Below are 144,179 nucleotides of genomic sequence, written 5' to 3'. Positions count from 1 at the left end.
GCTTCCTCCTCCTACATTCTGTGGATCAGGTAGTGCTGAACTAACGGATGGGTCAAGGCTCATTACTGTAAGTTTCACTTCCTCTGGTTCGTCCAGACCGTACATGACTGTCTGTTGTCTTACTCGCTCAAAGAAATGGTGTGGGTCTGCTGTGGGTTGGAATGGTTCAATTTTGGCGCAGGCATCTCTTAATTGAGTGATGGATAATGGGGTGGTGTACACGAAATCGGGTTCGTCGTCAATCGGTGACTTGCGCTGCATGGTGACTGGATTCATGGGAGTGTGTGCTGCCTGTGCAGTCGGTGGTGCGGGGGTGCTTTCCTTTTCGGGGCCTGGGGGGCTCTATTCTGATTTTCAGTATCTTCTACGTACCTATAGGCAATTTCATTGGGTTCCTGCAAATCGGGGCCATCTTCCTGGTCTAAATTTGGTCCAAAGGCGTCTCTGAAACCATTTTGCACTGAAAGCAGTGACTGTAACCGTGACATTTTCTGCCTGCATTTGACATGGTCTGCTGAACTGTGCCTTTGTTCCGTTGTGGAACTGTGGAGTGCTTGTAAAGCTGCCTTTACGTCTGCGCATTGCTTCTTTAACTGTTCTACCTGTTGTTCCGTCTCTTCTCTTACCAAGACTGCACGTTGTGTATCTTGGTAGGCCTTATCATATTGTGTCTGAAAGCTGCTTAGGTGAACTAGACAAGATTGGTGTGCCCATTTGACATCAGCCACCTCCTTGTCTTTTGCTGCTAGCTGCTCTTGGAGTTGCTCATTAACTTTTTCACACTTGCTAACGTTTCCCTCACTCTTCTCCTCTTTCTCTACAAGCTGTCTGCGGAGAGTCCTCACAATCTCCTCTGTGCCTCGCAATTGTGTCAGACAGGACACGATTGCCATCGGCTTACGAACTTTCCCTAAATTCTTCTTGTGTATCTCGGTTAGGTTGCCCCACCAAGTTTGTCCTATACTACCAGGACCTGACTCTTCATTCGCACAGAACTCAGACCAAAGGAACCATCCTTTCCCCTTTAAGTATTTCCTCAACTCTTCTTCCCATATGGGATACTGCTCTGCTCAATTGGTCGCTGCGACCTCGGGTTCCTGTGGGTTCATAAGGCGCTCCATTGCCTTTGCTGCCATTTCTACTAGTATCTCTGTTCTGTATCCTAAATTTGGGACGGGGGGAAGAGGGCGGCGATGTAAACAGCGGGTATGGCCGAAGCTATTTTCCGATTCACAAAACTCCCGATAGTTTTACGCAACAAAATCTAACGGGTTTGCCTTATATCCCTGTTAGTATGCATGCAAATTACTACACACTTCCAAATCTTGGAGGTTTGATCAATACGGGTCTTACACTTGTGGCTTCTTGCACTTTTGCAATTGGGTTTCCAATTCAACGTTTTGTGGGTTCTCTCGGAGTGACAAAATCTCTTCTAGGTCGAGTCCCATTGGAGGTTGCCAATGACTATTGCCAATTTTGATGAGTGGAATTCTATCCCACTAGCGTCACTAATAACTATTGCCAATTCTACACCAGAGACACCAATAATGTTGCCCTTATTAATCTTGAGTAATATTGCTTTTCAGAGTCACCAGGTATCAAATGATACCATCACAAGGTTCAACCGGATATTGATCAAAGACCCAACACCCAGTCAGTTAGTTCAAGTTCAATAATGATTTATTTACACACAAGATTAACTCACACATGCAACATAAAAACACTACAAGTTAAACTACACCTAACACTACAACAAACTACTTAACATTCAGGCACCCGTCTTTGGCAGAGGAACAAGGCCTTTGTTCGGATCTGGAGTGGCTGGGTCTGGAGAAGTAACTTTGGTTCTGCTGAGCTCATCCGTCTGGTAGCGATCGTTGATCTTGAACTTGTTTCCGGTTGTGGTGCTGCAGTTGGCTTCAGGTACAGGCCGGGCGAAAAGTGCCGGTGTGCCAGGGCCAAAAGAGATCGAACACATAGCAGTATCTCTCTTTATCCTTTGGGGTTTTGCGCTCTTTGGGGCGGTCCTTCGCTTTGGACCTAATACTTCGACAGACTTCGATCACTGCCTTCGATTTGAGCCAATAAAGGGGTGTGTGCCTTGATGGCTGGGCATGTCCTGAGCGGTCATTGACCTTGGCTGTTTGGGCTTCCTGGGTGAAGGGAGTGGCACCGATGTGTCTGGAATTGTATCTGATACCTGAGTACCAGTCCTTTGTCCTGGGGAAATGGGTCATTAGAATGCAAATCGGCCAGGGGTTTCGATACTGCCTGGTTCTCTGTTAGCAAATATACATTCAGGCTCTGAGGGTTTGCCTGAATCCTGTATTGGCCATATTTCCCTTAAGTCTTTGCAAGTATCCATGTTTCCTTTGTAAGTGGCCATTCCAGATGGCTACAATGTGTCTGCGTGGGTTTCCTCCGGGTGCTCTGGTTTCCTCCCACAAGTCCCGAAAGATGTGCTTTTAGGTAATTTGGACATTCTGAATTCTCCCTCCATGTACCTCAACAGGCTCCTGAATGTGGCAACTAGGGGCTTTTTACAGTAACTTCATTGCAGTGTTAATGTAAGCCTACTTGTGACAATAAAGATTATAACTAATAACATTCTCCACCACTCCTCTCACTCTCCCCCTCTCCTGAAACTCCCACCACTCCCCTCACGCTCCTATCACTCCCCCCCTCCCTCACTCTCCCAACACTCCCCTCACTCTCCCAGCACTCACCCCCTCCCACCCTCACTCTCACCCTCCCACCTCACTCTCACCCCCTCACTCTCACCCCCTCACTCTCACCACTCCACTCACTCTCCCCCTCCCCTCACTCTCCCCCTCCCACACTCTCCTCTCCCCTCACTCTCCCCCTCCCCTCCTATCACTCCACTCACTCTCCCCTCCCCTCACTCTCCCACTCCCCTCACTCTCCCACTCGCCTCACTCCCCCCCTCCCACATTCTCCTTTCCCCTCACTTCACTCTCCCTACTCTCCCATCCCCTCACTCTCCTATCACTCCCCTCACCCTCACTCTCCCACCACTCTCCCCTCCCCTCACTCTCCCATCACTGCCCTCACTCTCCCACCACGCCCCTCGCTCTTCCACCACTCCCCTCACTCTCCCACTCTCCTTACTCTCCCATCCCCTCACTCTCCCATCCCCTCACTCTCCTATTACTCCCCTCACCCTCCCCTCTCCTCACTCTCCCACTCCCCTCACTCTTCCACCACTCCCCTCACCTCTCTCTCCCATCACTCCCCTCACTCTCACACCACTCCCCTCACTCCCACCACTCCTCTCACTCTTCCCCTCCCCTCACACTTCCCCTCCCCTCACTCTCCTCCTGCCCTCACTCTCCTCCTGCCCTCACTCTCCCCCTCCCCTCACTCTCCTATCACTCCCCTCACTGTCCCCTCCCCTCACACTCCCTTCACTCTGCCCTCCCCTATCACTCCCCTCACTCTCCCCTCTCCTCCCACTCCCCCTCTCCCCCATCACACTCCCATCACTCCCCTCACTCTCACACTGTGTTGTTACTCGTGTCTTAATAAAGCTCGTAGTCTCAAATGTGGAGAAGATGCTTTATTGTGAGTTCGTTCTCTCTTCAGAGCTGTTACCTACGGCTACCTTCAGTGCTCCTAGCTGCCGTGTGTGTGTGTGTCCTGCTCCAAGTTCTGCCCTCTGTGAAGTGTGTCCTCACTTCCTGTCCCCGTCTATTTATATGGCTCTCCCATGCCCCCTCTAGTGTTTGCTCAGTTGTATTGCATCTAGTTAACTTGTGATCACCACATCCCCCTTTTTCTCTTTACATATTTTCTGTACATCGTTAAAGAAAATTGTACATCCTGTCCCGGTGTATTTATAGCTCTCCCTCTGGTGTTTGCTCAGTTGTTTTGTATCTAGTCAATCTACGATCACCACATCCCCCTTTTTCTCTTTACATATTTGCTGTACATCGTTAAAGAAAATTATAGAAAACAGTTACTTATGATATGCGTATCTATACAGGTGATGGTGCTATTGCATATTGTACAAAGCCAATGTAGTTATATGTCCAATCTTAATAAAAACATTTATGAGTCCAAACTTGATGAATTTGTTCAGAGCTTTTTTTTCTTTTTGTTGTTGGTGACGTGGTGATATTGATATTGCAAGTCCGCTGTGAATGTTGTTGGTGTTCCTTGTTATTTTAAGTACCCAATGCATCATCCTGAGGTGTTTGCATGGTCACCTCACTGATGTTGACTGGCATGGACTTTTTTCTGTGCTTGTGGTGTTGATTTATTGTCTCATCCGCCTTGGATGCTGGTGTGCTTGCTCGTTCTGGAGCAGACGTGAGTTTGTGCGATTCGTCGTCATCCCATGACATGTTTGTAGTCTTGTCATCGTTTTGCAGTGTGCTGTGGCATTGTCCTTCATGTGCCAAGTAGTACCATTGTGTACAAGTCGTTGTTTCATTGCTGTTGTTTCTGTCGTTCCTGTTTTTGTTGTTTTCGTTGCCGTACTTGTTGCTGTTTTTGTCGTTTCTGTCTTTGGTGTTGGCACTATCTTTGTGCCTGACTTTGTTGTTTGTCTTGTCGCGCTTCATGTTGCTGTTTGTTCTTTCTGTTGTCGTTCTCGTTTCTGCTGTGCTTCTTGCTATTGTTGTTGGTCTTGTCGCGCTTCATGTTGCTTTTGTTCTTGCTGTTGTTTGTCCCGTTTCTGCTGTGCTTCTTTTGACTTTTGTTTTTCTTGTTATACTCTATTCGTGTCCCGAGTGGATAATTTGAGTCATTGAGCATTTCGTCTCGAGAGTGGTGCGAATGATCTGATGTTGCATCGGTGCAGGTGACATCAATCATTTGTGGAGAATTGGATTCCTCATCTTTGCTTTCTTGGTGCTCCTCTTCCCGAGTCACATTCTTCTCGATTTCATTTGACGCGGTGTCTCTGGATTCTTGGCGCTCCTCTTCTGGAGTCAAAACCTCCATGATTACAATTGACGTGGTGTCTGTGGACTTCTGGCGCTCCTCTTCTGGAGTCCAAATCTGCATGATTTCAGTTGACGTGGTGTCTCCGGACTCTTGGTGCTCCGCTTCTGGAGTTGAAATCTTCATGATTTCTGTTGATGTTGTCTCACTGGACTCCAGGTGCTCCTCTTCTGGAGTCAAAATCTGCATGGTTTCTTTTGGCTTGGTCTCTCTGGACTCCAGGTGCTCCTCTTCTGGAGTCAGAATCGGCATGGTTTCTTTCGGCGTTGTCTCTCTGGACTCCAGGTGCTCCTCTTCTGGAGTCAAAATCTGCATGTTTTCTTTTGGCATCGTCTCTCTGGACTGTTGGATGGCCCGACTCTGTGCTTCTGTACAGACAAGCTGAGAACTGTCAGTCTCGCTGTGATCCTGTACGTCGAGTGCGATCACCTTGTTACTGTTTTCGCTCTGTGCGTCGGTACAGACAAGCTGAGAACTGTCAGTCTCTGTGCAGTTTGGACTCTGAGCATGCCTTGCTGTTCAAATTTCTCACAGTACTCTTCAAATTTGTTTAGTAACGTTTGTAAGCTGTTTCTGTCTTCATCTTTTGAGTATTTAAATCCATTATACACTTTCCTATTTACAGGCCCTGCAGTGAGAATTGCTATTTTAATGTTGTCTGAGGCTTCTTGTACATCATTAGCTGTGAGATAAATATCAAACATTTGTTTAAACCTTTTCCAGACATTTCTTACAACGCCAGTCTGGTCCAGCTGATCTGGGTATCCATACCACATCCTCGAATTAGCGATGTCTTCCCAAGTCAAATGTCCAGTAGGAGATTTCCATGCCATTTTGAGCTTTCTGTATCTGCCACTGAGTTGTCCTGTAGTAAGCGTCTGAAGCCACTCCTGGGTACCATGTGTTGTTACTCGTGTCTTAATAAAGCTCGTAGTCTCAAATGTGGAGAAGATGCTTTATTGTGAGTTCGTTCTCTCTTCAGAGCTGTTACCTACGGCTACCTTCAGTGCTCCTAGCTGGCGTGTGTGTGTGTCCGTCCTGCTCCAAGTTCTGCCCTCTGTGAAGTGTGTCCTCACTTCCTGTCCCCGTCTATTTATATGGCTCTCCCGTGCCCCCTCTAGTGTTTGCTCAGTTGTATTGCATCTAGTTAACTTGTGATCACCACACACACCACTCCCCTCACTCTCCCACCACTCCCCTCATGCCCTCACTCTCCCCTCCCCTCACTCTCCCCCTCCCCTCACTCTCCTATCACTCCCTTCACTCTGCCCTCCCCTCACTCTCCTATCACTCTCCTCACTCTCCCACTCCCCTCACTCTCCTCCCACTTCCGTCACTGTCCCCCTCCCCTCACTCTCCTATCACTCCCTTCACTCTGCCCTCCCCTCACTCTCCTATCACTCTCCTTACTCTCCCATACCCTCACTCTCCTATCACTCCCCTCACTCTCCCCTCTCCTCACTCTCTCACTCCCGCCACTCCCCACCCTCACCCACTGTTCCTTGCACTTTCTCAGGGGCCGACTATCAAGTCTGGGTTAGAACATAGAACAGTACAGCACAGAACAGGCCCTTCGGCCCTCAATGTTGTGCCGAGCCATGATCACCCTACTCAAACCCACATATCCACCATATACCGTAACCCAACAACCCCTCCCTTAACCTTACATTTATTAGGACACTACGGGCAATTTAGCATGGCCAATCCACCTAACCCGCACATCTTTGGACTGTGGGAGGAAACCGGAGCACCCGGAGGAAACCCACGCACACAGGGGGAGGACGTGCAGACTCCACACAGACAGTGACCCAGCCGGGAATCGAACCTGGGACCCTGGAGCTGTGAAGCATTTATGCTAACCACCATGCTACCCTGCTGCCAGGGTTGATCCTCTCAGTCTCCGATAGTGGTTATTGTGGGATGTCACTTCATAATATTTGGGTTAAACCCGCTCCACTATTGACTATGATTAGCTGGTGAATAGAGCGTTAGATGAAACGAAGATGTGTGTTTGACAGATGCCGGGTTGATAATACAAATGGGAACCAGGTTAAATGTAGAAAGTTCAGAAGGAAAGTGAAAAAAAAAGATGAGATGCAAAGACAGAGTATAAGAAGAGCCTGGCAGGTAGGATAAAACTGAATCCAAAAGTATTTTAGAGGCATAAATATAGGCAATAAAAAAGGGTGGGGGCTGATTAGGGACTAAAAAGGTGATTTATGCATGGGGCAAATGGCAAGACTGAGGTACTAAAGAGTACTTTGTATCTGCATGGAAATCCTGACAGGTTTCATTGCAGAAAGTTAAAAACAAATAGGAGCAGGAGGAGGCCATTCGGCCCTTTGAGCCTGTTTCGCCATATATTATGATCATGGCTGACAATCCAACTCAATTGCCTAATCCCGCCTTCACGGTGAAAGAGGAGGTAATTGAGATACTGGATAGGTTAAAAATTGATAAAGGGGAGATGGACAGGCTCGGTGCACTTAAAGTTGCTAAGTCACCTGGACCAGTTGAGATGCATCTGAAGAAAGCATGCGGAGCAAGTGTGGAAATTGCAGAGGCACAAGCCATTATCTTCGAACTTTCCTGATACAAGGACAATGCCAGAGGACTGGGGAATTGCAAATGTTGTTCAAAAAACGCCCAGCAATTAAAGAGCAGACAATTTAACCTCAGTGATGGAGAAGTTGTTTGAAATGATTAATTAAGGAAAACCGGCACAGATTTGTTAAAAGCAAATTGCGTTTAACTAACTCGCTGGTATTTTTTGATGAGGCAACAGAGAGGGTTGATGAGGGCAATGTTGTTGATGTGGTGTACATGGACTTCCAAAAGATATTTGATAAAGTGCCACATTCTATGTTCTATATGTTCTATAACAGACTTTTCAGCACAGTTAAAGAGATAGTGGTAGCTGTGGATACAACATTGGATAAGTGATAGGAAATGGAGAGTAGTGGTCAACAGTTGTTTTTCAAACTGGAGAAAGGTATAAAATGAGGTTCCCCTGGTGTCGCTAGTAGGGCTTCTGCTTTTCTTGATCTATATGAAATCTGATCTGATCAACAAGGGGAGGCAGTGGCATAGTGGTACCATCACTGGACTAGTAATCAAAAGGCCCAGGCTACTCCCCATGTCGGCGTGGGTTTCACCGCACAACTCAAAGATGTGCAGGTTAAGTGGATTGCCTCTTAATTGGAAAAAAAATTGGGTACTCTAAATTTATTTTATAAAAAGGTCCAGGCTAGTGCTGTGGGGACGTGGATTCAAATCTCTCCACAGAGCAGGTGGAATCGGTAATGGTGACCATGAAACTATCATCGATTGATGTAAAAATCCACCGAGGTCATTAATGAAGGGGATCCTTACCTGTCCTCCATGTGACTCCAGACCCACAGCAATGCGGTGGCCGAGCAAGTCAGCAGTTCAAGGGCCATTCGGCATGGATGACAAATGCTGTTCTTTACTTGGATATAGGGCAACACTCAAAAAACCCAATCACACTGAGACCAACCCATGTTACCAAGGGGTCTGTCTCTCCCAGTGCATCAAACAAACAGTCCTCTCTCTCAAAAGTCACTCTAAGCTGAGCCAGGTACACCACACCGAACTGGACTCCAGTTTTGTACATGGCGGTCTCGGCTTTGTTGAACGGAGCCCTCTTCTTCGTCAGCTCTGCCCCACGAATTGGTAAAACCTGATGGCATGGCCCTCCCATTTGAAGTCATGATGCTCCTTCGCCCATCTCAGAACCCGCTCTTTCTCTTTGAAGCTATGGAACTTCACTATTACCGCATGCGGTGGATCTTCAGGACAAGGACTCTGCCGGAGTGTACGGTGGACTTGGTCCAACTCAGGAGAGGACATCAATCCACCCTCCCCCACCATCTTCCCGAATATCTCTGTGAAATACTCCATGGGCGTTGGGCCTCCTGGCAGCCCCCAATTCGAATGTTTTGCCTCCTGGGCCAATTCTCTAAATCATTCACCTTGGTTTTCAGCGATTTAGATTGGATTTATTGTCACGTGTACCAAGGTACAGTGAAATGTATTGTTCTGCATACTGTCCAGGCAGATCATTCCATACATGAAAAACATGGAACATACAAGAAATACACAATGTAAATGCATAGACATCGACATTGGGTGACGCATACCGAGTGTCGTGCTTAAACAGGAGAGAAGAGGCGTAGAGAGATCAGTTCAGTCCATAAGAGGGTCACTCAGGAGTCTGGTAACAGCAGGAAAGAAGTTGTTTTTGAATCTGTTGGTCCGTGTTCTCAGACTTTTGTATTTTCTGTCTGATGGAAGAGATTGGAAGAGAGATTAGCCCGGGTGGGAGAGGTCTTTGATTATGCTGCCCGTTTTCCCAAGGCAGCAGGAGGTGTAGACAGAATCAATGGATGGGAGGCGGGTTCATGGGATGGACTGGGCTGTGTTCCCGACTCTCTGTAGTTCCTTATGGTCTTGGGCCGAGCAGTTGCCATACCAGGCTGGGATGCAGCCAGTTAGGATGCTTTCTATGGTGCATCTGTAAAAATTGGTAAGGGTTAATGTGGAAATGCCGGATTTCCTTAGTTTCCTGAGGAAATATAGGCGCTGTTGTGTTTTCTTGGTCATAGCGTCGACATGGGTGAACCAGGACAGATGTTTACACCTAGGAATTTGAAGCTGTCGACCATCTCCAACATGGCATCATTGATGCAAACAGGGCCGTGTATGACACTTCGCTTCCTGAATTGATGACCAGCTCTTTCGTTTTGACACTGAGGGAGGAATTGTTATTGTTGCACCTTGCCACTAGGTTCTCTATCTCCCTCTTCTACTCTGAACCATCATTGTTTGAGAGCCAACCTACTATGGTCATGTCATCAGCAAACATGTAGATGGAGTTGGAGCCAATTTTGCCACACAGTTGTGAGTGTATAAGGAGTATAGTAGGGGGCTACATACGCAGCCTTGCAGGATCCTGGTATTGAGGACTATCGTGGAGGAGGTGTTGTTGTTTATCCTTATTGATTGTGGTCTATGGGTCAGGAAGTTGAGGATCCAGTTGCAGAGGGAGGAGCACAGTCCTAGGTTTTGAAGTTTGGATATGAGCTTGGCTGGGATTATGGGATTCTGAAGGTGGAGCAGAGTCAGTGAATAGGAGTCTGACGTAGGAGTCCTTGTTGAGATGCTCCAGGGATGAGTGTAGGGCCAGGGAGATAGCATCTACTGTGGACCGGTTGTGGCAGTACGCGAATTGCAATGGATCAAGGCATACTGGGAGTATGGAGTTGATGTGTCTCATGACCAACCTCTCAAAGCACTTCATAATGATAGATGTCAAAGACACTGGACGGTAGTCATTGAGGCACGTTGCCTGATTCTTCTTTGGCACCGGTATGATAGTACTCTTCTTTAAGTAAGTAGGAGCTTTGTAAAGGAGTACGGAGAGGTTGAGGATGTCTGTGAACATACATTCCAGTTGGTCTGCATAGGATCTGAGTGCATGACCAGGGACTCCGTCAGGACCCATTGCTTTCCGTGGGTTCACTTTCAAGAAGGTCGATCTGACTTTGGAGGCTGTGACAGTAGGTATGGGTGTGTCCAAGGCTGTTGGGGCAGTTGACAACGGTTTGTTGGCTTCCTGCTTGAAATGAGCATCGAATGCATTGAGCTCATCAGGGAGGGGTGCTCTGTTGCCAGAGATTCTACTCAATTTGCTTTGTCGCCTGTTTATATTATTTAAGCCTTACTACATAGAACATAGAACATAGAACGATACAGCACAGTACAGGCCCTTTGGCCCTCGATGTTGCACCGACATGGAAAAAAACTAAAGGCCATCTAACCTACACTATGCCCTTATCATCCATATGCTTATCCAATAAACTTTTAAATGCCCTCAATGTTGGCGAGTTCACTACTGTTGCAGGTAGGGCATTCCACGGCCTCACCACTCTTTGCGTAAAAAACCCACCTCTGACCTCTGTCTTATATCTATTACCCCTCAATTTAAGGCTATGTCCCCTCGTGCTAGCCACCTCCATCCGCGGGAGAAAGCTCTCGCTGTCCACCCTATCTAACCCTCTGATCATTTTGTATGCCTCTATTAAGTCACCTCTTAACCTTCTTCTCTCTAACGAAAACAACCTCAAGTCCATCAGCCTTTCCTCATAAGATTTTCCCTCCATACCAGGCAACATCCTGGTAAATCTCCTCTGCACCCGTTCCAAAGCTTCCACGTCCTTCCTATAATGAGGCGACCAGAACTGTACGCAATACTCCAAATGCGGCCGTACTAGAGTTTTGTACAACTGCAACATGACCTCATGGCTCCGGAACTCAATCCCTCTACCAATAAAGGCCAACACACCATAGGCCTTCTTCACAACCCTATCAACCTGGGTGGCAACTTTCAGGGATCTATGTACATGGACACCGAGATCCCTCTGCTCATCCACACTACCAAGAATTTTACCATTAGTCAAATATTCCGCATTCCTGTTATTCTATCCAAAGTGAATCACCTCACACTTCTCCACATTAAACTCAATTTGCCACCTCTCAGCCCAGCTCTGCAGCTTATCTATGTCCCTCTGTAACCTGCAACATCCTTCCGCACTGTCTACAACTCCACCGACTTTAGTGTCGTCTGCAAATTTACTCACCCATCCTTCTGCGCCCTCCTCTAGGTCATTTATAAAAATGACAAACAGCAACGGCCCCAGAACAGATCCTTGTGGTACGCCACTCGTAACTGAACTCCATTCTGAACATTTCCCATCAACTACCACTCTGTCTTCTTTCAACTAGCCAATTTCTGATCCACATCTCTAAATCACCCTCAATCCCCAGCCTCCGTATTTTCTGCAATAGCCGACCGTGGGGAACCTTATCAAACGTTTTACTGAAATCCATATACACCACATCAACTGCTCTACCCTCGTCTACCTGTTCAGTCACCTTCTCAAAGAACTCGATAAGGTTTGTGAAGCATGACCTACCCTTCGCAAAACCATGCTGACTATCCCTAATCATATTATTCCTATCTAGATGATTATAAATCGTATCTTTTATAATCCTCTCCAAGACTTTACCCACCACAGACGTTAGGCTCACCGGCCTATAGTTACCGGGGTTATCTCTACTCCCCTTCTTGAACAAAGGGACCACATTTGCTATCCTCCAGTCCTCTGGCACTATTCCTGTAGCCAATGATGACCTAAAAATCAAAGCCAAAGGCTCAGCAATCTCTTCCCTGGCTTCCCAGAGAATCCTAGGATAAATCCCATCAGGCCCCGGGGACTTATCTATTTTCACCTTGTCCAGAATTGCCAACACTTCTTCCCTACGCACCTCAATGCCATCTATTCTAATAGCCTGGGTCTCAGCATTCTCCTCCACAATATTATCTTTTTCTTGAGTGAATACTGACGAAAAGTATTCATTTAGTATCTCGCTTATCTCCTCAGCCTCCACACACAACTTCCCACCACTGTCCTTGACTGGCCCTACTCTTACCCTAGTCATTCTTTTATTCCTGACATACCTATAGAAAGCTTTTGGGTTTTCCTTGATCCTACCTGCCAAAGACTTCTCATGTCCCCTCCTTGCTCGCCTCAGCTCTCTCTTTAGATCCTTCCTCGCTTCCTTGTAACTATCATGCGCCCCAACTGAATCTTCACGCCTCATCTTCACATAGGCCTCCTTCTTCCTCTTAACAAGAGATTCCACTTCTTTGGTAAACCACGGTTCCCTCGCTCGACCCCTTCCTCCCTGCCTGACTGGTACGTACTTATCAAGAACATGCAATAGCTGTTCCTTGAACAAGCTCCACATATCCAGTGTGCCCAACCCTTGCAGCCTATTTCTCCAACCTACACATCCTAAGTCATGTCTAATGGCATCATAATTGCCCTTCCCCCAGCTATAACTCTTGCCGTGCGGGGTATACTTATCCCTTTCCATCACTAACGTAAAGGTCACCGAATTGTGGTCACTGTTTCCAAAGTGCTCACCTACCTCCAGATCTAACACCTGGCCTGGTTCATTACCCAAAACCAAATCCAATGTGGCCTCGCCTCTTGTTGGCCTGTCAACATATTGTGTCAGGAAACCCTCCTGCACACATTGTACAAAGAACGACCCATCTAATGTACTCGAACTATATCTTTTCCAGTCAATATTTGGAAAGTTAAAGTCTCCCATAACAACTACCCTGTTACTTTCGCTCTTTTCCAGAATCATCTTCGCCATCCTTTCCTCTACATCCCTAGAACTATTAGGTGGCCTATAGAAAACTCCCAACAGGGTGACCTCTCCTTTCCTGTTTCTAACCTCAGCCCATACTACCTCGGAAGAAGAGTCCCCATCTAGCATCCTTTCCGCCACCGTAATACTGTCCTTGACTAGCAGCGCCACACCTCCCCCTCTTTTGCCCCCTTCTCTGAGCTTACTAAAACACCTAAACCCCGGAACCTGCAACAACCATTCCTGTCCCTGCTCTATCCATGTCTCTGAAATGGCCACAACATCGAAGTCCCAGGTACCAACCCATGCTGCCAGTTCCCCTACCTTATTTCGTATACTCCTGGCATTGAAGTAGACACACTTCAAACCACCTACCTGAACACTGGCACCCTCCTGCGAAGTCAAATCTGTGCTCCTGACCTCTATACTCTCAATCTCCCGTACCCCAAAACTACAATCCAGGTACCCATGCCCCTGCTGAATTAGTTTAAACCCCCCCAAAGAGCACGAACAAATCTCCCCCCCAGGATATTGGTGCCCCTCAGGTTCAGATGTAGACCATCCTGTCTATAGAGGTCCCACCTTCCCCAGAAAGAGCCCCAGTTATCCAGAAATCTGAATCCCTCCCGCCTGCACCATCCCTGTAGCCACGTGTTTAATTGCTCTCTCTCCCTATTCCTCATCTCACTATCACGTGGCACGGGCAACAACCCAGAGATAACAACTCTGTTTGTTCTCGCTCTGAGCTTCCATCCTAGCTCCCTAAAGGCCTGCCTGACATCCTTGTCCCCTTTCCTACCTATGTCGTTAGTGCCAATGTGGACTACGACTTGGGGCTGCTCCCCCTCCTCCTTAAGGACCCGGAAAACACGATCCGAGACATCACGTACCCTTGCACCTGGGAGGCAACATACCAAACGTGAGTCTCTCTCGCTCCCACAAAATCTCCTATCTGTGCCCATGACTATTGAGTCCCCAATTACTAATGTTCTACTCCTTTCCCCCCTTCCCTTCTGAGCAACAGGGACAGACTCCGTGCCAGAGGCCCGTACCCCATGGCTTACCCCTGGTAAGTCGTCCCCCCCACAAGTATCCAAAACGGTATACTTGTTACTCAGGGGAACGACCGCAGGGGGTTCCTGCACTGACTGCTTCTTCCCAGTCCCTCTTACAGTTACCCATCTATCTCCAGTCTTTGGTGTAACTACTTCCCTGAAGCTCCTATCTATGACCCCCTCTGCCTCCCGAATGATCCGAAGTTCATCCAGCTCAAGCTCCAGGTCCCTAACACGGTTTTTGAGGAGCTGGAGTTGGGTGCACTTCCCACAGATGAAATCAGCAGGGACACTGATGGCGTCCCTCACCTCAAACATTCTTCAGGAGGAGCATTGTACTGCCTTCCCTGACATCACCTCTAGATTTAAAAAAAAACAAGAAAAAGAAAAAGAAAGGAAGAGCTTACCTGATATTACCTCAAACCCTGCTCCCGCTGAAAGGTAAGCAAATTTAAAGGCACTCACTCACCTTCACGACAGGCCCCTGCTACCGCTTCCCAACCACCGTTGGGTGGGGGGGTTGGTTAGAGGAGGAGGTAGGGTGGGAAACACTCGCAAAGTGTTTCAGGTTTAACTGTCACTTGACAACAGCCCCTCCACAAACCACCTTCAACTTAGGCTGACCGCACTGCACGTATGCAAATTTCCCCAGAACAGCTGATCAGTAGCTCTGCTCTGCTGCCCTCTGCTGGATGCTTGTCTTCACTCAAACTCCTTGGGTCTCCTTCGCAGGTTCACCTTCAACTTAGGCTGACCGCACTGCACGTATGCAAATTTCCCCAGAACAGCTGATCAGTAGCTCTGCTCTGCTGCCCTCTGCTGGATGCTTGTCTTCACTCAAACTCCTTGGGTCTCCTTCGCAGGTTCACCTTCAACTTAGGCTGACCGCACTGCACGTATGCAAATTTCCCCAGAACAGCTGATCAGTAGCTCTGCTCTGCTGCCCTCTGCTGGATCTTCAGAGCCACTCATATGGAGGCCAAGGCTTCCTCCATCGATTTCCGGAGATCCTCCAATACAACCCATTAGGGTTTATCGAATTATTGCGCCAAGGTACTTGAAAGCACCTCGACCGCTGAAGGAGTGGTGGGAGCCCCAGAGATTGCCTGAGAGGCCTCAAATTCCGTTGATGGAACTCTTCTGTCTGCCTTTTTTCCCCTGGCGTTTCTGGGCATTTCACCTATATAGGATCCTGAGTAGATTCTGTGTCGAAATGAAATGAAATGAAAATCGCTTATTGTCACGAGTAGGCTTCAATGAAGTTACTGTGAAAAGCCCCTAGTCGCCACATTCCGGCGCCTGTCCGGGGAGGCTGGTACGGGAGTCTGGGAGTCGTTAGTCTGGGACTCTAGCTTCGCCTGGTATTATCACTTGATGTTCCTCTTGGCTTTGCCGAGGTCGTACCTAGATTTCTCGTATAGGTCAGGATCACCTGTCTTGAACGTCACAGACCTGGGCTTCAGTAGGGAGTGAATCTCCCGGTTATCCAAGATTTCCAGTTGGGGAACGCACATGCTACTTTCTTTGGCACAGAATCATCAACGCACTTACTGATGAAGTCTGTGACGATGGCGGTATCCTGGTCTAGGTTGGCCGCTGAGTTCTTGAATATGGACCAGTCCACTGATTCCAAGCAGTCACGTAGCAACTCTTCCGATGCAGCGTTGCATGACCTTCTTAACCGGAATCTCCTGCATACGTTTTTGCTTTTATTCGCTTTGTCCATCAGAGATATCTCCACTTCCAGTGAGGCAATCTGATCATTGTGTCTTGAAAGGGCCAGTTCCATGTCTTTTATCGTGGCTTTCATGATTTTGTTGGTCTTCAGAGCCACTCATATGGAGGCCAAGGCTTCCTCCATCGATTTCAGGAGATCCTCCAATACAACCCATTAGGGTTTATCGAATTATTGTGCCAAGGTACTTGAAAGCACCTCGACCGCTGAAGGAGTGGTGGGAGCCCCAGAGATTGCCTGAGAGGCCTCAGATTCCGTTGATGGAACTCTTCTGTCTGCCTTTTTCCCCTGGCGTTTCTAGGCATTTCACCTATATAGGATCCTTAATCCCATTAATTATATGGGTTTTCAAAAGAAAATACAGGAGCCACCTTGTGCATGTCTTCCCTTACATTATACCACTGGAAGGCCTCACACTTTAGTGATCACAGTCTCTTCAGTATAATTTCCTGCATTCTGAACATTCTTTCCCTCGGCTCGTTGGTTCCGTCCACTTGGCACAAAGTCAAATAAAATCAAGTTAATGAGAAAGCTGAGAGCAAAATGAGAATCTGAAAGAATGCTCAGCCATATTGTCCAGTGAGGACGGATTGTGGCTGTGCTTCCAAATTTCCCTTCTCACCCCCAGCCCACCATCCCCCTCCCCTCACCACCATTGTACATTCTGCTGACACATGGAGAATAGAAAGCAGGCCATTGCACAAAGAGCTTCCACAGAAGGAGCGAGTAAACACTGCAGTATGTCAATGTGATCTCTTTAGGGGTTAAATCTGATCACCACCCTGAAACCGGGTGTGAGCAGCACAAAGAGCGATTACCCTGTGTCTGTTGAGGGAAATGGGGACTGGAAGCAGGTTTCATGCAGCCTCATTGTAATGCTTGTGGTGTGCAGGCCAGAATGGGACGTGCTGCCGAATGGCTGCACGCTTCAGCGGGTCATCCAGGCTTATGCAAGGCTCACAGCATTTAAAGGCCAGGGGCTCATCTGGCAGCTGATACTACTTGAGGAGAGTGGGAGACCAGGAGGAATATACAGAAATGGGATAATAAACCAAAGATTATACCCCACTATAGGTGCCTTGGTGCAGAAGGGATACAAGAGGAGAGATGTCCTCCTTACTCCAGGGTGCCAGGAGGACCCACAGACACAGACTGAGAAGAGCAGTGGGAGACTGCCCCAAGGACCTAACTGCAGTGTCACAAGAAATTCAATGACCTTACATAAGTAGTCAAGGTCAGTTAATACATCCTCCAAAGTCATACCCGTCTCCAACCTCACTGGCTGACACACCTCCTTCACTCAACTACCAGCAATCTCTATCAGCCAGAACTCTGAGCTCACATCCTCATGCTTCACCTCACCGTCACACAGTTAGCACTGCAATAGGTCTCACACTCACATCCTGCACACACTTCCAGCTATTCAACTGTGGCAGGCACATCACGCAAACGCATGGCGCCACACACTCAATGGCACACTTCCCTCGCTCTTTTGCAGGACAAGGTGGCTCACGACAGGCAGCAGCGCCAGGTAACCAGTGAGGGGACAGACAAACCTGCTATCATCTCGTTGCCATGAGAATAAACGGAGCAGCCATCACCGAGGGCGGAGCTCTAACCACTGAGAATGATGGTGTAATAGAAGCAAAATAGTGCGGATGCTGGAAATCTGAATCAAAAACAGAAAACGCTGGAAAGACTCAGCAGGTCTGGCAGCATGAGAGGAGAGAGAAACAGAGTTAACTTTTCAAGTCTTTCTGACCCTGCTACAGAGCTGAAAGGGGACAGAAATGTGGTGGATTATATAGTTTGGAGGGGAGATGGAGAAGGTGAAGCAGAATAGAAAGTCAGGGATAGGTAGAAACTACAGAGAGATCGACAAAGATGTCATGGGAACAAGACAAAGAGAGTTAATGGTAGCGTTAAAGACTAAAGAAAGTAGCAATAGTGACATTAGGGTAAGGTAGAAGAATGTGGAAATAGCAGAAAAAAGATCAATGCTCTGTGAAAGCAAAACAAGTTACAGAGGGCTTGTGGGGAGGTGTTTGGGTAAAAGAAACACCAAAATGGAGGAGGGAGTTCACGGTCTGACGCTGTTGAACTCAATGTTGACTCTGGAAGGCTGTAATAAAAACATGCCTGATCGGAAGATGAGGTGCTGTTCCTCCAGTTTACATTGGGCTTCACTGGAACATTGCCGCAGGCCAAGGACATAAATGTGGGCATGTCAGCAAGATGGTCAGTTAAAATGGCAAGCAACAGGAAGGTTGGGGCCATGCTTTGGGACTGAGCAAAGGTAAGCCATTAATAGCCATATGCCTTTATTAGTTATGTCTTTACTCTTTAACACTGCCATTGAAGCTTGTGTCCATGACATTTTTGTCAATCTCAGTTCCTATCTATCCCTGGGAATTATGGTATGTTCCTTTCTGGCCCAGTCTACCACATCTCAGTTAGCCATCATCCCATAATCTGTTACGATTTACAATGGTGTAATGGGGAGGTCTTGCGGTGCAGTGGGTAGTGTCCCTGCTTCTGAGCCAGAAGTTTTGGGTTTGTGTCCCACCCCCAGGACTTAATGGCCAAGGAATGTACATTCATAATGCGGTCAAATAGGTTGATTATCCAACACACACCGATGGCAGACAGTAAGATCGGGAGACATTCCTGGGCAGCCATGTGATTGAAAGAAATTGGAGTCTCCACCATCACTACCCACAGCTCCAGACAGCGACATACATAAGAGTGCACATTGCCACAGCAACAGACTCCTTGAGGAGGCCAGGTCCATTGTACGGCCAACGTGGATCAGATTGATGCCAACAGCTCGAGGTTTGATTCCCATTCTAGCTGGGGTGGATTGGGGGCCGAACCTTGCCCTACCCATGCTACCTTTAGGCAGAGAGATGAAGAAGAAATGCTGTAAATACCACACTTTTCCCTTCACAGCCTCATCATCCCAACACTGCCTTTGTGCCTTTGTGGTTTCAGATTTGAAGAACTGTCAGTGGTGTGAAAGGTTAAAGGCCCCGAGGAGAAACGGACTGAGGAGGAAGAAAACCTTCACTCAATCGCAGTCAGCAGTTCAGGTCCTGTGAGAACCATGGCAGGTAGTTAGGTTATATAGAGACAGGATCAGAACAAGGGTGAGTCCTCTGGCAAAAGGGGGCTGCAGCTTTGTTTGGGTGGAGGGTGAGTCGCACACCAATTCAGCCACAGAGGACAGTAATGAGGGCTTGGATAGAATGTAAATGGGAAAAGGCTGATGGCCATGCACACAGCGATGAATTGGCAGGGCTGCCAGACAGCCTGCTGTCACTCTCAAGGAGTCTGATTCCAACTTGGCACGGGGCATTGAGAAGCGCTTGGAGCCCTTCTTTTCCTGTGGCAAAGTGATGGCCAACTCCCTGAGGACACTTGCAAAGCCAACCATGATTCAGTGTCTGAAGGCCCCAGGCCTCAGATTGGAGTGTGGCATGAACAGAAGCCAGACAATGTCTAGATGCTCAGAGTGAGATCATGAAATCTCAGCTTGTTGGCAGGCAAGCCCAGCTGGGTTGTCTTCGTGGCTGCGGACAGCAAAGCCGATTTTTAAAAACCCTTTCATGGGGTGTGGGCGTCGCTGGGGCAAGGCCAGCATTGATTGCCTATCCTTAATTGTCCTTGAACTGACTGGCTCACTCGACCATTTTGAAGGGCAGTTAAAGAGTCAACCACATTGCTGTGTGTCTGGAGTCACATGTAGGCCAGACCAGGTAAGGACGGCAGATTTCCTTCCCTAAAGGCCATTAGTGAACCAGGTAGGTTTTTACAAGAGTTAATGATAGCTGTCATGTTGGCCATTACTGAAACTAGCTTTATATTCCAGATTTATCACTTTAATTTAAATTCTGCTGCTATAGGGTTTGAACTCATGTCACCAGAGCATTAGCCTGGGCCTCTAGAATGTAACGAAAATGAAATGAAAATCGCTTATTGTCACGAGTAGGCTTCAAATGAAGTTACTGTGAAAAGCCCCTAGTCACCACATTCCGGCGCCTGTTCGGAGAGGCTAACATAACTATTTCACGGTCTCAAAGCTGTCAAGCAATGTGTCCTCCAATAAATTACTTAAATAGCTCACGGTTCACTCAAGGAGAGTGACAGTGGAGCATGAATCTGCTATTGTCCCTAAGGAAGACAGCAATCGTTCTGTCATCCTGGCCACTTTGCCCGTGCCTCTGTAGTTTCCTCTCAGCCAGCCAGCCAGCCCAGGCTGCATGTCCCCCTGCCCCCCTACAACCATGCCAAGGTGGTACAAGCTGAGCTTTCTAAACGCAGAACTATCTGAGGTCGTCCTGCAAGACCATCTGAGGTGACCCCCGCTGAAGATAAGCAGTCTTCCACCGGTCATACAGTAACCACTGGGGTAGCACAGCACAGTACAGGAACATTTGGAGATGTGAAGATACTCACAAGAGAGGAACTAAAAGGTAATCCACAAAGGTGATGAGTTGAATGTTGGATGAATAAAGTTAGTATGGAATTTGTAGTGTCTTTTATTGCAGGATTGTGGCTGAGGACACAGAGAGGACACCGAACTATAGGGATCTTGGTTTTATTCACGATCTGTTCGTGGACTTCCAGCCAGAATGTTGACATGCCAGCTGCCTCCGCCATTGATTCTCCTCCTTCTATGATGTGCGTCGAATCCTTTGCGGTAAGGCCATGCCCAGATGACAGCTGGAATGCGAAGAGGGCAACAGACGCCCACAAGTTCTTTGCTTCAATACTCTGATTGTCTGTTCTCAATGATGTTGTTTGTGGCTCTCAGTATTAGCAGCACTGTTCACGTGTAATTGATTTGCGGAGGGAGTCCTCAGCCAGCTGAAAAGTAGCTAGTCTTTGTCACCAAGCAGCTGAAAGACTGAGGGGACAGCGGGCTGGCACAAATGTGGACATCGTATCATGGCTGCTACCAGGGTAGTGGGCATTCACCAGCACACTTCACGAGCTACGCACCAACTGCTCAGTGAGTGGCAACCTCCGCACATTAGGTACATCTCACCATTAAGATGCTGCATAGTCATGTATATGCAGTCATGGGCACCCTGCGCCAGGGGGAATCCTGCTAAGCTGACAAAGCCAGGTGCCCACTCCTCCTGTTTCTTTCTGTTCAGAGGGAAGAGAATGGAGCCCCTTCCCTACTGTACAGGGGCCCCTATCCTGGATGCAGGGGTGAAAGGTTTACTGCATAATCTGGTCCAGCCTGGGAAGATCCACTTGCAAAAAAATAAGTCAGGCCCATGGTCTCTTTCTTGGGTACTGGCAGCACCATCCTGGCACAGCTCTGAGGTTGCAGGTATGCACCCAGGAGGCCCTGCCACCACCTCCTGAGGGAACTGAGGTCATTATACAAACACATGTCTTAATGGGAGGTCAGTGAAGAGTCTTAAGATTCTATAAGTGAGGCCTCTTGCTCTTTTTCCTCCTCTTTCCACTGCAAACATAGCTTAATTGCTGCCTCTGCTCCATCGCCCTCTGATGCTGCGGCCCACGGGCTCTGCTATTGAACCCTCTTCTCCTCCAGTGACTAGGGGTAAAATGGTCTGTTCAAAGCCTGTAACAACCACAGTGACAGCAGCATTCCCTGAAGACTTCACTAAATGTTCCCAATGTCTCCAAACTCCCACAACTCAAATGGTGTCAATAATCAATAACAGACCTGTGAGCTTTTGATGATCCCTTTCAAAGTTGCTGGGGTCCCTCACGCTACTGAAACCATGTTAAAGTGTGGGCTTTAGGGGCAAGCTCAACAATTACACGCCATGAAACATCTACTTTGTCAGTCATGGAGTTTTACAGAACAAAAAGAAGCCCTTTGGCCCATCGTGACTGTGCTAGCCATCAAGCACATGTCTATTCGTATCCCATTTTTCAGCACTTGGTCTGCAGCCTTGTCTCCTCTGGCATTTCAAGTACTCATCTAAATGCTTCTTTAATGTTGTGAGAGTTCCTGCCTCTACCACTCTTTCAGGCAGTGAATTCCAGATTCCCACCACCCTCTGGGAGAAAAAGTGTTTCCTCAAATCCACTCTAAATCACGGCACCGAGGTCCCAGGTTTGATCCCAGCTCTGGGCCCACTGTCTGTGTGGTGTTTGCACATTCTCCTTGTGTTTGCGTGGGTTTCACTCCCACAACCCAAAATGATGTGCAGGCTAGGTGGATTGAACACACTAAATTGCCCCTTAATTGGAAAAAATGAATTGGGTACTCTACATTTATAAAAAAGCATCCACTCTAAATCTTCTGCCCCGTACCTTATTATTGACCACTCAACTAAGGGAAAGGTTTCTTCCTAGCTACCCTATTTATATCCCTCATAATTTTGGACACGTAATTTTTTGCATGTTTTCAGATCCTAAACGCCCATTCTAATGCCCTCATCAAGATGGCATGCAGCATGGGTAAAGCCCGTGGTGGACAGAAATGGTGTTGAGGCCACTTACCCAGTGCCTGTCATGCCAAAATGTCAATAGCCATATGCACACACACATTTCAATAGCTTGTACCAAAACCCCAGCTTGCTTACATGGGTCTTTATTAACTGTTATCATCTCCAAACTGAGCTCACCCATTGGGTGAGTCATGGTTCAGCAGATAGGGATGCGGTCTGATTCCCCCACCGAAAAATGGAATAATAAAGGCAAAATAAAGACAGAAAGTGCTGGGAAAACCCAGCCATTTTGGCAGCATCTGTGAGAGAGGAACAATTTAATGATTCAAGTCCGATATGATTCTTCTTCAGAGGTGGACAGAGGTAGAAAGATGACCGGGGCAGGTGGAGTAAATGGAAAGCTCAGGGATAGGGTTACAGAGCAAAATGACATCAGATATGAAGTTTTGGTAAACATTCTTAACACATAGGACCATAGGAACAGGAGGTCATTCTGCATCTTGAGTCTGCGTCACCATTCAACGAGATCATGACGGATCTGTGACCTAACTCCATATACCTGCCTTTGGACCATATGCCTTAATATCCCTGCTGACCAAAAAAATGTATCTAATTCAGATTTAAAATTAACAGCTGAGTTAGCTTAAATTGCTGTTTGTGGGAGAGAGCTTGAAACCTCTCCCACCCTTTGTGTGTAGATCTTCTTCCTAACATCTCTCCTGAATGATCTGGCCCTAATTTTTAGGCTATGCCGCCTGGTTCTAGAATCTCCAATCTGTGGAAACAGTTAATCTTTATCTACCCTGTCTTTTCCTGTTAATATCTTGAAGACTTCGATCAGATCACTCCTTAACCTTCAAAATTCTTGCAAAAAACATGTCTAATTTGTATAATCTCTCCTCACAACTTAACCCCTGAAGTCCACATTTCCAGGAGGGAAATTAAAATCTTGGAATCCATAGAATTCCGACAGTGCAGAAGGAGGCCATTCGGCCCATTGAGTCTGCGCCGACCCTCTGAAAGAGCACCCTAATCAGGCCCGCTCCCCTGCTCTAACCCCGTAACCCCAACTAACCTTTGGACACTAAAGGGCAATTTAACATTGCCAATCCATCTAACCTGCACATCTTTGGATTGTGGGAGGAAACTGGAGCACTCGGAGAAAACCCACGCAGGTACGGGGAGAATGTGCAAACTCCACACAGTCACCCAAGGTCCGAGTTGAACCTGGGTCCCTGGCGCTGTGAGGCAGCAGTACTAACCACTGTGAAGGTGAGCAAGGTGAAAAGAGACAAATGGAAATCCTTTGGGGGGGTGAGGGGCAGGAAGAACAGAGCAGAACATCTTCAAGCTGGGTATCCCAGGGTGGGGAGTTGGCAGCAAGAGTGAACGTATGGAGTCTAGTCCAGAACTGGGAGGCAGTCTCCACACAGCCCGTGCGCTGGGGAGGCGACATTGTGCCTCAGCAGCAGCATCTTGCCGAAAGGGGCCAGACAAAGAGAATGGGACTACAACTCCCAGCTCGCTGCTACTGGAGGCAGGGCGGCCCCTGCAGGCCTGGGCGGGGGACTGCGGCTCCGAAGGGATAAAAAGCCCGCGCCCAGCCGCAGGTACTGAGCATTTCAAAGAGGGATTCTTAACACTGGCAGTGTGAGGACGAGGATGGCTGACAAACAGCAACCGCCTTACCTGAATCTGGCTGAACTCACCGCCTCCCAGTTCCTGGAAATCTGGAAACATTATGATGCAGATGGTGAGTTGAACATGTGTATTTAAAAAAAAATGAAAATTGCACTTTTTTAAAAAAAGCTACTTCATTTATTAGGGGAACTGGCAGGGGGAAACTGGAGCACTTTAATATTATCCAGCTTTGGCATATCTCGCAGCCCTCTTCTGACTGAAGGGCAATCTAATGTGTTAGCTCAGAGAAAGCAGCTTCATTATTAGTGTGTGAGTGAGTGCGTTTAGGAAGCTGAGAGCTGAAAAGTGCTGTTGGCAGCTAAGGTGAGGTGCCTCACATCCCCAATCTCTCAGTAGCCCAGTGATAAAACGGGAACGAATCACTTGTGCTATCTGCCCAGCACTTGGAGCTTCTGGTTATTTCATAAAATGGAGACTCTGACTCCTATTTTTTTTTATAAAAAGAAAGAACCCAGGTTTAGATCAACTTTATAAGTGTGGATTGTCTTGCTGGGGTGATTGGAGATTTTTCTTAACCTAGTTCAGGGTAGGGGGAGAGGGAGCACCTGCTGCTGAAACATTTAGGAGTGGATGGGACTGACTTTGAGTTGGACCCCCACATTTCAACAAGTTATAATCAGGAGTGAATCCATCTTCCAGAGGGTGGAGGTAGAAATTCGACATTGCTTGGTCTCCAGAAATGAGACACCTCTCCCCCAAATCACCTTTTCCCCAGGGTGTGGCGATTCTGCTGATCTTTAATGATGAAAAAGACCTTTCCTGCCCCTCTCCTGGCCGCTTTGACAGCCCCAGTTACAGGGAAATGTTTGAGATTGCTTGGCTAACCGCACATTCTTTGCCTGTCCCGTGTTCAGGTAATGGTTACATTGAAGGGAAAGAATTGGAAAACTTCATCCGTGAGCTGCAGCGAGTGAGGAGAGGAGCGGGTGTGGTGAGTAAAAGCTGTTCAGAGCCACTGGGAGGATTGACGATACCGGAGCTCAGAATGTTGAACAGATCCATCAGCACAGCTCCTGCTCTGAAAGGAAGTTGGAGAAGGCTCATTCAACCTAATTCTAGTTAGTCTCAGGTACAGGGTGGCACAGTGGTTAGCACTGCTGCCCCTCAGCACCAGGGACCCTGGTTCAATTCCTGCCTTGGGTAACTGTGTGGGGTTTGCATGTTCTCCTCGTGTCTACGTGGGTTTCCTCCGGGTGCTCCGGTTTCCTCCCACAGTCCGAAGATGTGCAGGTTCGGTGGGGTTAAGTGGATAGGGCAGGGGTGTGGGCCAAGGTAGAGTGCTGTTTAGGAAGGTGCAGGCTCGATGGGTTGAATAGCCTCCATCTACACTGTAGGGATTCTATAACTGATTGCTTTCTGCAGAATGCTTCGATACAGAGGGGGTCTGAGTGAGGGGCTGACGTCAGAGAGTGTGAGAACTAGAAACTAAGGCAACAGGACATGCAGACGCAGGAACGGATAGAGATGAATATACAGAGAGAAAGTCAATGTGAGTACAAGCAGAGAGGGACGGGACAGAGCTAAAATGAGATGGGAGGGGGGAGACAGGAAGAAAAAGAGAATGAGTAATGTTTGGGATAGATAAACACGTCAAAGGTAGAGAGAGAGAATGAGGGACGGAGGGAAACAGACAAGAGATAGAATGAGAGAAGGTACTGAGCGAGGAAGGTACTTACAGTGACAGACAAAATGGAGATACTGAGATGAAGATTGGCAGACAGTGATTGAGAAAACAGAGACACCTGAACAGCATGGAGAAAAAGACATGGAGAAAGGCTGTGAAATGGAAAGTGAGAGAGAGAGAGACATCCCGACAGACTGTCAAATGGTTAGAGACAGAGAGGGAGACTGACAGAAAGAGAGGGATGGCCAGATGGAGAGAGAAGGAACAGATACTGATCGCTAGCCAGCTTCTTCAGAAATCAATGAGATTTGATGTGAAAGAATCTTGTTCTGACAGCAGATATTAATAAGAATCTAAAAAAAGAATGGATAATGGGAGAGATGAGAGGTGCAAATTAAGAATGGTTTATGGTCATTCAGTCCTCACTGACTCGAGCAGCTGCAGTCATTGCTCTTTGGGTGCAGGGGAGAGGTGAGGAGAGAAGGAGCTTCTTAACAGTGATCAATCTCCACCAAATGGTGAGGAATATTTAATACACAGGATTCTGTGGGGAGGGGGTGTATGGATACTGGGTGGATGTTTCCTCTTGAGAGGGAAAATAGAACCTTGGGACATAGTTTAAGAATAAGATGAGAAGATTTGTTAACTCCCCAGATGATAATGGAGACTGGGTCTTTAAATTTATTCAAGGTTGAGGAAGATAGATGTTTGATCAGAAAAGGGAGTTGAGGGTTACAGGAAAACAGGTCGAAAAGTGGAGCTGAGACCACAGTCAGACCAGCTATGATCGTAGCAGACTCAAAGGGTCGAATAGTCTATTCCTGCTCCTAATTCATGTTCCTATGTGCACGTTAGTAAGCCCACCCCACAATCTGAAGACCACCCCTCACACACTTCATTCCACCCCATCAGGAGCGCTCCACCTCCCTGGTCAGCAGGGCCCCTCTTCCTCAATCAGACAAGCCAATCCATTCAGTCAGCAAGCTCACCTGCTTCCTTTCTATCTGAATTGGAGCTTCTGTGGGTCATCCAAATAGAATGAAACTCAGTTTCAAAATCACTCTCAAATTGACTAACAGTGAGGAAAAGAATATTTGCCAGTATCCCTGGTGGTTGAGCTGGGTAAAGGCCTGTCTCCTCTGGTTTGGGTATTCTCAGGTGGTGAAGCAGAAAGGTCTCCGTGACCCTGAGCTGCGCCGGGGATTGGGGTTGGGAAGGTGGGGCTCAGGGCATAAAGCAGACAATCGAGTGGCGCCCCTGTCATAAATGCCACGTGTTTACTTGGAATGAAGATCAGGCTCAACTATGATGCACTCCATGGTTGAATGATCGCCAGTGTTCAGTGCCTGGGCTCAAATGTGAGGAACGATGATCAGGGCAAGATATGGAAGGGCCAGCGCTTTATGTGGTCAGAGTCATCACCGGTTTTACGTCAGAGTGTGAGAGGGGAACTTTCCATATTCTCAGATTCTTTCCACTGAATTGACCCAGATTTGTATCTGAGTTTTCACCTGTCCCTGGAGATTGGGTATGAGTGGGCGGGGGGTGGGGTGGTGGGGGGACTGCACAGGATTGTACAGGGAATGTGCACAGACTGTAGCGGGTATGAGTGGGCGGGGGGTGGGGTGGTGGGGGGACTGCACAGGATTGTACAGGGAATGTGCACAGACTGTAGCGGGTATGAGTGGGCGGGGGGTGGGGTGGTGGGGGGACTGCACAGGATTGTACAGGGAATGTGCACAGACTGTAGCTACACAAGATGCCACAATTGAGTGGGTCTGACTGAATGGAGCAGATTGGCCTATTCTATGTTTCACATTCCCCTACATGAACTATTGTGTATGCAGAAGGTTTTGTCTTTAATCCTGGCCACAACCTCCCATATCCTCACCTCCAACTCCAACCTTCCACAGAGCAGCTGTCTGACGTTGAACCAGACTGCAGCCTCGGTGACATCTTTGACACTGCAATGACCTTCCGACCTCGTATTTTTGCTGCTGCTAAAACCACCTATTTCCATCTCTGTAATGTCACCTGACTTTGTCCCTGTGTCTGCTGCTTCTTTCACCTCTTGCACAAAGGGATATTTCCTACCTTCCTACTCTGTGCTTTGGCTCGGATATTATTTAATCTCTTCTCATAATGTAATCTCTGGTGAATCTGCACCACATCTGCGCAATGTCAATATTATTATGATCCCGGACCAGACTCCAACATTTTCCAGGATACTGGACAGAAACACCAATATTTTATTCATTTGAGAAAGGATACTTTGATCCAGGAGTGGCTCCATACACAATTAGGGACCTTTACATTAAAACAACCTTTACTATTAACACAGTGTTAAACTAACTTTAAAAGCACAGAAATATAGCTCACCAGTTAAACAATGCTTAACAATAAAATGAAACACTTTAACCCCTAACTGCCATCTTCTTTGTCTCCAATTAAGCAAAACTCATCACAAGTCAAAATCCACTTTTAAATAAAGTTAGCAAACACAAGGGCAGCACGGTGGCACAGTGATTAGCATTGCTGCCTAGGGCACTTGAGGACCCGGGTTCGAATCCCGGCTCTGGGTCACTGTCCGTGTGAAGTTTGCACATTCTCCCCGTGTCTGCGTGGGTTTCACCCCCACAACCCAAAAGATGTGCAAGATAGGTGGATTGGCCACGCTAAATTGCCCCTTAATTGGAAAAAATAATTGGGTACTCTAAATTTATTTTTAAAAAGTTAGCAAACACAGGAGTACTTTTAAAATTATTACTGCAGCAGATATATTTAATTCAATATATAAAGCATTCATCACACTATATCTTTTCTAATATCTGGGCCGGGATTCTCCCCTACCCGGCGGGGAGGGGGGTCCCAGCGGGCCGGAGTGGCGTGAACCACTCCGGCGTTGGGCCTCCCCAAAGGTGCGGAATTCTCCGCACCTTTAGGGGCTAGGCCCGCATCGGAGTGGCTCCCGCTCCGCCGGCGCGAACGGCCTTTGGTGCCCCACCAGCCGGGGCCGAAAGGCCTTCGCCGGCCGGCGGAAGTCCGCGCATGCGCCGGTCGGTCAGCGGCTGCTGATGTCATACCGGCGCATGCGCAGGGGAGGGGGTCTCTTCCGCCCCCGCCATGGTGGAGGCAGTGGCGGGGCGGAAGAAAAAGAGTGCCCCCACGGCACAGGCCCGCCCGCCGATCAGTGGGCCCCGATCGCGAGCCAGGCCACCGTTGGGGCACCCCCCGGGGTGAGATTGCCATGCGCCCCCACCCCCCCAGAACCTCGGAGCCCGCCCGCGCCGCCAATCCCGCCAGTACCAGAGGTGGTTTAAACCACGCCGGCGGGAAAGGCCTGTCAGCGGCGAGACTTCGGCCCATCGCGGGTTGGAGAATCGCCGCGGGGGGCCCACCGACTGGCGCGGCGCAATTCCCAGCCCGCCAAATCTCGGGGGGGGCGGAGAATTCAGGACACGGCGGGGGCGGGATTGACGTCGGCCCTGGGCGATTCTCCCCTGGTGTCTGGAGTTATCCATGTTATTCCAGATGTAGTCTTACTTGGGCTCTATTATCATTGGAAGCAATGGAAGCCTCAAACTCAAGCCATAATCCTATTCTCTATTCAGCCCCTTACTTTCTGCAGAGTCCTTAATTACTTTCTTGCCTCTTGATCTGACTATCCTAGTGCACTCGTACCACTTATCCACTTTGTAAACCTGAGGTCCTCCAAACCTCTGCTGCCTGTGTTCCAACTCACATCAGGGGCGGGATTCTCCCCTACCCAGCGGGGGGGGGGGGGGGGGGGGTCCTGGCATAGCGGAGTGGGGAGGCCCAACGCTGTAGTGGTTGCCGCCACTCCGCTACGCCAGGACACCCCGCCCCACCGGGTAGAGGAGAATCCCGCCCCAGGTCCCCATTCATCCATCATCCCTGTGCTCGCTGACTTACACTGGCTCCCAGTCAAGCAACGTTTCAATTTTAAACCTCTCATCCTTACTTTCAGATCCCTCCTGGGCCTCTTCTCTCGGTGGGCGGCACGGTAGCACAGTGGCTAGCACAGTTGCTTCACAGCTTCAGGGTCCCAGGTTCGATTCCAGTTTGGGTCACTGCCTGTTCAGAGTCTGCACGTGCTCTCTGTGTGTGCGTGGGTTTCCTTCGGGTGCTCCGGTTTCCTCCCACAGTCCAAAGATGTGCAGGTTAGGTGGATTGGCCATGATAAATTGTCCTTAGTGTCCGAAAAGGTTGGATGGGGTTACTGGGTTACGGGGATAGGGTGGAAAGCTTAAGAGGGGTGCACTTTCCAAGGGCCGGTACAAGCTTGATGGGCCAATGGCACTGTAAATTCTAATTCTAATTCTATCTCTGCAATGCCCTCCAGCGCCAGAAGCCACCGAGATATTGGCTCTCCTCTATTCTGGCAGAAGAATTCTGGCTTCTTATTTTAATCAGTCTGCCATTAGTGATTATGGGCGGGATTCTCCGACCCCCCCCGCCGGGTTGGAGAATCCCCGGGGGGGGCGGCGTGAATCCCGCCCCGTCGCTCCGACGCCGGCTGCCGTATTCTCCGGTGGGGGCGGGGTTTACGCCACGCCGGTCGGGGGCTGTTGGCAGCGCCCTCCCCCACCCCTGGCAATTCTCCAGGCCCCAATGGGCCGAGCGGCTGTCAGTTCCTGGCCAGTCCTGTTGGAGTGAAATGGACATGGTCTCACATGGCGGGTCCTGGCTGGTGGGCCGTCTAGCAGAGTCCTCGGGGGGGGGGGGGGGGGGGGGGGGCACGGTGGCCTTGCCTGCGATCGGGGCCCATCGATCTGTGGGCGGGCCTGTACCGTGGGGGCACTCCTTCCTTCCGCACCGGCCTCTGTAGAGCTGTGCCATGGCCAGCGCGGAGTAAACCCCCCCCCCGCGCATGTGCAGGAACACGCAGGCCGGTCTGCGCTTGCGCGGAACCACGCTGGCGGCTCTGCGCATGTGGCAACTCGCATCGGCTCTTCGGCGGCGGTTGGCGCAGCGCCAACTCCTCCGGCGCCGGCCTAGCACCCGAATGTGCGGAGGATTCCATAACTTCCACTAAGCCCGACGCCGGAGTGGTTCGCGCCGTTCTTGGCGCCGGGCCATCCCGCCAATTGCGGGAGAATCTCGCCCCTGGTCTCCAGCTGCCAAGGCCATAAGCTCTGCAATTCCCTGCTAAACCTCTTTACCTCTCCTTCCTCTTTCAAGCCACCCCCTAAAACCTACACCTGACCAAACCTTTGCTCACCTGCCCTAATACTGCCTTGCCAAATTGTGATTTATAACAGTGCCTTGGTCCATTTTACTACACGAACGACTCTATATCATTACAAGTTGTTGTTGTTGTTAAGAATCATTATGTTCGAGAGAGGCATGCGAGAAACAAACTGTGATTGTCAGGATACTGCATGAGCTTCGACAGTAATGGGATTCAGTTTCACTTTTGCATCATGACATACTTGAACAATTCTGCAGACAGAAGGAGCGTGACCCCGCACTGAGCCTTTTCCCATCAGAGCAAAAGCTTGAGGGACAGCCACTCCCTGGTTCATTCCCCATGGCAATGTTTGGTGCAGCAAGGAAGCACAGTGGTTAGCACAGTTGCTTCACAGCTCCAGGGTCCCAGGTTCGATTCCTGGCTTGGGTCACTGTGCGGAGTCTGCACGTTCTCCCCGTGTCTCGGGGCTTCCTCCGGGTGCTCCGGTTTCCTCCCACAGTCCAAAGACCTGCAGGTTAAGTGGATTGACCATGCTAAATTGCCCTTATTGTCCAAAAAAGGTTAGGTGGGGTTACGGGGATAGGCATTAACTGTTCCCTGGTGCATTCTCCATGGCAATGCCTCTACTAATCTGAATCCATTTGCCAAACAATCAGCGCATTCTGCTCATGCAGTATGAATTATTGTTCCCTTTGCAGTTGGTATCCTTGCGAATCTGTCCTGATGAGTGCAAGGTGAAAAGCTTCAACAGCATGTGTCTTATTTTCAGCACTAATTGAACATTTGCCCAGCATGTAATTGCAATGTTTCCGAAAAGTCTGCGTCCTGCTAATTTTACAAGGAATTAAACAAAGGCTTTGTGATGCTGTCTGCTTTTGAGTTTGTGGCAGGTGAATGGGGCTGTGAAGTGATTTTTGCTTTACTTCCTGCAAATCCTTTGTCAGGTTTGATTGCTATGTGAGGATAGAGGGAGGAAGTAGCTCCCCCTTGATAGCATAATTGGGAACCAGAAGTAACAGAGAGGTAATGAATTGTCAGTGGACTGGAGCACAGTAAGTGGCTGGAATTGGCATTACAGGAGTTGAGCAGGTTTTCCACCTTCTGCGGATAGTAAGAGAGCAGAATAGAGGATAGTATTGTGTTTGAGGCTTCCATTGCTAGCAGTGAAAATATAAAGCCCTGGTTAGACCTCATCAGGAATAACATGTACAGTTTTGGACACCAGAGCTTAGTAAAGGTATATTTACATTGGGCAGTGTGCGAGGCAGATTCACCAGAATGATACCAATCGTTGTTTGGTAATACAGAACTTGATCACTTCAGAAAAAGGAGACTGTAGAATTCCTCCAGTGCAGGAGGAGATGATTTGGCCCATCGAGTCTGCATTGACCCTCTGAAAGAGCACCCTACCTCGGCCCACCCACCTCCACCCTATCTCCGTAACTCCATCTAACTTGCACATCTTTGGACACTAAGGAGCAATTTTAGCATGGCCATTTCATCTAACTTGCATATCTTTGGACTGTAGGAAGAAACCAGAGCACCTGGAGGAAACCCACACAGACACGGGGAGAATGTGCAAACTTCACACAGACAGTCACCCAAGGCCGGAATCGAACCCGGGTCCCTGGTGCTGTGAGGTAGCAGTGCTAACCACCGCACCATTGTGCCACATGTTGAAACCTTTTGTCAAGGCACCTAGCAAGAATACCAATATGAGGGGAAAACAACAATTTATACTGCATGAAAAAAGAGTGCTGATCGATAGTGGCATTGCCATAGAAAATGCACCAGTTGTGGTGACTGACAGTTAACTGCCAAACATCGTTTGATGTCAGTGTTCCAGGGATTAGATTATGAGAGGAGATTAAATAATAGCAGAGCAAAGTCCTCGAGGAGAAAGTTAGAAAATACCTCTGTGTACAAAGGGTGGGAGAAGTATGGAAGTGACTCCCATAGGCAGCGGTAGATGCTTGAGTCAATGTATCATTTTAGATCTGAGATCAATAGAGTTTTGTTAGTTAAGGGTATTAAGATACATAAAACTGACATAGATGGATGGAGTTAAAATACAGATCAGCCATGATTACATTGAATGGGTTTTTGGTGGTGGGGTTAATGAATGACCCATTCCTATACTCTTAATTTATTAAAATTGGCCCAGAGGCCAAATGGAAAATATTCAACTTGAAAATCTAATTCTTTTTGGTTTTGCATATCCTGCAACTGCAAGTATTCTCCCTCTGTGATATCTCCACAGATCACACCATCTCTTTCAACACCTTCATGGTCCATTCTGCTGGAACTACACTAATCTGGCTTCACTCCTACTTCCCTCAATAGAGTCAAAGTGTCTCCAGGAGTGGCTTCTCCTCAAGGTCCCAGATAACCACCTCGGCTTTAACAAGGACCCATCATGGATCCTTCCCCCTATTCCTGCTCTTTCTCTTCAAAGGCATCATCAGTTGACAGATCTGTCATGCTGGCAACAGGCTGCTTTACCCCCCTCTACTACTCACTCGACCTTGTGACTACTCGACAACCTTTCCCACATCAAGTCACAGAGGAGCCAACATTTAACCCATGGGAAGATGAGACTCATGATTCCTCACCAAAAACGCCATACCCTTGCCATTGACTCAGTCCTCTGGCTGAAGGGGAAACACTCCACATTCCACCTCAGCATTCTCTCAACCCAACATGTAACCAAAATCCTCATATCCCATCCAAGAATCTAATCGCTTGCCTCCTTCCCCACCCCTACCCTACCCCAGCACTGCTGAAACCTTTATCCATACCTTGGTCACTTCAGAGGTGAACCTTCCCCAAACCTCCGACCCTTTCTCTTCCATTCCCAATTTCAAAACTTTCTCAAACCCCAATCTTCTAATGAAACGTTCAGCCACTTGTTCTGACCTTGCTTCTCTTCTTTGGGTAGTGTGTGCCAATATTTATTCCACATTCTTGTCTCTAATTGAATGAAATTTGTTGTTGCCAAATATTGTAGATGTTTCCAGAGTGGAAATCTAGGGAGAGAGAGATGGAGTCTTGGAGAATAATGGGGAAACTGGCTCTGGTTTTACAGCAGTCCTGTTTATAGGGTGACAATTTCTTGTTATTTTGCTCAGAATGAGGGTTAAGTTCACGTCAGGATGGTGCTCATTATTTGATTGAAATTCACATTTATGTTGAGAGAAGAAAAACTGAACCCACTGGAGGAAATGGGCAGAACTGGGTGAATGGTGAATTGTACACTTTGCTCAAGTGTTCACATGGTTGCAGTAAGCAGGGCTGTAATACTGAATCCCACTAACTGGAGGTTCCTCTCCACCATTCTGACTTGGAAATATATCCAGTTCCTTTTACTGTCGCTGGGCCTGAGACCCAGACTGATAAACCTCCCCTCTCACGAGACCAAGGGTGTCAAAACATGACTCAGCCAATCCTGTCACTTGCCCAACTGGCTGGTTAGATTAACATGGTCAAGAGAGCTGAACTCCAGAGGTGAGGTGAGAGTGACTGCCCTTGACACCAAGGTAGCATTTGCCCAAGTGTGGCAACAAGGAGCCCTAGCAAAACTGGAGTCAATCGGAATCAGAGGGAAATCTCTCTAGTGGTTGGAGTCATACTTTGCACGAAGGAAGATGGTTATGGTTGTTGGAGGTCAGTCATCTCAGTCCCAGGACATCGCTGCAGGAGTTCCTCAGATAAGTGTCCTAGACCCAATAGTGGTCAGCTGATTCATCAATAACCTTCCTCAGGGCAGCACAATGGTGCAGTGGTTAGCACTGCAGTCTACGGCGCCGGGGCCCCAGGTTTGATCCCGGCCCTGGGTCACTGTCCGTGTGGAGTTTGCACATTCTCCCCGTGACCCCACAACCCAAAGATGTGCAGTGTAGATGAATGGGACATGCTAAATTGCCCCTTAGGAAAAATGAATTGGGTACTCTAAATTTATTTTTTAAAATAAAATAAAAATAAAAATCAATAACCTTCCTTCCATCCTAATATCAGAGATTGGGATTTTCGCTGATGATTATGCAATATTCAATACCATTCGTGACTCCTCAGATACTGAAGCAGCCCGTGTCCAAATGCAGCAAGACCTGGACAATATCCAGCCTTGGGCTGGCAAGTGGAAATAATATCTGCACCACACAAGTGCCAGGCAATGACCATCTCCAACAGGACAGAATCAAATTATTGCTCCTTGACATTCAATGGCATTACCATCACTTGAATCCCTCGCTGTCAAAATCCTGGGGGTTATCGTTGACCAGAAACTGAGCTGGACTAGCCATATTAATACTAACAGAGCAGGTCAGAGGCTTGGAACCCTAAAAGGCCAGTCCACCATTTACAAGGCATAAGTCAGGAGTCTAATGGAATACTCTCCACTTGTCTGGATGAGTGCAGCTCGAACAACACTCAAGAAGCTCAACACCATTCAGGACAAAATAGCCCACTTGATTGACACCTCTTCCACAAACAGTCACTCCATCTACAAGATGCACTGCAGCAACTCACCAAGGCTGTTTCAAAAGCACCTTCCAAACTCAGAAACTCTACCACCTAGAAGGACATGGACAGACGATGCCATGGGAATCCCAATACCTGGAGGTGCCCCTCCACCATTCTGACTTGGAAATATATCATCGTTCCTTCACTGTCGCTGGGTACAAAACCCAGACTGATTCAACCTCCCCCTCCTGAGACACAGACTGTCAAACATCACCCTTCCTACGAAACACAGACTGACAAACCACCCCTCCCCCGAGGCACAGACTGACAAACCACCCCTCCCCCGAGGCACAGACTGACAAACCACCCCTCCCCCGAGGCACAGACTGACAAACCACCCCTCCCCCAAAACCCAGAATGGGAAACCCCACCCTCCTTCCTCGAGACACAGACTGAGAACCCCCTCCCCTCTCGGGACCCAGACTGACAAACCCCCCCCCCCCCCCCCCCCCAAGACCCAGACTGACAAAACCCCTCATTCCCCCATTGCCCGAGGCTGACAGATGCCCCCCTGCCCGAGAACTAGACTGACAACCACCCGACCCCCACCCCCTGCAACTGAGACTGGCTGCCTTGAGAATCACCAGTTGTAAAGTGGTTTTGACGGAAGTGAGTGTGAGTCTGGGAGAGCTCGGTGATCTTCACAAATTAAACACTGTAGCTTGAGGAACTGAATTGTGAAGGAGGGGATTGTTTAATGCTTCTGAAAACAATGTCAGACATCCATAGTAATGTTGATTGGGTGCCTTGTGTAACAGAAGGATGAAGGGAATTCTGCCAGGTCATTGAGTTATTGGCAATGAATTAAACAGTACAAGGTTACACTGTACTCTGCTAAAATATGAAACAGTTCGGTATTACCTCTGAAAGTATTCTCGTCATAATTTAAACAAGAATTAGGAAGAAGCGGAGATAAGAGAAATAGCATTTAACGTTGAAAAGACCCAGCAGCTTGGTCAACATCTGAAAGATAAAAGACAGATTTATTCAAATTATTCGTCGGAGATACACTGGTTAATTACATTTTTCTCTGGTCTGGCCTTTCATTCCCAAACGTATCAGCAAAATGGCTGGAAGCTGTTCCATAAATCCTATGGATAAACTGAAAAGGATTAAAATAATGTTGCAAACAACAAACTGACACACGCACAGTAAACACACAGAGCAAACACACACAGCAAACACACACAGGCACAGCAAATACACACACACACACACACACACACAACAAATACACAAATACGCACAGCAAACGCACACACACACGCACAGCAAACACACACACACACAAAGAACAAAAGAACAAAGAAATGTACAGGAACAGGCCATTCGGCCCTCCAAGCCTGTCGCACAGCAAACACACGCACAGCAAGCACACACACACGCACAGCAAACACACACACACACAAAGAACAAAAGAACAAAGAAATGTACAGGAACAGGCCATTCGGCCCTCCAAGCCTGTCGCACAGCAAACGCACACACACACGCACAGCAAACACACACACACACAAAGAACAAAGAAATGTACAGCACAGGAACAGGCCATTCGGCCCTCCAAGCCTGTCGCACAGCAAACACATGCACAGCAAGCACACACACGCGCACAGCAAACACACACACGACAAACACATACATACACACACACAGCAAACACACTCGCACACCGCAAACACACACACACACAAGCAGCAAACAAGTGCACATCAAACACACGCACTGACAGCAACCACACAGTCACAGCAAACACATTCACACACACACACAGCAAACAGACACTGAAACACACACATGCACACACTCGCACCAAACACATTTGCACACTCACATTCACTTACACACACCATTCACACACACTTACATTCACACAAACACGCATTCACACACTGGCATTCACACACATTTGCTCACAGTTTCATTCACACACTTACATTTACACTCACACACACACACACACACACAGACACATTCACTTACACACACACAGGCACTTACACTTACATACACACACACTTGCATTCATGCACACTCACATTCAGATACACACTTACACTTACATTCACACACACTTATATTCACATACACATTCACACACTCACATTCACACACTCACATTCACTCACATACATTCATTCACATACACACACTTACACTTACATTCACACACACTTATTCACACACATACATTCATAGAACATACATTGCAGAAGGAGGCCATTCGGCCCATCAAGTCTGCACCGACCCACTTAAGCCCTCACTTCCACCCCATCCCCATAACCCAATAACCCCTCCTAACCTTTTTGGTCACTAAGGGCAATTTATCATGGCTAATCCACCTAACCTGCACGTCTTTGGACTGTGGGAGGAAACCGGAGCACCCACAGGAAACCCATGCAGACATAGGGAGAACGTACAGACTCCGCACAGACAGTGACCCAGCGGGGAATTGAACCTGCGACCCTGGCACTGTGAAGTCACAGTGCTATCCCCTTGTGCTACCATGGTGCCCATTCGCACACACTTCCACTTAAATTCACATACACATTCACACTTTTTCACACACACTCACATTCACACATTCACATTCTCACACATTCTCATTCTCTCACACATTCTCACATACTTGCGCACTTGCACACGCACACATATACACTCACACTCAAACTCACATTCATACATATGCACACTCTCTCTCACACACACAAACACTCTCACTCTCACGCACATACACACACACCCACACACAGTGAAAACTCAAATACAGTGCGGGATTTTTTGGTTGCGTCCCCCCCGGCGACAGGAAATTCCAGCCTGAGGTCAAGTGACCTATACATGGTCCCCGTCCTGTCCATGGTGGTCTTGTGGCGGGCACGGCTGAAAAATCCAGCCCTCACGCTCACATTCACTCGCAGTGAAAACACACTCGCACTCACACACACTCATACACTGAAAACACACAAACACACTCGCACTCACACACACTCATACACTGAAAACACACAAACACACTCGCACTCACACACACACACACATACACACATTTGCACCCACAGTGAAAACAAACAAACACTCACACTCTCATACACACACTCGCACACTCAGTGAAAATTAATGCACACTCACTGTGAAAACACACAAACACACTCATACTTACACACACACACAGTGAAAATACACAAATACACTTGTACTCACTCACACAGTGCAAACGTACTCGCACTGACACATATACACACACTCAGACAGTGAAAACACATTCTCACACACTCTCACTCAGTGAAAACAGAAACAGACTCAGATATGCACTCACAGTGAAAACACAAACGCAATCACACTCACTCACTCACCGACTTGCACTCACAGTGAAAACATAAACACACTCAGACATACACATACACAGCAAAAACACACTCACACAGTGAACATAAGCACACTTAGACTCACACTCACAGTGAAAACACACACACACATACTCTCACAGTGAAAACACACACATGGTGAAAAAACCTAAACACACACAAACACACACTCACACTCCCACAGTGAAAACATACTCGCACACAAACATAAACACAGTGAACATAAACACTCCTACCCGCACTCCTCGCACTCGCAGTGAAAACACACACAGATGCGCACTTACAGTGAAAACACAGACACACTCGCACTCACACTCTCAAACTGAAGACACAAACGCACTCGCACTCAGTGAAAACACAAAAACACACAAACATATACACAATGAAAACACACTCACAGTGAACATAAACACACCTGTGCTCACACAGATGCACTTGCATTCACAGAAAAACACACACACTCATACTCATACACAGTGAAAATAAACACACACACACTCACACTCACACAGTGAAAACACACAAACATAAACACTTGCACTCACACATACACCCCAGTGATCATACACACTTGCACTCACACAGTGACCACACACGCATTCACTCACATACACAGTATACGCACACTGTGAACAGACATGCATAGTGAACACACACAGTGAACACACATACACTTGCACTCGCAATGAACACACATACTCACACATACTTGCCCATATACAATGAATAATAATAATAATCTTTATCGTCACAAGATGGCTTACATTAACACTGTAATGAAGTTACTGAGAAAAGTCCCTAGTTGTCACATTCCGGCGCCTTTTCGGGAACACAGAGTGAGAATTCAGAATATCCAATTCACCTAACAGCGTGGGCACGATTCTCCGCCCCCCACACCGGGTGGGAGAATAGCAGGAGGGCCTCCCGAGATTTTTCACGCCATCCCGCTATTCTCCCCCCAACGCCCGACCCACGCCGCGAATCGCCGCTCGCCGTTTTTTACGGCGAGCGGCGATTCTCCGAGGCCGATGGGCCGAGCGGACGGGCCTTCACGCCCGTTTCAACATGGCAGCAAACACACCTGCTCGTTGCCGTCATGAAACGGGCGCCAGATGCCCGTTTGGGGCATCTAGAGGCCCGATTGACATTGGGAGCACCACGACTGTGCTCGGGAGGGGACAGCGTCCAAAACAGACGCACTCTTTCTCCTCCGCCGCCCGACAAAATCAAGCCGCCACGTCTTGCCGGGCGGCTGAGGAGAAAGACGCCAACTGCGCATGCGCGGGTTGGCGTTGTCCAAACTGCGCATGCACGGCTGACATCATCGGCCGCGTCAGCCGCCTGGACGCTTGATGTGCGGCCTTGACGTCCATAGTCAAGGCCGCGCTGCCGTGACGCACGGGGCCACGCACCTAGCCCCGCCCCAGGGGGGGAGAATCGGCCCCGGAAGTGGCCGTCAAGTCTGCCGTGGGTCACGGCCTGTCCCACGGCAGCCTTTACGATTCTCCGCATTTGCGGAGAATCTCGCCCCATGCCTTTCTGAACTTGTGGGAGGAAACTGGAGCACCCGGAGGAAACCCACACAGACACGGGGAGAATGTTCAGACTCAGCACAGACAGTGACCCAAGGCGGCATCGATCCAGGGACCTTGGAGCTGTGAAGCAACTGTGCTAACCACTGTGCCATTGTACGCACACACACACACACAGTGAACACGCAATCACATTCACACACATACTTTCACATACACAATGAACACACACAGAAACACGCACTCACATTCGTGCACACAGTGATCAAACACCCACACATATACAGAACCTTCTCAGGCATGCACACACGCACACAATACACTTGCACTCACATTGAACCACACACTTGTCTATACACAATCATAATGAACACACACATTCGCACATACACAATGAACACACACACACACACTCATACTCGCAATGAACACACAACCGAGTGAACACGGAAACATTTGCATACATACACTCATCCGTACACAGTGAACACACAAAAACACAGACTCACACACACAATGAACACACACTCTCATACTCATACACTGAACAGACAAACAAGGCAAACACATCATGAAAACACCCCGTGCAGATGAGAGTTCAAATCCCACCATAGCAGTTTGTTAGTTTGAATTGAGTTCATTAAGTAAATTAAATTATAAAGTGCATCTGTAATAGTGACAATGAAGTTAACGAATTGTCATTAAAAACCCATCTTGTATCACTAATGACCTTTAGGGAAGGAAATCTGTCATTCTTATCTGGCCTGGCCTACATGTGACTCCAATGTGGTTAATTCTTAACTGCCTCTGAAATGGTCTCGCAAGCCACTTCGTTGTACCCAACCCCTACCAAAGGCATAATGAAACCTGGCATTGCCTAAGGTACTGAATTTAGATACATTAAAGGCACTCTCTGCAAAATCCTCCTGGGTAACATATGGAGGCATATGGCAAAATGGGGAGAGCTGGATCACAAACTAGTCAAGCAACAGCCTGACACCATACGGCCATAAGACATAGGAGCAGAATTAGGCCACTTGGCCCATCGAGTCTGCTCTGCCATTCAATCATGGCTGATATTTTCTCACCCCCATTCTCCTGCCTTCTCCCCATAACCCCTGATTCCCTTATTAATTAAGAACCCATCTATCTCTGTCTTAAAGACACTCAGTGAATTGGCCTCCACAGCCTTCTGCGACAAAGAATTCCACAGATTCACCACCCTCTGGCTGAAGAAATTCCTCCTCATCTCGTTCCTTTAATCTGAGATGGTGTCCTCTGGTTCTAGTTTTTCCTGCAAGTGACACAAATGCAGTCTTCTCATTGTTCATTTATTACAGCGAATGTCCAAACACCATCAACATCATTTGGTGGGGGCGACACGGTGGCGCTGTGGTTAGCACTGCTGCCTCACGGCGCTGAGTTCCCAGATTCAATCCCGGCCCTGGGTCACTGTCTGTGTGGAGTTTGCACATTCTCCCCGTGTCTGTGTGGGTCTCACTCCCCACAATCCAAAGATGTACAGGGTTAGTGAATTGATCACGCTAAATTGCCCCTTAATTGGAAAAAAAGAATTGGGTATTCTAAAAAAAATTTTAAATCATCATCACTTGGTATGTCCTGTCCTCGGAACCACCAGAGGAGGCAGCATAGTTTACAGCCAGGAAGAAGTTGCCTCAAGAGTTTTCAATGTTGACTCTGGACCCCATGATGTCTCATAGCATCAGGTCAAACATGGGGAAGGAAACTTCCTTCTAATTGCCATGTGCAGAACCCTCCTCAGCTGATGAATCACTGCTCTTCCAAGTTGGAGGAAGCACTGAGGGTGGCAAGGGCACAGAATGTGCTCTGGATGAAGGACTTCAATGTCCATCACCAAGAGGGGAATAGATAGCACCACTACAGACCCAGCTGGAGGACAAAGCTGCTAGACTGGATCTGTGAGAGGTCCAACATAAGGTACCAACGTACTTGACCTCATCCTCATCAAGCTACCTGCCGCAGATGCATCTGTCCATAGGGGTGACCATCCCAAAATTATTGTGAAAATCAAAGTCCATTTTTGCGATGAGGTTACCCTCCATCATGTTGTGTATAACTATCTCCTTGCTAAATGGGATAGACTTCGAACAAATCTAGCATCTCAAGACTGGGCATCAAGGAGGCGCTGTGGGCCATCAGCAACAGCAGAACTGTATTCAACCTCGTGGCCCAGCAAATCCCCCACTTTACCATTACCACCAAGCCAAGGGATCAACCCTGGTTCACTGAAGAGTGCAAGAAGGCATGCCAGGAGCAACCTGAAAAATGAGCTATCAACCTGGTGAAGCTACAGCACAGGACTACTTTCGTGCCAAACAACATAAGCAGGAAGTATTGGATAGAACTAAGCAATTCCATAACTATTGGATCAAATCTAAGCTCTGCAGTCCTGCCACATCCAGTCATGAATGGTGGTAGACATCTGACAATTCACTGGAGGAGGAGGCCATGAACATCCCCATCCTCAACCATGAGGGAACCCACCCTCAGTGCAAAAGATAAGGCATTTGCAATCATCTTCAGGCAGAAGTGTCAAGTGGATACTCCATCTCAAACACCTGCTGAAGTCCACAGCATCGCAGATGCCAGTCTATGGCCAATTTGATTCAGTCCACATGATAATAAGAAATGTTTGCATGGATCAGTCACTGAAAGTAAGTTGTGAAGAGAACATCAGGAGGCTACAAAGGGGAGACTGATAAATTAAGTGAATGGACAAAGATCTGACAAATGAAGTGTAATGGGAGCATGTGTGAAATTGTCCATTTTGGCAGGAAGAATGAAAAAGAAGCATATTATCTAAATGGTGACAGATTGCAAAGCTCTAGGATGCAGAGTGATCCAGCTGTCCTCGAGCATGTATCGCAAAGGCTAGTATACAGGTGCCGCAAATAATTAGGAAAGCTAATAGAATGGTATTGTTTATTGTGAGGCAAATTGAATGCAAAAGTAGGGAGGTTATGCTCCAGTTACACATGAGACCACATCTGGAGTACTGTGTACAGTATGGTCTCCTTATTTAGAGAAGGATGTAAATACATTGATTCAGAGAAGGTTTACCAGACTAATACTTGGAATGGGTGGGTTGTCTTATGAGGAAAGATTGGTCAGATTATAGATGAAAATGAAATGAAAATCGCTTATTGTCACGAGTAGGCTTCAATGAAGTTACTGTGAAAAGCCCCTAGATTTGTATGCACTGGAGTTTAGAAGAGTAAGAGATGACTTGATTGAAACATATAAAATCCTGAGGGGTATTGACAGGCTGGATGTGGAGAGGATTTCCTCTTGTGGGAGAATCTGGAACTAGGAGTCAATTATTAAAAATAGATCACCCATTTAAGACAGAGATGAGGAGGATTTCTTTCTCTCAGAAGATCGTGTGTCTTTGAATCTCCATTCCTCAAAAGGCTGTGCAAACACAGTCTTTGACTGTTCCAAGGCAGAGGGGGAGAGATTCTTACTAAACAGGGAGGGTGAAAGGTTATGGGGAGAGGTGGGAGAGTACAGTCAGAGCAGCGATGATCTTATTGAATGGCCGATTGGCCTAATTCTGCTCCTAACTGGTATGTTTGTATATTAAGGGAGGGGGCATGAGGGCTGTACCAGAGAGAATAGCCAACATGAGAGAACGTAATGATTTTATTGGCGAGAGTGCAATTGAATAAATCAGGAGCTGCAGAAATATCATGGCAAATAAAGGGTCAAAGTTAGATAGTTGGGATTTTGAAAGTGCACTTGTTAGTGAATTGGGAGATTTTTGTTTCCGCTGACAGATACAGAAGGAGGTAGGGTTGGGACTGGAAAGAAGGATGTGGGTGGGTGAGTGATACAAGGAAGTAGATATGGCCATACCTGTGATTGATATGATGAGACAAGCAAGACCAAGGGCCATGACAACATCCCAAATGTAAGTTCAGAAGACTTGTGTGTCAGAACTAGCTGTGCACCTAACTAAGCATTTCCAGTACAACTATAACACTGGTTTCTACCCAGCAATGTGGAAAATTTCCCAAGTATGTCCTGCACACACAATGCACAACAAATCCAAACCGACCAATTACCACCCCATTCACAATCATCAGTAACATAATGGGTTTAAAATGAGTAAGGAGGAGATATTGGATAGGCCATCTGTACTTCAAGTTGATAAGACACCAGGATCAGTTGAGATGCATCCAAGGATGCTGAGGGAAGGGAGAATGGAAATTGTAAAGAAACAGGCCATAATTTTTCAGTTTGGGGAGGGGGTGGGGGATGGGAGCCAGAGGACCAGAGAATTGCAAGCCTCACACCCTTGTTCAGAAAAGTACGTAAAGATAAACCCACCTACAATAATTTGGGAAAAATTGCGTTAATGCAGGTCAATTAAGAAAAGTTAGCACAGATTTGTTAAGAGTTAATCATGTTTAACTTATTTGCTGGATGGTTTGATGAGATAACAGAGAAGGTTGATGATGGTAACACTGTTGATGTAATGTACATGGACTTCCAAATGGCAGTTAATACAGTGCCTATTACGATCCCGGACTAACAGCTGCTAGGGTACCGGACAGAAACTCCAATATTTTATTTTAATCTTGTAAAGCTGTGAGGAAAGGATACTTCACTCCAGGAATGATTCCACGCACAAATAGGGACATAGTATATTAAAACAAATTTTATTACTAACACCGTATTAATAACTTTAAAATTATAAAGCCAAATAGCTTTCAATTACCAGTTAAACAATGCTTATCAATCCAATGAAACAATCATAACTCCTACCTTTATCTCCACTCAAACAAAACCCATCTCGGATCACAATCCACTTTTAAATTGAGTTAGCAGTCTCAGGAATACTTGCTGTAAAGAGATGTCTTTGATAACCCACTTTGAAAAAGAAATATCCTTCAGGACCCAGTTTGATTTGTCTCAACTACTGTTTAAACTGTCAGCCTTTGAAATTGCTCCCATCCTGTTTACAGGCAAATCTCACTGCCTTGAGGTCATCTGCTTCTGATCTGTCCCCAGTCAAATCTTTAACTGAACTGTTTCTCCATGAACAGCTAGTCTGTCCACAGATAGATCTCACTGTATTGAGAGTACAGCTTCTTATCTGTTCACACCCCAATCTAAAACTTAACTTCAAAACTGAAAACTCAGCACCTGACTACTTCAGCCCCTGGCTCCTCCCATTAACTACATCATCTTATTAAGCTGAACACAATGTCTCTAATTATCTACTCCCAGGGAACCCTCTTTGTATAAACAAAGTTCCATTAGCCCAACTTCAGCGAACAACATCCATGGCTGGAATGAATTATGATCTTAGTTTTATGATGCTTTAATTGCACCTCTGTCTCTATAAAGGATCTGCTGTCTTTCAAACTGGATTCTTTAAAACCATGACTGCGGCAGTCGTACACACACTAACCCAGGATTTTAACCCTTACTGCACCAAATATATATGATACAATGTATGTCTGAAATTCCTACATTCATCACAATGCAACTCAACAGACCTGTGCGAAAAGTTATAGCTCATGGAATAAAAGGGACAGTCGCAACAGGGATACAAAATTGGGCAAGTGACAGGAAACAGAGAGTAGTGGTTAATGGGTGTTTTCCTGACTTGATGAACATTTTTGGTTGAGTTCTCCAGGGATCGTTGCTTGGACCTCTGTTCTTCCTGATATATATTAATGACCTAGATCTTGGGGCACAGGGCACAATTTCAAAATTTACAAATTATACAAAATTTGGAAGTATTGTGGACTGTGAGGAGGACAGCGTAGAACTTCAAAGGGACGTGCACAAGTTGGGGGGATGGATGGAGAGGTGGCAGATAAAACTTAATGCAGAAAAGTGATTGATTTTGGTGTGAAGAATGAGGAGGGACAATATAAAATAAAGGGTCCAATTCTAAAGGGGGCGGCGATGATTTTAAATTGAATCAGGAAACCAGAGCATTTAGAAATATGTAATATAATCAAACAGAGTCAGCATGGCTTCATAAACATGTCTGACAAATTTAGTAGAAATCTTTGAGGTGGTAACAAGCAGAATAGATGAAGGGGAAGCAGAAAATATAATATACTTGTTCCAAAGGAACCGCACAAAAGGCTACTTAATAAGATAGGAGCCCATGGTGTTGGGGTAGTATATTAACAAGGATAGAGGACTGGCTAATTGATAGAAGACAGACAATTGGGATAAGAGGGCCATTTTCGGTGTGACAACCTATAACTCATAGAATGCCACAGGGATCAGTGCTGGAGTCACAGTTATTTACAAAATATATTAATAACTTGGACGAGGGAAGTGAGTGCACGATTGCCAAATTTGCAGATTACACAGAAATAGGTGGGAATGCAAGTGGAGAGGATGACACAAAGAGTCTACTGAGGGATATAGGCAGGTTAGGTGAGTGGACAAAAACTTAGATGGAATATAATGTAGGAAAATGTGAAGTTATGCACTTTGGGAGGAAGAATAAAGGAGGTGAATATTATTTAACTGGAGAAAGACTGCAGAAAGCTGCATCATGGAGGGATTTGGGGGTCCTCATACATAAATCACAAAAAGCTAACATGTAAGTTCAGCAGGGAATTTGGAAGACAAATGGAATGTTGGCCTTTATTTCAAAGAGAATGGAGTATAAAAATAAGGAAGTCTTGCTAAAATGATACAAGATCTTAGTTAGACCACACCTAGAATACTATGAATAGTTTTGGTCCCGAAATCTAAGGAAAGACACACTGGCAATGGAGGCAGTCCAGAGATGGTTCACTGGGTTGACCCTGTTATGGAGGGATTTTCTTATGAGGAGAGGTTGAGTAGATTGGGTCTGTACTCATTGGAGTTTAGAAGAACGAGAGGTGAACTTATTGAGACATTCAGGATTCTCAGGGGGCTTCACAGGGTCGATGCTGCAAGGATGTTCCCACTTAATAATAATAACTTATTGTCACAAGTAGGCTTCAATGAAGTTACTGTGAAAAGCCCCTAGTCGCCACATTCCGGCACCTGTTCAGGGAGGCCGGTAGGGGAATTGAACCTGCGCTGCTGCCTTGTCCGGCATTACAAGCCAGCTGTTTAGCCCAGTGTGCTAAACCAGCCCCAGGTAATTTGTGGGAGAGTCTAGGACCAGAGGGTATAATCTCAGAGTAAGGGGTCACCCATTTAAATCAGAGATGAGGAGAAATTTCTTCCCTCAGAGAGTAGTGGTTTAGCACCGTGGGCTAAACAGCTGGCTTGTAATGCAGAACAAGACCAGCAGCGTAGGTTCAATTCTGGTACCGGCCTTCCCGAACAGGCGTCGGAATGTAGCGACTAGGGGCTTTTCACAGTAACTTCATTGAAGCCTACTCGTGAGAATAAGTGATTATTATTATTAATAATAATTAATCTGTGGAATTCTTTACCAGAGAGAGCTGTAGATGCTGGGTCATTAAGTATGTTCAGTGCTGTGATTGACAGACTTTTAATCAGTGAGGGAATCAAGGGTTATGGGGATAAGGCCAGAAAGTGGGGTTAAGTATTATCATTTCTGATCAGTCATGATCTCATTGAATGGTGGAGCAGATTCGATGGGCAGAATGGCCTACTTCTGCTCCTATGTCTTATGGTCAGTTCCAATCCAGGTCTCAACCCTGCTCTGCAGGTTCATGACGTGCCCACCAGAATTTCTAAAGTGCCAGGTCTATTACTGGCAGGGAACAGACTCGCTATTGAATCAGGGATGCTGGACAGGATTCTGACACCGGAAGGTCATTGAGAGGTCCTCCAGGACTTAGCGATCAGCAGTCCCAGCAACCAAGGAGACAGTTTCTGCTGAATGTGGGGCGAGAAGGAGAAGGCTTGGTAAATATATTTTTGAAAAGGCCACAGCTTCCTGGCTATGATTTGGAGAGGGTAAGCCCTCCACAGAATGGCCAACAGTGACCCAGTGGCCATTATGAGTCTGGAGGAGTGATTCATTGAACCCATCACTCTCTCGTGCAACCCTTCCACAGAGAGCAACGGGGACTCGATCAATGAATATACTCACGGTCGACTTAGGCAGATTTTTGATCGATAAGGGAGTTGAAGGTTTTGGGGGACAGACAGGAAAGTGACAGAAGGCAAAGATTAGATCAGCCGTGATCTAATTAAATGGTGAAGCAGCTTTAAGAAGCAGAATGGCCTGTCCCTGGTCATATTTCTTGTGTTCTAATAAAAGTTTGTGTGCGTGTGGTTGGGTGTGCGTGTGGTTGGGTGTGCGTGTGGTTGGGTGTGCGTGTGGTTGGGTGTGCGTGTGGTTGGGTGTGCGTGCATGCGTGTGGTTGGGTGTGTGCATGCGTGTGATTGGGTGTGTGCATGCGTGTGGTTGGATGTGTGCATGTGTGTGGTTGGGTGTGTGCATGTGTGTGGTTTGATGTATGGGTGGATGTAGGCGTGTATATGTTTGGATGAATGTAGGTGTGTGCGGGTGGGTATATGGTGGGTGGGTATGGGTTGTGGTGGTGGGTGTGTGTCTCTTATGCATAGATTGCTTTGATGTCCGACCCATGGGAGATGATGACAGATTAGTGAATAGTCTCACTCTGACAGACTCCCCAGATTTGAATCAAACGTTCGCGCTCACCCTGACAGTGAAATGTATTTAAGTGTGTTTTGTTTCACAAACACAGGAAATACAGATGAAGGAATTTATGGAGAAATATGACAAGAATGCAGATGGCAGGATTGAGATTTCTGAGGTAAGTGTGTCTGGACTCAGCATGAGGGGGGTGGGGGGGGGGGGGGGGGGTTGGCGGTGGAGGAATGGTGTCGGAGCTTTATTACAATTGGGTTCAGAACATTTGGATCTAGCGAGATGCCCCCATAGTCAAATAGCCTGTGAAACATCAGGATCAAACGTTGGCCTATCAGGAGGCTGTGGGTCAAATTGGAAGAAAGAAAAATATCTGGACGTCTTTTCAGTTTGGGAAAAAAATGATGGAACAATGCGATGGATCTGAATCTCGCAGCAATTACTCCTGGGATACACTTAGACCTGAATATGTTTTTAAATATTTTTATTGGGGTTAAATATTTAGTAGCAAAATTTATACATAACAAGAAACAGAGCCATTGGCAGAACACACAAAATAAAAAAACTAGGCAACAACAACTTCATAGACATCTGTACAACCAGTTGTCACCTTTCCTGTGACCAAGGTTCCCTCGCCCATATTTTCTGATTTACATTCGTATTTCCAATCCATGCCAGAGCTCTTGGGCCGGATTCTTCCAAAATCGCCGGGTAAAAGCTCCTGTGTTACACTCCCGAGTTTCCTGGTTGCGAACAGATCCTCAAAGAGGTTTGTGAACTTCTTCCATATGTTGTAGAATTTCTCCTCTGAGCCCCTGTTCGAGAATTTTATTTTGTTCTAGTTTCAGGAATTCGGCAAGGTCTGAGAGCCACGCCAAGGCCCTGGGTGGCGCTGTCGACTTCCAACCCAGCAGAAGTCTCTTCCTGCCGGTCAATGAGGTGAAGGCCAGGGCGTCCGTTCCCTTCCCTGTCCAGAGCTCTTGATGCTCTGACACCCTGAAGACCGCCACAGATGGGCATAGCTCCACCTCAACCCTCCACAACCCTGGACATAGCCTCAAAAAAAGCCGTCCAGAACTCTCTGAGTCTGGGGCAGGATTAGAACATGTGGGTGTGGTTGGCCAGACCCCCCTGACACCACTCGCAACTATCCTCCACCTCCGGGAGGAACTCACTCATGCTTGTCTTAGTAAGGTGGGGTTTGTGCACCACCTTGACTTGCATCAGGCCTCAATCCAGAGTTCCCTCCCAATCACCACACCCAGCTCTTCCCCTCATTTCCACCTGGTCTCATCCAGTGGGGTCTTGACATTTTATATGAGTCGTCCGTAAACGTCGCCACATTTGTACTCACCTACCCAGTCCAGCCCTACCTTTGTGTCCAAAAGTGTGAGTCCGGCAGGGATCTTGCCAGAATTTTTGCATCAGTGTTCAAGAGAGATGGGTCTGTACGATCCACACTCGTTTGGATCTTTGTCCTTTTTGGGGATCAGTGTGGGCAGCAGGCCCCTTAGTCAGTGAGTCATTGAACATCTCCCACAGGTGTGGGGCCGGTGCTGCCATTAATTTTTTGCAAAAGTCTCCCGGGAACACATCCGGTCCCGGCACTTTCCCTGACTGCATGGAATTAATACATTCCACGTTTTTGCTCAACTCTAGCGATGTTTCCAGCCCATGTTTCCTGTCCTTTCCCACTAGTGGTATCCAGTCCGTCGAGGAACGAGTCCCCCTCCGGGGATTTGCAGGTGTACAGACCTCGGTAAAAGTTTGCAAAGGCCTTGTTTATCTCGTTCGGGTCTGCCACCATCTTTCCATTTCTGTCTCTAACATGCCTCTTTTGTCTCTTTTGCGGCTACTTGCATTAGTAGCTGGTGTGCCTGCATGCAGCTGGCTTTGTCTCCGTGTTTGTAAAAGGTCTACCAAGCCTGGCAGAGCTGCTGGACTGCCTTCCTTGTGGAATGTAGGTTACATTCTATCTGCAGCTTTTTCCTCTTCGCCAGCAGTTCCACGGTTGGGGCCCTGGAGTACGGACGATCCACCTGAATGTGGAGTCGACCAATCACAGCTTGGTTACCCTTTCTTTCTTGTCCCTAACGGCCCTATATGCTATAATTCCCCACCTGATTCCCACCTTCAGTGCTTCCCAGAACGTGGAGGGTGAGACCTCCATGTTCTTGATGCAGGTTACATAAGCGTCAATCGCTTGGGTATATTTGTGCAGAACTCCTTATCTGTGAAGAGAGCTGCATCCAGCCTCCATGGGGGGGGGGGGGGGGGGGGGGGCGTTGGATCCGCCCCTCTCCAAAATCACGGCCATGTAATTGTGGCACGTTGTTGGAGATTACAATCATGGAGCCTTCCGCTTTTGTTACCCGTGGAAGCATCATTTTCCCTAGGACAAAGAAATCTATACATGAGTAGGCCTTGTGCCGTCCTTTTCAACAAGAGGGTGGTGAATCTGTGGAACACTTTGACGCAGAAGGCTGTGGAGGCCAATTCACTGAGTGGCTTTAAGACAGAGATAGGATGTTGATCAATAAGGGGATCAAGGGTTATGGGAGAAGGCAGGAGAATGAGAATGAGAAAATATCAGCCATGATTGAATGGCGGAGCAGACTCGATGGGCCGAGTGGCCTAATTCTGCTCCTATGTCTGATGGTTTTACATGAGAGAAAAAAGAAAATTATTTTTTACTCAGGTGATTGAACCTCCAAAGGTTCAGACCCCCAACTCCATCTGCTCCACAAAGACGTCTAATTCCTGTGGCGTACCTGACATTGTTCCTGTCCTGGGGTTGGATCTGTCCCTTTTCAACACAGTTGAAGTCAACCCCCCCATGATGAGTCAATGAGTATCTAGGTCAGGGAGCTCGATCATTGTCTTTTTGATGAACTCTGCACCATTCCAGTTCAGGGCATATATATTCACCAAGACTAAAGGGGCCCCTTCCATGGGCCCGCTTACCATTACAAATCGCGCCCCTGCTCGCACCATGAATGAAACTTTCCTGTTTTCTAGAATGGCCCACTCCTCCTCCCCTAATGTCAAAACATGCATGGAACACTTGTACCACCCCGCCCATCCTTACCTGCAGTCGGTCCCTCTTTCTTGGGTGAGTCTCCTGTAGGAAGATTACTTCCACACTCAGACTCTTAAGATGGGCGAGGACTCTGGATCTCTTCACCGGCCCCTTTAGGCATCCCACCTTCTATGTTACTATCTGGATGGAAGGGACTGTCACCCCCACACCCCAATGTGGGATTAACCATACTCCCCCTGCGGACCTGGCCCTGTTCGTCCAGGCCTGCCTCGCCACGGGCCATTCAAGATGGCCACCGACTGCTTCCTCTTTTTCACCGTCGCCGCATGCGACCTGTTGCAACCAGCGCTCTACCCTTCCCCCCCCCCCCCCATTAGTTTTGCCCCCATCTCTACTGCCCCCCCCCACCTTCTTGCACTTTGTTTCCCCAGAGATTCTGTTTTTCCTCCTCCTCCAGCCAGGTGCTCCCTCCCTCCCTCCCGGGAGATGCGCTGCAGCCTCCTCCTTCGCTGTATCTCCGTACACCAGCCTGTTCACTAGTGTAGTGGCTCCCTTGATCTTCGGATACCCCAATTTAGCCCCGTCCACCTCTCCTCCTCCTCCCCTGCACATCTGCATGTGATCACCCCAGTCCCTCTCAGCTTCTTACAGCCTGCACTGGCCATGCCCTTAATTGTTGCTTGCCCAGACTATTTTTCTGGATGAATTTGTTGGCTTCCTCCGGGAGCTCAAAGTGTAGCTCTTTGCCCTGGTACGTGACCCACAGTTTGACAGGGTCGAAAATGCCAAACAACACCCTACTTTTGTAGAGCACGGATTTGGCCCTGTTTAATTCCGCCCAGCGCTTGGCCATGTCTGCACCAAGGGATGGGATGTCCTTCCCACTTGCGCCCTTTTGTACTCTTATCCGGTACCTGTGGAGCTTCACAATTATTTCCCGCGGTGGATCCCCAGTCACGGGCCGTTGCCAGAGCGGCCTGTGGGCGGCGTCCGCCTCCGCAGGCTTGACGAAGCCCTCCTCGCCAACCAGCGTCCTGAGCATCGCTGCAATGTATTCTGTGGGATCCCCTCTCTGTTCCCTCAGGCACTCCCACGATTTGCCAATGTGATCACTTCTCTTGGTCGTCGACCTTGTCTTTCAACCACTTTTGGTCTTGATCAGTCTCGCCATCTCAGCCTCAAATGCCGAAATGCAATCTCCTTGGTCCATGGTGGCTTTTTCGAGGTCCCTTGTCTTCATCGCCCGTTCCTCTAGCCTCCACTCCATTTTGTCGATTGCCTCCTTCAGGGGCACCGTTGTGGCATCAACTGCCGCCTCAATGGCCGCCAAGAGGTCTTTTCCCACTCCTCCCTATGTTTTTGGAACTCTGAGGTGATGAAGCACATCATTTGGTCCGTCTGTGCAGGGAACTCTGCAGGGTCGACCCTTGCCGGTTTTGGGCCTCCACATGTGGTTCCTTGTTCCGAGGGCAAGGTTTCCCTCGCCTCGTCTCTACTGAAGTTTCAGCTGGGTGGCTGACTTGGTTGGCAGTGCGGTCAATGGGGGATAAAGTGGGGAGGTTTTCTGTACTTTTGGTGCCCATTTGTAGGGGTTAAAAGGTCTTAGTCAATGTTCTTATGCAAGAGCCACCTTTTGTGTGACTGTTAACCCATGGCCTCCACCCGGAAGAGTTAAGCTAGACCTGAATATCCAATCCCTGCCATGCTGAGCTTGGCAGATCAAAACCACAGTCACCCTGAGTACTCTCGGCCGCTCCCCCCCCCACCCCCCAAAGATCAGCTGTGGAGTTAGCTTGGTGAAAGCTGACAAAAGTCAATGTGGCTCTGGTTCCTGTTCTGTCAGTTGTGTGTGGGTGGTGGGGAGGTGAAGGGGACGGGGAGGTGGGGTCTGGCGAAAGGTAATGTGGTTCTGGTTCCTGTTGTGTCAGCTGTGTGGGGAGTTATTGGGAGACTGAAACAAACCATAGTCCAAAGAGAAATAACGGCATTCCTGCTATTCCCTTGCAGCTGGCCCAGATACTTCCGACTGAAGAAAACTTCCTCCTGTGTTTCCGGCAGTGTGTACGGTCCAGTGCTGAATTTATGGAGGTAGGAAAAGCATGGCCGGGGTGGAGGACTGCACTTGGAGCCCAGATCAAACACATGCCTAACCATTAACAGTCCTGAGACTGGGGCAATGCCAGGTCAGCCACTAGGTCCAGAGTGGAGAATTCTCCGCACTTCAGCATCAATTGACATTCATTTCTGAACTCATTCACTAATTTGCCATTCGGTATGAGCTTGGAGTTTTTTTTTAGAAAATATTTTATTGAAGCATTTGTAATTTTCACAATTTAACATATTGACATTTCTAAAACAACCGCACGGGTCGACGCACAAAATACCCCCGAAAATAACAACACACAATAAACCACGTACCCCACTTCTCCCACCCTATCCCCAATTACCCATGCACTAAATTCCCTGCCCTTATTTATCATTACCATGCCTCCTACTTTTCCTACCCCCAACTTTTTCCCTTTCCCCCCCTTAATGCTGACGTTCAGTTTTTGTTAAAGAAATCGATGAACGGCTGCCAACTCTGGGTGAATCCCAGTGGGTTTCTGTGGCTATGACTCATCTTTCATTCTCACTCTACAGTATAAATATTTCCCATTCTCTCTGTCTGTTAGCTTTGACAAAGAGTCATCGGACTCGAAACGTTAGCTCTTTTCTCTCCCTACAGATGCTGCCAGACTTGCTGAGATTTTCCCTTTCGTACCTTGAACTGAATCAAGCTGAGTCCAGCACAGGGCGAGGATGCATTTACCCTTTTCAAGGCTTTTTCCCACAGTTCAGTTTCCAGCTCCCCTCCCAACTCCTCTTCCCACTTCCTCTTCACCTCTCTGATAGGGGCCACTTCCCACTCCAACATTTCCCTGTATATGTCCGAAACCTTCCCACCTCCAACCCCTGTTTTTGACAGCACTTTATCCCGTAGTCCCCTCAGGGGGAGGCGAGGAAAGCTTGGGACCTGTCTCCGTACAAAGTCCCGCACTTGAAGATACCGAAACACATTCCCACCTGGCAAATCAAACTCCTCCTCTATTGTCTCCAAGGTCGGAAAGCCCTCCTGGATGAATAGATCCCCAAACCTTTCAATCCCTGCCTGCTGACATACCTTAAAGCCCTCATCCAGCCCCCCCCCCCCCAGGACAAACCGGTGATTGTCATAGATGGGTGACCACACTGACTCCAGTCTCGTATGCTGCCTCCATTGCCCCCACACCCTCAGGGCTGCTACCAACACAGGACTTGTGGAGGACCGAGCTGGCGAGAATGGCAGGGGCACCGTCAGTAAAGCCTCCAGACTCGTACCGTTGCAAGATGCTGCCTCCATCCGCTCCCAAACCGACCCCTGCCCTACTACCCACTTCCTGACCATCGATATGTTGGCAGCCCAGTGATAGTTAATAAAGCTCGGGAGAGCCACTCCCCCTTTCCCGCGGGCCTGTTCCAGTTGTATTCTCTTTAATCTCGGGGTTTTACCTGCCCATATAAACCTCGATATTGCCACATTCATACTTCTGAAAGAAGCCTTTGGGCCAAAAATCAGGAGACACTGAAAAAAGAAAAGCAGTCTCGGAAGGACCGTCATCTTCACCGTCTGAACCCCCCCCCCCCTCCCCCCCCCCCCCCCCCCCCCGCCCCCGCCAGCGTCAGCGGGAGCATGTCCCATCTACAAAAATCCCTTCTCATTTGATCCACTGCTTTGCCCAAATTTAACTTGAGAAGCTGCCCCCAATCTTTGGCCACTTGAATCCCCAGATATCTAAACTCTTTCCAACCACTTTAAAAGGTAGCTCCTACAGCCTCCTTTCCTGCCCCCGTGCCTGAATCACGAACATCTCGCTTTTTCCCATATTTAACTTATCCCCCCCTCACTATACCATTCCAGGTATTCGCTGCTCTCAGAGCCATTGCTAAGGGTTCTATGGCCATGGCACACAGTAATGGGGAGAGCGGGCATCCCTGGCTTGTCCCCCGACAAAGACAAAAGTATTCGGACCAAACTCGGTTAGTTCTTACATTTGCCACCGGGGCCTGGTACAATAGCTGGACCCACTCCACAAATCCCTGCCCAAACCCAAACCTGCCTGAAATATCCCATAAATACTTCCACTGCACTCGGTCGAAAGCCTTCTCCGCGTCCATGGCAACTACCACCTCAGCCTCATGTCCCTCCACTGGCATAACTATAACATTAAGAAGCCGTCTAATGTTGGATGTCAGGTGCCTGCCCTTTACAAATCCCATCTGATCCTCTCCAATTATCTCCAGGACACAATCCTCTATTCAAATGGCCAGGATCTTTGCCAATAATTTGGCATCTACATTCAAGAGGGAGATTGGCCTGTACGATCCACAGCTCTCCGGATCCTTGTCACGGTTCAGGATGAGAGAAATTGATGCCTGTGATAACGTCGAAGAGAGTACTCCCAGCTCCTTGGACTCGTTAAAAGCTTAACCAGGAGCGGCCCCAGTAATCCAGAGAACTTCTTATAAAATTGCACTGGGAATCCATCAGGTACCGGAGCTTTACACGATTGCATCGCCCCCAGTCCCTCTATCACTTCCCCAAGCCCAATCGGGCCCCCCAGTTCTACCCCAGATTTTAGAGTTCCCGATTTACCTTCAGGAACTCTAGCCTCCACAGGAATGCCCTCCTCCCTAACCAGGGGTTCTGACTCGTATAGCTGGCTATAAAATTCCCGGAACACTTCATTCACCGCCTCCAGGTCCGTCACCGTCTTCCCCCTCAAATCCTTTATTTTCCCTATTTCTCTCACCGTCTCTTGTTTCCTCAGCTGATGTGCCAGCATCCTGCTAGCTTTCTCCCCATGTTCATATATTGCCCCTTTTACCCCTCCTCAGCTGACCCTCCGCCTTTCCTGTGGAAAGGAGCCCAAACGCCATTTGAAGTCTCTGATGCTCCTTCAGGAGCTCCTCATTTGGAGACTCCGAATAGCTCCTGCCCACCTGTAAGATTTCTCCTACCAACCTGTCCAGTTCCAACCGCTCAGTTTTATCCCTATGGGCTCAAATCAAAATACATTCCCCTCTAATAACCGCTTTCAGTGCCTCCCAGACCTTCCCCAGCTGCAGTCTCTCCCGTGTCATTGATCTTTATGTACTCCTGAATGGCCTCTCTCTCTCGCTCACAGATCTCCTCATCCACTAACAGCCCTGTATGTAGTCTCCGCTGTGGGCGCTGGGACATTCCCGTGTCTGCCTGTAGGTCTATCCTGTGTGGTGCATGATCTGAGACCACAATTGCTGAGTACTCAGTGTCCTCAACCCCTGCTAGCAGTGTTTTATCTATTACCAAGAAATCAATCCTGCAGTACGCCTTATGTACATGGGAGTAGAATGAATATTCCCTGCTCCTTGGTCTCTCAAATCTCCACGGATCCACCCCTCCCATGCGCTCTATGAACCCCCGCAGTTCCTTTGCCATTGCTGATAGCTTCCCCGACCTAGCACTCGACCGGTCCAACATCGGGTCCAGGACCGTATTAAAGTCACCCCCCCATGATCAGCCGGTGCTAGTCAAGGTCTAGGATCTTTCCCAGCACCTTCCTGATAAACGCGACATCATCCCAGTTTGGGGCATATATATTCACCAGCACCACTGCCATTCCCTCTAGCTTCCCGCTAATCATAATAAATCTGCCTGCCGGGTCTACCTCTATCCTCCCCACCTCGAATGTCACCCTTTTATTAATCAGGATGGCCACCCCCCTTGTTTTAAAGTCCAGTCCTGAATGAAACTGGGCAGGACTGGAACCGATGTCCTAGGGGGGGTGTTTTCTAGAGCTGTTGGGGAGGGTTTAAACTAATGTGGCAGGGGGATGGGAACCGATGCAGGAAGTTGGAAGGTAGTAAAACAGGGACAGAAGCAAAAGGAAGTAAGGGGAAAAGTGCAAGGCAGAGAAGACATAGTCAAAAATCTAAAAGAGCGACAGTACAAGGTACAGTGACTGAGGGGAGCTCAGTGAATAGGCCCAGTAATAACAAAAGGAATAAAACTGGAGATGTTACGATTCAAAACAGAGGTAAAAAAACCAACATAAGCGTACTTTACCTGAATGCTCGTAGTATTCGGAATAAAGTAAATGAGTTGATGGCACAAATCATCGTAAATGACTATGATTTAGTGGCCATTACTGAAACATGGTTAAAGGATGGTCACGACTGGGAGTTAAATATCCGAGGGTATCAAACTATTCAGAAGGACAGAGTGGATGGTAAGGGAGGTGGTGTTGCTCTGTTATTTAAGGATGACATCCGGGCAATAGTAAGGGATGACATCGGTGCTATGGAGGATAAGGTTGAATCCATTTGGGTGGAAATCAGGAATAGGAAGGCGAAAAAGTCACTGATAGGAGTAGTCTATCGGCCACCAAATAGTAACGTTATGGTGGGGCAGGCAATAAAAAAAGAAATAACTGATGCATATAGAAATGGTACAGCAGTTATCATGGGGGATTTTAATCTACATGTCGATTGGTTTAACCAGGTCGGTCAAGGCAACCTTGAGGAGGAGTTTATAGAATGTATCCGCGATAGTTTCCTAGAACAGTATGTAATGGAACCTACGAGGGAACAAGCGGTCCTAGATCTTGTCCTGTGTAATGAGACAGGATTGATTCATGATCTCATAGTTAGGGATCCTCTCGGAAGGAGCGATCACAATATGGTGGAATTTAAAATACAGATGGAGGGTGAGAAAGTAAAATCAAATACTAGTGTTTTGTGTTTAAACAAAGGAGATTACAAGGGGATGAGAGAAGGACTAGCTAAGGTAGACTGGGAGCTAAGACTTTATGGTGGAACAGTTGAGGAACAGTGGAGAACCTTCCAAGCGATTTTTCACAGTGCTCAGCAAAGGTTTATACCAACAAAAAGGAAGGACGGTAGAAAGAGGGAAAATCGACCGTGGATATCTAAGGAAATAAGGGAGAGTATCAAATTGAAGGGAAAAGCATATAAAGTGACAAAGATTGCTGGGAGATTAGAGGACTGGGAAATCTTTAGGGGGCAACAGAAAGCTACTAAAAAAAGCTATAAAGAAGAGTAAGATAGAGTGTGAGAGTAAACTTGCTCAGAATATAAAAACAGACAGTAAAAGTTTTTACAAATATATAAAACAAAAAAGAGTGGCTAAGGTAAATATTGGTCCTTTCGAGGATGAGAAGGGAGTTTTAAAAATGGGAAATGAGGAAATGGCTGAGGAACTGAACAGGTTTTTTGGGTCGGTCTTCACAGCGGAAGACACAAATAACATGCCAGCGACTGATAGAAATGAGGCTATGACAGGTGAGGATCTTGACAGGATTGTTATCACTAAGGAGGTAGTGATTGGCAAGGTAATGGGGCTAAAGGTAGACAAGTCTCCTGGCCCTGATGGAATGCATCCCAGAGTGCTAAAAGAGATGGCTAGGGAAATTGCAGATGCACTAGTGATAATTTACCGAAATTCACTAGACTCTGGGGGGGTCCCGGTGGATTGGAAATTAGCAAACGTGACACCACTGTTTAAAAAAGGAGGTAGGCAGAAAGCAGGAAATTATAGGCCAGTGAGTTTAACTTCGGTAGTAGGGAAGATGCTGGAATCTATCATCAAGGAAGAAATAGCGAGGCATCTGGATAGAAATTGTCCCATTGGGCAGACGCAGCATGGGTTCATAAAGGGCAGGTCATGCCTAACTAATTTAGTGGAATTTTTTGAGGACATTACCAGTGCAGTAGATAACGGGGAGCCGATGGATGTGGTATATCTGGATTTCCAGAAAGCCTTTGACGAGGTGCCACAGAAAAGGTTGCTGCATAAGATAAAGATGCATGGCATTAAGGGTAAAGTAGTAGTATGGATAGAGGATTGGTTAATTAATAGAAAGCAAAGAGTGGGGATTAATGGGTGTTTCTCTGGTTGGCAATCAGTAGCCAGTGGTGTCCCTCAGGGATCCGTGTTGGGCCCACAATTGTTCACAATTTACATAGATGATTTGGAGTTGGGGACCAAGGGCAATGTGTCCAAGTTTGCAGATGACACTAAGATGAGTGGTAAAGCGAAAAGTGCAGAGGATACTGGAAGTCTGCAGAGGGATTTGGATAGGTTAAGTGAATGGGCTAGGGTCTGGCAGATGGAATACAATGTTGACAAATGTGAGGTTAACCATTTTGGTAGGAATAACAGCAAACGGGATTATTATTTAAACTATAAAATATTAAAGCATGCCGCTGTGCAGAGAGGCTTGGGTGTGCTAGTGCATGAGTCACAGAAGGTTGGTTTACAGGTGCAACAGGTGATTAAGAAGGCAAATGGAATGTTGTCCTTCATTGCTCGAGGGATGGAGTTTAAGACTAGGGAGGTTATGTTGCAATTGTATAAGGTGTTAGTGAGGCCACACCTGGAGTATTGTGTTCAGTTTTGGTCTCCTTACTTGAGAAAGGACGTACTGGCACTGGAGGGTGTGCAGAGGAGATTCACTAGGTTAATCCCAGAGCTGAAGGGGTTGGATTATGAGGAGAGGTTGAGTAGACTGGGACTGTACTCGTTGGAATTTAGAAGGATGAGGGTGGATCTTATAGAAATATTAAAAATTATGAAGGGAATAGATAGGATAGATGCGGGCAGGTTGTTTCCACTGGTGGGTGAAAGCAGAACTAGGGGACATAGCCTCAAAATAAGGGGAAGTAGATTTAGGACTGAGTTTAGGAGGAACTTCTTCACCCAAAGGGTTGTGAATCTATGGAATTCCTTGCCCAGTGAAGCAGCTGAGGCTCCTTCATTACATGTTTTTAAGGTAAAGATATAGTTTTTTGAAGAATAAAGGGATTAAGGGTTATGGTGTTCGGGCCGGAAAGTGGAGCGGAGTCCACAAAAGATCAGCCATGATCTCATTGAATGGCGGAGCAGGCTTGAGGGGCCAGATGGCCTACTCCTGCTCCTAGTTCTTATGTTCTTATGAAACACTTGCCCGACCCATCCCTTCTTTACTCTAATTTGGTCTCCCAGCTTCAAGTGTGTCTCCTGTAACATAGCTGCGTCCGCTTTTAACTGTCTCTTAACGGCCCGTTCAGTCCTGTCTAGTCAGGGGGGGCTTTTGTCCCCCTCTCCTGTCGGTCAACCATGACCTTTCCTCGGCCAGCTCCTAGCCCATGTCTCGCACCTCACTTGATCCGCCCCTCGGCAGCAACCACCATCTGATCTCCATCTCCAGTCTCCTAACTGTCCCTTACCTGTCAGCAGTACCCTCCCTCCCCCCCCCCATACCCCTCCACTTAGTCTTTCCTCAGCTCTCCCCCCACTTTGCTCCCATGAACCAGTTATCCAGCTAGCTCAGCATCTCCCACCTTCTGAGGTCATAAAGCCTGCCGACTGCCAGGTTCTATCAACACAGTAACAACAATCCCAAAAAGCAAACATACCATCCCCCAGTGTGCAGGCAACGAGGCAAACCCCTCCCTCTTTAACCGATTCTTATCTGTCCTGTCACCTTCAAACAGAATTCAACACAAAAGCTTCAAGCAGCTTAAGCGGAATTATGCATGCAAGAATCAACCATCCTTCTTACAAAAACTAAAACACCCCATCGCATCTTAAAAGTTCTTCCCTCTATCCAGTACATAAAGCAATAAATCAAAATCAAATTACACGAGAAGAGAGGAAAGAAAAAAAATTAAAACACCAATACCCTTTTCTTCCCGAACATCGCAACTTAACTCACAGAATTACAAGACCAAAATTTTAAACAAGACAAAGCTAAACATAGAACCATTTTTCTCACCTCCCCGCCACCCTGTCCTTTCCCCCAAACTCAGACCACCACAGTTTGTGTTTAAAAGTCATTACACCAGATTGCCAGGTTCTACCCCTCCCCCTTTGACCGATTCTTATCAGTCACATCACCTTCAAAGAGAATCAAACAAAATAGAAGAAGCTTCAAGCAGCTTATTCAAAATTATGCAAGCAAGAATCAACCATCTTTGTTACAGAGAATAAATCAAAATTAAATTACACAAGACGAGAGAAAAAAGAGAGAAAAACATTTATTTAAAAAAAATAAAACACCCAAGCCGTATTCCCAAACATTGCAACTTAACTTACAGAATTAAAAGACTGAATTTTAAACAAGACAAAGCAGAACACAGAACCATTTTTCTCTCCTCGCCGCCACTCGGAGTTTGTTTTAACAATACCTGCAACCACCACCGTCTGGAAGGACAAGGGCACAAGGCTCTTGGGAACATCATCCCACACCATCCTGACTTAGACACATATCACTGTTCCTTCACTGGGTCACAATCCTGGAACTCCCTCCCTAGCAGCATTATGGGTGTACTTACCTCATATACAAACATACAAATTAAGAGCAGGAGTAGGCCACTCGGCCCCTCCAGCCTGCTCTGCTAGTCAATAGGATCATGGCTGCAGTGTTTTAAAGCAGCTCATCGCCACTTTTAGACATAGAACAGTACAGCACAGAACAGGCCCTTCGGCCCTCGATGTTGTGCCGAGCAATGATCACCCTACTCAAGCCAACGTATCCACCCTATACCTATATCATTCCTCTCCTATGTAAAGAAGTATAGAAATGGAGAGCCATTTTGGGGTGATGTTTCCCACATTAGGTTGGGTGCGGGATGGGATTGGAAGGGCCGGGGTGGAGGTCTGGAGAAAAGCAACTGGGGGGTGCAGGTAGGATGGGTAGAGGGGGTGGGATGGTGGGTTTTGGGGACAGGGCCTTCAGGTGGGAATCGCTATGCTAGTAAGAAATGCTAGTGAATAGAAGTGAAGTGGGGATGGGGCTGCAGTGGTTGGATGGTGTGGGAGGTGGAGGGGAGAGGTAGGAGGGGATTGTGGGGGAGAAGGCAACAGGGCAGTTATGGAGAGTGAGTTTGGTTATGGATGTGTTGGGGAACCACCTTGGGTGGGCCCGATTCAGAGTGGGGATGGGGGAGCAGAGCCTAAGGGTGATGATGGTGGACTCTCGGAGGGAGGGGAGGTGGAAGCCTCCGGTGAGAATCGTGACATGGAATGTCTGCGGCTAAATGGGCCGGTTTAGGGGTCCCGGGTGTTCGTGCACTTGAAATGTTTGAGAGCAGGCGTGATTTTCCAGCTGGAGGCACACCTTCACATGAAAGATCAGATTAGTTTTTTTTTAAATTTAGAGTGCTCAATTAATTTTTTCCAATTAAGAGGCAATTTAGCGTGGCCAATCCACCTACCCTGCTGCACATCTTTGGGTTAGACACGGGGAGAATGTGCAAACTCCACACGGATAGTGACCCAGGGCTGGGATCGAACCTGGGACCTTGGCGCCGTGAGGCAGCAGTGCTAACCACCGTGCCACCCTGCTGCCCCAAAAGATCAGATGAGGTTAAGGAAGGGGTGAGTGGGGCAAGTGTTCCACTCGGGGTTTGGCTCGAAGTCGAGGGGATCACCGTACTGTTGTGCAGGTGGTTTGTGATCGTGCGTGAGGTGCGAGTGTGGACTCCAGTGGTGTTGGTGAATGTGCATGCATCTAATTGGGATGTTGCTGGATTCATTAAGAGGCTATTGGGAGCGATCCCAGATTTGGACTCTCACCAGCTGATTATGGGGGATGTTTTAATTGTGTCCTTAAAGGGGCGGGATTCCCTGCGAACAGGCAGGGCACGCCACTCCGGCACCAACGTGTGGCGTGAACCACTCCGGCATCGGGCTGCCCCGAAGGTGCGGAACTCTCTGCACCTTCAGGGGCTTGGCCGGCGCCAGAGTGTTTGGCGACGCACAAGCTGGCGTGGATGGACTTGTCGCCACGCCAATCGGCGCTGTAGGGCCTCCGCCGGCTGCCGTGAGTTGGCGCATGCGCAGGAGCGCCAGCGGTGCTGGCGTCATCCTATCGCATGCGCAAGGGGGTTCTTCTCCGCACCAGCCGTGGCGGAGATTGACAGCGGCCTCGACAGTTGCGGAGGGAAAGAGTGCCCCCACGGCACTCCCGATCGTGGGCCAGGCCATCGTGGGGGCAACCCCTGGGGCCAGATCTCCCTGCACTCCCCCGAGGACTCTGCAGGCTGCCCGTGGAGCCAGGTCCCACCAGTAAGGACCTGTTGTGATTTACACCGGCGGTACCGGCCGAAAACGGCGGCAACTCAGCCCATCGCAGGCCGGAGAATCGCCGGGGTGGGACGGCGCGGCACGATTTGTGCCCCCGCCAAAACCCCGGTGCCAGAGAATTCGGCAGCCGGCGAAGGGCGGGTTTCACGCTGCCCGCCCAAGGATACTGGGTTACGGGGAGGCGTGGGCTTAGGTCAGGTGCTCTTTCAAAAGAGTTGGTACAGATCCGATGGACCGAATGGCCTCCTTCTACATTGTAAATTCTATGATAACTATTCACCCATTATTCTACAAAGAGGAGCAGCACGGTAGCATAGTGATTAGCACAACTAGGGCAGCACGGTAGCATGGTGGTTAGCATAAATGCTTCACAGCTCCAGGGTCCCAGGTTCAGTTCCCGGCTGGGTCACTGTCTGTGCGGAGTCTGCACGTCCTCCCCGTGTGTGCATGGGTTTCCTCCGGGTGCTCCGGTTTCCTCCCACAGTCCAAAGATGTGCGGGTTAGGTGGATTGGCCATGCTAAATTGGCCGTAGTGTCCTTAAAAGTAAGGTTAAGGGGGGGAGGGGGGGGGGGGTTGTTGGGTTACGGGTATAGGGTGGATACGTGGGGTTGAGTAGGGTGATCATTGCTCGGCACAACATCGAGGGCCGAAGAGCCTGTTCTGTGCTGTACTGTTCTATGTTCTAACTGCTTCACAGCTCCAGGGTCCCAGGTTCGATTCCGTGCTCGGGTCACTGTCTGTGCGGAGTCTGCACATCCTCCCCGTGTGTGCGTGGGTTTTCTCCGGGGCTCCGGTTTCCTCTCACAGTCCAAAGATGTGCAGGTTAGGTGGACTGGCCATGTTAAATTGCCCTTAGTGTCCAAAATTGCCCTCAGTGTTGGGTGGGGTTACTGGGTTATGGGGATAGGGTGGAGGTGTGGACCTTGGGTAGGGTGCTCTTCCCAAGAGCCGGTGCAGACTCGATGGGCCGAATGACCTCCTTCTGCACTGTAAATTCTATGAATGTGTTCTATGAAAGAAGGAGCCAGAAAAGGGGGTGAAGCAAGAAGAAAAACTAGAAAAAGGATGAAGGGGAAATACAGAAATAAGAATGAGGGAGAGAGAGAACATGGGATGAGAGCGATAATCAGGAAAGAGGAAGACTAAGCAAAAACGGGGGGAAATGAGGCTGATTTAGCTCAGTGGGCTAGACAGCTAGTTTGTAATGCAGGCCAGCAGCTCAGGTTCAATTCCCGTACCAGCTTACCCAAACAGGCGCCGGAATGTGGTGACTAGGGGCTTTTCACAGTAACATCATACTTGTGACAATAAAAGATTATTATAATAAAAGGAGGGAGAGATAGACTGTGAAAAGGAGGGAGAAGAGAGTATGTAGAACCAGATAAGGCGAGGGAATGAAAATAAAAGACAACAAAAAGAAAGTAAACAGGATAAATCAGAAAAAGGAAGAAGTGAGATCCGAGGAATGAAGAAGAAAATCAATAATAGAGAGAGAGAGAGAGAAATAATAATAATCTTTATTATTGTCACAAGTAGGCTTACATTAACACTGCAATGAAGTTACTGTGAAAAGCCCCGAGACACCAGGGGACTGTTTGGGTACACTGAAGGAGAATTCAGAATGTCCAATTCACCTAACAGCACGTCTTTCGGGACTTGTGGGAGGAAACCGGAGCACCCGGAGGAAACCTACACAGACACGGGGAGAATGTGCAGACTCCGCACGGACAGTGACCCAGCGGGGATTCGAACCTGGGACCCTGGCGCTGTGAAGCAACAGTGCTAACCACAGTGCTACCGTGCCAGAAAAAGGTGTGAACCAAGAAAGAGGGGAGTGTGTTAGTGAGACAAAAAGAGGGAAGTGGAATGTAAAGAAGGCAGAGTAGTTGAGAGAGAAGTGGAGTAACAAACAGCAAAATAATTCGGGTGGTGGGGAGGAGGTGGTGGTAAGAATGGTTATCTTAACCCTTGTAAACCAATGGGCTTCACAATGGCAGCTCTCTGAGGCGGTTTGAAAGAAGAGTCACGGAGAGATGCTGGGTGGGAAAGGCTACTGATATCTGCCCCAAGAAGAGAGGAGTAGATCTGACTGATAATGAACGTACAATACTAGTCCCAAAGGAAACAGGAACTGAAGCTGATGCCAGCATTGGATTGCGGAAACCATCTCAGAGAGCAGAGCTGCCATTGTGAAGCCCATGTCGGATCCGGTAAATCCTCATGGATTTATCAGAATGATGTTATAACATTCTTTTAGTTGTACAGCATGAACAGGATAGAGTGATGAACTGCCAGGGTATTGGTGACATTGAGAAACACTCACATCAGCAATCATTGTATTGTAATCACAAAGAGTCCCGGGATGGTTTGGGATAGAGTACTTTAATCCAAAGTAAAGAAAAGCCGCAGAGCGGCAGAGAGTACGATTCGTGCAGAAGGAGCCCGTTCGGCCCATCGAGTCTGTACCGACCATCTGAAAGAGCACCCTACCTAGGCCCACTCCCCCGCCCTATCCCGGTAACCCCATCTAACCTTTGGACACTAAGGAGCAATTTAATGTGGCCAATCCATCTAGCCTGCACATCTTTGGATTGTGGGAGGAAACCGATCCAGACACGGGAAGAAAGTGCAAACTCCACACAAACAGTCACCCAAAGCCGGAATTGAAAACGGGTCCCTGGTGCTGTGAGGCAGCAGTGCTAACCACTGCCCCTTTTATCAGGAGAAATTAACTAACCCGCCTCCAGCCCTCAGCGGGGGAGCTCGTATTCCATGAGCCCCACAGGGAGATCAATCGGGTCGTCCCCGTGGGGGTTACAACACATTGGAAACTGTCTTTGTAGTTCCTCCTGGTGATCAGCAAGGTGGATGCAGAGGTGTCCCAGGTACTGCCCTGACTTATTGACCTGGTACATGCAGCACCAGGAATACTGCAATACTGGGATTGTGACATTGGGTGAGCCTTATTGCTGCAGTCTAGTGCAGTAGAACCATCACTTCAGTATCTAAAACAGAGGATTGGGCGCCAGGCTGTCAGCCCTGTGTCACCCTGAGCTCCCAGTCACCTCGGTGAGAAGGTTAAAGTCACCCACCCACCAGACACTTTGAGGACACAACCTATGCTGACACTTAGATGGAACACTGTGAGAGAGCTGCTGTCTTTTTCGAGGAAACATGAATCCAAAACCCAATCTGGCGGAGGTAAAGGTTCCCATGAGTCCACTGAAAATAGATTAGGGCAGTTCTCCTGCTGTCCAATCCAACATTAATCCCTCAACCTCCAAACAGAAAGATCATCTGATCATTTATCATGTTGCTGTTTGTGGGTTTTGCTGCCACAGTACAACATGTGAGCACACCTCAAAACTATTGCAAAACCTCTTTGGGACGTGCCAAACTTGCGAACGGCGCTATATAAATGCAGGTTTGCTCTTTTTACCAGTTGATCCATCACTTATGTCCAGACACAGCTTTGCACCAAGATTTTCTTTTCTCTTTGTGTTTGCCTATTGTTTCTTAGCCATCACTAACCCCCCCCCCCCCCCCCCCCCCCCACACACACACACACACACACACACATACACACACACTTTTGAGCAATGGCATGAAACCTGTGGCCTGGGGAGCCACATGTGGCCTATTAGAGTTCTGAGTGTGGTCTACAAGACATTTTGACCGTTGCTCACTCGCAGTGTCATCACATTCCACTGATTTCCGCCTTGTAGTTTTTTTTCCCCTCCCGGTTTGCCTGAAGTGATTCGCAAGACAAGGTCAAGTAAAGTAAGGTGCGTGCTGATTGCTCACAACATTGACTGTGGGAGCCGGGCGCTCCCTATGTGTCCAAAGTATAAACATTTATTTTGTTTTCACCATTTGAAGTTGATGAAAATTCTAATAATATGTAAATGATAAAGTATTTTCTATAACTCGTGATGAAATATTCGGCGTGTGTTTGATGTAATGAATCTTATTCATGGGGGCCATAGTTGGTGAACAAGCCCAATTTCAATATGGTAGCCCAGCGAGGTGAAGGAGGGTTACTCCTGTGGCCCACTCACCAGCCTAGCCGGCCCACCACTGCGTAGAGCTTTTCCAAAGACCATCAGAGCTTCCATCATTCAATTGTGACGGGCAACTTCACTCTTTCCCATCCCTTTCATTTATGGATAAGATACTGCTGTCACTGAGTACACCAAGATAAACCAGCAGCGGAAGCTGCGTATCACTGCAACAATGAACTGCCCTTGGAAACCAGATGCTATTAGTACGCTGCTTGATGTGCCTCAGTACAAAGGTTGTTTCTCGTATTTATAAACTACACACCAAACAAAATATCGAGCTGAATCTGGTCAAAAAGGAAATTTAAGGCAGGAATAAAGAAGAAGCTGTACATGTCAATAATGCTCCATGTTTAAAGTAATTTCCTGCGTCGAATTGTGCAGGTAACAAACTTGGATTCATCCATTCTACAGTATGAATGGAAAGGGCTTCTTACTGGGATCCCGTAAAGAACACTGCTGACCTCTAGTGGAAGGGGGAATAATTGCTCAGTGCTCTGCCGAATTTAAGAACCTGTCTGCTCTGTAAAACAATATGAATGGTCTTTCTCTGCTAATCGACGATCTGATTGCATCTCTCAGGCACTTTCCCCCACTCTTGTTCCCCACCTCACCGCTGTCCACCCCTTTGCCACTACCTCCTCACTCCCATTATAATCTTGCCCTTTACCTCCTTGTTCAATTCATCCGATCCCCCCCTTCCTTTTGTTCCACCATCATTCAGCTACCCCCCCGCCTCCCCCAGAGGACTGAGGGGCCAGACGTCCAATATGGTAGTTTTCTCCTCTCTGCATCCTTTTACCTTTCCTCCCTCTCAGTCTCCCTCGGGAGTAAGTAAATTCAACTCAAATTAAAATGAAGGGGGAAAAATACCTTTTCTTCCCTAGTTCTCATTGTGTTTTTGATTCTATCTCTGCCTTAGTGTCAGAGGTGTTAGATAGTCTCTATAATGATCTCAGTTCCACACATGCAAGCCATTTCCATGGATCTTTTCTAACTAGTAATTTGGAGGGTGTTAGCTGACTTCAAAATGAAACTGGTATGTTTTTTAATTGAAGTAACATTTAATAAAGAAAGCACCCACCCCATCTCCCTCTCCCTGCCCCACTCTCTCAGCTGATCACTTTCAGGATTTCACTCTGTCTCTTCTCTCCCCGCCACTACCCATCCACAACCCCGCCTATAAACTCAAAATCAAAAGCTACCTCAGGTGTTTTTTGAAAGAATTACTAACTTCAATAAAGCTTTAGAAATCTGCTGTCTTTTTCAAAATCATTTGAAAAGAAGCTACCAATCAGAAAGTGCTGGAAGGAAAAGAAAAAATATCTTTTCAACACAACCGACTGAATAGTACCGAATCTGACAGAGGGAGGCCATTCAGCCATCACCCCTCTGCTGGCTCTTTGAAAAGCTGTCCAATTTAGTTCATCCCATAATCCTGCAAATTAGTTCTCTTCAAATACATGCTCGCTTGCTGTTTGAAAGTTGTGATGGCCTCTTATTCCACCGCCCTTTCGTGTAATGCATTTCAGATGATAACAACCTGTGTGGAAAAAATATTCTTCTCTATCTCCCTTTAGTTCATTTTTGTCAATTATTCTAAATCTATGACCTCTTGCTGCCAAGCCGTTTGCCAGAGGAGAGTTTCTCCCTACCTGCTGTCTGCTCTCAGAGCCATGAATGCCTCTATTATGTCTTCCTTTAACCTTCTCTGCTCTAAGGCGAACAATATCAGCGATTCCAATCTCTCCATGTACCCTCCTTCATCCTACTAATATCCTGGTAAACCTCTTGGGAAATTCAGTATATTGCATATGCTCAGATGGCGCAATCCAAATTCAACTCACATAGCACTGGGCAAAAATATTTAGTGGTAAAGTGAGTTTAGAAGAAGGGGAATATCTAAACCAGGACACATTGATATAAATTGGTTCCCATTTTAGTCTTTTTGCAGTACGGAACTTGAGTATTACTGAAAAAAACACATGCAGTCGATGCTTTTAATCTGGCACTCATCAGGACAATTTGCAAGCATATCAGATGTAAAGAGAACAACAATCTCTACTTCATGAGAAGAGAGTACTAATTGTGGCTTCTGATTCGGAGAGATGTTGCCGTGGGGAATATACCAGTTGACTGATGACTGACAGTTAACTGCCAAACTATCTTTAAATTCAAACCAGGGAGATTAACTCTGGTCAAGGTATTGCACTTTTTTCAGCAATGCTCAAGTTCCCATACTGTCCTAATTTTTATACTGCTGTTATAAATTCCATACTTATAATAGAAGCTTCCTAAATAAACTTGTTAAACAAAATAACATCCGCCCTCTAGTAGTGGCATGGCAGCACCTCCACTGAGGGAGCAGCGGCATTTAAGTATGATGGGCTTCCTCCTCCGGGTACCAAGCCCTAAGAGGACACTGGTGATCATAACCTTCCAATGGATTGGTCCATGATAACTCTTGGTAAAGTACTGCAGTGGTTTGCCATTGCCCTCTGTGGTAAACTCACTTATACCACTTGCCACCAGGTGTATTAGAAGGATTTACAGGCCGATAATCAACTTGTTTGGCACATTATGAATTTTCTTCCCTTGGCCATCAAACCCTGAAGTGGGACTTCAACCCAGAGGTAGGGACACCACCACTGTGCTGCAGGACCTCCCTCTGTGACAAGCTTACATAGACAATACCATTATAAATAAGAAAGTAAAAATTTCTACTGACAATGTTGACAGGTGATTTGCACGGATGTCGTATTTCAACATATCTCATTTGTAAAATTTGATTTGTTCGTCATGGCACATTCGCCTTACTTGGGTGTCACGATATCTCCGGGTGGCACCTATTATTGAGTGAATGGCTCCTCACAATCATGCTGCTGCACCTCTTATCACTGGACACAGTTCCAGTTCCTCATCCTCAACACCATTATCCCAGAGAGGTCCAGAACCATCGCAGCTCCAGGACAAGTAAAAGGAAGACTTGCATTTGCAAAGCACATTTCATAACCACACGAAGCCCCAGTGTTTTACGGCCAAATAAGTACTTTTGAAGCGTCACCACTATTGTAATGTAGGGAACACTGCTACCAATTTATGCATATCTTCCTAACAGTACTGTGGGTATACCTACATCACACAGACTGCAGCGGTTGAAGAGACAGCTCATTACCACCTTCTCAAGAGCAATTAGAGATTGGCAACAAATGCTGGTTGAGCCAGCGACACCCACACCCCAAGAACATTTTTTTTTAAAAGCGAACTCCCACAAGGACAATGTGACACTGACCAAATAATGGCCAGAATTCTCCGGCTGTTGTGTTTCACATTTCCCGCTGGCAGCACACCCCAGCCCACAGGTTTCCCATTGGCTTCAATTGGAAATCGCATTCTAATTGAAAAGAAGCAGGAGTGTGGAATCCCACCATCAGCGAACGGCGCGCTGCCAAGAAACACGCGGCGGGAGGACCAGAGAATCCAGCCCAACATATTTTTGGGATGATGATTGACGGATAAATATTGGACAGGACACCAAGAAATAGCCCCCCACCCCAGCTCTTGTAGGAACAGCCCCTATCATTCAGTTAGACCCTCAGACTGAAGGGATGATCCTTTAAAACAGAAATGAGGAGGAATTTCTTCGGCTAGAGGGTGGTGAATCTGTGGAACCCTTTGCCGCAGGTGGCTGTGGAGGCAAAATCACGGAGTGCCTTTAGGGCAGACATAGATAGGTTCTTGATTATAGGTGGACCAGGGGTTATGGAGAGAATGCAGGAGAATGGGGATGAGAAAAATATCAGCCATGATTGAATGGTGGAGCAGACTCGATGGGCCGAGTGGCCTAATTCTGCTCCTGAGTCTTATGGTCTTATGGTTGCTCATCCACCTCTTATCCCTTTTTTAACCATTATCTCCATATCGCTTGGTGTCACTAGTATCCAGAAATCTATTGATTTCTGTCTTGAACGTGCTCAATGTCTGAGACCGTACACAGCCCTCTGGGATAGCGAATTCCAAAAATTTACCCGCCCCCCTGAGTGAAGAAATTTCTTCTCATTTCAGTCCTAAATGGTCTGGCCCTTATTCTCAGACTGTGTCCCCTGGTTCTCGACTCATCAATGGTGCCTCAAAATGGTGCAATGGAATCTTTTGCATCCACCTGTTGGGCAAACAGGGCCTGAGTTTAATGTCTCATCTGAAAGACAGCACCTCTGACAGTGCAGCACTCCCTCATGATTGCACTGGAGTGTCAGCCTGGGCTATGTACTCAAGCATCGAGAGTGTAGCTTGAACCTTCTGTCTTCAAGGGCACGAGCGCTGCATATTGCCATGGGTGGCACCTGTCTAGATAGAATTTTGAGAAGGAGAAGCGTTGAAAGAAACGGAGAGTGAGTAAGAGAGCTGGATTAAAATTGAATTCTGAGGTGCAGAGGGATCTAGGTATTCCAGTGCATGTGTCACAAAATGTTAATAAGCAGGAACAGTAAGTAATTAAGAAGACTGATGGAATGGTATCCTTTATCACGAGAGGAATTGAGCATAAAAGTAAGGTTGTAATGCTTCAGTTATACAGGGTATTGGTGAGACCTCACCTTGAATACTGTGTGGGGTTTTAGTCTCCTTATTTAAGGAAGGATGTAAATGTGTTGGAGGCGGTTCAGAGGAGGTTTACTAGATTGATGCCGGGAATGAGCTGGTTGGCTTCTGAAGAAAGGCTGTACAGACTGGGTTTGTTTCCACTGGAGTTTAGAAGAGTAATAAAAATAATGATCTTTATTAGTGTCACAAGTAGGCTTACATTAACACTGCAAGAGTGAGGGGTGACTTGATTAAAGTGCATAAAATCCTGAACAATCGGGACAAAATGGATGTGAAAAGGATGTTTCCTCTTGTGGGTCAGTCCAGAACTAGGGCGCACTGTTTTAAGAGTAGAAGTCACCCTTTTAGGACAGAGGTGAGGAGAATTTCTTTTTCGGGTTGTGTGACTTTGAAACTCTTTGCTTCAGAAGCTGGTGGAAGCGAGATCACTGAATATTTTTAAGGTGGAGGTAGATAGATTCTTGTTAAGCAAGGGAATGAAAGCTTATTGGGGTAGATGGGAATGTGGAATTCGAAACACAAAACAGATCGGCCATGATCTTATTGAATGGCGGTGCAGGCTCAAGGGGCTGAATGCCCTACTCCTGCTCCTGTTCCGTGTGTTCGTCGGTGGCTCATGGAGAAAACCTCAACATCGAGTTGATGGGCCAAAAAACTGGAAGTTGGAGCACATTCTGGGGAAGGTTGGACCTGTACAGACAGGACAGTTTGCACCTGAACCAGAGGGGCACTAATATGCTGGGAGGGAAATTTGCTACGGCTCTTCAGGGGGGGTTTAAAGTAATTTGTCAGAGGGATGGGAAAGCTGTAGTCCAGAAGCCAGTGTTTAGAGTAGTGAGGTACTGAGGAGGGTATCACGGTCGCAGGAGTGTACCGGCAGACAAGAAGGTGGGTTGAAGTGTGTCTACTTCAATGCAAGGAGCATCCGGAATAAGGTAGGTGAACTTGGAACGCGGATTTGGACTTGGGACTACGATGTTGTGGCCATTACGGAGACATGGGGTGGGATTCTCCCCACCCGGCGGGGCGGGGGGTCCCGGCGTAGCGGAGTGGCGCCAACCACGCCGGCGTCGGGCCTCCCCAAAGGTGCGGAATTCTCCGCACCTTTGGGGGCCAAGCCCTCACATTGAGGGGCTAGGCCCGCGCCGGAGCGGTTGGCACCAGGTCGACTGGCGCCAAAACAGGCACAACGGCCTTTGACGCCTGCCGCCCAGCACCAGGGCTGGCCGAAAGGCCTTCGCCAGTTCGCGCATGCGCCGGTGCGTCAGCTGCTGCTGACGTCACCATCGGCGCATACGCGCTGGGGGATTCTCTTCCGCCTCCGCCATGGTGGAGGCGGCGGAAGAAAAAGAGTGCCCCCACGGCAATGGCCCGCCCACCGATCGGTGGGCCCCGATCGCGGGCCTGGCCACCGTGGGGGCACCCCCCCGGGGTCCGATCGCCCCACGCCCCCCCCGGGGGCCCGCTCGCGCCGGCGCTCCCGCCGCCACCAGAGGTGGTTCAAACCTCGGCGGCAGGCGAGGCCTCCCAGCGGTGGGACTTTGGCCCATCACAGGCCGGAGAATCGCCACAGGGGGCGCGATTCCCGCCCCCGCCAATTCCCGGGTGGCGGAGAATTTATGCCACGGCGGGGGCGGGATTTTCGGCGGCCCCGGGCAATTCTCCGACCCTGCGGGGGGTCGGAGAATTTTGCCCATGGTTAGAACAGGGATGGGAATGGTTGTTGGAAGTTCCGGGGTATAGATGTTTCAGTAAGAGTAGGGAAGGTGGTAAAAGAGGTGGAGGAGTAGCATTGTTAATCAAGGATAGGCTGCAGAAAGGCAGTTTGAGGGGGATCTGCCTACTGAGGTAATATGGGCTGAAGTTAGAAATAGGAAAGGAGCGATCACGTTGTTAGGAGTTGTAAGACCCCCAAATAGTAATAGAGATGTGGAGGAAGAATTGCAAAACAGATTATGGATAGGTGTGGAGGTCTCAGGATAGTTGTCATGGGTGACTTTAACTTTCCAAATATTGATTGAAACTTCTATTGATCAAACAGTTCGGATGGGGCAGTTTTTGTACAGTGTGTGCTGGAGGGTTTCCTGACACAATATCCAAGTGTTAGAATTGTTTGTGGGAGAGCACTTTGGAGATAGTGATCACAATTCCGTGTCTTTCACTATTGCAATGGAGAGGGATAGGGCCATACGGCAGGGCAAGGTTTATAATTGGGGGAGGGGTAATTATGATGCGATTAGGCAAGAATTAGGGAGCATAAGATGGGAACAGAAACTGTCAAGGAAAGGCACAAATGAAAAGTGGAGCTTGTTCAAGGAACAAATACTGTGTGTCCTTGATAGGTATGTCCCTGTCAGGCAGGGAGGAAATGGCCGTGTGAGGGAACCATGGTTCACAAACGAGGTTGAATGTCTTGTCAAGAGGAAAAAGGAAGCATATGTAAGGATGAGAAAACAAGATACAGTTGGGTGGCTTGAGGGTTACAAGGTAGCAAGGAATGAGCTAAAAAAGGGCTTAGGGGAGCTAGGAGAGGGCATGAGAAGTCCTTGGCGGGTCGGATCAAGGAAAACCCCAAGGCTTTTTACTCTTATGCGAGAAATAAAAGAATGACCAGGGTGAGGTTAGGACCAGTCAAGGACAGTAGTGGGAACTTGTGCATGGAGTCAGAAGAGATAGGAGAGGCGTTGAATGAATACTTTTCTTCGGTGTTCACCAAGGAGAGGGGCCATGTTTTTGAGGATGAGAGTGTGATACAGGCGAGTAGGCTGGAGGAGGTAGATGTTCTGAAGGAGGATGTATTAACAATTTTTAAAAACCTTAGAACATAGAACATAGAATAGTACAGCACAGAACAGGCCCTTCGGCCCTCAATGTTGTGCCGAGCCATGGTCACCCTACTCAAACCCACGTATCCACCCTATACCCGTAACCCAACAACCCCCCCCCTTAACCTTACTTTTATTAGGACACTACGGGCAATTTAGCATGGCCAATCCACCTAACCCGCACATCTTTGGACTGTGGGAGGAAACCGGAGCACCCGGAGGAAACCCACGCACACAGGGGGAGGACGTGCAGACTCCACATAGACAGTGACCCAGCCGGGAGTCGAACCTGGGACCCTGGAGCTGTGAAGCATTTATGCTAACCACCATGCTACCCTGCTGCCCCTCGAGTCGACAAGTCCCCTGGGTCAGATGGGATATATCCTAGAATTATTTGGGAGGCAAGGGATGAGATTGCAGAGCCTTTGGCTTTGATCTTTGGGTCCTCACAGTCCACGGGGATAGTGCCAGAGGACTGGAGAGTGGCGAATGTTGTTCCTCTGTTGAAGAAAGGGAATAAGTGTGTCGATGAAGGTAGAGCAGTTGATGTCGTATACATGGATTTTAGTAAAGCGTTTGATAAGGTTCCCCATAGTCAGCTCATGAAGGGCCTGTACTGTTCTATGTTCTATGTTACTTTGCTGGAATGTTCCCCGATCCTCTGACTAAATAACTCCGTCAGCACGGTCTCCAGTTATCCCAAACCATATCTTTTTGTTTTACAGACCTGGAGGAAATATGACGCAGACTGCAGTGGATACATCGAAGCAAATGAACTGAAGGTGCCTACAAATTTTGTAATATTGTAGTAAATCAAATCAGAGAGCATGCCTTTACTCACATTAGGCTTAATATAAAAATCTATAGTCTGTTTCTCTTGAAATGTTTTATATTCAGAAGTTCAAATTCTCATTTAATATCCAAGTACCCTTATTGGTTTGGAAAGAATAACTTGCTTTTATTTCCCACTGTGTCACAACCCAGAGACAATTCCAAGTGCTTTGAAGGGATAGATTTTCACTTTCACCTTCTGCGTGGTAGATGTTCCAGCACATTAATCACCTTCCTATTATAGACCCTGATGAATTGTCATTCCGTCAATTTTAGAATTGATTATGTTGTGGACAGCTTTCTCCCTCCGGGGTCCTATCTATCATTGATTCTGTTCATCATAGTGTGTGATTAAAGAGTACTGGACAAGCAGCTTGCATTGTGAGTTTAAATCCAACAACGACTTTGTGTATTTAGTTGAATAAATCCGGTTGTAGTATTATGGGCTAGAACTTAGAACATACAGTGCAGAAGGAGGCCATTCGGCCCATCGCGTCTGCACCAACCCACTTAAGCCCTCACTTCCACCCTATCCCCGTAACACAATGACCCCTCCTACCTTTTCGGTCACTAAGGGCAATTTATCATGGCCAATCCACCTAACCTGCATGTCTTTGGACTGTGGGAGGAAACCGGAGCACCCGGAGGAAACCCACGCAGACACGGGGAGAACGTGCAGACTCCGCACAGAAAGTGACCCAGCTGAGAATCGAACCTGGAACCCTGGCGCTGTGAAGCCACAGTGCTAATCACTTGTGCTACCGTGCTGTCCGTGCGAGCAAAAGGAGATAATTATGAAACATGTCACATGGTTGTGAAAACCCAACTGTAACACTGATGTCCTTCATAATAATAATCTTCATTGTCACAAGTAGGCTTACATTAGCACTGCAATGAGATTACTGTGAAAGTCCCCTAGGCACCACATTCGGCACCTGTTCGGGTACACTGAGGGAGAATTCAGAATGCCCAATTCACCTAACAGCACAGCTTTCAGGCCTTGTCGGAGGAAACCAGAGGAAACCAACGCAGACACGGAAAGAACGTGCAGACTCCGCACAGTGATCCAAGCCAGGAATCAAACCTGAGATCCTGGCGCTGTGAAGCAACAGTGCTAACCACTGTGCTACCATGCTGCTCCTGAGGAAGGAGCAGTCCTCCAAAAGCTCATGTTTGAAACAAACCTGGTGGAGTTTAACTTGGTGTTGTAAGACTTCCTACTGTGCTCACCCCAGTCCAATGCCGGCATCTCCACATCATGCTGCTCAATGAGAGGGTAACCTGCCACCCCTACCCAATTGGCCCAACTATGACTCCAATCTTAGATGATATGGTGGACTCCCAATGCCCTCAGTCATGGCCTAGCAAACTCGAAACAAGAAAAAAACCTCTGCAGCAGACTGCTTCCCAGATTCATTCCCGAAATAAAGAAGTCCACTCAGCTCATTCCCAACACAAGACACCCCAACCTTGCGAAACTGAACTGGCAAATCATAAGTCCCCTATTGATACCCAAGTGAGGCAAGGAGTGTGTCAATATTGAAAAGAAAACTTGTTCTGTGAGATCAATGGATATTGAGGTGATATGATTGCTGGCCGGATAGCTTGTTGAGATTGCCACTGAATATCTTTGTGAGATAATCTGTGATTGGATTGTTGCTCGTTCTGGGTGAGTGTGCTTAACACTCAATTTGGCTCTGTTTCGTCACTTAGCTTTGGAGTCGCCAGGTAAGATACCGCCACAAGTTTCAAGGTCAAGTTCAAAGCAATAAAACCATACACCAATTAGTAAGTTCAAACAAGACACGTTTATTATATTACAGTAATCTACTAATCATGCATATAACTATAAGACTAGGCTAATCCTACCACTAATAGGCCAAATACTTATCTGGATAAGGGGACTGCCGAATCAGGGAACAACAGCTTCGAGCTTTGTCCAGGGTCCGCAGGCTTCCAGTGGTTATGGTCTAAAGGGGTCAGGAGTGTCTATTCCCGTAGCGTGCGTTGTGACTTACTTGCTGGCGGCTTCTGCCCAAACCTCTCCTGCACAAGGTTCTTCTGCTGCAACGGTGTTCTGCTGGGAGGGCTAGTTGGTCAAGGAGAGGCTGACAGAGAGAGCGAGCTGGGGTCGGGGTCTCTGCTTTATACTCCTCTCAGGGTCTTGTGCCCACCTGGGCGGACCCTCTATACTCTTGTAATCGATTGGGTCTCTTCCCAATCGATTGATTCGAATTCCCCAATAGCGGGGCAGTTGCTCGATCACTGGGGCGGTTCTTGGGGCTCATTGTTTTGGGCTTCTTTGGCGCCGAAAAGTCTGGCCTTCCATCCAATGTATTGACTAGTGCTAACTTGTGTCTTTGTGCCTGGGGATCGCCTGGTATCGCCTCATTAATATGCTAACTGTTTCTTTTCATAGCGCTGTCTGGTTTCAGCAACAGCCAAACTGGTTTCTGTAGCAGTCCAAATATACAAGCACTCTGCAAGCTGCTTGCTTTTTACAACATGTCCAATTTTCCCTGCATTCCTTGCAATCTTCCATTTTGTGTTTGGGCAGTGGTCACCCCAGGTGGCTACAGGATAGCTTGGTGATATGGTCCCTGATTGGATAGCTTGATCAGATGATCCTTGATTGAATGTTTTGGTGAGCTGGTCCCTGATTGATATTTTGATAGATTAGTCCTCACTGGTGTGGTGATCGTAGAGTTCACTAGATGCAATACAACTGAGCAAACACTAGAGGGAGCACGGGAGTTCTATAAATACACCGGGACAGGAAGTGAGGACACACTTCACGGAAGGCAGAACTGAAAGCAGGACAGACACACAAGCAGGCAGCATTTGAGGTAGCCGTAAGTTAAGCTCTGAAGAGAGAACAAATTCACAATAAAGCATCTTCTCCACATTTGAGACTACGAGCTTTATTAAGACACGAGGAACAACACAACTGGCCCAAAGGTTGTGTGTGGAATTAAGATGGCAGGCAGTAAACACAAATTTGACTCAGTCTAGAGTTTTCCTTCTAATAGTATACATTACAAAGTTTTAGGAGGTGTCAGTATTGGAACTATTTCATATTCATCAGAATGTTTTCTGTGCAGATGCAAAGAAAATTCCTCTTTTGTGACTGACTGGGTAGGAACTCAGAATGAGGAGTGGCTGGATAAAGTCAAGAAGATAATCTCTCAAGAGCCAGTATTAAATCATGTTGACCTCAATAAGGAGGTATAGGTGTTGTACCTGGAAGAGGATTGTGAGCATATCCTTTTAAAGACAATTCAAAATTCCAATTAAATGATTTGTTCAATTGTTAAAGTGCTCCCAGAGGTTTATAAGATTGGAGAATTTTAAGTGGTAGATCATAGAGACGAAAATTGCTTACAAACCCATTGATGCCATTTTGAAGCAGTCTCTAAATGCTGCCAGACTAACTAGAGAATAGGGGGCGGGATTCTCTGATCCTGAGGCTAAATGTTGTCGCCGTTGTAAAAGCCGTCACGATTCACAACGGCAGCAACAGGCCCCTAGGAGCAGCGTTCCTGAGCCCTACAGGGGGTCAGCACGGCACTGGAGCGACTCAGGTAGCTCTAGTCAAACAGGCGCCGCAGGTCTGCACATGTGCGCTACGACCAGCGCGAACTCGCGCATGTGCGCTAGCTCCCTTCTCCACGCTGGCCCCGAAGCAACATGGCATAGAGCTACACGGGCCCGGCGCGGAGGAAAAGAGGCCTCCAAAAGGAGAAGCCAGCCTGCCGATCGATAGGCCCCGAACGTGGGCCAGGCCACAAGTGGCACCCCCGCGAGGTTCCGCCGGGTAAGACCACTCATGAATGGTGCCGGCGGGACTCGGGCTATCTTGGCGGCCACTCTGCCCATCCCGCGCGGAGAACCGCTGGGGGGGGGGGCTGCGTAGAGTGGCCCCCGACCGGCACTGTGCCGACGCGCCGGTGCTGATTCTCCGGTGACTAGAGAATCGGCGGACCGATGTCAGGGCAGCATTGCATGAATTGCGCCAGGCCCCGGGCAGCACGGTAGCACAAGTGGATAGCACAGTAGCTTCACAGTGCCAGGGTCCCAGGTTCGATTCCCCGCTGGGTCACTGTCTGTGCGGAGTCTGCACGTTCTCCCCGTGTCTGCGTGGGTTTCCTCCGGGTGCTCCGGTTTCCTCCCACAGTCCAAAGACGTGCAGGTTAGGTGGATTGGCAATGCTAAATTGCCCTGAGTGTCCAATAAGGTTCGGAGGAGTTATTGGGTTACGGGGATGGTGTTTAAGTGAGGGCTTAAGTGGGTCGGTGCAGACTCGATGGGCCGAATGGCCTCCTTCTGCACTTTATGTTCTAATCCCGCTCAGGGTTCTAGCAGCAAAAATATTGGTTTGGTGCTTTTACGAGTGGGGCAAACTCCCTTTCTTACTGGCATGTTGGACAGAGAGCATCTGACATGAGCAGAAAGTCCGACATTGAGAAAGTCATGCCAACTGACCCAGCTTCTGAAATTGAGAAAGAGACAGCAATACTTATCCCTCTCTGGAGATGGAATGGCCAAGCACTTTCCTACATTAGATCAAAACCTGAGACCGTTGGAGATGATGGTAAACCAAGGTTTCAAACAAGGGTTAGTGATACCGCAGAATATTGTTCATTTCAACATTACAGGAGAGCTGATAGAACTGTCATTCCAGGGGGATTAAGTCTTTCTGACCCTTTATGAAAGAACAAAAGAAAGCAAGAATTAACGGGGGGCGGAAATAAAAGACTTGCATTTATATAGCACCTTTCAGCATCCAAGCAGGTCCCAAAGCATTTTAAAGCCAATGAAGTGCTTTTTCAGTGTAGTCACAGCTGTGATGTAGGAAACACTGCAGCCAATTTGCACACAGCAAGATCCCATCAACAACAATGAGATAATAACCAGATGATCAGTTTTAGTGATTCAGATTCAGGGCTAAATTGGCCAGGGCACCAGCAATGACTCCTTTGCTGTTCCTCTGAATTGTATGTACTAGGGGATCTTTTACGCCCACTTATGAGGGCAGGCGCGGCTTCAGGTTAACCACTTACTCAATAGACGAGAAAAAAGATGTAGTACAGAGATCATTCGAGCCGCATCAGCATCCCCCTGGGTGTCCTAGAAGAGCTGGAGCAGTGATTGACTGACCTCTGAATAAGGACACTGCAATGCATGGTGACAATGTCAAACTAAAGAGAAAAAGATGTGCAGGTTAGGTGGATTGGCCATGCTAAATTGCCCATTAGTGTTAAAAAGATGTGAAGATTAGGTTGGTTATGGGGAAAGGGTGGGGAGTACGCCTAGGTGGTGTGCTCTTTTGGAAGGTCAGTGTAGACTTGATGGGCTGAATGGCCTCAGTCTGCAGTGTAGGGATTCTATGTTCTATGTGCAGGTTAAATGGATTGGCCATGATCAAAATGTGGGTATACAAGGATGAGGCGGGGGAGTGGGCCGAGGAAGAGTGCTCTTTTGGAGGGTCAGTGCAGATTCAATGGGCTGAATGGCCTGCTTCTGCATAGTAGCGACTCTATGGATTCGAACAGGACAACCCATTTGACATCAAATTCTAGAAAGCCCCTTGTGAGATAAACATTGCATGTTGCTTTAAAGTGGATGGGTTATCTCATCCATACCAACTATTTTTTTTTTAAATAATTTTTATTGAAAAATTTTGAGTTTACACAACAACATCAAACCATACTAAAATACCAACGATAACAGTAATAACAACAATCATAAACCTTCGCCCCTCCTCAATGAACAACCCAACATATTGACAACAACTTAAGTTAACCCAGTGTTGTTACATAACCGTAGCAAAAAACTATATAGAAACTATAGTTAGGAACACCCCCCCTTCCCCCCCCCCTCCTCTCTCTCTCTCTCTCTCTCTCTCTCCCGCCCCCCCCCCCCCCCCCCCGGTTGCTGCTGGTATTGACCAAGATACCTATCCTTGAACCAGGAAGTCCAGAAAAGACTGCCACCGTTTATAGAACCCTTGTACTGATCCTCTCAGGGCAAATTTAACCCTTTCCAACTTTATAAATCCCGCCATGTCACTGATCCAGGTCTCCACACTTGGGGGTCTCGCATCCTTCCACTGTAGCAAGATCCTCAGCCGGGCTACTAGGGACGCAAAGGCCAAAACAACGGCCTCTTTCGCCTCCTGCACTCCCGGCTCCACCGCAACTCCAAAAATCGCGAGCCCCCACCCTGGTTTGACCCTGGATCCAACCACCCTCGACACCGTCCCCGCCACCCCCTTCCAGAATTCTTCCAGTGCCGGACATGCCCAGGACATATGGGCATGATTCGCTGGACTCCCCGAACATCTGGTGCACCTGTCCTCACCCCCAAAGAACCTACTCATCCTAGTCCCGGACATGTGGGCCCGGTGCAGCACCTTAAATTGGATGAGGTTAAGCCTCGCACATGAAGAGGAAAAGTTGACTCTCTCCAAGGCATCTGCCCAAGTCCCGTCCTCTCTCTGCTCCCCAAGTTCCCCCTCCCATTTAGCCTTCAGCTCCTCCACTGACAACTCCTCCACCTCCTGCATTACCTTATAGATGTCAGACACCTTCCCCTCTCCGACGCACACCCCCGCAAGCACTCTGTCCATCGTCCCCTGCGAGGGCAGCAAAGGGAATCCCTCTACCTGTCGCCTAACAAACACCTTTACCTGCAAGTATCTGAATATGTTCCCTTGGGGAAGCCCAAATTTATCTTCCAGTTCCCCCAGGCCCGCAAACCTCCCGCCAATAAACAGGTCCCTCAATTTACTGATGCCCACCCTTTGCCACCCCCTGAATCCCCCATCCTTGTTCCCCGGGATGAACCGATGATTGCCACCCAGTGGAGCCTCCATCGAGCCCCCTGTTTCCCCCCTATGCCGTCTCCACTGTCCCCAGATTCTTAGGGTCGCTGCCACCACCGGGCTCGTGGTAAACCTCTTAGGGGAGAGCGGCAGCGGCGACGTTACCATGGCACCCAGGCTCATACCTCTACATGACGCCATCTCCATTCTTTTCCACGCTGCCCCTCCCCCCTCCATCACCCATTTACGCACCATTGACACATTGGCCGCCCAATTGTACCCCAAAAGGTTGGGCAGCGCCAGCCCGCCTCTATCCCTCCCTCGCTCCAGGAAAACCCTCTTCACTCTCGGAGTCCCATGTGCCCACACAAAGCTCATGATACTGCTAGTCAGGGGCAGCACGGTGGCCTAGTGGTTAGCACAACCGCCTCACGGCGCTGAGGTCCCAGGTTCGATCCTGGCTCTGGGTCACTGTCCGTGTGGAGTTTGCACATTCTCCCCGTGTCTGCGTGGGTTTCGCCCCCACAACCCAAAAATGTGCAGAGTAGGTGGATTGGCCACGCTAAATTGCCCCTTAATTGGAAAAAATAATTGGGTAATCTAAATTTATATTAAAAAAAATGATACTGCTAGTCACTCTCCTAAAGAAGGCCCTGGGGATAAAGATGGGCAGGCACTGAAAGAGGAACAAGAACCTCGGAAGCACCATCATTTTGACGGACTGCACCCTCCCCGCCAACGACAGGTGCAACATGTCCCACCTCTTGAACTCCTCCTCCATTTGATCTACAAGTCTGGTGAAATTATGTTTGTGAAGAGTCCCCCAGTCCCTGGCCACCTGCACCCCAGGTACCTAAAACTCTCCCCTGCCCACCTAAGCGAGAGCCTACCAATCCCTTCCTCCTGGTCTCCAGTGTGCACCACAAACACCTCACTCTTGCCTAAATTTAGTTTATAACCTGAAAAGGTCCCAAACTCAGCTAGCAGCTCCATCACCCCCGGCATCCCTCCCACCGGGTCTGCCACATACAGTAACAGGTCATCGGCATACAACGACACCCTATGTTCCTCCCCACCTCGCACTAAACCTCTCCACCTCTCTGAATCCCTCAACGCCATCGCCAGCGGCTCGATTGCCAATGCAAACAACAAGGGGGACAGGGGGCAACCCTGCCTGATATGTATACCAACTATTGCTCTGACCTTCTAGAAGTTGAAATGAAGTTTATAAAACGAGATGAAAGTTTGTTTTACTTGCCACGGCATTCTAATGTCACATCAAACGATAGGCCAGCAGTTAACACAAGGATCTCCCAGGACTGTGAGTTAAATCATGTCACCAGCTCATCAAATAAAATCACAAGATAAGGGAGGAAATGCTATAAAAATTCCAAAAATCTCTCTAGGGAAAAGACATGAGGCTTTCTTTAAATGTACCCTCCCTTCTCAATTGGTGCAATAGACTGAATGAGAAACCAGAGAGCTTATAACTTTAAAACTGTTGCAGAAAAATCTCGATTTGCCTCCCTTTTCTAAAATCCAACTCCTAAAGCTGAGGTTACTGCTGTCCTTGTCCTTCTAAGTGGTAGCTTGAGTGTTGTCAAGGTTTATGCATAGTGCAGTGTAAGTTCAGCCACTGGCTCAACAAGGAATAAGGCTGTGGCCAATGCTCAAAACACAGCCAGAAATGAATCTGTGACAACTTGAAACACTATCGCAACACACCATTCTCTCTAACGGAGCTGACAATGAAATAACAATGATTTTATACCCAGTGTTTGTGATTAATTGAGCTGTTTATACTGATGGGGAGATGTTAAATTGACCAATAAGTTTTACTATTTCCAAGAATCTGTGAATTGGCCAGCTTGATAGAGGTCTTCCAGGTTGTGATAAGGCTACTAGTGATAGATCATTTCCATTGTTTGGTGACAATGATAGAAAAAACAGAAATTTAAGCGCTTTGCAGAGAGGATTAAAGGGAAGCTTAGAAGACCATGTTTATTTAAGTTATTTTTAATGATGCCATGATGTTCCTCGTGGGCAGTTTTTTGCAGCAATGTCTAGGAAATTAATCTTTCATTCCTGGAGCCCAGAATGATCAGGGAGGGTTACCAATCCTAATTCCTACATTCTAACAGTGACTGTACTGTGCAAGCATTTCATTGGTTATGAGGTACTTTGGGACATCTCAGGTCTGTGTAAGGCACTGAATGAGCACAAGGTTTTCTTGCTTTCTGTTGTGTCAACATAAGGTTCTGTTCCGGTGAGTATTCTAAGTGACTGTTCTACTCCAGTAAACCATTGCTGAAGCAAGAATTGTGTTTCCAACTGTTTTTAAATGTATTCCCAGAGGTTTCATCAGATGACTTCCCCCCCCCCAACGTTCCAGCCATTAGTTAGCCACCGTCCACCCTTGTGATGGACGGTCTCCCAACAGCAATTGGAAAGCAAAAAGACTCATTACCCAATTGGTGATGCTTGACTGTCAGCCTAGCCCTCACCCATTTTCAATATTTCTATTGATAAAGAGAAATATTCAAAGTAAATGACCAGGACCGATATTCTCTGGTCCTGGCCGATGCGCAGCCTCGCCCACGCGTTTCTGAGCGGAGGGGGGGGGGTTTCAATTCCCATTGACAGAGATGGGAGCAGAGAATCCCGCTGCCGGTGACTGATGCACTGCCTCCCGCCATCGCGAAACACGCTGCTAGAAGGCCGGAAAATCCAACTCCAAAGAAAACAATCTATATGAATGTCCTGATGAGTTTTCTTCAAGATGACACACAGCAGTGTCCTGGAGTTTGATCTTCAATTCCTGGCAACTCCAGGCTGATCCTGGAGAGGTAACAGCCCGAAAGAGGGGCCAAAACAAGATCTAATTGACTGGAAAAAAAAAACTAAGGATTAGGGAAAGAAATTAGGGATTAAACAGTTAGTTCATGAAAATCTTCTTAGTCCCTGACGACGATCGGCTGCTCTCCCCTTTGAGAGAGAGCTAACTGGTGGTGATTTAACCTGAGGGTCACCACATCTCAGGCAAGGGACAAGGTTGAGAAAGTGGGGCCTTCATGAATAACATCAGCTGGTACGGGGAATTGAACCCGCGCTGCTGGCCTTGCTCTGCACACTATATCTGTCAACTATATATTAGCAACTCTCTGTCAAGACAGAAATGTGCCTATTTAATAACTATTGTAAATTATCTAGATATTTTTCATTGATCACATCTTCACCTTCCCAAATGAAGCACCATTTAGCTCAGTTGGTGGGACAGCTGGTTTAAGATACAGATTGAGGCCTTCAGTCTAGGCTTTCAGTTTGAGGTTTCTGCTTTCAGTATATATATGGGGCAGCAGGGTAGCATGGTGGTTAGCATAAATGCTTCACAGCTCCAGGGTCCCAGGTTCGATTCCCGGCTGGGTCACTGTCTGTGTGGAGTCTGCATGTCCTCCCCCTGTGTGCGTGGGTTTCCTCCGGGTGCTCCGGTTTCCTCCCACAGTCCAAAGATGTGCGGGTTAGGTGGATTGGCCATGCTAAATTGCCCGTAGTGTCCTAATAAATGTAAGGTTAAGGAGGGGGTTGTTGGGTTATGGGTATAGGGTGGATATGTGGGTTTGAGTAGGGTGATCATGGCTCGGCACAACATTGAGGGCCGAAGGGCCTGTTCTGTGCTGTACTGTTCTATGTTCTATGTTCTATAATGGGTTTCACTGTAGATTAATCCAGGTTCTCTGTAAGTTCAGAAATACAGCAGCAATGCAGCTTTCCTGGAAAAAGAGAGTGGAGACTCACAACTTCTTCTCTGAGCACGCAGGAGCCAACTGTCCTTTCCTTGATGCTCTGAAAATAATCCCACTTGGGTAGTGTTGGGTAGCACTGTTGCTTCACAGCCCCAGGATTCCAGGTTTGACTCCCACTGGGGTCACTGTCTGTGTGGAATCTGTATGTTGCCCCGTGTCTTTCTTCCGGGTGCTCCGGTTTCCTCCCACAAGTCCCGAAAGAAGTGTTGTTAGGTGAATTTGACATTCTGAATTCTCCCTCTGTGTACCCGAACAGACGCCGGAGTGTGGTGACAAGGGGCTTTTCACAGTAACTTCATTGCAATGTTAATGTAAGCCTACTTGAGACAATAATAAAGAGTATTTATTTATTTATTATGTAGTATCCAATCATTGCCTGTCATCAGGTAGAATACAGCATTTTGCCAATTCATTGGCACCAGCGAACCAATCAAACTGAATCCTTCTGATCTCTCAGCCAAAAACTGAATTTTGCTGTCCGAAAGCTAGCACAGTGTACTATTTTGTAACTTTTGAGTTCCTCACTTCCTCTGCTCGACTTAAAAATATATGTCCATTAAACATTTATGGATCAAAAATGATAATGGCAAAATAAAAGGCATGGGAAACATGCCAAGCCCCTTAAGAATCCGATATGTTTAATGAGATCACCTCTCATTCTTCTAAATTCCAATGAGTGGAGTCCCAACCTGTATAGCCTTTGCTCATCAAACAATCCCTCCATATCGGGGATCATCCTAGTAAACTTTCTTTGAATTGCCTGCAATGAAATAATATATTTCAGTAAATAAGGGAATCAAAACTGCTCACAGTACTTCAGATGTGGTTTCATCAGTACCTTTGACAGTTTCAGCAAGACTACCTGACTCTTATATTCCAACCCCCTTGAAATAAGGGCCAACATTCTGTTAGCCTTCCTGATTACCTACTGCACCTGTGTGCTAGCTTTCTGTGTTTCTTGTCCAAGTACACCCAAGTCCCTTTGTGTTGCAGCTTTCTGCAGTTTTTCTCCCTTCCAAAATGAACAACTTCACATTTTCCGACATTATACTCCATTTGCCAACTTTTTGCCCACTTAACCTATCAATATCTCTTTGCAAATTGTTTGTATCCCCCTCGCAACTTGCCTGTCCGCCTATTTTTGTGTCATCTGCAAATTGGGTTACCTTCCTCCAAATTATTAATATATATTGTAAACAGTTGCGATCCCTGCACCGATCCCTGTGGAACACCACTGGTTACAGATCACCAACCTGAAAAAGAACTCCTAGCCACACTCGCTGCTTCCTGCCCAGCCAATTCTCTATCCATGCCAATATACTACATCCAACATCATGGGCTCTTATCTTATAACAATCTTTTGTGAGGTACCATTTTGAACGCCTTACGGAAGTCCAAATACACCACACCTACTGGTTCCCCTCTATCAACTCTGGTTGAGACTTCCTTGAAAATCTCTAATAAACTAGTCAGACATGATTTCCCTTTCATGAAGCCATGCTGACTGCTTGATTACAACCAAAGCATCCATCATCTCTGTAGCTACTTCTTTTAGGATCCGAGGATGCAAGTTATCAGGACCAGGGGACTTGTCTGCCTTTAGCCCAATTGGTTTGTCTAATACAACTTCTCTAGGGATGGTGATGGTGTTCAATTCTTCATCTGCATTCTTTAGTATTAATAGGATGTTCAAAGTTTCTTCCACTATCAAGACTGGTGCAAATTTGGTTAGCACTGCTGCCTCACGGGACCGAGGACCCAAGTTCAATCCCAGCCCCAGGTCACAGTCCGTGTGGAGTTTGCACATTCTCCCATTCTCCCCTTGTCTGCGTGGGTCTCGCCCCCACAACCCAAAGATGTGCAGGTAGGTGGATTGGCCACGCTAAATTGCCCCTTAATTGGAAATTTTTAAAAAGAGACTGATGCAAAATATCTGTTTAACACCTCTGTCATTTCCTTGATCCCCAGAACGTTCTGCCAGGATTCATTTTCAAGGGGACCTATGTTCACTTTGACCTCTCACTTCCTTTCTATATATTTAAAGAAGCTCTCATTGTCGGTTTTATATTCTTCGCTCGTTTGCCCTCACAGTTTATTTTCTCTCTCTTTGTTATCTTTATAATCCTCCTCTGCTGGATTCTGAATTTATCCCAATGTTCGGGGCTATCACTGACTTTTGCCTCCTTATATGCTTTTTCTTTCAACTTAATACTCTCCTTAACTTTCTTGGTTGGTGTATCCCTCTCTTAGAATCTTTCCTCCTCACTAGGATATATTTTTGCTGAGAATCATGAATTACCTCCTTAAATGTTTTCCACTGCTTGTTATAGAATCATAGAAACCCAACAATGCAGAAGGATGCCATTTGGCCCATCGAGTCTACATCGACTCTTCGAAAGATCACCTTACCTAGGCCCAAATACCCCATATTCCTGTAACTCCAACCAACCTTTGCACTAAAGGGCAATTTAGCATGGCCAATCCACCTAACTTGCAAATCTTTGGACTGTGAGAGGAAAACGGAGCACCCAGAGGAAACCCACACAGTCACAGAGAGAACACCACACAGACAATCACCCGAGTTCGGAATCGAACCAGGGTCCCCGGCGCCGTGAGGCAGCAGTGCTAACTATCTTTCCTGCTAATGTATCCGCCAAGTCCTCTTTAACTAACATTACCCTCATTTCATTATAATTCCCTTTAACTAAATTAAACACAGTTGTTTCTGACCAAGTTTCTCACTTTCATACTGAATATTAGATTCTATCATGTTATAACCACTATTTTCTCAGGGATCTTTTACCCTGAAGTCATTTATTAAATCTGCCTCGTTACCCATTGCCAGATCCAAAATTGCCTGTTCCCTGGTTGGCTCCATGACATATTACTCCAGGAAAATCTATGAATTCATTGTTGTAGCTTCCCTTTCCAACTTGATTAACCCAATCAATATGAAGATTAAAGTCACCCATAATTATTGCTCTATTCTTTTTACATTTAAATTAACATTATTTGTTGTTTTTAAGCCTTTCCTACAGTCTGGCTAGTGTTTGCAGGTCTATACACTGCCTTCTTCATCCAATGCCTTCTTTCTCTTGCCGTTTTTCCCTCCATCTAAATGAACTCTGCATCATCCGAGTCTAGATCGTCTCTCACAGCTGTCATCATTTCATTTCTTATTAACAGTGCTACCCCACCGCCTTTTCCTTCCCTCCTGTCCTTCTGAAAGGTCAAATATTCCTGAATATAAGTTCCCAGTGTTGACCTCCTTGTAACCATGTTTCCATAATGGCAATTTGCCCCGATTTGCACCATCAGTTCATCTACCTCATTCTGAATACTTTGTGCCTTACCTTTTTGCCATTTTTAATCGTTCTAACATTACTTTGTACTGTGCCCTATTTGCCTCTCCCCATGATTACCCTGTCTACTGTTTTTGCATTTTACTGTTCTTTCTTTTATTACTGCCCTTGTTACTCTTTGTCTTGTCACCATGTTTCAGTTCCCAACCCCCTCCCATTCTCGTTTAAAACCTCCCCAACTACACTAGCAAATACCCGCCCAAGGACTTCAGTCCCAGTCCAGCCCAGGTGTAACCCATCCAGTTTGTACCCAGCTCCCCCAAAAGAAGTCTTTCACCCTTTCACCATCTTTCCAGCCACATATTCATCCTAAATATCCTGCTATTTCTACTTGGGTTGCCAACTCTCCAGATTCATCTCCTGATTAGGATAAACAGACCCTCGTGGTATTAAAAAAATATATTTCATATTCATTTTCTTTCATTATTTTTATTTCTTAGTGTTATAACCCAAACAGAGGTCATGGGGTCTGGACCATTCAGGTCCCCGTTGCCTCACCTGAACAGGATCTTCCCGATGAGGGGGTGGGGCTAAATCTTAAACGGGAAGCCCTGTGGACATTTAAAAAACCCTGATCCAAATGCGGGTCGGCGCCAAAAACCCTTCAGGTAGTGTGGTGTGTGTAACTAGTATTGTCTATTAAACCTGTTTGTTCAACATCCAATATCACTTCCTCATGGTCACTTGCCTGGATCCTACAATTAGTTATAAAATTAGTTGGCCTGAAGAATAGACTGGGTGAGAGGTCATGTGGTGAAACCTCCAGGAATTTGTCCAACCAGAGATGGCTACCCAACTCAAAATGTCTGCTCCTGGGTTGTCTTCAGCCAACACGCTACCAAAAAACAGAGTAGCTAGAACTAACTGAGAAGTACATATATATGTCCCTTTATTCTGGCATTACAACAATAAAAATTAAAAATTATTTCAAATTGTTATGAAGCACTTTGGGATTTCCTGAGGCTGAGAAAGGTTCTGTTGGAATTAATGTATATATTGTTCTTTATGAAAACTATTTGGATAATCCACAACCTGCCATTCTGCTCTGGATAATATAAAGGTTACCAGACTCAGTGCCAATATGATTCATTAAAAACTCTCGGGTCTCGTCCGCCAGAGAAATTGTCGCGGGCGGGACAATATTTGCAAAATTTGGCATCCCACCTACAGTTACTGATTTTTGCCACGAAGATGCGGGGGGGGTGGGGGTGGGGTGGGAGGCGGGAAAAGGGAGAGGTTCTTCACGGGGAGAGGGGGAAGTGAATGGTGACACTCACATCCATGAAAGAAATAACATAAAATAAGGTTGGAGACCAGCCCCATCCCATCGCTATGGGATCACAACCTACAGTGGCTCAAGCACAATGTGCCATCGAGGTCAGTGACCACACCCCCGACCAGCACTGCACATTCTTCTGTGAAGCCGACAGAGGGGGTGATTCTAACCGACTGGTGGGTTTGGTGTCAGCTCAGAAGGACAGAATTTACAGCCCACTTAACTCTACTCCATTGTTTGCAATGTAAAATCACACTGTGTATAATGGGCATCAGGAACATAGGAGCAGGGCTAGGCCATTCAGCCCATCGGGCCTGCTCTGCCATTCAATATGATCATGATTAGATTGACTCCCACTCCCACTGGGCTGTTTCAGTTACAAATGCTCCCCATACAAGTCTGGGAAATGTTATCCAGCAGCAACAGGTTTGTTCTGGAAATCCATGGGTGAAGCATTTCTTCACACAATGCTTATGGCGGAAGGCTGGAACTCTCTGACCCCCCCCCCCCCCCCCCCCCCCCCACACACAAAAAAAAAACTGGGGATTAAATTAACGTTGCAAAACAGATTGAAAGGTTTTTGTTGGTCGAGAATATTAAGGAACCAAGACAGATGGGAGGAGTTAAAATATTAATCAGTCATGATCCAATTGAGTGGGGGAACAAGCTCGAGGGGCTGAATGGTTTCCTTCTGTCCCTGTGGTCGTCACGGCCAGTGGTGTCTGCTCTGAAGATCACAACAATATAAAGTAACCAAGCCAAACTGTTTTTTCCCACAGAGCTTCTTGCTGGACTTGTTAAAGAAAGCAAACAGACACTACGATGACAGGAAACTTCAGGAGTACACACAGACTATAGTGAGTAAAGGCTGCCTCTGGCACAGATATCTCTTACACACCCCTGCCTCCCAAGTCCCCAAATCCATTCAGGTGACGTTGCTCCCTGCTCTGGGCTGAGATTGCTGAATTCAGCAGGGGTGGCAGTATGACTGCCACCTTTGGGCTCAACACCCCTCAGGAATAAGGGAGCCAGCTTCCTGTTCCCGATTAGTGACCCCTCTTTGTAATATGCATGAGGACGGGTGGGAGGTGGGGGAGGAATGAGGTCTGGCTGCCATGGTCTCCACAGGCAAATGTCAAGTAAGATGTGGGAACTTAACACCCGTGAAAATGTATGCCTCTATCATCGGGGAGAGTGGTCGTGCTCTCTCCCCGTGCACCCCCCCCCCCCCCCCCCTCCCAAATCAGGCACACTCAGTAGTGCATGGAAAACCCTCCTCTTCCTTGATGTTCGTGCCTGCTTAGGTTCCGCATCAGGGAAGGGAGCAGAGTTCACCAGGTCTCGTTCGGCCCACCACTGCTGCCAGCGCGAACGGAGAATTTGGCACTCAACCAAAATTCCATTCACTGCAGCAGGACCGTAGAATCCGAGCCGTGAGCAAGGTCGGAGAATTCCGGTCAGGGTGTCAGGCTGAGCTGGAGCACTCCTTCACTGTGAGATGGGGAATAGAAATGCCAGGCCAATCCCTCACACTTCCCCTTACAGCCATCAGCAGTGGACTGAGAAACTGTGTGCCGGGCAACGGTGTTTCTCTTGAGAAGATCAGAGGGGGGAAACCCCAGGGAACAGGACACCACGCCGGTTGAAATGTGTAGGAGGAAAGGGCCACGTAAGTAAGGATGAATAGAGATCAGGGCCGGGATTCTCCCCTACCCGGCGGGGCGGGGGGTCCCGGCGTGTTGGAATGGCGTGAACCACTCCGGCGTCGGGCCACCCCACCTTTAGGGGCCAAGCCCTCACATTGAGGAGCTAGGCCCGCGCCGGAGTGGTTTCCGCTCCGCCAGCTGGCGTGAACGGCCTTTGGCGCCACGCCAGCCGGGGCCGAAAGGACTTCGCCGGCCGGCATGAGGCCACGCATGCGCCGGAGCGTCAGCGACTGCTGACGTCATCCCGGCGCATGCGCAGGAGAGGGGGTCTCTTCCGCTTCCGCCATGCTGAAGACTATGGCGAACGCGGAAGAAAAAGTGTGCCCCCACGGCACAGACCCAATCGGTGGGCCCCGATCATGGGCCAGGCCACCGTGGGGGCACCCCCCCGGGGTCAGATCGCCCCGCGCCCCCACCCCCCCCCCCCCCCTTCCCGGACACCGGAGCCCGCCCGCGCCGCCAATCCTGCCAGTCAGGTCGGTGTTTTGATTCCCGCCGGCGGGAGAGGCTTGACAGCAGCGGGACTTTGGCACATTGTGGGCCGGAGAATCGCCGCGGGGGGCCCGCCGACCGGCGTGGCGCGATTCCCGCCCCTGCCGAATCTCTGGTGGCGGAGGCGGGATTGATGCTGGCCCGGGCGATTCTCCGACCCGGCGGGGGATTGGAGAATCCTGCCCCAGGTGACTCAAAGCCTGCAGGAGGAAGAGAATACTGAAAAAGGTGATGATTTTGTATTTAAGTAAGCGACAATGCAGTAAATGTTAAATTGAAAACATGGGACATAGTACCTGGTATTTAGCAGGAATGAGAGAGCAATGGTAAGAAGTGCCCAAATAAAGAAAGAGTGGTAACAGCATTGAATAATAATGGTAAAGAGATGCCAAGTGCTATTTTAGTCCTAGGGTCTCCACACCTTTTCCTTGCATGTGACCTCGCCTAGGGTTTCCCCACATATAGGCCTCGGCCTCCTCCACTCACCTCAGGTTCTCAGGCTTCCCCAGCTCTCGAGCCTCCTGACACTACACGATTCTTCTCTCCGTGCCCCATCTCCTGCATCACCTCCGCACTGGAGAACAAACTAAAATGATTCCAACTCCCACTTACCTGTCCTTACAGGAAAGTAAGTAGCTGAGGCTGGGAAAGCCTAGATCTATTATGGGGGCTGTGGGTGGGAGGCCCAAGTGGAAATGGACACATTACTGCAGGCTTTGTTTGTTAATGAACAAACTGGACATTGCCAGAGATACAACACACAGTGAGTGATGCTCATCATACTGTTCTAATAAAGAAATGACCTGATTGAGGGAAGATTTTATAGAAACAAGTGCGAACGCCAGGAATCACTAGAATCCCCACGTGATTAATACTTTTCTTTTCAGCTGAAAATGTTCGATGCGAATGGAGATGGGAAGCTGGGCCTTTCCGAAATGGCACGGTAAGTTCATCTCTCGAGACATCTGAGCAGATTATCAGACTGGGGAGTAATGGTGGTGTAATTGAACTAGTAATTCAGGCTAATGTACTGGGGACATGGGTTCAGATCTAACCAAGGCAGCTGGTGGAATTTAAATCCAATTCATAAAATCTGGAATTAAAAGGTGATGTTCGCAATTTTCGTAAACACCCATCTGGCTGACTAATGCTCTTGAGGGAAAGAACTCTGCCGTCCTTACCCGGTCTGGCCTACATGCGACTTCAGACCCACAGCAACATGGCTGACTCATAAATGCCCTCTGAACATAAGAAGTAGGACCAAGAATAGACAATGTAATGCCCTATTATGTATTTCTTTTCTTTTCTTTTCATGTACTTAATGAACTGTTGAGTTTCTCGCAGAAAAATACTTTTCACTGTACCTCGTTACACATGACAATAAACAAAATCCAAATCCAATCCAATCGAGCCCACTCCGCCATTCAATACGATTATAGCTGATCTCTCAGCCTCAACTCCACTTTCCTGCCCGTTCTCCATAACTCTTCAACCCATCACTCGTTAAAAATTTGTCTATCGCCTCCTTAAATCTACTCAAAGTCCCAGCATCCACCACATCTGCGGTAGTGAATTCCGCAGATTCACGATCCTTTGAGAGAAGTCATTTCTCCTCATCTCTTGTTACAAATCTGCTACCCCTTATCCTAAAACTATGGGGCAGGGTTCTCCCCTACCCGGAGGGGCGGACGGTCCCGGCGCCAAGGAGTGGCGTGAACCACTCTGGCGTTGGGTCGCCCGGAAGGTGCGGAATCCTCCGCACCTTCAGGAGCTAGGCCGGTGCCGGCGGGTTTGGCGCTACACCAACCGGCGCGGAAGGAGCTTGGCAGGCGGCAACTGGCGCCGAACGCCTCCGCCGGCCGGCACGGGTTGGCACATGCGTGGGAGTGCCAGCGTGTGCTGGCGTCATCCCAGCGTATACGCAGGAGGGTTCGTCGCCGCACCAGCCATGGCGGAGGGCCACAGCAGCCGGTGCGGAGGGAAAGAGTGCCCCCACGGCACAGCCCCACCCACGGATCGGAGGGCCCCGATCGCGGGCCAGGCCACCCCTGAGGACTCCGGAGTCCGCCCGCAGAGCCAGGTCCCACCGGTAAGTATCAGGTCTAATTTACACCAGTGGGACCGGCCTAAAACGGGCGGACGCTCGTCCCATCGCGGGCCGGAGAATCGCTGGCGGGCACGCTGCCAGCGGCTGCCGACCGGCGCGATTCCCGCCCCCGCCAAAACCCCAGTGCCGGAGAATTTAGCAGCTGGCAAGGACGGGATTCCCGCCGTCCCCCGGCGATTCTCCAGCCCGGCGTGGGGTCGGAGAATCCCGCCCATGAATTCTAGTTCTAGATTGTCTCACAATAGGCAGCATCCACTCTACGTTTACTTATCATCTTATATGCCTTAATTATATCTCATTTCATTCTTCTAAACTTGAGAAAGTATTGAGCTAAACTGCTCAATCTCTCTTCATAAGACAAACCCCTCATCTCTGGAATCATGTTCATCCAGTGAACCTCCTCTGAGCGGCCTCCAATGCAATTACATCCCTCCTCGAATAAGGGGACCAGAACTGTACACAGTACTCCTGGTGCGGTCTCACCAATGCCTTGTACAGTTGCAGCAACACTTCCCTATTCCTTTAGCTGTAAAGGCCAAAATTCCATTTGCTTACCTTATTACCTGCTGTACCAGTACACTAGTTTTCTGCAGTTCATGCATGAAGACACCCAGATCCCTCTGCACCAAAGCACTCTGGATTTTCTCTCCATTTAGATAATAAATTGCCTTCCCATTTTTCTGACTAAAATGGATAACCTCACATTTATCCACATTGAACTCCATCTGCCAAATTTGGGCTCACACGTCTAACCTATCTACATCCATTTGTGATTTTTTAATTTCCTCATTGTAACTTACTGTCCTATCTATTTTAGTGTCATCTACAAATTTGTCACATTTATTTCGACCTTGGGTGACTGTGTGGTTTACTCTTTCTCCCCGTGTATGCGTGGGTTTCCTCCGTTTGCTCCAGTTTCCTCCCGCAGTCCAAATATGTGCAGGTTAGGTGGATTGGCCATGATAAATTGCCCCTTAGTGTCAAAAGGTTGGGTGAAGGATACAGGAGTAGAGCAGGGATTAGGGGCGGGATTCTCCGACCCCCCGCCGGGTCGGATAATCGCACGGGGCCGGCGTCAATCCCGCCCCCGCTGTGTCCCGAATTCTCCGCCACCGGCTGACTGACACTGTCAACCCTCTCCCGCTGGCGTGGATTAAATCACCTACCTTACCGGCGGCGCGGGCGGGTGCCGGGGTCCTGGGGGGGGCGGGGCGATCTGACCCCGGGGGGTGCCCCCACGGTGGCCTGGCCCACGATCGGGGCCCACCGATCGGCAGGCGGGCCTGTGCCGTGGGGGCACTCTTTTTCTTCTGCCTCCGCCATGGTCTTCACCATGGCGGAGGCGGAAGAGACCCCATCCCCTGCGCATGCGCCGGGATGATGTCATCAGTCGCTGACGCTCCGGCGCATGCGCGGACTTACGCTGGCCAGCGAAGTCCTTTCGGCTCCGGCTGGCGTGGCGCCAAAGACAGTCAACGCCAGCCGGCGGAGCAGGAACCACTCCGGCGCGGGCCTAGCCTCTCAATGTGAGGGCTTGGCCCCTAAAGGTGCGGAGACTTCCGCACCTTTAGGGGGCGGCCCGACGCCAGAGTGGTTCACGCCACTCCAACACGCCGGGACCCTCCGCCCCGCCGGGTAGGGGAGAATCCCGGCCTAGGTCTGGGTAGGATGGTCTTTCGAAGGATCGGCGCAGACTCAGTGGGCCGAATGGCTTCCTTGTGCACTGTGGGGATTCTATGATGATTACCTGGACAAGATAGCAGGGCATTTACAAAAACTATAGGAATGCTGTAAAAAGTCAGAACAGCAAAGTATAAGGCTCTAGAGATGAGGCTGGAGTGCTAAGATTTCAGAGGCATTGATAACTGTGATTCTGGTCACCTGCTACCTGCACTGGAGGGGGTAACAGAAAAGAGCAGCATAATTGACCCAAAATGTATGAACAATCGGAGAAAATAATGAAGCATGAGGACTCTGATATAAAGAGCGGCCTTCAGTCAGGTTTTAAGGAGCTTTGATCAATAAGGCAGCACCAGAAAATTATTTTAAAACAAGCCAGGAAACTGAGGTTAGGGCAATAATCTTAATTTAGTGTCAAGTTCATTCAAAACAGATTTCAGAAAGTACATAACTAGAACATCATGTTGCGTCCCCAACCTCAGAGCAGCAGTAAGTGTATCCATCCTCCATTTTCCTATGATGTCTCTGGCTCCGATATTAACCCTCTCCCTCAATGAGGGAGTTAAAGACTTAAATATGGGGAATGTGTCCCCAACACACATGGATGCGCTCTTTGCATTTTTCAAGATGGCGACTAGTGTGCTGGTTTTGCAGGAGGTGTGAAACCCGCCAGTGAAAGAGAGGCAGGAGATGCTGGCTTTGCAATGTAAGTGCCTCTTTCAACACTCTTAGGTCAGGAAGGAACTGGCTTACTCTTTCCAGCCTCTCAAGAAAGCTTTTGACCCACCCTCCTGCTGAGCGAGCCTATTTCAAAGCATCGTCGCCAAGATCGGCAAGCTTTGTGCTGTTGACTGAAAACTGGACTGAGATTTCCCCAAGTTATTACATGTCAGGCCAGTAAGTCAGAGGAGATTTCCACCTCTCAGTCTGAGACTTCAATCTCTCAGTCTGGGCCTTGGGCCCTCTCAGTCTCACCCCCGTGTTTGACAGAGCAGTGAACTACCTTAGCGTACAAAGCAAACTCTACATGGTGTGTGAGTTCATCACATCATGGTCGCTGTGTGTTATAAAATAGATCAAGGTTGTCCAGTCCAGGGGCTGGTTTAGCACACTGAGCTAAATAGCTGGCTTTTAAAGCAGACCAAGGCAGGCCAGCAGCATGGTTCAATTCCCGTACCAGCCTCCCTGAACAGGCGCTGGATTGTGGCGACTAGGGGCTTTTCACAGTAACTTCATTGAAGCCTACTTGTGACAATAAGCGATTTTCATTTCATTTCAGTCACATTTCACGTAGAACTCTCACACCAGACAGAGATAACTCTTGAAGTTGGATTTGAACTAGGGCTTAGTTGCTCACAGGAGTTTCTGAAAAATTAATTCTTTATCACAGGAGATGGTAGGGCAATCGCAGAGGATTTGTGAGCCCAATGATTTTAGCTTGTTGCCTCCCCTCTGAGATTGTGAACTTAGCTGGGCCCTCAATCAGCCAAGTAGTACCATTTGATGGTGCTGTGTTTTACTAATGCCATACCATTCTGTCACTCCAATCCAGATGGGTGTGCCTACCATACCACCTGCAGCTTGCATCAAGCCAAATCCACGTGTTGTGACACCATGCCACCATCTTTAATCTGATCACCCCTATGCCACGTCATTCCACAACCAAGGAGAACACTGAGGTGGCACCTCATTCTGGATCTGCTTTTAAAAATCCTGGCCGTTATGAGTTTCAGTAAAAGCAAAATTCTGCAGACGCTGGAGATCTGAAAGAAAAACAGAAAATGCTGGAAAAACCTGGCAGCGTCTGTGGAGAGAGAAACGGAGCTAACGTTTCACATCGAGTATGACTTCTTCAGAACTGAAAACATTTTGAAGAAGAATCATATTGGAATTGAAACGTTAACGCTGTTTCTTTCTCCACAGATGCTGCCAGACCTGCTGTCTTTTTCCAGCATTTTCCGCTTCCATGCAATGAATTTCAGTGTCCATTAATTTGGTGCCCAAGGGAGCTATTATCATGGCCTGCCACTCCATCTCGCTGTTTACAGTGAATAGTCCAGGGATTTAATGAAATGCAACAAAGATTTGGGAGGAAACTCCCAACATACATCACTCAATCCTTGTATATGCATCCGGCACATTGTAGTGCTTGCTCGATTTCTGCATTGGAAGCACTCTTACCTCTACACCGGAAAGTCACACTCCAGAGACTTGAGCACATATCCTGGTCAGACCCTCCAATGCAGTATTGAAGCAGTGCTGCACAGTTGGAGGTACCATATTTTGGATGAGACATTAAACCCTGTGTCTGCCTCTCAGGTGAAAATCAAAGAGCCCATTTTAAAGAAGAGCAAGGGAGTTACCTCTCGTGTCATGGCAAATATTTATCCCTCAACAGATATCAAAACAGATTATTTGGTCATTGTGGATTTACTGTGGCTGCCATGTTTCCCATATTCCCACAGTGACTATACTTCTGTATTTCATTGACAGTAAGTTGCTTTGGGATGTGGAAAGGCTATAAGATGCAAGTTTCTTTTTTCTTTTTTTAAACTGCAATATGATTTATATGTGTGTATATATATATATATATATATAAACATATATATAACATGTATAAACTGATTGGGCTGCTGTTGAATTGATGTAACACTAATTCTGGCTTTGTTTACTTTCTTTAGTTTATTACCTGTGCAGGAAAACTTTTTGCTGAGGTTCCAGGTGAGTGTATTTGAGCTCTTTTCTCCTGTTTACATTCCACCTTTCTTGCTTCCTCCGCTCAAGGTGCAGTGGCTTGCTCGGGCTACAGTCCCAGGGATGCTGACTGCAATCTGGCACTTCATCCGAGTGCCCAATCTACATGTGTGAGCCTGGACCATGAGTGCATATTCAACTGCGTAGGGCATCCTAACAAATGCTAAAGCTGCTCGTTCCCAGGGTGCAATACCTCGTGCGCTTTCCAACACTGGGTGATCAGGAGCACAACCTCTGGTGATTTTGCCCTTCGGTAGCCCAGGAGTATTGATTTTAACTGTCCCCACTCCACTCCCACCCCACACCACCACTGCTTACTAAAGTCGGCTTACTAAAACACAACCCGGAGGCTTAATTTGAGGCATTCCTTGGTCTGTACTACGTTACCCCACTGAGCCATGATGGTCTCCCGTTTCTATGTCATGGCAGAAAGTGTATTTGTTATGCCCATTGCACCATTTAAAGTCATTATCTAATGGTCTTGTATCATCATTGTCATACGAATTACCCCTGAGAAGCTTTGATTCTCTCCCAGGCCCTTCAACTCACCAGCTTTCCAATTATGCACTGTACTTCTCCAACCAACCCCTGTTCAGTCCATTTCACTGTCCACAGCACCAGGACTGCCTTTGTCCAACAAGCCAACTTTGTGACAGTGGTCCTGATATATTGAGTGAGATTTAAAGGAATCATTTCTAAGTGTCACTTCGGGCGCTATTGGCGGTGTGCTTCTCGACGGTCGCATTGGCGAGATCACAGCCTGTATTTAATGGCACTTCGTGCCGAAAATGAGCCCCCACGAGCTCCTCGCCATTACTGGCTGCCGCGCCATCTGATTCTCTAGACTCAGGACTCAGCGTCTCGCTGCGAACAAGGTGGAGCTGCTATTAAACGTTCTCTCACCACACACTCCGAGTCAACACACAAGCACGGCAGTGCGCAGACCTGCTCCTCGCTTTTGCGAATGCCGACCTGGACAAGCTGCTCGACTCTGTGGATGAGACGCAAGGTCCTCCCACCCCCCTCAGGGAGGTGGGAGGACCAGTAGCAAGGTCAGTGTGAGGCAGTGACAGCGTCTGGCAGTGTGGATAGCATGAGCAGGAGGACCACCCACCGTACAATGCAGGATGAAGGCAAACAGCCTCCATCGAGCTGCAAGGGTAAGTTACCACCTCTCTGCTGGCATCAGTTCCACCTGCCACCCCTCAGATGTCCAAACGCCACCCCCCATTAATCACAGACTGACATTTTGCACCCTCCCCACATCTGATCTTGGTGCTTATTCATCATAACCCGCCCCCCGGCACCCACCACAACTTCCATGTGCGGTGCTCTCTTATTGTCCCTGCAGGAGAAGGTAGCCCATAATAAGCGAGAAAGGGGCCAAGATGGGGGGGGGGGGGGGGGGGGGGATCTGAAGAAGTGCCCAAGGCAATTGGCAGGGTTGACCAAGGAGAGAGCAGTCACTGCCATTGAGGCTGGCCTGTGCAGCAGAAGTGAGGATCCACTGCCCCTTCAGCCAGATCACTTGCCTCAAGTGAGTTGTTCATGTCAGACAAAACCATCCTTCCTCCTCACCGACCACATGTTCATTGTCTCGCAGGATCTCCATTTGATGAGGCCGGGCCATCTGGAGTCATCCCCTCCTCCCTCCCAGCCTCCCCACACACCACATAAGAGGTCACCTCGGAGGAGAGCTCTGAGGACACCACCATCGATACGTTACTGCTAGCACCCCCACCTTCCACTAGCGAAGAGACACACACCTTAGTGGGCAACATTAGTGGACTGGATTTTGGAGCACAATCTGCTGAGCACCATACAGTTGCTAATGCACATCAGGTGAAGACAGGAATATCCAAAGGAGTCAGCAGTCGGTGGTCTGCTGGATCCCAGGACTCAGCTGAGTCCCAGTCAGATGCCGAGCTTCTGGACAAGTTTCACCCAGAGTTGATACAGATGCGAGGACACGGCCATGAGATTCAGGAGGGGATGTCAATGACATTCCAGCAAGTGCAATGCCGATTGGAGGAGTCCCAAAGGTTACGGACGCAGGTGATGATGCCTGCAATGTGTAGCACTGAGGCCAACACCAGGGTGGCGGCCGGCCGCAGTGGAAAGCCTGCAGCACGACCTCAGTTTTTTGAGTAGTGGTGTCAGAGGTTTGGCTCAGTCTGCGACGACCATGGCTGAGGGACATGTACCATACACAGGTGGACATTGCTGGGGCACTGCAGAATGTGGCCAACTCACTGAGGAGCATTGCTGAGGGCATCATTGCCATGTTGCAGATAGTGGGGAGCCGTCAAGACTGGCACAACCAGAGGCCTCGGGAGCTCACTCCAGCTGCCCCTCCATCCCATGGATTCCCCCAAGACCCAACGAGCACCTCCAGGGAGCAGGAAGCACTGGAGGCCACAACCCGGGACCTGCCACAAGAGATGATGGCAGTCTCCAGTTGTTCCGTATCCCCCCCCCCCCCCCCAACACTCCTGACACAAGCGCAGCTCAAGGGCAGAAGAGGGTGGCATGGTTAAGCCAGTGACACCGGTAAGTCGGCCAGGGCTCTCTGGCTCCAGGCCCTCCACAGGATGTCCACCAAGGGCATCAAAAGTGCAGCGTACGGAAAACAGCATGCTGCCTGCACCTCTGATGTGCATCCTGTGCACATACCTAGATGTAGCAGTAGACCACGGAATCATAGAATCCCTACAGTGCAGAAGCAGGTCATTCGGCCCATTGAGTCTGCATCGACCCTCTGATAAAGCACTCCACTCAAGCCCACTTCTCCTCTCTATTCCTATAAGTCCTTAACCTAACCTACACATCCCCGGACACTAAAGGGCAACTTGGTATGGCTAATCCACCTAACCTGCAAATCTTTGAATTGTGGGAGGAAACCGCAGCACCCAGTGGAAACCCACTCAGTCACGGGGAGAAAGTGAAAACTCTACACAGACAGTCATCCAAGGCTGCAATCGAACCTGGGTCCCTCATGCTTTGAGGCAGCAGTGCTAACCATTGTGCTACCATGCCACCCATAAAGATCAAGAAGATTGCGGAGCACTGAGTGACAACCAGTGTGGGGGGAGGGGGAAATCCCTATCTGTAGCTGGGGAAATGGTAATGTCAAATGTTCACAATTAAAACATGTTGCACCTGATACATGTGAAGCCCCTGTCACGTTAATCTTCATAGTGAGACTGCCTGCACCCCTGCCCTCTATTGCCCTCTGCTCCCCTCACCCCTTCCCCCATCAGTCCAGGAGTGACCCCCGACCTGGAACGCTTCAGCCCCCCAACCCCACTGAGGGGTCCACCACCGCCCCTCCCCCGAGTGCTGGGGCAGTAGCTCCAGTGCCTTTGAGCTGAATGCCAGAAAATGGAAATTGGCTACTCAACCCCTCAGTTCCTCTCAGCAGCCATTGCGCCAGCTTCACGTTTTTAAAATGGAGTACTGAACGATGCCCGCGCAATTTCTTGCCGGGGAGCTGGTTAATTCCCCGGAGGCTGTTACATTCGATTTATTTGGACATGATCTGGAACTTGCCATCAGGAGCAGGCAGGTTAGATAGCAAACTGATTTGTGCCCAGCGCAAATTTTGATTTTGGCCTTTCCCACTATTTACCCGGTGCACCCAAATCCACGCCAGGCGCGTGGTTAAATCACACTCATTATAAAGAACAAAGAAAAGTACATTACAGGAACAGGCCCTTCAGCCCTCCAAGCCTGCGCCGACCATGCTGCCCGTCAAAACTAAAATCTTCTACACTTCCTGGTCCGAATCCCTCTTTGTCCTTGTGGACCTCCTCATGGTCTTAGATACGTTGATACTCTCATCATCACCCTTCACTCCACAACATTCACTCAGCTATCTCACCAGTTGTTCAAAATCAGATCATGGATCAGCCAAAACTTTATCTAGCTCAATATCCGGAAAATGGAAGCCATTGTCTTTGGTTTCCACCAATGGTTCTGCCTCCAGCTGAACTTCTCACTGAGAATATGTCTATCAGTGTATAACCTTTGTGTCCTCATTGATCCAAGACTGAGTTTCAAACTCCATTTCCTATTTCCACCACTAAAGCATCAGTTGTCCCCATTCTACCCTCCCCACCCCACCGTGCCTTCATTATCTCCCTGCTCATCTTTCCTCATGCCCCCCAAGAGCCACTCTTTACCTGAAACCTGTCACCTCCCCTCGTGCATTAATTCAAAATCCTACTTCACGTCTTCCGTATTCTCCAGCACTCTCTCACTCCCTTTCTCGCAATCATACTGACCTGAAGCTTGTGGTTCTCTGCTTCCCACCAAATCCTCACTCCAACCCCATCTTCAAACATCTCCACATTCTGTATCTTCACCTCACTAGCTCTGTTAACTCTGCAACCATCTGCCCAAATGCACATTACAAATCTCTGTTCAGTACCGGTTCCACTTTATGATGCGTTCATGAGTTAAAGACGCTCTACAAGTGTTAATGATTATTGCTCATCAGTGGAAGCTGACTCTTTAACCCTGTATGTTGTCTCTTGTCTGTTCAATGTCTCTGCTACATTCAATATTTTTTAACAAGTTTTCTTTGTTTTATGGTCATCCAGAAAAGGATGTCAGTGCTGGAAATTGAAACTCTTTAGGTTTTGAGCTCTCTGTCAGCTGCCCACAAGTGGCCCCTGAACCCCACACTCAGACATGTGTCTCCTCATGGAGTGTTACATGTCTATTTCTTCACAGCCATCACCTTTAAGGTCACTCGGTGAGATTGCCAATCACACCCGCTAGCAGCAGGTTTATGTTGTGGACTTGGAAATATGTTGTGATTACCCCAAACCCACATCACATAAACCAAAAAAACTTTCAGTGCATCGGTTTGGGCTGGATCTAATGCAGGTAATTGAAATGAAGGACCAGTATTTAGACCTGCGGCACAATTTCACAGGAAAAAAAAGAGTCCCATTTAGGGTGCATTTAGTGGGGTGCTTCACCGCGCCTGCAGCACAGAGAACAACCCCGCTATCAAACAGGATTCTTTTTTTATGACCTTGGTGAGAAACGCCCCAGAGTTTATCAGTGCAGGAAGAGATTGGGTCACCATTTTGAATGCTTCCCTGATCTCCCCGATCTCTGGACCACCCCTTCCCCCCACCGTGGCCTCTGGACCCCTTCCCCCCCACCGTGGCCTCTGGACCCCCCCCCCCCCCCCACAAACACAAGCCCCAACTTACTTGCTAGGAGGTCGTCGAGCCCTCCCCTCACCCCACCTCATAAGGGCAGGGCACCCCCAGGCCCGATACCTGGCAGTGCCAACCTGACACCTTGGCACAGCCAGGCTGGCACCCTGATAGTGCCCCTGCCAGCCTGGTAGTGCCACCCGAGCACCCTGGAAGAGTCGCAAATATTGCAAGAGGCCTCGCAAAATTTAACAACCTTGTCGTGCCCCAAATTGGGCATTCGATCAAGCCCTGGTCCCCAAGACCAAACTATAACCTTCAAAAGCTCTCTCTCTAAAGAACCTTTCCTTTAGATTGGAAAATGTAACTTGTCACTCCACTGTTTAAGAAGGTGAAAGAGGAAAACCAGGACCTGAATTTTAGGATGATGGGGTTCACAGTAGATGAGAGAGTCAGCATGAATTTGTAAAAGACAGGTCATGCCTGATGAACCTGCTTGATTTTTTTTTTGAAGCGAGGACTAATGTAGGAGACAGGCAAATCTCTTGTGGATGTATGGACTTCCAGAAGGCAATTGATAAAGTTCCTCATTGGAAACTGTTAATTAAAGTGAAGCCCATACAACTGAAGACAAATTGTTCTTGACCGAGAGAGACGATTAGTTGGATGACAGGAGAGAAAGTAGGGATAATGGGCTGGTACTCTAATTGGCAGGATGTCACATTTGTGACCCACAAGGCTCTGTGCTGGACCTGAATTATTCACAAGTGTTTATTAATGGTTTAACTGATGAGATAGAAAAGCCACATATCCAAATTTGCTGATGACACAAAGTTAGCTGGCATTGGTAAACACTGTAGATAGAGTAAGAAGTCTAATAACACCAGGTTAAAGTCAAACAGGTTTGTTTCAAACACTAGCTTTCGGAGCACTGCTCCTTCCTCAGGTGAATGAAGAGGTATGTTCCAGGAACATATATATAGACAAAGTCAAAGATGAAAGACAATGCTTTGAATGCGAGTATTTGCAGTTAATTAAGTCTTTACATATCCAGAGATTGGGGTAACCCCAGGTTAAAGAGGTGTGAATTGTCTTAAGCCAGGACAGTTGGTAGGATTTCGCAAGCCCAGGCCTGATGGTGGGAGCTGAATGTAATGTGACATCAATCCAAGGTCCCGGTTGAGGCCGTACTCATGTGTGCGGAACTTGGCTATAAGTTTCTGCTCGGCGATTTTGTGTTGTTGCGCGTCCTGAAGGCCACCTTGGAGAACGCTTACCCAGAGATCAGAGGCTGAATGCCCTTGACTGCTGAAGTGTTCCCCGATTGGAAGGGAACATTCCTGCCTGGCAGTTGTCACGGGACCGTGTTTCTGGAACATACCTCTTCATTCACCTGAGGAAGGAGCAGTGTTCCGAAAGCTAGTGTTTCAAACAAACCTGTTGCACTTTAACCTGGTGTTGTAAAATTTCTTACTGTGCTCACCCCAGTCCAACGCCAGCATCTCCACATCACTGTAGATAGAAACATAAAATTACAAAGAGATATTGATAGATTGGGTGAATAGGTTTAACCATGGCAAATGCAGTTCAGTGTGTACAAATGTGAGGTCTTCCAATTTGGAACTAAAATAAATCAGAACAGGATACTTTCTAGGTAGTGAAAAACTAGAAACAGCAGAGATCCATAAAGATCTGGGGATCCAGGGACATAGCTCATTAAAGTGTCATGAAGAACAGAAAAGAATCAAATAAGGCAAATAGAATTCTGACCTTCCTAATCAAGTGAACTGGAATCCAAGGGGATTCAAGTTGTGCCTGAGGTGAGGAGGAATTTCTTCTCTGAGGGTTGAGTCTTTGGAACTTCTTGCCACTGAGAGTTGTGCAGGTAGAGTCCTTGTGTATATTTAAGGCTGAGATAGATCGATTCTTGATCAGTAAGGGAATCAAGGGTTACAGGGAAAGGGAGGAAAGTGGACGAGAGGAATGTCGAATCAGCCATGATCCTATTGAATGGCGGAGCAGGTTCAAGAGGCCGAAAGGCTTACTCCTGTGCCTATTTCTTATGGTCTTAAGTTGGGATGGCAGGAAAAAGGGATCACATGAAATAAGTATATTTGTCTCTGTACTATTCCGAGGCAATCTCACTCAAGAGGTCACGGGATGGTTGCTGAGGCCAATGGGAATATTCCATAGTTAGCAGCTGATATGAGGATGTTGCGCACTGACTGGGTAGTGGGTTGCTTTACTCTGCATCTATACCTGACCTTGGAGTGCCTTTGCTGACAGCAGGTCTCTCAACTGAAAAATGTTTCATTCTCCAGCACAAACTCCTACCCAAAACAGCAATCATGGTAAAATTTAAAATAAATAATTAGCTATTTTCCGCATAAAGGAAGGAGCTGTTTACAGGTAAAGCTCGATTTCAATGTGAAAGATTGATGAAGTTCTATTTTACTCTCAGGATGACAGAGGAACAAAGGTAAGTGTCAGTATTAAGGTGATTTTGATTTCACTTTATAACATTCCACATTAATAACAGACGTTTCCTCAGTGTTACAGTGTTCATATGTTGTTGTTTTGTCATTGTCTGTGTTCTGCTGTCCATTCCTGTGTAAATACACCCAGAAAAAGAACATTGTTGACAGTTTTCATAAATTGCAAAGAAATAATGCTGTGAAATGTGTAATAAAAACAGAAAATACTGGATAAACTCAAGAGCACTGGCAGCGTCTGTGGAGAGAGAACCAGAGTTAACATTTTAAGTTGAATATGATCCCCTCCCGGCGTCACTCACCTTCTTAAATATATCCAGTTTCCACAACCTTCTGTGATAGCAAATTCCACAGGTTCACCACTTTCTGAGTGAAGAGGTTTTTCCTAAGTGGCCTGAGACTGTGACCCCCTTATTCTAGATCCTCGCGCCCCCCCCCCCCCCTCCCAACCAGAGGAAACAACATCCCTGCATCCAGCCTGTCCATAGAACATAGAACATTACAGCGCAGTACAGGCCCTTCGGCCCTCGACCTGTGAAACCACTCTAAAGCCCATCTACACTATTCCCTTATCGTCCATATGTTTATCCAATGACCATTTAAATGCCCTTAATGTTGGCGAGTCCACTCCTGTTGCAGGCAGGGCATTCCACGCCCTTAGTATTCTCTGAGTAAAGAACCTACCTCTGACATCTGTCCTATATCTATCTCCCCTCAATTTAAAGCTATGCCCCCTCGTGCTAGCCATCACCATCCGAGGAAAAAGGCTCTCACTGTCCACCCTATCTAATCCTCTGATCATCTTCTATGCCTCAATTAAGTCACCTCTTAACCTTCTCGCTAACAAAATCAGCCTTTCCTCATAAGATCTTCCCTCCATACCAGGCAACATCCTGGTAAATCTCCTCTGCACCCTTTCCAATGCTTCCACATCCTTCCCATAATGCGGCGACGAGAACTGCACGCAATACTCCAAATGCGGCCGTACCCCAGTTTTGTACAGCTGCAACATGACCTCATGGCTCCGATACTCAATCCCTCTACCAATAAAAGCTAACACACTATACGCCTTCTTAACAACCCTATCAACCTGGGTGGCAACTTTCAGGGATCTATGTACATGGACACTGAGATCTCTGCTCATCCACACTACCCAGAATTTTACCATTAGCCCAGTACTCTGTCTTCCTGTTACTCCTTCCAAAATGAATCACCTCACACTTTTCTGCATTAAACTCCATTTTCCACCTCTCAGCCCAGCTCTGCAGCTTATCTATGTCCCTCTGTAACCTGCAACATCCTTCCGCACTGTCCACAACACCACCGACTTTAGTGTCATCTGCAAATTTACTCACCCATCCTTCTACGCCCTCCTCCAGGTCATTTATAAAAATGACAACAGCAGTGGCCCCAAAACAGATCCTTGTGGTACACCACTAGTAACAGAACTCCGGGCTGAACATTTCCCATCAACCACCACCCTCTGTCTTCTTACAGCGAGCCAATTTCTGAACCAAACTGCTAAATCACCCTGAATCCCATGCCTCTGTGTTTTCTGCAATAGCCTACCATGGCTAACCTTATCAAACGCTTTACTGAAATCCATATACACCACATCAACTGCTTTACCCTCGTCCACCTGTTTGGTCACCTTCTCAAAGAACTCAATAAGGTTTGTGAGGCACGACCTACCATTCACAAAACCGTGTTGACTATCCTTAATCAAATTATTTATTTCTAGATGATTATAAATCGTATCTCTTATAAACCTTTCCAAGACTTTGCCCACAATAGAAGTAAGGCTCACTGAGTTACTGGGGTTGTCTGTACTCCCCTTCTTGAACAAGGGGACAACATTTGCTATCCTCCAGTCTTCTGGCACTATTCCTGTAGACAATGACGACATAAAGATCAAAGCCAAAGGCTCAGCAATCTCCTCCCTAGCTTCCCAGAGAATCCTAGGATAAATCCCATCCGGCCCGTGGGACTTATCTATTTTCACACTGGGCCGGATGGGATTTGTCCTAGGATTTATCCAGCCCTGTCAGAATTTTACACGCTTCAATTAGATCCCCTCTCTATTTTAAAAATATTTTTATTCAAACCAGAGCCTACATAAACATATAGTCATTCAACAAGCATAACACAATCCCCACATTTTTTCACCGTTTTCTCCCCTTGCCCGCCATCCTTCCACAAACAAGTCCCTCGCCCATTCCACCCCTTCCCTATACCACTATCTATATGTCGCATCCATTCCCACAAATAGGACCCAGCACCAATATAACCCCTCCCCCCACACCAAAATGCCTTCGCTGGTTCCAGACGTTTAAGAGTGAAGCTGCCACTGGACTCATCGTATATCCTTCCGGGGCAAGCAGAAGGTGTGGTGGGGGGGGGGGGGGGGATGAAGACAGAGCCCTCAAACTTACCCCCACACACGATGCCTCCTCACCTGCACCCACTCTGTTTCCCCCATCTTCCCCACCACTTCCGGTCCTTCTCCATGCCGCTTCCTTTGTAAAAACGGCTGCTGAATCTGCGGCGTCTTGCCAGCCCCACAAAAACCAAGATTAATCTGTCCACCTTACAAAAGAACACCTTTGGCAGGAATATCGGGAGGGACTGAAACACAAACAGAAATCTGGCTGTTCATCTTGACCGTCTGCTCCCGCCCTGCTAACAAAAGTGGGAGGGCATAGCGACCCGCAGGGCATCCCACCTCTTCAGATCCCCTTTCACCCCCTCCTCCAAGCCAGCCAGATTCCATTTATACATCGTGGCCCAGTCATGAACCATCTGAATACCCAAATACCTGAACCTACTCATGGCCAGCTTAAATGGTACGCCACTCAGATCTGCCCTTCTCCCCAGGGCATTCACCGGGAATACTTCATTTTTGCTCACATCCAATTTTTAGCCCGAAAAAGCACCAAACTTCTTCAATATGGTCATGATGTGGAGATGTGCAGAGGCCTACCGACTGAACTGGCTTGGGACAATTCACACCTCTTTAACCTGGAGTTACCTCTCTCTCTGCATCTTTGATGATTTGATTGCCTGCAGGTGCTCGCATTCCGGGGCATCTCTGACTGTGTCTATATAAACATTTCTGGAACAAGCCTTTCCATTCACCTGAAGAAGGAGCCGTGCTCCGAAAGCTCGTGTTTGAAACAAACCTGTTGGACTTTAACCTGGTGTTGTAAGACTTCTCAATATGGTCATTATCCTATCCATACATTCCAACGGATTGGGAAGATACAGCAATTAGTCATCTTCAGAAAGTCTATGATCCCTACCTCCACTTACAATACCCGACCACTCCCCTGACACCCGGAGTACAATAGCAAAGGGTTAATTAGCCAGCGCAAAAAGTGGGGTAATGGGCACTCCTTCCTCATACCTTTGTGTAACCTGGGGTCTCCCAAACTAATTGAATTTATGCTAACGCTAGGGGCCGCATATAACAACCACACTGTTGAGATAAATGTGGGCCCAAACCCGAACCTCCCCAGAACCTTGAACAAATGCCTCCACTCTACCTTATCGAACACCTTTTTCTGCATCCATAGCCACAATAACCTCCGGCACCCTTCCCTTAGACGGTGTCATAACCACATTCAGTAAACGCCTAATGTTACCCGACAGATGCCTTCCCTTCACAAAACCCGTCTGATCCTCCGATACCACCTCCGGCAGACACCCTTCCAACCGTCCCGTCAATACCTTTACATTCATGTTTAATAGAGAGATGGGCCTATATGACCCACACTCCACCGGGACCTTATCCTTCTTGGGGATTAATGAAATCGATGCCTGAGCCAAGGTGGCCAGCAGCAACCTTGTCCCAAAGAATCAGAAAACATCTTCAGGAGATGTGGAGCCATTTCTGCCGCAAACTGTTTATAAAAGTTGAATTGTAAACCATTTGGTCCCGGTACCTTTCCTGACTGCATCGACCCAATCGCCGCCATAAGTTCCTGAAACCCCAACGGAGCCTCCAATTCCTGCCCCTTGTCCTTCTTAACCTCCAGGAACACTAGCCCGTTCAGAAACCGCCCCATCTCAGCCACCCAACCCCCCCCCCCCCCCCCCCCCCCCCCCCGAGGCTCAGACCTATACAGCCCACTAAAAATGTCTCAAGTGCTTTATTAATTCCCTCCCACGCATCCAACTTACCCTCCTCATCCCTCACTTGTACTATCTCCCGTGCGGCTGCTTGTCACCTTAGTTGGTGCTGGCCTTTTCCCCATACTCATACAGAGCCCCCCTTGCTCTCCGAAGCTGGCACACCGACTTCCCTATCATAACAAATCAAATTCTCCTTGCAGCGTCTTCCACTCCTCTGAGAGCTCCTTGGTCAGGGCCATAGAGTACCACCGGCCAACTTCCAAAATTGTACCCACCAATTGTCCCTCCATCCTCTCCACCTTGTACAAGATCACCACCCCCCACCACCGCCTTCTGATTGAACCCTATACACTCCTTAATGACCAACGTCATCTTTCCACAAAACCTTTCATCCACCAGTAATGCTGAATCCATCCTCCACGAACTTTCCCGTGCCTGGCCCACGCCGAACCTCACATCCATAAAATGCCGCACATGCTCCAAAACCACAATCGGCCCATATTCCGCCCCCACTATCCTCGGGGGAATCGAATTGCCCACCACTAAAAAATCTATACTGGAGTACATCCGATGCACATGGGAGAAGAATGAAAACTCCCTTCTGATGCCCAAACCTCCAAGAATCCCTCCCCCCTCCCAATCTGGTCCATAAACAGCCCCAGTTCCTTCCAGCATTCCCGACCTAACCAATGTCATTGGGCTCAATCAGTCCAACCGAGGATCCAGCACACAGTTGAAATTGCCCCCTCCATTATTAATTTATGTGAGCCCAGATCCGGGATATCTACCACCATCCACTGAACAAATTCCTGTCATCCCAATTAGGTGCATAAACGTTTACTAGCACTACAGGCCTCCAAAACCCCACTGACCATCACAAAATGACCCCGCTGGGTCCTGCACTCCCCTAGCCATCACAAGTGTCACCCTCTTACTAAATAAAATAAAAATCCTCTCGACTTGGTATCTAATCCCAAATGGAATGTCTGACCTACCCTTTCTCAACGTCAACTTGTCTTTAACCTGCAATTGTTTCTCCTGAAGAAACACTACTTCCGCCTTCAAACTTTTCAAATGGCTAACACCTCACATCACTTCACCAGCCCATTCAACCCCCGCACAATTCAGGCCACCACCCTCACCGGCAATTTCTGTCCCCCCTCCCACCACTTGATCACAAAACCATCTCTGCCTCCATTTTTCTTTCTTGTCCGAGCCCACCCAAAATTGCCGCCCAATCCCCTCTGCCCTATCTTCACCCAATAAACTATCTGCCACACCTACAATGTTACTGAAGCCTGGTCAGCTCTGAGCAGTGGCTAAGAGACTGGACCAGATGACATAACTTTTTTAAGTTCTAATGTGTTGCGAACAATCGATTAATTTCAGGAGTGATAATATAAAAAATTAGGGCTTGGTTAGTTTATAAACAAACTTTATTATAACGAAAGGAAAGAAAACAATATTTAAGCTTTTACTTCAGCTCTAACACTAACAGACTACATGCAGTTTCTTAAACTTAACACTCTAGTTCCCATTAAACAACACTGTACATGAACATGCACTTGTTCCACTTACACAGGCAGACAAAGACACTACTTGCATTTACAAGGCAATTTTTCTTCTGGTTGGGGCATTTGTTAGGAATCCTTTTCCAAAGCATGCCTTAGTGGCAATGTTCATGATCGCTCTGGTAATTTTCCACAGCCTTCTGCCAGTAACTGTAACAACATTCTCTCTCTCTCTTGAAGCTCCACCCACCCCCTCAAACAAAGGTTCTCCCCTGAGGTCGCAAGGCGTGAATCGATTATTGTTATCTTGGCTAATTGCCCATTCCCATTTGCAACTAACCTTCCACTGACATACTCGTAGGTCATCAGACTCTGTGAGGGCTGATGGCTGGTCAAACAAGCCTGTCCCGAATGACAGTGGATCTTGAGTGGATCATCCTGGCTAAACCAGTGCTTCCTGTGTATTCTCACTAACAAGGTTAAGCCTGAATGGGACAAGGTAACTCAGGCTGTGGGCATATACCTCTGACTCTGCTGCCAGCAGTTTTTTCCCAGTCTGTTTAACCCCTAAAATGTCTACTACATTTTGGACTCCATTTCTGAACTCTAGTTCCTAATATCTCCCTATCAAGACACACTCCCTCAGTGCTGCACTGAAGTGACAGCCTAGATTGTGTGGTTAAGTCTCTGGAGAAGGGCATGAACCCACCCCCTTGTAACCCAGAGTCAATAGTGTTAGCATTGAGCCATGGCTGCAGTGAAACTTGAAGTAGACCTAATAACAGGAAACAATTTGATTTGTCCATCTGGTGTGAAATACAGCTCAGTGTTGACAACGACAAAATGGTTAGAGCAGGGAGGGTCTGTTGAATGGAACAGTCATACTGACCAGGAAGAGAATTTGAGGGTCACTGTGGAATTCTTTTGAAACCATCAGTCCAGGATTTGGATGCAATAGAACAAAATGGTGATGGAGATACAGTACAGAGAAGGAGAAAGTGCAAATCAGAAGAGGTTCGATGTTCAAGATATTCGTTGATGTTCGTGATTCTGGCCAGATCCACATATAGAATGCTGCGTATAGTGAGACTGCAGCATTGGGAAACCCAGACAATACCCAGTCTCAGAAATTGGTGTCAGCTGTGACATGGTTGGTAGCACCTCCGATTGTGGGTTCAAGTTTCAATCTGGAGACTTGCCGGGGTGGCAGTTCAGTGTTAGAACATAGAACATACAGTGCCGAAGGAGGCCATTTGGCCCATCGAGTCTGCATCGACCCACTTAAGCCCTCACTTCTACCCTATCCCCATAACCCAATAACCCCTCCTAACCCTTTTGGTCACTAAGGGCAATTTATCATAGCCAATACACCTAACCTGCACGTCTTTGGACTGTGAGAGGAAACCGGAGCACCCGGAGGAAACCCACGCAGACACGGGGAGAATGTGCAAACTCCGCACAGTGACCCAGCAGGTAATCGAGCCTGGGACCCTGGTACTGTGCTAGCCACCTGTGCTACCGTGCTGCCCTATCGGAGATGTTGTCTTTTAGATACAACATTAAACTGTCCTCTCAAATTGGCATTATTTCTGAGAGGAGTTATCCCTGGTATCCTGTTAAATATTTATCCCTCCATCAACATCGAAAAAACAGACTCTAATTGGCTGCCACATTTCCAACATTACAACAGTGACTGCCTAATTGGCTGGAAGGTTTTTTTGGACATCTTGAGGTTGTGTAATGTATTTAGGAATTCTTTGTTAAATTTATGAGGAAAGATTTAACTCTCACAGGGTCGATCTCCAAAGTGACCCCGCAGACATTTACAAAATTAGAAGGATGAGTTAAGTTAATCTCGACACATGGTTAATACCGATGAAGAGTTCAAAACCAGGGATTCAATTTAAAAATAGGCTAACCTGAAGGGGTCTGCGCAGCAGTAAGGAAAGATAGCTGGATATTGGGATAACAGAGAAATACCAGCAGGTACAAAGCTGGTGTGAAACAGTCAGAGTACTGTGTACATTTCTGGTCACTGCATATTGTAGGGAACCAAATTAATTTCAGACTGATCTACACAGAGAGTTTGAAGAGCCTAGGATTGTTTATTCTGAAGGGGATAGGTTCATGGGTGGGAATGCTTACTCAAGAAATTCTAGAACCAGGAAACACTGTCTCACATTTAGCAGAGGGAGGTTCTGTAGACATTGATGACCCAGTATCTTCACAAAGCTAAATGTGTGGATTGAACTTTCTCGGGGAGGCAGGTAGTAGAAGAAACCTGAATGAGAATTGGATAGATATTTGAGGCAGTGAATGATTTTGGGACCAGTGTAGAAGGTCCTGCCATGTTCCTAACCCGTGAAGTCCACCTTGTGTATGTGGGGGTGCTTGGGTGCGTGAGTATGTGTGGGTGTGTTAATGTGTGGGTGGGTGGGTCTGAGTGTGTGGCTGAGTGTGTTTCTATGTATGGGTTTAAATGTGTCTATATGGCTGTGTGTGTATGTCAATGTATGTCAATGTATGTGTGGGTGTGTCAATGTATGTGTGGGTGTGTGTGAGTATGGATTTGTGCGTCAATGTGTGGAGTGTGTGTGTCAATGTGAGTGTGGGTTTGTGTGTCAATGTGTTGGCGTGTGGTGTGTGTGTCTATATGTGGGTGTGTAAATGTGTGTGGGTGTCTAAATATTGAGACATTGACAAAGAGATTACAGAAAGAACAATTTATTGCAGCCACTTAGTAATGTCAATCAAGCAAAGTCAACAGTTATCTCCCGCAGTCAAAACAGTACCCCTGCTAAGAAATCCTTTTTGGAGTATGGGCTCTCAGCCAAGCATACAAAATGAGGCCATACGGTTAGCTAATAAATTCCTGACAATTCTCTTGTATATGTTGCTACAAAATGAAATAAACCAAGAGGCTACCATGGAGGTAGAAGAATCCCAACATTCCCAGTGCTTGTGAAAGCTCGGTATTACAACTGCAAGGCCTGGTGTTTAAATGGCAATCTTCCAACATGGATTAGTTATCTCTGAAGTCCCAAGCCCGAAACATGGCGAGAAAATAGTAATATCAACCAAACCTTTGTCTAAAAATTGCAACCCGATGGGAAATACCATGACTTCCATCTCTCCCAGATCAAACGACTAATAGACAATGTTGCCTCAGTCACTCTACAACATTGCTTTGTAAATACTTATTAGAGAGGTTATACCCCCACTCCCTTGAAAATCCTGCAGCCCCTAGCCCCATTGCTTCTCGCCACTTCACCTGAAGGGAACATCAGTACAATAGCATTCTTACACAGACATATTTAATAAAGTGGGGAATGCTAACACTAGGCAGGAGAAGGAAAACAATTTTTTTTTTTTTTTTTTTTAAAAAGTGAATCCTTGTCAGAAAGGAGGTCTGTTGGGATTTTAACTGGAGAGCTGCACTGCCATAATAACTGGGTGAAGCGGGAGTGTGTTCAGAACTTGAGGAGTGAAGATGTGTACATGTGCATGGCCAGAGAGGATCACTCAAGAGGATGGGGCAAAAACTGTTTGAAGGCGAGAGGAAGATCTTTGCGTGCACTCAGTAGAACACAGGAAACAGGTGGAGCTTGACATGCCCGGGGGTGTTGGGTGAGAGGGAGTTGCATGGAGTTCTGGATCAGGTGCCTCTACATCGTACCTCATTCATTCACAGGAATAAAGTAGGCAAGGGAGGAGGACAAGAGGAGTGAAAATCTTCTTGTCGTCATGATAGCTGTTCTTCACCTGGAGCCTCCTCCTCCAAGTAGACCTACATCCCGTTTACTGCTGCCTAGGCCAGAGCAGACATTCAGAATAAATAGAGTCCTGGGACCCCCTCAGCCCCAACACTCACCCACTGAGATCCAGCTGAGGGCTCAGGGATTCCAGTTGATGGTGAGAGAATAAACAATTTTGAAGAAAGGAGTTCATCCTTCAACAGAAAAACTGAAGTCTGAAAATGCATTGAAACAGATGACATGGAGATTATGGTCTTACTGTAAAGCTACGCTGTTTAATCACATTGCTAATTTTGATCCTTGTATTCGCAGGGTATGAAACTGAGCGCAGAGGAGTTCAATGCAATCTTCACTTTTTATGACAGGGTAACTATCACCTCAGCGTTTATGTTACATCATATTGAAGTTCACTTGGATCTACATGGCCTATCACAGCCTTTTTATTAAAAACTGATAAATTAAGATGTTATTTTCTAATTTTCTCCTTTCCTACTGAAGACTGGTGAGTTTTTCTGAATGTACAGCCCCAGGGACTCGAACATGAAAATTAGTATCAGGAGTAGGCCACTCGGCCCCTCGAACCTGCTCCACCGTTCAATAAGATCATGTTTGCTCTGATTGTAACCTTAACCCCACATTCCTGCCCACCCCCGATCACCTTTCACCCCCTTGTTAATCAAGAATCTATCGAGCTCTGCCTTAAAAATATTCAGATTCTGCTCCCATTGCTTTTTGAGGAAGAAAGTCCCAGAGACTCACAACCCTCAAGAGAGAAAAATATTCTCCTCATTTATGTCTTAAATGAGTGACCCCTTATATATAAACAGTGACCCCCCCCCCCCCCCCCCCCCCCCCCCCAGTTCTAAATTCTTCCACAAGAGGAAACATCATCTCCACATCCACTCTGTAAATACCCCTCAGGATCTTAAAGGTTTTGATCAAGTCACCTCTTACTCTACTAAACTCTAGTGGATACAAACCTAACCTCTCCAACCTTACCTCACAAGACAACCCACCCATTTCTGGTATTAGTCTAGTAAACCTTTTCTGAACTGCTTCAAACACCTTAACATCTTTCCTTAAAGAAGGAGAGCAGTATTGTACACAATACTCCAGATGTGGTCTCACCAATGCCCTGTTCAAATGAAGCATAATTTCCCTTACAATAAACAATAATATTCCATTAGCTTTCCTAATTGTAGTAGCTCGAGAGAATACACTGGAGACTTTTAGCAAAGGGGGTTTATTAACAATAGGCAACGGTAGCTATATACAGGCACAGAACAATGATGATCTGGTCCATACTCTCTGGCTCCCAGGGCCCCGCGCTTTTCCTCCATTGGCCGGAGTTTGCACGTTCCCACACAATTCATCCTGAGCCGGTGTGTTGACCGCAAAACCTGCCTGCTATCACACTAATTATTTGCTGTACTTTTTATGATTCATGCTCTAGGACACCCAGGTCCCTCTGGAACTCAGAGTTTTGCAATCTCTCGCTATTTATATAAGTTTTATTCTTCCTGCCAAAATGGACAATTTTACATTTGCTCACATTAAACTCTATTTGCCAGATTTTCACCATTCACCTAACCTATCTATCTATATCTCATTGTAACCTCCTTATGTCCTCTTCACAATTTATTTTCCTATCTATCTTTGTGTCGTCAGCAAATTTAGCTTCTATGCCTTCAGTCCCTTCATCCAAGTCATTTATATAAATTGTAAAAAGGTTGAGGTCCCATCACTGATTTCTGTGGCACACCGCTCACTACATCTTGCCAACCAGAAAATGATCCATTTATCAAACTTTCTGTTTCCTGTTAGATGGATCTTCAACCATGCCAATATGTTACTCTCTACAACATAAGCTTTTAACATTAAATGTGGTACCTTATCAAATGCCTTCTGGAAATCCAAATATAGTATGGACAATAAGGTAGCACAGTGGTTAGCACAGTTGCTTCACAGCTCCAGGGTCCCAGGTTTGATTCCCAGCTTGGGTCACCATATGTGCAGAGTCTGCACGTTCTCCCCGTGTCTGCATAGGTTTCCTCCGGGTGCCCCGGTTTCCTTCCACAGTCCAAAGATGTATAGGTTAGGTGGATTAGCCATGCAAAATTTCCCTTAGTTACCAAAACGATTTGGTGGGGTTGCTGAATTACAGGGATTGGTTGAAGGTGTGGCCTTAAGTGGGGTGCTCTTTCCAAGGGCCCATGCAGACTCGATGGGCTGAATGGTCTCCTTCTGCACTGTAAATTCTATGACATCCACCAGCTCCCCTTTCTCCACAGCATGTGACTCCTTTAAAGCACTCCAAAAATGTTTTAAACATGATTTCCCTTTCACAAAGCTATGTTGACTCTGCCTGATTGTCTTGAATGTTTCTAAGAGCCTTGCGGTAACATCTTCAATAATGGTTTCAAACATTTTCCCTCTGGCCGATGTTAGGCTAACTGACCTGGAGTTTTCTGTTTTCTGTCTCCCTCCCTTTTTGAAACATTTGCTATTTTCCAGTCTTATAGGACCTTCCCTGAATCTGTGGTATTTTGAAAAATTAAAACCAATGCATCAACAATCTAATTTGCCACTTCTTTCAAGACCTTAGGATGAAGTCCATCCAGACCAGAGGATTTGTCAGCCTGCAGCCAAAACAATTTAGCACAGTGGGTTAAACAGCTGGCTTGTAAAGCAGAACAAGGCCAGCAGCACGGGTTCAATTCCCGTACCAGCCTCCCTGAACAGGCGCCGGAATATGGCGATTAGGGGCTTTTCACAGTAACTTCATTTGAAGCCTACTTGTGACAATAAGCGATTTTCATTCATTTCATTTCAATACCACTTCCCTAGTTTTGTAATTTTTCTCAATACTGACCCCTGCAGAATACCACTAGTCACCGGCTGCCATCTTGTAAAAGACCCCTTTATTTCCCCCAGTCAACCAATCCTCTATCCATGCCAGTACTTTGCCCCTAACACCATGGCTCTTATCTTATTTAGAAACCTCCTGTACGTTAAAGGCCCTCTGGAAATCCAAATAGATCACGTCCACTGGCTCGATATTGTCTAACTTCCTCGTCACCTCCTCAAACAATTCTAACAAGTTTGTAGATAACAGGACCCCTTGACGGAGCCGTGCTGAATCAGCCCTAATATACCATGCACTTGCAAGTACTCCACAATCTCATCTTTAATAATAGATTCTGAAATCTTACCAATGATTGGCTTACCAGCCTATAATTTCCTGTCTTCTGCCTTCCTCCCTTCTTAAACAAGAATGTTCTCTATAGTGAAGACCGATGCAAGATACCTAATTAATTAATCCACCATTGCCTTACTTTCCATGATCACTTCCCCAGATGTCCTTCCTATAAGACCAATGCTCACTTTGTTAACTTTTTAATATCTAAATATCCATAGAAATGTTTACTTTTTGTTTTTATATTATTGGCTAGCTTGCTCTCGTACTCTAGATTTTCCTCCTTATCAATATTTTTTGTCATTCTTTGATGTTCTTTATATTCTTTCCAATCTTCTGACCTGCCACACAACTTTATGCAAATATATGCTTTTTCTTTCAGTTTAATACAATCTTCAACATTTCTAGTTTGGTGGGGAGGGTGAAAGCTGATCTGGCAAAGTGGGATGGTCTCCCACTGTCACTGGCGGGTCGGGTATAGGCGGTTAAAATGAATGTGATTTTCCAATGCCTGCCGATTTTCCTGCCAGAAGCATTTTTTACAGAGATTGAAGGGATGATTACCTCGTTCATGTGGTGAGGGAAGGTGGCCAGAATTAGAAAGGTGCTACTACAGAGAGGAAGGCATGCAGGGGGTTTGGGTCTTCCGAACCTGATGTATTATTCCTGGGTGGCGAATGTGGAGAATGTACGGAGCTGGGTTAGAAGGGTTGACTCCCAGTGGGTCAGAATGGAGGAGAGTTTGTGTAGGGGGTGGGGACTGAAGGTGCTAGCAACAGCCAACGGCCTTGGGGAAATACTCAGGTTGTCCGGTAGTAATAGCATTGTTGAGAATTTGGAGGCAGTTTCGCCAGCACTTCGGGTATGCTGATCACAGCATCAGCGACACGGTCGCAAAGTTCAACACGAATCTACTCGTGGTAGATGAATCCAACCAAGATGATTTGGTTTTCGAAGAATACTACTCAGACATGGCTGAGTTATTTGGATATGCTGATCACAGCATCAGCGGCACGGTCGCAAAGCTCAACACGAATCTACTCGTGGTAGATGAATCCAACCAAGGTGATTTGGTTTTCGAAGAATACTACTCGGACATGGCTGAGTTATTCGGATATGCTGATCACAGCATCAGCGACACGGTCGCAAAGCTCAACACGAATCTACTCGTGATAGATGAATCCAACACCATGGTGCCATGGCAGATCGTCGATACATTGGATGACAGCAATACCCAAGACGAAGACGACGCCACACAGAGAGCACAGAAAGACTCCACAGAGAGAGCGATGACAGGCTCCACAGTGAGAGTGATGAAAGACTCCAAAAGGGAAGCAAGCAAACACTCCCTGGCGAACACCATGCATGAACAAGACCATGAAGGTCAACCCGCAGTATCTGAGCAACCGAAGCAGACTATGAAAGTCTACCAAGCTCACATAATCAAAAAGAAGACACTGTACATCTACCCACTGCATGCGAAAACAGTGACAAGGTGATCACACTCGACGTACAGGATCACAGCGAGACTGACAGTTCTCAGCTTGTCTGTAGAGAAGCACAGAGTCGGGCCACCCAAGAGTCCAGAGAGACAACGCCAATGGAAACCATGCAGACTTTGACTCCAGAAGAGGAGCACCAAGAGTCCAGTGAGACAACATCAACAGAAACCATGAAGATTTTGACTCCAGAAGAGGAGCGCCTAGAGTCCAGAGAGACCACGTCAAGTGAAATCATGCAGATTTTGACTCCGGAAGAGGAGCGCCAAGAGTCCAGAGACACCACGTCAATTGTAGTCATGAAGATTTTGACTCCAGAAGAGGAGCACCAAGAGTCCAGAGAGACCGCGTCAAATGAAATCGCGAAGAATTTGACTCCAGAAGAGGAGCGCCAAGAAAGCAAAGATGAGGAATCAAATCCTCCACAAATGACTGATGTCACCAGCATCGATGCAACATCAGATCATTCTCACCATTCTCGAGACAAAACGTTCAATGACTCAAATGATCCACACGGGACACTCATTGAGCATAACAAGAAAAACAAAAGCCAAAAGAAGCACAGCAGAAACGAGAACAACAACAGCAAGAACAAAAGCAACATGAAGCACGACAAGAACAACAAAAATCGCAAGAAGCACTGCAGAAACAAGAACAACAACAGCACCAACAAAAACTACAAGCACAACGACAAAAACTACAAGAAGAACAACAAAACCAACAAGAAGCATAACAAAGATAGCGACAACAACAAAGACAGAAACGACAAAAACAGCAACAAGACGGCAGCGAAAACAACAAAGACAGGAACGACAGAAACAACAGCAATGAAACAACGACTTGTACAAAAGGGTACAACTCTGCACATGAAGGACAATGCCACAGCACACTGCAAAGCAATGACAAGACTACAAACATGCCATGGGATGACAACAAATCGCACAAACTCACATCTGCTCCAGAACAAGCAAGCATACCAACTTCCAAGGCAGATGACATAATAAATCGATACCACAAGCACAGGAAAAAGTCCATGTCAGTCAACATCAGTGGTTCGACCATGCAAAAACCATGGGATGACGTATTGGTTACTTAAAATAACAAGGAACACCGACAACATTCACAACGGAGTTGCAATATCAATATCACCACGTCAACAAGAACAAAAGAAAAAAATTCTGAACAAATTCATCAAGTTTGGACTCATAAATGTTTTTATTAAGATTGGACTCATAAATATAAATTGGCTTTGTAAAATATGCAATAGCACCATCACCTGTATAGATACACATATCATAAGTAACTGTTTTGTACAATTTTCTTTAACGATGTACAGAAAATATGTAAAGAAAAAAAGGGGGATGTCAGGATTGTAGATCTGACTAGATGTAATACAACTGAGCAAGCACTAGAGGGAGCACGGGAGAGCTATATATACACAGGGACAGGAAGTGAGGACACACTTCATGGAAGGCAGAACTGAAAGCAGGACACAGACACACATGCAGGCAGCATTTGAGGTAGCCGTAAGTTAAGCTCTGAAGAGAGAACAAATTCACAATAAAGCATCTTCTCCACATTTGAGACTACGAGCTTTATTAAGACATGAGGAATAACACAGGGGCATGGTCAAGGGAAATGCCGATTCGGGGAAACCATAGATTTGAGCCAGGGCAGTGGGATGGAAATTTTCGGAGATGGGAGGAGAAAGGAATTAGGACACTAAAGGATTTGTTTCTTGGGGGTCGGTTTGCAGGATTGAAGGAGCTGGGAGCAAAGTATGGGCTGGAGCAGGGGGAAATATTTAGATATATGCAGGTTCGAGACTTTGCCAGAAAGGAGATAAAGAGCTTCCCGGTAGAGCCGGCTTCCACATTGCTGGAGGAGGTGCTGACGACAGGAGGACTTGAGAAGGGGGTAGTGTCGGCAGTTTATGGGTATATTTTGGAAGAGTAGAAGGCACCGCTGGAAGGGATCAAAGCAAAGTGGGAGGAAGAGTTGGGAGAGGGTATGGAGGAGAGGTTCTGGTGTGAAGTGCTCCGGAGAGTGAACGCCTCCACCTCGTGTGCGAGGTTGGGGCTGATACAGCTGAAGGTGGTAAATAGAGCACACCTCACAAGGGCGAGGATGAGCCGGCTCTTTGAGGGGGTAGAAGATGTGTGTGAACGTTGCGGGATGGGCCCCGCAAACCATGTTTGTATGTTTTGGTCCTTTCCGAAGCTGGAGGATTAATGGAAGGAGGTTTTTAGGGTAATCTCTAAAGTGGTGCACGTGAAACTGGACCCGGGCCCTCAGGAGGCCATATTCGGGATGTTGGACCAGACGGGGTTGGAAATTGGTGCAGAGGCAGATGTTGTAGCCTTCGCCTCGTTGATCGGTAGAAGGTGGATCCTGTTGGGGTGGAAATCAACCTCTCCAACCTGTGCCCTGGCGTGGCGGGGGACCTTCTGGAATTCTTGACTCTTGGGAAGGTCAAATTTGAACTGAGGGAAAAGATTGAGGGGTTCTACAATTCATGGGCGTTATTCATTATGTACTTTCGAGAATTGGATTACATCGAACTTTTGGGGGGATTGGGGAGAGGGGAACTGTATGTGTTAATGGTGACTATGGGTGATTCCTGATTCCTCTTTGTCATTTGTTTATGTTAGCATGCGGGCTAATGTTTGGGGGTTTGGTGAGAGGATGGGATTGTTGTTATTGATATGGGGATTGACATTGCATTCGTTACTGATTATTGTTTATTGTTTGGTGTAAAATTGGGAGAAAGTGTGAAAAAAGAGAAGAATAAAAATATATTGTTTTAAAGTTTAAGACAGTCTTTAAGTTTTTTTAGTTAACCACGGATGATAGACCCTCCTCTTTAAATTTTTCTTTCTTATTGGAATATGTCTACGCTGTATATTCTGAAATATTCCTCTAAATGTCTACCACTTAATCTCCATTTGTCTCTCCCTTAAGCACATTTGCCAGTTCACTTTAGCTATCGCCACTTTGATGCTCTCATAATTGCCCTTATTTAAGTTTAAAACACTAGTCTTGGATGCACTCTTCTCTTCCTCAAACTGAATGTAAAATTCAGTCATATTATGATCACTGCTACCTAGGGTTGCCATCACTATAAGGTTATCAATTGATCCTATCTCATTGCTCAGTACCAGGTTTAGTGTAGTCTCCCTTCTGGTTGGCTCCAGAACATGCTGTTCTAAGAAACTATCTTGAAAACATTCTATGAACTGCTCATCTAGGCGACCTTTGCTCATCTGACCTTTCCAATCTATATGTAGATTAAAATTTCCCATGATTGTCACCATATCTTTCTGACAAGCTCCCATTATATCTTCTTTTATACTCTGTCCTACCCTGTCGTTATAATTAGAGGGCCTGTACACCAGTCCCTAAAGTGACTTCTTGCCTTCATCATTTCTCATCTCAACCCAAACTGCTTCTACATCCTGCTTCCCTGAATTTAGAACATCCCTCTCAAATGTGTTAATACCAAAATTAATTAACAGGTCCATGCCTCCACCTTTTCTTAACTTCCTGTCCATCCTAAATGTCCCATACCTTTCAATATTCAGGTCCCAATCTATGTCATCCTGCCGCCATGGGCTGGATTCTCCGCTGGCCAACGCCAAAATCGCATTCGGCGACGGGACAGAGAATCCGTTTTGATCCCAATATTGGAGGCGGGACCGGTTTTCAGATTTTCCACCCCCTGAAAAATGGAAATGGCATACTCAAGGAGTACGCCGTGTCACATATCCACGGCCTCAGGCCATTGCCTGAGGCCCACGCCGCGATGCTCCGTCCCCAACCGGCCGGGTTCCCACCGGCGTGGGACTTCCCGATGCACCTTCAGCGGTGGGGGAAGGTGTTGGGCCTTGGATGGGCATGGATAGTCTCTATCATTGCCCCTTGGCCAACAATGGGGACCACCATGCCAGGGCTATGATTGTAGAGACCACAAGTGAAAAGAGCCCGTCGTGAACTTAGCGTGGTGGCTGCAGACTCAGTCCGGTGCCGCCACAGTTGGGGGAGGACCGATCCGCAGGCGGGGGGGGGGGGGGGGCGTCTTCATTCACGCACGAACGGCCAAAGGGGCGGTCCGGGTCCACAGGCTGAGTCCGCCATGAAGCACGGCACGGCCTCTGCAGGCGGCCAGCATGCGCATGCGCGACCACAGAACCAGAAATGCCTGGGGCCGTATCGGCAGCTAGAGCTGCGAGCTCCACGCTGCCTCCCTACTAGCCCCCAGAAAAACGGGGAATCGGTGGCCGTGTTGCGCCAGTTTTGCTGGCTTAAAAGATCACCATTTTCACGGCGTGGTGACTTAGTCTCCCAAACGGAGAATCCAGCCCCATTTCTCTGTATTAGCTGTCAAATCATACATATTAATTTATATTTGCGTTGTTGGCTCATCTGTTTTGTTTATAATGCTATGTGTGTTTAGATACAGCAGCTTTAGTTTTGACCTTTTAGTATTTTTGTAGCATCCAGCCTCAGCTGCTGATTTAATCTTAGAGAACAATCATTGGAGAACAATCAGCGCTTAATTAGCAGGCTGCCATAATTATTTATCTAGCAGTCAGATTAGGTCAATCCCATTATTCTATATTGTTCTGGATTTACTTGATATGTTCTATCTGTTTTCTCAGGATGGAAATGGCTACATCGATAGTAATGAACTGGATGCGTTACTGAAAGATTTATATGAGAGAAATAAAAAGGTAGGTTCAGGACTATGTAATTCACAGGTAGGGGTCGGGATTCTCCGACCCCCCCCCCGCCGGGACGGAGAATCCCTGGGGAGAGGCGCAAATCCCGCCCTGACGCCGGCTGCCTTATTCTCCGGCTCCATTTTTCGGGCAGCGGCGGGATTCCCGCCACACTGGTCGGGGCCATTGACAGGAGCCCCCTGGTGATTCTCTGGGCCCCGATGGGCCGAGTGGCCTTTCAGTTTTGGCCAGTCCCGCCAGCGTGAATTTCTCACCTCACGCATGGCGGGGCCTGGCAGGAAAGTGTGCCTACCAATCCTGCAGGTGGGCTGTTTCCGTGGGGGCCTTCTTTCCTCCGCGCGGGCCCCTGTAGTGCTCCACCATATTGCCCGGGGGCCGGCGCGGAGGAGAATCCCCGCGCATGCATGGAAATACGCCGGCCAGTCTGTGCATGTGCGGACGTACGCCGGCCGATCCACACATGCACGAGATCATGCCGGCATCTACGAACTTGCACCGGCCCTTCGGAGTAGCACCAACGACTTCGGTGGCAACCTAGCCCCCGAAAGTTTGGAGAATTCCTCACTTTCGGGGGCTATTGTCACCGGAGTGGCTGGCGCCGATTTTCCCGCCAGCGTGGGGACTTAGTTCCCAGAAGGGAGAATCCCGCCCAGGGAGCGTGGGACATTTTCTGTTTGTACATTAAGGTGAATATGGGGAAAACAAACATTTTTTCACTTAATATCCTATCAAACACTCCCTGGACAGGTACAGCGTGGCGTTAGATATAGAGTAAAGCTCTCTCTACACTGTCCCCATCAAATGCTCCCAGATCAGGTACAGCATGGGGTTAGATACAGAGTGGTGGATTCTCCATTGGGAGACTATGGGCCAGATTCTCCGTTTCTGAGGCTAAGTGTGGAGGATCTGTGGCGTTTTACGTGGAAAAAAATCGGCGGCCCTCCCTCACCGATCTGACAACCAGTGAGGGGCTAGCAGCTGCGCCGCTATAACTCCCGGCCTCCACAAAATAAGCGGCTGGAGAATGGCCGGATCCGCGGCCGCACATGCGCACGCCAAAGACCTGCAACAGTCACGCCGTAAAACATGGCGCCAGTTGTGTGCGGACACGATCTGCCAGATAGTGCCCGCCTGGCCACCTCCTCGCCACCCTCCACCAGCCCCCCCCCCCCCCCCCCCCCCAGCCCTCACGGAAGCCCCCCAGCCAGTAGCATGGCTCCTGCTCGATTGTGGTGGTGCTGGACACAGTCCGCAGCCGCCACGCCGGGTTCCCACACAGCTGAGACCAAACGTCAACCACGTGGTCCGGAACCCGGTCCATTGTGGGCGGAGCACCAGGGGAAGGTCTTCAGGTGACGCGCTGAGGCCGTCCCAGTGGCATGCAGCGTGCGCCGCAATTATGCTCTTTCAGAGGGCGCAGAGCATACGAAACCTTCGTCAAATAGGTGCCGCCCCCCGATTTCGGTGTGAAAAGCGATTCTCCACCCGATCGCCTATTACGAAATTGCCGTCAGGGAACCGAGAATCTCACCCTATGTTCTCCCACAGGAGCTGGATTGATAAAAACCATCGGCAGCTTTGATCCATTCATGTCCTTTCACCTTCCTGTGGTGTACGATCCCCTTGCGGTGTAAAGTGCAATGCCATTCAGTATTCCATGCCATGCAAATTCATGCATGGTGTGGAATATGAGAGATTCCCAGGGAATCCTGCTATTGCACCGCCATGTTGAGTGGGCGACCCGATAGCAAGGTTCAGCGGCCGGCACCCCCACACCACAAATCGGCCCAATTCCCCCTCCACACAACAGACCTCACTCCTGGATTGCATGGGTGCCCCTACCCCCTAGTATAGGGACCTCCGTGAGGGGGGATCCCCCCCCCCCCCCCAGGGGCCAGTGTAATAGGGGACAACCCACAGGGACTCGCTGCCTAAAGGAACCCCCATCCACAGATCCCCCCACTCAAAGATCACCACCCCCAACACAGACCCCCCCAGAAAAGGGACCCCATCTGGAAGCTAGGGAGCAGTCCAAAGAGGAGCAGTGAGCAGCATTATAGATTAAATACTTACCTTGCAGATCTACGTGTCCATTCCTCCAAGGAGGGCAGTTGTGCCTGTGTCTTGTTCTCACAGGTCCACTGTCTGCAGATCATTCATAGCTTTGGAGTAGTGGTCTGTGATTGACAGCTCATAAAAACCATCAGCAGCTTTGATCCATCCATGTCCTTTCACCTTCCTGTGGTGTAAGTGGTGGAACCACAATGTTTGTAAACATTGACCACATCAAAGAGAGGTAAATGCAGTGAAATCACAGGCTTGAGTGATTGGAATGCACTTAGTACACATACACCTCTTTGATGTGGTCAACATTTTCAAACATTGTGGTTTCACCAATTACACCACTGAAAGGTGAAAGGATATGAATGAATCAAAGCTACTGATAGTTTTTAGAAGCTGTCAATCACAGACCACTACACAAAAGCTATGAATAGTCTGCAGATAGTGGATCTGTGGGAACCAGACTGCTCTTCTTCGAGGAATGGGCAGGTGGAGCTGCAAGGTAAGTATTACAGTTATAATGCTTCCCACCTCCTCTGTCTGGACTTTTCTATAGCTACCAGACAGGGGTCCATTTACTGGGGGGGGGGGGGGGGGGGGGGGGGGAGGTCTGAGTTGGGGAAGGTCTGTGGGAGGGGTTCCTTTAGACAGGGTGTCCCCCTATTACATAGGTTGCCAGGCCTGCTAAATAGATGCAAATTGGTCATTACAATCATTTGCATTTATTTACATGCTCCCACTGGCATACGGCATGGAACCCATTCACGCCGCCAGGGGGTTTCGGAGCACTACGTTTGATTTTGCCCGGACGACCGATTCTCTGGCCCATCGGGAAACGGGTCTCAGGACTGAGAATCCAGCCTAGAGTAAAGCTCCCTCTACACTGTCCCCATCAAACACTCCCAGGACAGGTACAGCACGGAGTTAAATACAGGGTAAAGCTCTATCTACACTGTCCCATTCAAACATTCCCAGGACAGGTACAGCACGGAGTTAAATACAGAGTAAAGCTCCATCTACACTATCCCATTCAAACATTCCCAGGACAGGTACAGCCCGGAGTTAAATACAGAGTAAAGCTCCATCTACACTGTCCCATTTAAACATTCCCAGGACAGGTACAGCCCGGAGTTAAATACAGAGTAAAGCTCCATCTACACTGTCCCATTCAAACATTCCCAGGACAGGTACAGCCCGGAGTTAAATACAGAGTAAAGCTCCATCTACACTATCCCATTCAAACATTCCCAGGACAGGTACAGCACAGAGTTAAATACAGGGTAAAGCTCTATCTACACTCCCCATCAAACACTCCCAGGACAGGTACAGCCCGGTTTACAGAGTAAACAAACAAAGCTGCCTCCATAATGTCACAAAAATCAATCAGTCTCAGGGCAGTTACAGCATAGATTGATCCCTAACTGCAGAGGTGTGACGTTGGTCTACTTGCTGTGACTCACCGAGTGCAAACGGCTCGGAATTCCCTATCGCTTCTGAACTCAGGGAGGTTTTAGTGTTGTAGGAGTTAGATGGAGAGTGCATGGACCAAAAACATGACGCTTTCCTAAACAGAAATACGTTAGCCACGGGATGGCTGGTGAGAAAAAGGAAAAACACCATTCTGGCTTATACCTGGCCTGGGGGTGAGGAATCGTAATGTTGACATGAGCTAACTAAAAATGGAAGTGTTCCATTCCCCCATCGACAAGATGCCACAACTTGGTGTTCAAAATTTAAAATAAATTAGGATGGCATGGTGGCGCAGTGGTTAGCACTGTTGACTCACGGCACTAGGATCCAGGTTCGATCCCGGCCCCGGGTCACTGTCCGTGTGGAGTTTGCACATTCTCCCCGTGTCTGTGTGGGTCTCACCCCACAAACCAAAGATGTGCAGGGTAAGTGGATTGGTCGCGCTAAATTGCTCCTTAATTGGAATTTTTTTTAATTAAAAGAAATTATACAATTAAGTTTACAAAATGTATCACTTAATGATCCATATCTAAGGTCCATGATGTATTATTTATTCATTTTTTCACCGTAGGAGATGGACATTAAGAAACTGACTGCATACAAGAAAAATATCCTGTCCCTGTCTCATGGTGGGAAGCTGTATCGAAGGGAGCTGGAGATGATTTTGTGTACGGAGCCACTGTAGGGATGATCTCTTTAACAAAGAATTATATCGCCCTACATCATCCAACCACCCACCCACTCTCCTTCTCCCCGCGCCCCCCCAACTAACGTCAATCTACCCCAGCGCATGTGCAGGGTGTCCTGAAAACCACAAATGTGCTTGTATTGCAGACTAAGAAAAGCCACAAGGGATGGATATCGAGGCTGTGTGGTACAAACTCACTTGCAGTGGCTGTCCATTATTTTCTATATATCTCCCTTTGCTCAGCATTTTAAAGCAACAGATAATATATTAGATATATATGTGTATATATATACTGTAATATATATATAAGTCTTTTGAGTCTTGGTGAACACTGTTGTTTGCCAAAGTTAAGCCTGAGATTTGTAGCAGAAAGTCAATTATCCAACAGAAAATTAATCTGATGATTTTTTAATTACTTTTTTTATTTCCATCTCCTGAGAATCACGATTTTGTGCAGTGTTAATTGTACGAGACAGTGAGCTGGATCTCGAAGCCCATGCTGGAATCTATCCATCTGCTGTTGGACATCCCAGATCTTCACCCGGCTTTCTCCAGGCTTTACCCCCAACCCACCAGCAACAAAGGCCATGGTTGAGAAAGGAAGCAGGGTCAAATTTTAAAGGTCATTCAAGTAAATTGCTCAGTGGGGCAAAGGACTCAAATCTCAAGGGGGTTCACAAATTAAAGTGCAGTATGTTTGAAGGGACATGAAGAGGAATGTCTTCATTCATCGGATAATAGAGTTGGGAACCAGTTACCTGGGCAGGGCACTGAAGAGACAATTGGAAATAACTCTTCAGAAGAACAGAGACGTATGGTGGGAAAATAGCTTGGTGGGTTTGAGAAAAGTCAGAAAATTGGTCTGATCTTTTTGTTTTAATAATCTGATCATCTTGTTGAACAAGGCAACAAACAGCTGATCAACTTCTCTTCAATCTGTATGTCAGCAAGGATGTTGTACCTGGTGCACATCAAACCTCAACATTTCAAAATGTGACACTCATGGGGGCATTTTCTGGTATAGACCTCGGGATAATTGTTGATATAAATAAATCTATTGCAATCTGTCAGGAGTCAGTGATAGAAATATAATGATTACAGTCTGTTAGGAGTCGGTAATCTGAATATAGCCATTACAGACTGTCAGGAATTGGTAATATAAACATAACTATTATAGTCTGTGAGGAGTCAGTGATATAAATATAACCATTCCAGGCTGTCAGTGGTATAAACATAAACATTACAATCTGTCAGGATTCAGTAATATAAATATAACCATTACAGTGTGTCAGGAGTCAGTGATATAAATATAACCATTACAGTGTGTCAGGAGTCAGTGATATAAATATAACCATTACAGTGTGTCCGGAGTCAGTGATATAAATATAACCATTACAGTGTGTCAGGAGTCAGTAATATAAATATAACCATTACAGTGTGTCCGGAGTCAGTGATATAAACATAACCATTACAGTGTGTCAGGAGTCAGTGATATAAATATAACCATTACAGTGTGTCAGGAGTCAGTGATATAAATATAACCATTACAGTGTGTCAGGAGTCAGTGATATAAATATAACCATTACTGTCTGTCAGGAGTCAGTGATATAAATATAACCATTACTGTCTGTCAGGAGTCAGTGATATAAATATAACCATTACAGTGTGTCAGGAGTCAGTGATGTAAATATAACCATTACAGTGTGTCAGGAGTCAGTGATATAAATATAACCATTACAGTGTGTCAGGAGTCAGTGATATAAATATAACCATTACAGTGTGTCAGGAGTCAGTGATATAAATATAACCATTACAGTGTGTCAGGAGTCAGTGATGTAAATATAACCATTACAGTCTGTCAGGAGTCAGTGATGTAAATATAACCATTACAGTGTGTCAGGAGTCAGTGATATAAATATAACCATTACTGTCTGTCAGGAGTCAGTGATATAAATATAACCATTACAGTGTGTCAGGAGTCAGTGATATAAATATAACCATTACAGTCTGTCAGGAGTCAGTGATATAAATATAACCATTACTGTCTGTCAGGAGTCAATGATGTAAATATAACCATTACAGTCTGTCAGGAGTCAGTGATGTAAATATAACCATTACAGTGTGTCAGGAGTCAGTGATATAAATATAACCATTACAGTCTGTCAGGAGTCAGTGATGTAAATATAACCATTAGAGTGTGTCAGGAGTCAGTGATATAAATATAACCATTACAGTCTGTCAGGAGTCAGTGATGTAAATATAACCATTAGAGTGTGTCAGGAGTCAGTGATATAAATATAACCATTACAGTCTGTCAGGAGTCAGTGATATAAATATAACCATTACAGTCTGTCAGGAGTCAGTGATGTAAATATAACCATTAGAGTGTGTCAGGAGTCAGTGATATAAATATAACCATTACAGTCTGTCAGGAGTCAGTGATATAAATATAACCATTACAGTCTGTCAGGAGTCAGTGATATAAATATAACCATTACAGTCTGTCAGGAGTCAGTGATGTAAATATAACCATTACAGTGTGTCAGGAGTCAATGATGTAAATATAACCATTACAGTGTGTCAGGAGTCAATGATGTAAATATAACCATTAGAGTGTGTCAGGAGTCAGTAATATAAACATAACCATTACAGTGTGTCAGGAGTCAGTGATATAAACAAAACCATTAGTCTGTAGGAGTCAGTGGTATACATATAACCATTACAGTCTGTCAGGAGTCAGTGACATAAACATAAGCATTACAGTGTTTCAGGAGTCAATGCTTTGAACAGAACCATTGCAGTGTGTCAGGAGTCAGTGATATAAATATAATCATTACAGTCTGTCAGAGGCCAGTAATATAAATATAATCATTACAGTCTGTCAGTTGTGATATAAATAAAGCCATTGCAATCTGTCAGGCATCAGTGATATAAACATAACCATTACAGTCTGTTAGGAGTCATTGATATAAATATAACCATCACAATCTGTCAGGAGTCAGTGATATAAACATAACCATTACAGTATGTCAGGTGTTGGTGATTTGGATATAACCATTACAGCCTTTCATGGATCAGCGATATAAATATAACCCTTCCAGTCTGCCAGGTGGTGGTGATATAAATATAACCATTACAGTGTGTCAGGAGTCAGTGATATAAATATAACCATTACTGTCTGTCAGGAGTCAGTGATATAAATATAACCATTACAGTGTGTCAGGAGTCAGTGATATAAATATAACCATTACAGTGTGTCAGGAGTCAGTGATATAAATATAACCATTACTGTCTGTCAGGAGTCAGTGATATAAATATAACCATTACAGTGTGTCAGGAGTCAGTGATATAAATATAACCATTACAGTGTGTCAGGACAGTAAGACGTCTTACAACACCAGGTTAAGTCCAACAGGTTTGTTTCAAACAAACCTGTTGGACTTTAACCTGGTGTTGTAAGACATCTTACTGTGCTCACCCCAGTCCAACGCCAGCATCTCCACAGTATGTCAGGAGTCAGTGATATGAATATAACCATTACAGTATGTAAGGAGTCAGTGATATAAATATAACCATTACAGTGTGTCAGGAGTCAGTGATATAAATATAACCATTACAGTGTGTCAGGAGTCAGTGATGTAAACATAACCATTACAGTATGTCAGGAGTCAGTAATATAAATATAACCATTACAGTATGTCAGGAGTCAGTGATGTAAACATAACCATTACAGTGTGTCAAGAGTCAGTGATATAAATATAACCATTACAGCGTGTCAGGAGTCAGTGATATAAATATAACCATTACAGTGTGTCAGGAGTCAGTGATATAAATATAACCATTACAGTGTGTCAGGAGTCAGTGATATAAATATAACCATTACTGTCTGTCAGGAGTCAGTGATATAAATATAACCATTACAGTGTGTCAGGAGTCAGTGATATAAATATAACCATTACAGTCTGTCAGCGGCCAGTGATGTAAATATAACCATTACAGTCTGTCATGGGTTAGTGCACTCCATTGCACTCACTCAGGGTCAGTCTTGTAAATGTAATCATGATAGACTGACAGCATCCCATTGACTGTTAAATGATTTGTGGGTTCAGACTTTCACTCGTCTACCCAGCAGTCCATTCCAAGTGTTGATCACTATTATGTGATGAAACTGCCACACAGCAATCCTAAATTTGAGATTTACTAATTTGAACTTGTGTCCTCTGGTCATACTCCCACTGTTTAACTTAATTTTCAGATAATATATTTCAATACATTTGATTATCTTCGATTCAACTCTCAGGCTCCTCCTTTTCTGAATTTCTCCAGACTTTCCTAATAATTGAGACTTCTGGCGCTGAAGATAATTCCTGTGATACTTTTTCATCACCTGAATGTCTCCCTTGTGTCCTGAAGGCCAGAATTGGATGCAATACTGTGGTCTGACCAGAACACCATACTGCTTGATCATGACATCCTCTGAGTTACAATTGCTAGTATTTGTTAGTTATACTGCCTCTCAGTAATGCAGTCATAGGCCTTATGTACATAGGGGATTGGTGGAACATTGGAACCTCCTGCTCAGTACACCAGCCACATCAAGGTTCATTTATTATCCACAACTCATTGTTGCTAAATCGGAAATTTAGCCGATGCTGACCTAGACAATATCAATCAGGAAACCTTTCAGATGGAGCCATTCTAGTTCCAGTAATGATTCCAAATAGCAGATATCACTGGGAGGAGCCACCATTTAAAACATGGTCGTTGGTTTGGAAATGTAAGTGTGCCATAAACTGAAACATCTGTTTGTTTACCAGCAAATAATGTTTTTTCATAATTGACAATTGACAGGTGACTCAATAGGTTTTAAAAATCCACTCGATGTCCTCATGAGCCACAATCATAAGACATAGAAGCAGAAGTAGGCCATTTGGCCCATCGAGTCTGCTCTACCATTCAATGAGATCATCACTGATCTGAAATTGTAATCCTCAACTCCATTTATCGCATTAACCCCACAACCCTTGATTCCCTCACTGATTAAAAATCTTTCCAACTCAGCCATGAACACACTTAATGACACAGCCCCCACAGGTCTCTGCGGTAAAGAATTCCACAGATTCACTACCCTCTGAGAGAAGAAATTCCTCCTCATCTCTGTCTTAAATGGGCAACTCCTTACTGTGAGATTATGCCCTCTGGTCCAAGACACTCCCACAAGAGGGAACATCCTCGCAGCATCTACCCTATGAAGCCCCCTGAGAATCCTGTATGTCTCAATAAGGTGGCCTCTCATTCTGCTAAACTCCAGTCAATACAGTTCGAATCTACTCAACCTCTCCTCATAAGAAAATCCCTTCATACCCTGGAAAAACCAAGTGAATCTTCTCTGGGATGCCTCCAATGCCAGTATATCTTTCCTTAGGAAGGTCTCAGCTTCTGTCCTTACTGTCTGCAGCCAGGCAGTACTTGAGTTAGTAATTCTGAACTATGGAGGGTTTAAAAAAATAAAAGGACAAGGTTCCAACTCTTGATCAGTAGATCTGAATGTAATATAAAAACAGGATCAGGTTTGGCTGGCATCTGCCTCAAGATTGAATATCTTGCTAACATTTGTTGTCCAGGCTCTGATGAGGGTGAGGTGCCAGAATGCTGGAAATATCTTTGCCAACAATTCCACATGAAGAGGTCACTCCTTTCAATAATCAGTAGAGAAAATCACAGAGCAAAATTGAATATCCAAATGACACTCCTGGTCTGATAATTGACGTTCTGCTGGCCATGAAAGTCTTTTTTATTTGCTTCATACGTGAGTTGTTTTTAGTTTCTTCCCTTCATCCCACTTTTACGATTTTATAGACAGTTGTGCTGCCTACTGTTTAGATGATCTGTTACAATGCCCATACTATCTGGTGAGTTGTAACCTTTCTTTCTTATTCCGTGGCTATGAAGCAATGTTGCCCCAAATCAAATAAAAACCTTTTAACTGAACAAAGTTCTCCCTTTCTGAGTTTGTTTTTATAAATCAGAGAACTTTATGCAAAAATGTTATCGAAAGTTCCAAGTAAACGCAGACACAAAATAGGCTTATAACCCAATCACCCAACTTTTTTTTCCTCAAGTTAATCTTTCATGGGATGTCGGTGTCACTGGCAAGGCCAGAATTTGTTACCCATCCTTCATATTCCTTGAACTGAGTAGCTTGCCGGTTGAGGGGACAGTTAACCACATTGCTGTGCGTCAGGAGTCATGTGTGGGCCAGACCGTGTAAAGTCGGCAGATTTCCTTCCCTAAAGCACTTTTTTTTAATGACAATCAATGATAGTTTCACGGTCACCATTACAAGCCTTACATTTCAGATTTTATTCGGGATCCATTAAATTTCCACCAGCTGCCGTGGTGGGATTTGAACTCTTGCCCCCCAGTCTAGACATCTGGAATACAAGTTCTGTGACATTACCCCTATGCCACTGTGTACAGATAAACCAAACACCCTTTATAAATCACCCTCACTGAATATAATCCTAATAAACCCAACATTTGTCAATCACCCTCACTGACTATAATCCCAATAAAACAAACACCCTTCAAATTATGTCCAGAAAGCCAAGAGTAGGAATAAACAGGTCATTCTCCAGATGGCAGGTTGTTACCAGTGGAGTTCCTCAAGGATCAGTGCTTGACCCACAGTTGTTCACAATCTTTATATATGATTTGGATGTGGGACCAAATGTATTATTTTCAGGTTTGTTGATAACGCAAACCTAGGTGAGAATGTAAATTGTGAGGAGGATGCAAAGGAGGCTTCAAAGGGATTTGAACAGACTGAATGAACATGACAGGTGGAATTCAATGTGAATAAGTGTGAAGTTATCCAATTTGGTAGAAAATGTCACTCAGTATATAGAATCCCAATTGAACAAACCATTCACCCTCCTAAAATAGAATTGCTGTGGTCAAATCCTTTGTGTTTGATTGTACAGAATTCTAATGGGTTGAGCCATCATCATTTCATTTCCACCTGTTTAAAATTTCCAATCTAAAGGAAGCATGATATTCCGATTTACGTATTACATATTCCTCAGTAAGGGCAGCTGTGATTTTCTCTGGCTATCAATTAAAAGCCAGGTTTGAGCATCAGTAGCTTGTTTCTGGTCAAATACCTGCTCTGAAATGCAATAACGTTCGGCCGTGTGTCATTCAGTGCCCCCGCATACACATGTGTCCCCCACTCCCGCTTAGTGATCTCAATGTTATGAAAGATTAGTTTCATTTACCCTCCTTAATTCCATACCCCCTAATACCCTTTGCGAAAAAAATTGCAGTTTACAAATTTCCAATTGAAAGCTAGCCTCATCAGCTTCGTTGGGAAAGAAAGTTTTAGATTTCTAGTTTGTGTGACACGTGCTCCCTGACATCACCTTTGAACGGTCTAGCTTTCATGTTGAGGTTGTGCCTCGTTCTTTTAGACTCCCCCACCAGAAACATTGATTCTCTGTATCCTTTCAAAACCTTTAATCGTCTTAAACACCTCAGTAAATGCTTGGTGGTTGCCTACCAGCGACTCTTCCAAACCTCCTTCAACAGCATCTTCCAAACTCGCAACCTCGACTAACTAGAAGAATAAGAGCAACAGGCAGAAAGCACATCACCACCTGCAAATTCTCATCCGAGTCACAACCATAATTTGGAACTTTCTCAACGTTCCTTCACTGTCAACATCCTTCATCACTTCAATGATGAAAATGGGGCATGAGGCTCTCAGCAGGGGAATGAAATGAAAATGACTTATTGTCACGAGTAGGCTTCAATGAAGTTACTGTGAAAAGCCCCTAGTCGCCACATTCCGGTGCCTGTTCGGGGAGGCTGTTACGGGAATCGAACCGTGCTGCTGGCCTGCCTTGGTCTGCTTTCAAAGCCAGCGATTTAACCCAGTGTGCTAAACAGCCCCATGGCACAGGATGGACAGAGCATGGCCCCAGAGTTCAGCGATGCTTCCCTGAGGGTTCTCCAGGCAGCCTGCAAGATATTTTACCCAATGGATGGGAAGAAAAGAGCCTCCTGTCTGACCTAGGAAGCACAGCGTGAGGGAGCAGCAGAGGTTACCAGCCACCAGGTCCAACAGAAAAACTAGATCCAGTGTTGGAAAAAGACATTCAGGCATGGTGATGATTTCTTATAGTGAAACGTTGGAATTTGAGAATTGTGCTAGGAACCCGCTTATGGGGCTTTTGGTCTGGATTTTAAACAGATTAGATCTGGAGTAACTTTAGATCAACAATACCATTTAGAGGTAAATAAATCAGACAAATGAAACAGATCGATAAGATAGAAATAAAATATAGAACATACAGTGCCGAAGGAGACCATTCGGCCCATTGAGCCTGCACCGACCCACTTAAGCCCTCACTTCAGCCCCATCCCTAATAACCCCTCCTAAACTTTTTGGACACTAAGGGCAATTTAGTATGGCCACTACACCTAACCCACACATCTTTGGACTGTGGGAGGAAACCCACGCAGACACGGGAAGACTGTGCAGACTCCGCACAGACAGTGACGCAGCGGGGAATCAAACATGGGATCCTGGGGCTGTGAAGCCACAATAGTAACCACTGTGCTGCCGTGCTGCCCCTTAGGGAGAAGACAGAGAAATGACTGGTTCCTGAAAAATCTTCATGGCTTCAGGTACTTAATTGTGACGCCAATACAAATAAAAAAGGTCATCACAAATCATGACAATTATAGACCATCATTAAGATTCAAGTATAAAATAATAAAATAATTGTTCAACTATGATCATTTTGACATATGAATAATTGCAATACATTACAAAATGCAAAGAACAAAGAAAAGAAAATTACAGCACAGGAACAGGCCCTTCGGCCCTCCCAGCCTGCGCCGATCCAGATCCTTTATCTAAACCTGTCTCCTATTTTCCAAGGTCTACTTCCCTCTGTTCCCGCCCATTCATATACCTGTCTAGATGCCTCTTAAATTATGCTATCGTGCCCGCCTCTATCACCTCCGCTGGTAAAGCGTTCCAGGAACCCACCACCCTCTGCGTAAAAAACTTTCCACGCACATCTCCCTTAAACTTTCCCCCTCTCACCTTGAAATCATGACCCCTTGTAACTGACACCCCCACTCTTGGGAAAAGCTTATTGCTGTCCACCCTGTCCATACCTCTCATAATTTTGTAGACCTCAATCAGGTCCCCCCTCAACCTCCGTCTTTCCAACAAAAACAATCCTAATCTACTCAACCTTTCTTCATAGCTAGCACCCTCCATACCAGGCAACATCCTGGTGAACCTCCTCTGCACCCTCTCCAAGGCATCCACATCCTTCTGGTAATGTGGCGACCAGAACTGCACGCAGTATTCCAAATGTGGCCGAACCAAAGTCCTATACAACTGTAACATGACCTGCCAACTCTTGTACTCAATACCCCGTCCGATGAAGGCAAGCATGCTGTATGCCTTTTTGACCACTCTATCAACCTGCGTTGCCACCTTCAGGGTACAATGGACCTGAACTCCCAGATCTCTTTGCACATCAATTTTCCCCAAGACCCTTCCATTGACCATATAGTCCGCTCTTGAATTTGATCTTCCAAAATGCATCACCTCGCATTTGCCTGGATTGAACTCCATCTGCCATTTCTCTGCCCAACTCTCCAATCTATCTATATTTTGGTGTATTCTCTGACAGTCCTCCTCGCTATCTGCAACTCCACCAATCTTAGTATCATCTTCAAACTTGCTAATCAGACCACCTATACCTTCCTCCAGGTCATTTATGTAGATCACAAACAACAGTGGTCCGAGCACGGATCCCTGTGGAACACCACTAGTCACCTTTCTCCATTTTGAGACACTCCCTTCCACCACTACTCTCTGTCTCCTGTTGCCCAGCCAGTTCTTTATCCATCTAGCTAGTACACCCTGAACCCCATACGACTTCACTTTTTCCATCAACCTGCCATGGGAAACCTTATCAAACGCCTTACTAAATTCCATGTATACGACATCTACAGCCCTTCCCTCATCAATTAACTTTGTCACTTCCTCAAAGAATTCTATTAGGTTTGTAAGACATGACCTTCCCTGCACAAAACCATGCTGCCTATCACTGATAAGTCTATTTTCTTCCAGATGTGAATAGATCCTTTCCCTCAGTATCTTCTCCAACAGTTTGCCTACCACTGACGTCAAGCTCACAGGTCTATAATTACCTGGATTATCCCTGCTACCGTTCTTAAACAAAGGGACAACATTAGCAATTCTCCAGTCCTCCGGGACCTCACCCAAGCTCAAGGATGCTGCAAAGATATCTGTTAAGGCCCCAGCTATTTCGACCCTCGCTTCCCTCAGTAACCTGGGATAGATCCCATCCGGTCCTGGGGACTTGTCCACCTTAATGTCTTTTAGAATACCCAAAACTTCCCCCTTCCGTATGACAACTTGACCGAGAGTATTGAAACATCCATCCCTAGCCTCAACATCTGTCTTGTCCCTCTCCTTTGTGAATACCGATGCAAAGTACTCATTAAGAATCTCACCCATTTCCTCTGAGTCCACGCATAAATTCCCTCTTGTCTTTCAGTGGGCCAATTCTTTCTCTAGTTACCCTCTTGCTCCTTACATACGAATAAAATGCTTTGGGATTTTCCTTAACCCTGTTAGCCAAAGATATTTCATGACCCGTTTTAGCCCTCTTTATTGCGCGTTTGAGATTCGTCCTCCTTTCCCGATATTCCTCCAAAGCTTCATCAGTTTTGAGTTGCTTCGATCCTATGTATGCTTCCTTTTTCATCTTAGCTAGTCTCACAATTTCACCCGTCATCCATGGTTCCCTAATCTTGTCATTTCTATCTTTCATTTTCACAGGAACATGTCTGTCCTGCACTCTAATCAACCTTTCCTTAAACGACTTCCACATTTCAAATGTGGATTTACCCTTAAACAGCTGCTCCCAATCCACATTCCCTAGCTCCTGCCGAATTTTGTTATACTCTGCCTTTCCCCAATTTAGTACTCTTCCTTTCGGACCCCTCTTGTCCTTGTCCATGAGTATTCTAAAACTTACGGAATTGTGATCGCTATTCCCAAAGTAATCACCGACTGAAACATCAACCACCTGGCCGGGAACATTCCCCAATACCAGGTCCAGTATGGCCCCTTCCCGAGTTGGACTATTTACATACTGCTCTAAAAAACTCTCCTGGATGCTCCTTACAAACTCTGCTCCATCTACGCCTCCAACACCACACGAATCCCATTCAATGTTGGGGAAGTTAAAATCTCCCATCACAACCACCCTATTGCTCCTACATTTTTCTATAATCTGTCTGCATATTTGTACCTCTACTTCATGCTCGCTTTTGGGAGGCCTGTAGTAAAGTCCCAATAATGTTATTGCACCCTTCCTATTTCTCAGCTCCACCCATATTGCCTCAGTGCTCGAATCCTCCATCATGCCCTCCTTAATCACAGCTGTGATATCATCTCTGATGAGTAATGTAACTCCTCCACCCCTTCTACCTCCCTCTCTATCCCTCCTGAAGCATCTATACCCTGGGATATTCAGTTGCCAGTCCTGCCCTACCCTCAACCAAGTCTCAGTAATACCAATAGCATCATATTCCCAGGTACTGATCCAAGCCCTAAGTTCATCTGCCTTACCTGCTACACTTCTCGCATTAAAACAAATGCACCTCAGACCACCTTTGCGTTCATCATCTCTTCTCTGTCTACTCTTCCCCTTAGTCACATTGAGTTTATTGTCTCGTACTTTACTGGCTTTAGTTGCTGCTTCTTTACTGACCTCTAACAAGTCTCCTTAATATACAAAATAGAAATGAGGGGCGCGATTCTCCGGAAAAAGTTCGGAGTGTGGTTGCTGCGAGCCTCCCGGTGCTCGACCCAGTGGGGCCAGCAACACAATTCAACGTACACTGCCTCCCCAGTCAGGAACCCCTGGACTGTGTCCGCTTGCCTCGACCTTGCCTTTTCAGGTCCTGACTGCTTTGCACTCTCCCGCCAACATCGGGGAACGTGAGGATAATGTGAGTTCTGAGCCTCCGGTCCATCAATAGTTCAGCTGGTGCTACGCAGATGTTGGCATGTGGCATGGTCTGGTAACTAAATAGAAATTGTGCCAATTTTGTTTCCATGCATCCTGTGGTCTGGCTCATTATTACAATCTCACACCAGACAGCAACAGTGGCGAGGACACTGGAACAAAACCCCAATATTATATTTTATTTTGTGAGATTGCAGAAAGAGGCGGTAGAGTCCAGCAAGGGTGGTGGAGAACTATATACAGACAACTTGCTTTTAAAATCACAGATAATATTACAAATTTAGGCGGTCCAGTGCCTTGATCTGTTGTCGTGAGCGCCGCAGTGCTGTTGGCGACTCAGGCGTCAGCTTGGTCTTCAGTGACTCCGGGAGAGTGTCGAAATCCTCTTCATCCCCGGGTGGGAGCAAGGGGAGGACGGATTGTCCTGGAGCAGGGGCTGCGGTGGGGTGCGCCGGGGAAAAGGAGGGTGGCGCCGGGGCAGGGGGGGGGGGGGGGGGAGGAGGTGTGTGGAACCGGCTGGTGCCAGGTCCTGCTTGAGGCAATGCCCCTGTTGAGCAGGAGCTGCCGCAGCTCATCGCTCATAAATGAGGATCCCCAGTCGCTGTGGACGTAGGCGTGGAAACCGAACAGAGCGAAGATGGTGTTGAGGGCTTTGATGACGGTGGCAGACGTCATGTCGGGGCATGGGATGGCGAAGGGAAATCAGGAATATTCATCGACCACACTGAGGAAGTACGTGTTGCTGTTGGTGGAGGGGAGGGGTCCTTTGAAGTCCACGATGAGGCGTTCAAAGGGGCGGGAAGCCTTCACCAGGCGCGCACGGTCCGGCCGGTAGAAGTGCGGTTTACACTCCGCGCAGACCTGGCAGTCTCTGGTGATAGCCCTGACTTCCTC

General features: G+C 47.1%; 1 protein-coding gene across 2 annotated transcripts; it reads left to right on the top strand.

Annotated features, from left to right (window-relative positions):
* Nucleotides 1-24,010: 24,010 nt before the first annotated feature.
* Nucleotides 24,011-134,574, top strand: calb2a (calbindin 2a). 2 transcript variants are annotated; one of them, XM_038807138.1, is made up of 12 exons: nt 24,011-24,186; nt 24,989-25,065; nt 49,079-49,147; nt 54,029-54,109; nt 76,378-76,434; nt 92,527-92,604; nt 94,833-94,888; nt 100,414-100,453; nt 108,119-108,136; nt 117,859-117,912; nt 126,900-126,971; nt 131,083-134,574. In XM_038807138.1, the coding sequence occupies exons 1-12, from the start codon at nt 24,096-24,098 to the stop codon at nt 131,194-131,196; spliced, it is 807 nt and encodes a 268-aa protein (XP_038663066.1). In that variant the 5' UTR covers nt 24,011-24,095; the 3' UTR covers nt 131,197-134,574. The 2 variants fall into 2 exon arrangements, with proteins under 2 accessions (XP_038663066.1, XP_038663067.1); XM_038807139.1 differs by lacking the exon at nt 108,119-108,136.
* Nucleotides 134,575-144,179: the final 9,605 nt, after the last annotated feature.

The sequence above is a fragment of the Scyliorhinus canicula genome, chromosome 9, assembly GCF_902713615.1.
Source record: "Scyliorhinus canicula chromosome 9, sScyCan1.1, whole genome shotgun sequence".
NCBI classification, from domain to species: Eukaryota; Metazoa; Chordata; class Chondrichthyes; order Carcharhiniformes; family Scyliorhinidae; genus Scyliorhinus; species Scyliorhinus canicula.
Note: the sequence above shows the minus strand (reverse complement) of the source record. Positions and strands in the feature narration are given on the sequence as shown.

Excerpts from the sequence above, each read along its gene's own strand:
- calb2a (XM_038807138.1), top strand. The coding sequence starts at position 24,096 with ATGGCTGACAAACAGCAACCGCCTTACCTGAATCTGGCTGAACTCACC. Across the intron at positions 25,066-49,078 it reads TGAGGAGAGGAGCGGGTGTG|GAAATACAGATGAAGGAATT; the intron begins GTGAGTAAAAGC and ends TCACAAACACAG. Across the intron at positions 126,972-131,082 it reads TATATGAGAGAAATAAAAAG|GAGATGGACATTAAGAAACT; the intron begins GTAGGTTCAGGA and ends TTTTCACCGTAG.